The sequence below is a fragment of the Xenopus laevis genome, chromosome 6S, assembly GCF_017654675.1.
Source record: "Xenopus laevis strain J_2021 chromosome 6S, Xenopus_laevis_v10.1, whole genome shotgun sequence".
NCBI lineage: Eukaryota > Metazoa > Chordata > Amphibia > Anura > Pipidae > Xenopus > Xenopus laevis.
In genome coordinates this window covers 16,673,525-16,817,703 of record NC_054382.1, presented here as the reverse complement: position 1 = coordinate 16,817,703, position 144,179 = coordinate 16,673,525, and the positions used below count along the sequence as shown (strand labels likewise).

The 144,179-nt window shown below is 40.7% G+C and overlaps 2 protein-coding genes across 11 annotated transcripts; one reads left to right on the top strand and one right to left on the bottom strand.

The window, feature by feature from the left end:
• Positions 1-33,039: 33,039 nt before the first annotated feature.
• Positions 33,040-113,124, top strand: zeb1.S (zinc finger E-box binding homeobox 1 S homeolog). Of its 3 annotated transcripts, none has more exons than XM_041567223.1 (9): positions 33,040-33,163; positions 92,146-92,349; positions 98,622-98,681; positions 101,239-101,400; positions 101,487-101,689; positions 103,255-103,360; positions 104,464-106,238; positions 108,918-109,098; positions 110,270-113,124. In XM_041567223.1, the coding sequence occupies exons 1-9, from the start codon at positions 33,106-33,108 to the stop codon at positions 110,788-110,790; spliced, it is 3,270 nt and encodes a 1,089-aa protein (XP_041423157.1). In that variant the 5' UTR covers positions 33,040-33,105; the 3' UTR covers positions 110,791-113,124. The 3 variants fall into 3 exon arrangements, with proteins under 3 accessions (XP_041423157.1, NP_001089179.2, XP_041423158.1); NM_001095710.2 differs by having other exon boundaries at positions 33,098-33,163; positions 98,622-98,687; positions 110,270-111,021; XM_041567224.1 differs by lacking the exon at positions 33,040-33,163 and adding an exon at positions 35,044-35,336.
• Positions 113,125-121,389: 8,265 nt separating this feature from the next.
• On the bottom strand, positions 121,390-127,935 carry LOC108719844. Of its 8 annotated transcripts, none has more exons than XM_041567377.1 (5): positions 127,762-127,935; positions 126,588-126,758; positions 125,213-125,599; positions 123,362-123,662; positions 121,390-121,638 (listed from the first exon to the last, which is right to left on the bottom strand). In XM_041567377.1, exons 1-5 carry the CDS (start codon positions 127,910-127,912, stop codon positions 121,560-121,562), a joined length of 1,089 nt encoding a protein of 362 aa, XP_041423311.1. In that variant the 5' UTR covers positions 127,913-127,935; the 3' UTR covers positions 121,390-121,559. The 8 variants fall into 8 exon arrangements, with proteins under 8 accessions (XP_041423311.1, XP_041423314.1, XP_041423313.1 ...); XM_041567380.1 differs by having other exon boundaries at positions 126,588-126,708; positions 127,762-127,852; XM_041567379.1 differs by having other exon boundaries at positions 127,654-127,786.
• Positions 127,936-144,179: the final 16,244 nt, after the last annotated feature.

Here is a 144,179-nt window from a genome sequence, read left to right as displayed (position 1 = left end):
AGTGAATGGAATATTTGTCTTTTCTGTTATGTCTTCCTAAATCTATATAAAGGGGGTATAACACTTTAGTTGTTGAGGTTTTGACACTCTGATACTTTATGCTATAGTATTGTAATTTACAGCTCTTTAAAGGGATACTGTCATGAGAAAAAAAATTCATTTTTTTCAAAATGAATCAGTTAATAGTGCTGCTCCAGCAGAATTCTGCACTGAAATCCATTTCTCAGAAGAGCAAACAGATTTTTTTACATTCAGTTTTGAAATCTGACATGGGGCTAGACATATTGTCAATTTTCCAGCTGCCCCAAGTCATGTGACTTGTCATTGTACTGCAAGTTGGAGTGATATCACCCACCCTTCCCCCCTCCAGCAGCCAAACAAAAGAACAATGGGAAGGTAACCAGATAACAGCTCCCTAACACAAGATAACAGCTGCCTGGTAGATCTAAGAACAAAACTCAATAGTAAAAATCCATGTCCCACTGAGACTCCTTCAGTTACATTGAGAAGGAAAAACAGCAGCCTGCCAGAAAGCATTTCTCTCCTAAAGTGCAGGCACAAGTCACATGACCAGGGGCAGCTGGGAAATTGACAAAATGTCTATCCCCATGTCAGATTTCAAAATTGAATTGCTCTTTTGAGAAATGGATTTCAGTGCAGAATTCTGCTGGAGTAGCACTATTAACTGGTGTGTTTTGAAAAAACATGTTTTCCGATGACAGGATCCCTTTAAGTTCATTGTTCATCCCCTCCCCGCCCTTCTCCAGTAAAGACTCAGCTTATCATACTTAGCGTGTTTATTTTTATGCATATTTTTTGTTCTCCATGTATAACCATGCATTTATCAAAGCTGAATCTTATCTGCTTCTCGGCAGAGGAGTGATTCAGCCACTTCCTACAGATAAGTTAGATATAGGTGACTACTGAAGCAAAGTAGAAAAAACAAAAGGGGCCTTGCTTATTAACAGCAGTGCAATTTGCCTTTTTTTTTTTTTTTTTTTTTTTTTTAAAGGGGTGCTGTTTCCCAGAAATCCAGCACCACTGTGTAATTCTTGCACAAATGACTTATCAATATTGGGGCCATTGTAGGTGTAGCATGGTTTTTCTCAGTCATGTCATCAGCACAACTGAGAGAGCAAAAGAAACCATGGACTTAAGGACAAGAAAAGTGTAAATCACTTCCCAGGGATCCCTTGTAGCTATATAGGACACAGGGCTGATTTAAACAGCCTGCGCCCCTAGGCCACATTGTAAATTTTTTGCCCCGTCGCCTCCCTTTTATTTGCTCAAATTTTCATAAATCGGGAGCAGAGCAATGGGGATTGGCGCACGGGAAATTTAAAAAACAATTGTATCTTCTGCGCATCCCCAGTGTTTCTGAACCAATGTCGGTGTGATTGGACAGCATGCCACCCCCTAAAATATTGCTGCCCTAGATCCAGGCCTTGGTGGCCTCTCCACATATCCGTGCCTGATAGGACCATTTTCATGCAAAGTATAGAGGAATTAAAGGGCATTTAAAGGCAAAAAAAACAATATCCCATTTTTACTTTCTTTATTGAAAAAGAAACCCATCTCCAATATACTTTAATTAAAACATGTGCACAGTTTTTATAAGAAACCTGACTGTATGCAGTGAAATTCTCCCTTCATTTACTGCTGTGGATAGGAATTGTCAGACGGTCCCTAACTGCTGAGCAGGGAAACAATCATACTTATGAACAGCAGGGGGAGCCCCCGCCTTACTTCCCAGCCATGCAGAACTCAAGCAGCTTTGTTTATGATGATCCCTAAGCAGCCCAGACCACACTGAGCATGTGCACAGTCTTAGTCTTGCAAAGATGTTTAACAAAGTTACAAGATGGTGACCCCCTGTAGCCAACTTTGAAAGCATAAATTATTTGTTTGATTAGGCTTGTGGTGCATTAAGTTCATGTTTATGTTTAGTATACAAAATACAGCATTTCTAGCCTTATTCTATTTTAGACTTTACATGCCCTTTAAATACGCAAGTTCACTTAAAAAATAAGTGACTTTACTCACTGGGTGGTGACTAACAAATTGGCACCACCAATTAAGGTTTACCTTGACCTTTAAGACAGTTGTTCAGTAAAAGGTTCCCTATTACCTATGCACAAACAATAAGCACAAAGGCCTAGTCACATCTATATTATTGTATGGACACAAACGTGCTCCTGTTTGTTGAGCGACAGCAATGGGCATCAGAGCTTCATCTACAGTTGCCCCTAGTTGATCTTTCTCAGGTCTGTTCCTTTAGCCACAATAGCCAAAATATTCTGATTCAGGGTCTGCCCAGCAATAATGGGATGTTTAATGTCTACAGGGATAATGGGGCCAATCTTTTTCCCAATGAAATGGCCTACACAGTTGTTCCTTGCTCAAAGCAGCGACGTTCTCTGCCACCCATGCAGTAGCGCTGCTTAAAGTTTAGGGGGTTATTTATCAAAGACCGAATTTATCTCAATATTTTCTGATAAAAACTCTGACCAAATCCGCACAGGTTTTTTCAGCTTATTTATTAATACACTTTCCTAAAATTTTGTTTGCGGGAAAAAAATCGTGAAAAAATACACATTTTTCGGAATTTCGACCTGAAAACCGAAAATGTTGAATTATTGCACGAAACCCAACGCAATCTTTGGGACTTTTCCCATTGACTTATATGCAACCTCGGCAGGTCTGGGATTTTCAGATTCGGACTTTTTTCATCCTCGTGGTATAATAAATTCTGAAAAATGTATGTTTTTTTAAAATTCCTATTTTATACTAAAAACACATGATTTTCGGCATTCGGAACTTAGTAAATAACCCCCAATAGTGTTTGTCTCATCTCTTCGCCAAATTTCCCTGGCAGGTTATTTAACTTGGTTGATGATAATTGTGTGGAAGCTGTAAATGTTATATCCACAAGTTACGGAAATATTTTCATTCATTTTGTAGTTACTTGTGTATAAAATGCCTGTACTGTACAGCACAGAGGAATATCTTGGTATAAGACTCCAATGATCTTTTACAAAAAAAATCGGAGCCATTTTGCCTTCGTCGCTGTTTTTATTTTTCCACCAGAAATCAGCAATCTCGCTATAACACTTTTGTTACAAACCACATAGCCTGATGACTGAGTAATATTTAACTGCTAAAGGATTGGCATGATTGCTAAATGTCATGAGAGCTTGACTTTTTCCTCTTGGTTATAAATAGCACTCACCTATACATCAGATCTGTACAGTGATATTTTATTTTGGCAACCCTTTTTACAGAAGTCAAATTTAAAGCGCTTATGGGGTTGTGTTATAGAATACACCAAGTTTGCCTGTGCGGAGTAACCTGTAGTAACCAATCAGCAGGTAGCATTTACTGGTCATCTGTTTAAAGTCATACATCTTATTGGTTACTGTTGGTTATTGAACCTAGTGCCCTTTATTACATATGGAACAGGGTAAGTATTTTGGGTTATAATTTGCAAACTTTGCACCAGAGCTAGCTACTCATAGCAACCAATTAGCCTTTGCTGTCATTTGTTTGTTGTTGAAGAAAGAAATATTCTATTTACTTTTTCTTAGATACTAAAGTATGAAAATATAGACAATTCTAAATGATAATGAGTGAGGCTGCAACAGTGGAATTATTTATAAGGTATTTCAAGGTGATGATACCCAACACATTTCTGGCCTAAAGAAGGGCACTAACGCATAATGAGTGCTTTATTAAGTGCAAAGTGCAAAAAATGGGTGCAAAGCACCATAGGGTAGGTTTCCTACACTTTTTTGATTTTGATTATATGCACCCCTTGAATAGAACACTGTGGGCATTGACTGTTCTGTGTCTCTTTATTACTCAGGCCAAGATCTACCCTCTCCTAATCTCAGAACTACTGGTGTGCTCCAGGTCATGGTCCAAGATGATTAACCGGGTCCCCAAATGAAAAATTATAAGGTTGGTTCTTATAATTATTGGCGAGAGGCTGTTTGCCTGATGTAGGGTTGTCAACTTGCCTCATGGCAGAAGCACCCCTCTTTCACAATGACAAGAGAGGAGGTGGTGGGAGTAAGCAAGAGAAATAACGCTCAGTTTCATTGAGAAGTAACACTGGTGTGGATGTTCACTGATTTCCATTTAGAACTAAATGAATGTGGCTAAAAATACTATATTTTATATAATGACCTTATTGCACCAGCCTAAAGTTTCAGCTTGTCAATATCAGCAATGATCCCGGACTTCAAACTTGTCACAGGGGGTCACCATCTTGGAAAGTGTCTGTGACACTCACATGCTCAGTGGGCTCTGAGCAGCTGTTGAGAAGCTAAGCTTAGGGGTCGTCACTAATTATCCAGTAGAAAATGAGCTTCCCCTGTAATATAAGCTGATGCACAGAGGCTGCTGTTGCCTTGGGCTGGTACAAAAGCCAAAACATAATGTACAACATTTCTACTACTTCTTTAGTTAAACTTTAGTTCGCCTTTAGGCAATGGCAATTAGGGATGGGCGAATTTTTTTGCCTATTTCGCTGTGAAAATGACGCCATAGACTTGTATGGCGTTGAGCGACCAAAATAAATGACGTGCGTCATAAAATTTCACCGCCCATAGAATTTAATGGGTGTTAGTGACATTTCTCTGGTGGCAAATTTTTGGCGAAGCAAAACAGGTCAAATTTGTCCAAGCCTAATGGCAATGTTCCAACAAGCCTCTCATTGCTCTGAGAAATAGCTTTGGCACTTTGAGGAAGAGAGGCTTGATTTTGGGCAGGAGCAGAATATTCCAAGGAGTAAACAGTAGTGTAGGGACAGGCCAGTCATGGAGAATTAGCAGGCCATAAATTATGGCAGGTGGCCAAGAGGGGCCAAGACCAGACTGGGTCAAACACAGATTGTCAGTCAGAACTTGGCCAAGGAAAGAATGTCGACAGTAGTTAAATTGGAAGTATGCTTTATAGCTATATGCTAAGCAAGTGACACCTGCTCAGCAAACTGGAATAGAACATATGGAAAAAACAAACCCCATTTGCTCTCATTGAAAACAGCTTTGCATTTACAGATGAATGTGTGTGGGAGTTGCAGAGCCCTATGGGGAACCCACAGACACAGAGTGTTAGTAAATGCCCTGCTTGTACAGTTCCTCAAATGGTGCAACAACCTATGTAGGTGTTATCTAGAATTTACAGGAATGAGTAGCACTAAACAACAATTTTAGTGCCAGAATCACCTGACCAATGACCCCAAGATGGCCCCGGTGTAACCATAGGGTGGCAATAACAACATACTGGGAATTGCGCTGGATTTATTGGAACAAAGGGACCTGCCTAGTCACGTAGGATCCCATCTTACAGTCAAAACTAGAAATGTATGGTAGCAGTGGAATGCTGCAGCTGCTCATACTGGGGCTGTAACTAGGGCTGAACTCCCCACGCTGCACCTAGAGCAGCTTCACTGGAGCTCAGAGGGAGTAGGTGGGGGTCTGAATACAGGAAACGATGGAGGAGATAAAGGGTTCTCATATCATAGTCCTAAACTATGACTTGTTCTTTCTCTGAGCTGCAGAATTCCATTTGGAATCCATTTCTCCTTTTACATGACCAAAGGAAAATAGCGTCTTTGGAAAGGGCCAGTACAGTATAGGGCGTTGTGTTGTTCAGGGAAGAGACATTATGTGATGGAGCAAGTAGTAAATGCAGCCTGACAGAATGTAGAGAGACAGCTGCAAATTCCCAGCTTTATATGGATGTAGATATCCAACCTATCAGTACATTCAGAGTTACGTTCAAAAACAACTTCCAGGGTGTGCACAGGGTACAGTGAATATGGAACATTCTGCTTCTGAGTTTTCACACAAGCCCTTCGCTATACCACATGCCGACAGTGTAGGACATCTATTACTTTACACTTAGGAGCTAATGAACGAGGTGTAAAAGCCGCGGTGTATTGTACCATACCATAATAAATCATGCAAAGAAGCTATAAGGCAAGCTAAAATTGCTATAGAAAAGGATATTGCAGCAAGCAGTAAAAAAAATCCAAAATTATTTTTTAAATATGTTAATAGTAAAAAAATGAAGCAGGAAGGGGTGGGACCCTTACTATCAGAGGGGGGTCAGCTGGTTGATGAAAACAAAATAAAAGCGCAGATTCTGAACTCATATTTTTCATCTGTCTACACAAATGAGGAACCAGTAAGTGAAGGTTTCCTTCTTAACAGTCCCAATTCTAGTAATACAACTAATGATGCATGGTTCACACATGAAGAAATTCAAAAGAGACTTGAACATGTTAAGATTAACAAAGGTCCAGGGCCAGATGGTATTCATCCCAGGGTAATTAGCGAGCTTAGCTCTGTGATTGCCAAACCTCTTTACTTAATTTTTCAGGATTCATTGAGATCTGGCATAGTGCCGAGAGACTGGCGAATTGCTAATGTGGTGCCTCTTTTCAAAAAAGGATCCCGTTCTCAGCCTCAAAACTATAGGCCAGTTAGTCTGACGTCAGTGGTAGGAAAGCTTTTCGAAGGGTTAATAAAGGATAAGATACTGGACTTCATAGCAAATCATAATACTATAAGTTTGTGCCAGCATGGTTTTATGCGTAATAGATCTTGCCAGACTAACTTAATTTCTTTTTACGAGAATGTAAGTAGAGACCTCGATTCTGGGATGGCAGTGGATGTGATTTACTTAGACTTTGCTAAAGCATTTGATACAGTGCCACACAAAAGGTTACTGGTTAAATTAAGGAATGTTGGCCTGGAACATAGTATTTGTACCTGGATAGAGAACTGGCTAAAAGATAGACTACAAAGAGTGGTGGTAAATGGAACATTTTCTAATTGGACCAGTGTTGTTAGTGGAGTACCGCAGGGCTCTGTACTAGGTCCCTTGCTTTTCAACTTGTTTATTAATGACCTGGAGGTGGGCATTGAAAGTACTGTTTCTATTTTTGCAGATGATACTAAATTGTGCAGAACTATAGGTTCCATGCAGGATTCTGCCACTTTGCAGAGTGAAAACTGGGCAGCAAACTGGAAAATGAGGTTCAATGTTGATAAATGCAAGGTTATGCACTTTGGCAAAAATAATATAAATGCAAGTTATACACTAAATGGCAGTGTGTTGGGAGTTTCCTTAAATGAGAAGGATCTAGGGGTCTTTGTAGATAACAAGTTGTCTAATTCTGGGCAGTGTCATTCTGTGGCTACTAAAGCAAATAAAGTTCTGTCTTGTATAAAAAAGGGAATTAACTCAAGGGATGAAAACATAATTATGCCTCTTTATAGGTCCCTGGTGAGGCCTCATCTGGAGTATGGGGGCAGTTTTGGACTCCAGTCCTTAAGAGGGATATAAATGAGCTGGAGAGAGTGCAGAGACTAAGTGCAACTAAATTGGTTAGAGGGACGGAAGACTTAAATTATGAGGGGAGACTGTCAAGGTTGGGGTTGTTTTCTCTGGAAAAAAGGCGCTTGCGAGGGGACATGATTACACTTTACAAGTACATTAGAGGACATTATAGACAAATAGCAGGGGACCTTTTTACCCATAAAGTGGATCACCGTACCAGAGGCCTCCCCTTCAGACTAGAAGAAAAGAACTTTCATTTGAAGCAACGTAGGGGGTTCTTCACAGTCAGGACAGTGAGGTTGTGGAATGCACTGCCGGGTGATGTTGTGATGGCTGATTCAGTTAATGCCTTTAAGAATGGCTTGGATGATTTTTTGGACAGACATAATATCAAAGGCTATTGTGATACTAAGCTCTATAGTTAGTATAGGTATGGGTATTTAGAATTTAATTAAAAGTAGAGTGGGGTGTGTGTATGGATGCTGGGTTTTCATTTGGAGGGGTTGAACTTGATGGACTTTGTCTTTTTTCAACCCAATTTAACTATGTAACTATGTAACTATAATAGGCAAACGACAGTTGCTTATTTGCTCTAAAATTAGGACCAGTTGGACAAATGATAAGAAAACAATAATCGTTTCTTGGTAAATAACCCAGAGGTATTTCTGGTCTGCATTTGCCGAAATGAGGAATTTGCTTTGTAACTGATTCATATTTCACAACAACACCCCCTCTGAGTTAGCCAACAAATTGTTTTTCTCAGCTTTTTTTTTAGCTTTTTTTAGAAACCTGAAGATTAAGGTATTGGCTGTATGTTAAAGACTTGTGTTAATAAAACAGGGTCAAAAGTCTTCAGTTGTTGTGCATATGTCAGTAAAGGAAGTCTCTGGAATAAAAATTAGGAGTTCTGCAATAGAGGGATATTGTTTTGAAGTACTGGATGGCAATGAAGGATAAGTAAATACATATGAAACCTTAAAGGAGAACTAAAGCTTAACTAAAGAAGTAGCTAGAAATGTTGTACATTATGTTTTAGCTTTCTGTACTAGCTCAAGGCAACCTCAGTCCTTTAGCAGTAAAGATCTGTGTCTCCAATATGCCCCAGTAGCTCCCCATCTTCTTTTCTGCTGATTCACTGCACATGCTCTGTGCTGCTGTCACTTACTGAGCTTAGGGACCCACTCACAATATACAGTACACATAGAATAGAAATGTCACAATATAAGGCTGATTAGTAATTAATACAGATAATTACTACATGGCAGCACAGAAACCAGTGCAATTAGCATCAGAATTTAATAATCAGCCCTGTAGCACCATCTTATATTACAGGCCAACCTCATTTTCTGCTGGATAATTAGTGACGAGCCCTAAGCTTAGCTTCTCAACAGCTGCTCAGAGCCCACTGAGCATGTGAGTGTCACAGACACTTTCCAAGATGGTGACCCCCTGTGACAAGTTTGAAGTCCTGGATCATTGCTGCTATTGACAAGCTCAAACTTTAGGCTGGTGCAATACGTTCAGTATATATAAAATTGCATTTTTATCCATATTCATTTTTAGGGTTTAGTTCTCCTTTAAAGCTGTAACTTATGCTTTAAGAAAAAAATAATTATTTTTTCTTTGCCTCTAGAAACTTAATCCGTATCACCGCTCCACCACTATCGGCATTCAATGGCCCTGTTAATTAAGATTAGGTTTATTGTTTCCAGCACCGTAGCAAGGAAAGGGGGGTGTCATTAGTTCAGTGGGCGTATCAAGTTTGCGAGTGCATGTATAGAATCTTAGAAAAAGATAAGTAACAAAATTAATTAAGGGAATAGGTTGTTTACCTTTCATTTGCTGGGAATTGCTTTCATTATTCAATTACACCAATCATATTTAACAGATTGATGGTTGCTGTGGGTTACTGCTTTCATGCAAATTTGCGTCTGTGTGAATACATGATAAATTGGCTGGAATAAAATTCTCAATGGATGCAATTTTAGCACAAAAATACTTTCTGAGCCATAATCACAATCAATATTGATAACTCCAAAGAATCCAAATTTTTAAAAATGATTTCCTTTTTCTCTGTAATAATAAAACAGTAACTTGTACTTGATCCCAACTAATATAAAATTCATCCTTATTGGAAGCAAAACCAGCCTATTGGGTTTATTTCATGTTTATATGATTTTCTAGTAGACGAAGATCCAAATTAAGGAAAGATCCATTATCCGGAAAGCCCCAGGTCCCAAGCATTCTGGATTAAAGATCCCATACCTGTATTTCCAAATATCCTCAGAAAACATTAGAAGGAAGCCCACTTAGACAATGCACCTCAAACAGGACTATAGATGTCCCAACTGCACACTAAGTAGGGGTAATATTTACTAATGTCCGATTTTTTCTGGTCGGACTTTTAAAGAGGAAAAACACAATTTTTTCATAGGAATTTTTTTTGAGATTTATGAAACTTTGATGGTGTTAAAAGTCCAAATAAAAAAGTTCTCCAACCCAGAACTGCTGAGTTCATGTAGAAGTCAATGGCAGATGTCCCGTTAATACCTCGATCTGCACTGGGTTTCGTTCAATAACCCGAAGATTTCATGGTTTCGGCATCAAATCTGGAAAATTCGGAGGTTTCTAGTGCCAAATCTCAGTGCAGATTAGTTTTCAGAAACTTTTCAGATTTTGATAAATAACCCCCTAAATGTGTTTGTTGATTTCATACAGCTTGGGATGGCCCTTTTCTGGAAAAAAAATACCAAGATTCTTATTTGTTATATGTCTTCCCTATCTAATAATAAGATTGGCATTAAGCATATGTCCCGACCCGGTGGCAACCCCTACCTTCATCAGAATGTACACAAGCCTACAAGGCTGAATTTGGCTACTGTGTCTGGCACCGGTTACTGAACACTTATAAGTGCTTTGTGCCATTTAGTGAGCGTGCTACGGTTATCTATTTAACAAAAGCATGACTGACGCTAATTTGCAGTGACAGTTAGAGGAGGCAGTTTTTGCACTGTGCCCTATTATGCTGTAACGAATATAATATCGTTAGGAAGATTGATTTAAACCGCGTAGAGCAGTGACGGCCATCAGTTGTGTCACACCATTGTACAATGTCATACACTTGAGCGTTTACAACGCAGTTTGTGATTTTCTGACTGACGTATTTGTTGCTTTTTTGAGCCAATAACCCCTTGGGATCTCACCAGACGTAGAAGGGAACACTGGATTCCAATATCTACATTCTGATAGAATAACCTCTTGCCACGAGGGGATTGTGACATGACATTTCTTCTCTGTTGTAGCTGCAGAGTTTCAGGACTAGGAAGGAGCAGCGGGTTCTATCATTTCTGAAATGTCCCTGTGGTGGGATGGTTTTCAAGACATGGTTCCATTCATGGAAGTTTCTGAAGATTACGCTCGCTCCCGTTGTAATGAAAACACATAAAAGTAGACTAATAATACAGTGGTGTGAAAAACTATTTGCCCCCTTCCTGATTTCTTATTCTTTTGCATGTTTGTCACACTTAAATGTTTCTGCTCATCAAAAACCGTTAACTATTAGTCAAAGATAACATAATTGAACACAAAATGCAGTTTTTAAATGAAGGTTTACGTTATTAAGGGAGAAAAAAAAACTCCAAATCTACATGGGCCTGTGTGAAAAAGTGATTGCCCCCCTTGTTAAAAAATAACTTAACTGTGGTTTATCACACCTGAGTTCAATTTCAAAGGTTATAAAGCCATTTCTAAAGCTTTGGGACTCCAGCGAACCACAGTGAGAGCCATTATCCACAAATGGCAAAAACATGGAACAGTGGTGAACCTTCCCAGGAGTGGCCGGCCGACCAAAATTACCCCAAGAGCGCAGAGACAACTCATCCGAGAGGCCACAAAAGACCCCAGGACAACATCTAAAGAACTGCAGGCCTCACTTGCCTCAATTAAGGTCAGTGTTCACGACTCCACCATAAGAAAGAGACTGGGCAAAAACGGCCTGCATGGCAGATTTCCAAGGCACAAACCACTTTTAAGCAAAAAGAACATTAAGGCTCGTCTCAATTTTGCTAAAAAAACATCTCAATGATTGCCAAGACTTTTGGGAAAATACCTTGTGGACCTTGAACTTTTTGGAAGGTGCGCGTCCCGTTACATCTGGCGTAAAAGTAACACAGCATTTCAGAAAAAGAACATCATACCAACAGTAAAATATGGTGGTGGTAGTGTGATGGTCTGGGGTTGTTTTGCTGCTTCAGGACCTGGAAGACTTGCTGTGATAGATGGAACCATGAATTCTACTGTCTACCAAAAAATCCTGAAGGAGAATGTCCGGCCATCTGTTCGTCAACTCAAGCTGAAGCGATCTTGGGTGCTGCAGCAGGACAATGACCCAAAACACACCAGCAAATCCACCTCTGAATGGCTGAAGAAAAACAAAATGAAGACTTTGGAGTGGCCTAGTCAAAGTCCTGACCTGAATCCTATTGAGATGTTGTGGCATGACCTTAAAAAGGCGGTTCATGCTAGAAAACCCTCAAATAAAGCTGAATTACAACAATTCTGCAAAGATGAGTGGGCCAAAATTCCTCCAGAGCGCTGTAAAAGACTCGTTGCAAGTTATCGCAAACGCTTGATTGCAGTTATTGCTGCTAAGGGTGGCCCAACCAGTTATTAGTTTCAGGGGGCAATTACTTTTTCACACAGGTTTGGATTTCTTTTCTCCCTAAATAATAAAAACCCTCATTTAAAAACTGCATTTTGTGTTTACTTGTGTTATCTTTGACTAATAGTTGAATGTGTCAGAAACATTTTGTGTGACAAACATGCAAAAGAATAAGAAATCAGGAAGGGGGCAAATAGTTTTTCACACCACTGTATATTAACAATAAATATAGTGGTTTTCTTGAAAAAACATCATGGTTAATAACACTAATGTACAAAAGCAATTTTCAATAATAAAAAAACTAACTAACAGTGCACTATGGGAAATATCATTGTCCATTTCCTGATCCATTTGGTTTATGGACTTATAGGGACCGTTTAGAAACACACAAAACTGCAGGTGCTCTAAAATAGATGCAATGGAGAAAATGTCAACCCAATTCCAAACATTCTCCTGCAAACTTTGGCACATAAAATCCAGAGATTGAGCAGACTGGTAATTGAATGTATTTTGGAGATTTCATTACCACTTACAGTGGCAGCCTCATCTCTGCACAATAAAAAAGAGATTTAACTCTCACCGTTGTTTCTTTTTCTATCAGAAATCATTGCTTCAGTGTGGGGAGTTTTATGTGAAAGGAAGTGATTGATAGAGAAGTAGAGACATGAGCTTGGGCAGCCAGTACTTGGATAGATGATCTCACTTAATGGTGGTTATATCTATAATCCAATTAACTAGAGATCCATGTCTCTCTCCCTAGCCAATCTGTGGATCTTATCTTGTCTGGCTTGGGATAGAGGAGTGTAGGATCCATGTCTCTCTCCCTAGCCAATCTGTGGATCTTATCTTGTCTGGCTTGGGATAGAGGAGAGTAGGATCCATGTCTCTCTCCCTAGCCAATCAGTGGATAGTATCTAGTCTGGCTTGGAATAGAAGAGTGTTAAGCTGGCCACAGACGCAAAGATCTGATCGTACGAATCGAGGATTCGTACGATTTTTGGACCGTGTGTGGAGAGTCCCGACATTTTTCATCCGGCGGAGATCGTCGTTTGGTTGATCGGACAGGTTAAAAGATTTCTGTCGGCTGGCGATAATATCTCTGCGTGTATTGCCGATCGTACGAGACTGTCACTAGCTTTGGTCGGACATAACTTTCATACGATTGCTGTCAGGGGCAGAACTTCGGCTGATCTGTTCTTTTCTACTTAATTTGATCGGAAAGGTTAGTGGCGGGTCGGGAGATGGGAAAGTCGTACGATCGGATCTTTGCGTCCATGGCCAGCTTAACATACATGTTGGAATGTTGATAGACACAGACAGGTACATAAATTCATATTTGCAGGATACTGGATGGCCAGAATTTATGCTCTCCCTAAAATTGACACTGGGATGTTCTCTTCTGTGAACTTTTTAACTATAATACTTATGGTGGAAACCCAAGTGTAATATTTGTGTATTTTTTTCCCATAATAAGCAAAAGTGAAGCCCCATAGAAGAACATGGGAAATCATGCAATTTAATCAGTCTTTTGTGGATGGGGGTTGCCATTGGGTGTGCCAGTTCCTTAAAGCTCTTTATATGATAACAGTGCTGCCAGGGAAGTCTATACAGACTGTATCAGCCAACCATAGGCTAGATTAAATGACAACCATCTTGTGATTACAGATATGGGGTCCATTCCCAATACACCTGTTATCCAGAAAGCCCTAAATTACAGAAAGTCCGGCCCGTCTCCCATAGTCTAAATTTTATCCAAAAAAATTCAAATGATATTCAAATGCTCTATGATAATTAAAAAAGTACCTTATTCTTGATCCCAACTAAGAAATAATTAATAGTAACTGGAAGCAAAACCAGCCTATTGGGTTTATTTAATGTTTACATACTTATCTAGTAGACCAGGGGGCCCATTCATCAAGCACAAGTGAATGAATAGAGGGAAAAAGCTTGAATTTCGAGTCGTTTTTTGTGCTCCTCGACTATCGAATCGGCGTAAATTCGCCTGAGTAGAATGATTCCAATAGATCGAGCGCAAAAACGCTGCGACTATTCGCCCATTCGATAGTCGAAGTACTGTCTCTTTTAAAAATACTTTGACTGCCTACTTCGCCACCTAAAACCCACCCAATTGCTTTAAAAGGCTATGGGAAAGTCCCATAGGCTTGTTTTCTAAGTTTTTGATCGAATAAAAAGGTATTTGATCGATCGAATGAAAATCCTTCGATCGAATATTCGCCTGGCGAATATTCGCCCATTCGACTATTCGCCAGCGCGTAAATTCGCCGAATTGCCTATTCGATTCTATTCCCCAGTCGAATTTCGAGGGATTTAACCCCTCGAAATTCGACCCTTGATACATCTGCCCCTAAGGGTTGTGACACACGCGAAGATTCGGAGAGACTAAGCTGCCCAGCGACAAATCTATTCTTCTTCGGGGGGTAGGGTTGCCACCTTTTTTAAAAAAATTTACCGGCTGCTGGGGGGCGGGGACATAAGGGGCGGGCCGTGATGTCAAAAGGGGCAGGCTGTGACTTTAAAAGGGGCGGGCCACAGACACCACGGACGCTAGAAGAGGCAAGAGAAAAGGTAAGTTGCAGGGGATTGGAGGCGATTGGGGGCAGGCCGAGGGCTCCTATTAATCGTATTACAAATTTACCGGCAGCTACATTGCCGGTAAATTTGTAATACCGGTGGCAACCCTATCGGGGTGCTACTCCCCCCTGAAAAGCCTTCCCGCCGGCTACAATCTAAATCGCCAGCGGGATGGCACTCTGAGTGCTTCGCTTTCTGAAGTCGCACAAAGTTGCCTCATGAGGAAACTTCGATTTCGTTGCCTGAAGAAGAAGCGATTTGTCGCTGGGTGACTAAATTTCCCGAAATCTTCCCATGTATCACCACCCTTAAGGTATGGAGATCCAAATTACAGAAAGATCCATTATCCGGAAAACCCCAGGTCCTGAGCATTGTGGATAGCAGGTCCCATACCTGTACTAGACCAGTAACTATAAAGTTCTATTGCACTTTCACACAGAAGAAAATGGAATAATGCATAATTAACAATTCAGCTTGTGACTCCATTAGTGTAGCCAGTGAAATTATGTTATGATCTTAGCAAACCACAGTGTAATATAATAAGAGAATTGTGATCCTCTTTAAACATTAAAGCAGGATTTCCCAAACTCTTTCAGCCATGACCCCATAAAAATGTTCAGATTTTACTGGACCCTCAGAGAAACAAAGAATGTACTGCAGAGCCCTGTGTGGCACCGTACAAGATAATGGCTGTTTGTCTCAAGAACTATAAAGGGATATTAATAATTTTATAACTGCTTTTCCTTATATTAGCCAAAATTGCATAACAATGCAAAGAATATATCAAATATACTGATTTGCTTAGAATCTCTACCCCACCCCCCACCCAGTTCTCCATTAAACCTTCCAGGGGCCCCAACCTGAAGTCTGTGTGATACTGATTTATAGCATCCTGAGGTTTTTTTTAAAGACTAGAATTCCATTTGTTCCTCTATGAAAAGAAGATTTTTTTTCTATTATCTGAGCAGTGGAATTGAAATTGCTGAACCCACCCAACAGACATTGTGCTATATGGACAGGTAAGGATGGTGGCACACGTGGCTACTCGGGAAGATTAGTTGCCCATCGACAAATCTCCTCTTCTTCGGGTGACAAACTCCCCCCTGAAATTCCTTCCCCCCCCCCCGGCTAGAATGTAAATCGCCTGCGGGATGGTACTCGGATTGCTTCGTTTTTACAAAGTCGCCTGAAGTTGCCTCACAAGGAATTGAGGCAACTTTGGGCGACTTCGGAAACCCAGATTCCAGGTAGTGATGGGCGAATGTATTCGCCTGGCGGGAATTCGCGGCGAATTCCCGTGTTTCGCCACCGGTGAATAAATTTGCGCACCTGCAGCGAAAATTTGCAGTGAAAACGAGACGCCAGCGGCGTTTCGTGAATTTTTTGCCGTTTCGGGAAATTAGCTAATTTTTCGCCCAAACAGAACGGGACAAATTCGCCCATCACTGCTTCTAGGCAAAAGGAGCCCCCTTTAAGATATATACTGGACGTAACTGTCAATAGATATCTGACACCCAACTGCTGCATGAAGACACAATGAGGAGAAACAGATGCTCAGAGAGGAATAGTGAAGATAAACTTGATTATTTCAGAAACGGTACAGAATTTGTAATTGATTGTATTTAGAAAGTTTCTTATTTAAGTATTGCATTTGAATTTTTGCGATAGTTGCCCTTTTGAAGTGTCACTTGGAGCTCTGCGAGCACCAGACTATGAAAGAGCAATGCATTCCATTGGCTCACAATCCCCATTCATGAGAGGCAGATGTGGTATGAATCCAGCTTCCTCATGACTGGTGTCCTGTCACTGGCAGGATTGATTGTGTTCCAGTTTCTTTACAAGGCGCTATCAAAGACGTCTTTGTCCAATCGCCTGCCTCTCCTTATATGTATAATCCACATCAAATTTCAAAAATTGTTTTCTAAAATGTTTAAAAATTGTCTAGAGCCTTGGTGAGCTTTTTAATATAAGATCTAATATTTTCAGGCAAGGCTGACATATATCCCATAGGCTGTCCTGCAGATATCATGGGATCTCTATGTTGTACAGTCTTGAGAGGAGTCCCTTGTTTTCTACTAGACACTAATCATCATTTCCAAACCCTAAGGTCATTGTAGACATCAGACTTGGACGGTTTCTTGGTAAGTGATATATTTAATTATTTGAAACTAGGGATGCACCGAATCCACTATTTTGGATTCGGCTGAACCCCCGAATCCTTTGTGAAAGATTCAGCCGAATAACAAACCGAATCCGAATCCCGATTTGCATATGCAAATTAGGAGTGGGAAGGGAAAAAAAGTGTACTTCCTTGTTTTGTGACAAAAAGTCACGTGATTTCCCTCCCCACCCCTAATTTGCATATGCAAATTAGGATTCGGATTCGGTTCAGCCGGGCTGAATCCGAATCCTGCCGAATCCCGAACCGAATCCTGGATTCGGTGCATCCCTATTTAAAAATGATTCTGCAGTGGTACGGGGTCTTTCATTTTAAATAGAACATATTTTTAATTCTAATTTGCTGCTTTAATGTTTGACATATTTGTTGAATGCTATTTTGGCTGCTCCTCCTCTGTGGTTTGGTTGGAGAGTGTTGCACAGTGAGCTGCAAGCCATGTTTGTTAATACGGCTAAACTGCATACTTAAAGGAACAGTAACACCAAAAAATGAAAGTATTTAAATGTAATTTTATAATGTATTGTTGTACTGCACTGTTGTTTTTGCTTCAGATACTCTTCTATAGTTTATTTATATAAATGTACTTCTGTGTAGTAGTGATGTGAGAGCACGCCCAAAACCCACGGGACATGTGGGTTTACCCGTGACTTGCGGGCAGGTTCGGGCTGAACGGTTCCTTCCACTCTCCCCACTCTTTTGGGTTCTGGCTCCTCCATTTAATGATTCAAGTCCCTTTCATGGCGTCACTGCGGGGCAGGCGCAGGTCTTTAAATGGAGGAGCAAGGTCGGGCCGGATGCGGCTCCAGAGAATCTGGACATGCACAGGACTACTGTGTAGCTATGGGGGTAGCCATTCAAAGCTAAAAAAGGAGAAAAGGTCACAAAACAGATAAGCTCTCTAGTATACAATGGGATTCTTCAGATCTGTTATCTACTGTGTATCCTGTGCATGAATGGCTGCCCCCATGACTACACAGCAGTTTTACATGTCAGTTTTACAAGTGCAGGGCAACAGTACATTACATTTCCATTCCTTTAAAACATTTTCATTTCTTGGTGTTACTGTTCCTTTAAAGGGAAAGTAAAGTCTAAAATAGAAATGCTGTATTTTGTATACTAAACATAAACATGAACATACTGCACCACAAGCCTAATCAAACAAATGATTTCTGATTTCAAAGTTGGCCAAAGGGGGTCACCATCTTGTAACTTTGTTAAACATCTTTGCAAGACCAAGACTACATACAGCATACAGCAAGAATACTTGCTGTACGCTGTAAGACCTACATTTTTTGCAGGGAATTCAAACTGGCCATCCAAAAAAGATGGGGCTATAGGTTTTACAAATTTAGCAAAAAACATCATCTTTCTAAAAGTCTAAAATACAGAAAAACACCCAAGACTCTGAATGCTAGTTATGGTAAGTTTTTGGGAGGGTGTATATTTACTTTCTAAATACCCTAGAGGTCCAGTTTGAAAGTCTGTTAAGGTGGCCATAGACGTAGAGATCCGCTCGTTTGATGATGACGCCAAACGAGCGGATCTCTGCCCGATATACTCACATTGAAGTGGGCGATATCGGGCTGATCCGATCAGGGCTGGACTGAGAGTCAAAATAGGCCCTGGCATTTCAGGTACAAAGAGGCCCAATCAGCCTACACAGAGGCCCAAACAGACTCCACCAGCCCACTAAATACTGACTTTCTGTGGCACTTTATAGCAGCCCCTCTGGCATTTGCCAGAACCCACAGATTGCCAGTCCGGGCCTGGATCCGATCGTGGGCCCTAGGGCCCAACGATTGGTTCATAATGGATCTGATACGGGCGGTCGGATTGCGGGACCGCATAGACGCACAGATCCGACGGGATTTTTTAACTTGCCCCAGATATCGATTAGGGAAGCGCGTTGGATGGCCCCACACATGGGCCAATAATCGGCCTGTGTATGGGGGCCTTTAGGCTACCATTTGGGGTGAACACATTTTATTATAATATAATACATCCCATTATCTGTAACCTTCCCATAAGCTAAAGTTGGCCCTGGCATGAGCTAAAAAAGGGTTTGGCAACTGCTGTATTAAAGAAAGTCTTCTTATAGACTGAACTGACAAGCTCTTGGGTAACTGCATGGTATACAACATAATCTTTAACCACAAAATAACATTAGAGAAGAATCTGAAGAAGTATTTCTTGAAGAGGGATAAAAAATAAAAAAAAACACCAAAAAGGGAAATATTTGCAGCAGGATTTATATGTAGGGGGCCACTTATGCCCCTACATTTTTATGACTTTAAATCTGCAATTAAAAACCATTTCAATGATACCTGCATGTGAATATAGGAATAATTAGGGATTTCTTTTTTGGTCTTAGTCGAGTTAATTTTTGGTCTTAGTCGAGTTAATTCCACTGGCAACAGATCCATGACTAGTCAAGAATAAAGTTATTATTCAGTATTAAAAACAGGATTCAGCCTGTGTGTGCAGCATAGGGACATGTAACATTTGATATACCGACAGAACAGCACAGGCCTGGGTTTGTGGGTTACTGGATTCTTCCATTTCAGAATGTTTGCTTCACATTGGAAATACGATTGTGCCAACTGACAGAGAGATCGCTGACAGAGGAAAAGCAGTTTCACAGCAAAATAATGAACCTAGTGGTTTAGTGGATAGTCTGATTGAAGAGACATCAAACAGGAATGCAATGATGTCTTGAAACCACAGAAATAACAGATGTTCCTACATAAAACTAAAGCAGCAATGTAAAAAGAAGAAATCTATGGAAAACAAACCGTTAGTTAAAGGTCAAATTTACACTAACATGAGTGACGAAAAAAGGGGGTGTTTTCCTAAAATGTTCTGCATTCAGCTTAAAGGAACAGTAACATCAAAAAATGAAATTGTTTTAAAGTAATAAAAATATAATGCAGCGTTACCCTGCACTAGTAAAACTGCTATGTTTGCTTCAGAAACACTACTATAGTTTATATAAATAAGCTGCTGTGTAGCAATGGGGCCAGCTATTTAAAGGAGAAAAGGCTTAAGTTACACAGCAGATAAGCTCTGTAGAACATAATGTTATCTGTTATCCATTATTTATCATGTGCCATATAGACATTTTTCAATTTCCGCCATTGCTACTATATGAACTATAGTAGTGTTTCTGAAGCAAACACACCAGTTTTACCAGTGCAGGGCAACACTACATGATATTTTCATTACTTTAAAACACTTTCAGTTTTTTGGTGTTACTGTTCCTTTAATCATAGCACAGAAAGCTGGCATTTAGTCTTACACCAATGCATTCATATTGGTACTTCATTACCTTGCTGCTAGGAATATTACTGTGATCAGCTGCATTTAAGATATTGTGAAGATGTTGCTTTGGTGCTGGGTCGGCCTTTGCTGTTACAGCTGTTCACACATTACAGTAAAATTAAAAATACTGAGACTGAGAAAGGAGGGAGAACCAAAATGCAATTGTATCTGACCTTCATGTTGTGGTATAGATTTTCCAAAACACATGGCAACTCGTACTACAATATCTCTGCAGTGGTAGGGCTGCCTGAAGCAAAATACAGGGCCCCATTATTTTTTATAAAGCAAGGCTGTATAACCTGTGGTCTTTCAGCTGCCATTGAAGTAGAACTGCTAGCAACTATCAGTATTCCATTGGAAAACATAACTATACCTGCTATCCCACAGCCACAGTCCTTTCCCAGAGACTATAATCCCCACAGTTACTATAGACACCATCTCTCCCTACTATACCTGCTATCCCACAGTCACACTCCCTTCCCAGAGACTATTATCCATTGTTACTATAGGCACCATCTCTCCCTACTATACCTGCTATCCCACAGCCACAGTCCTTTCCCAGAGACTATAATCCCCACAGTTACTATAGACACCATCTCTCCCTACTATACCTGCTATCCCACATTCACACTCCCTTCCCAGAGACTATTATCCACTGTTACTATAGACACCATCTCTCCCTACTATACCTGCTATCCCACAGTCACACTCCCTTCCCAGAGACTATTATCCCACTGTTACTATAGACACCATCTCTCCCTACTATACCTGCTATCCCACAGTCACACTCCCTTCCCAGAGACTATTATCCCACTGTTACTATAGGCACCATCTCTCCCTACTATACCTGCTATCCCACAGTCACACTCCCTTCCCAGAGACTATTATCCACTGTTACTATAGGCACCATCTCTCCTTACTATACCTGCTATCCCACAGTCACACTCCCTTCCCAGAGACTATTATCCCACTGTTACTATAGGCACCATCTCTCCCTACTATACCTGCTATCCCACAGTCACACTCCCTTCCCAGAGACTATTATCCATTGTTACTATAGACACCATCTCTCCCTACTATACCTGCTATCCCACAGTCATACTCCCTTCCCAGAGACTATTATCCCACTGTTACTATAGGCACCATCTCTCCTTACTATACCTGCTATCCCACAGTCACACTCCTTTCCCAGAGACTATTATCCCACTGTTACTATAGGCACAATCTCTCCCTACTATACCTGCTATCCCACAGTCACACTCCCTTCCCAGAGACTATTATCCCACTGTTACTATAGGCACAATCTCTCCCTACTATACCTGCTATCCCACAGTCACATTCCCTTCCCAGAGACTATTATCCCACTGTTACTATAGGCACCATCTCTCCCTACTATACCTGCTATCCCACAGTCACACTCCCTTCCCAGAGACTATTATCCTCACTGCTACTATAGGCACCATCTCTCCCTACTATACCTGCTATCCCACAGTCTCACTCCCTTCCCAAAGACTATTATCTCCACTGTTACTATAGACACCATCTCTCCCTACTATACCTGCTATCCCACAGTCACACTCCCTTCCCAGAGACTATTATCCTCACTGCTACTATAGGCACCATCTCTCCCTACTATACCTGCTATCCCACAGTCTCACTCCCTTCCCAAAGACTATTATCTCCACTGTTACTATAGACACCATCTCTCCCTACTATACCTGCTATCCCACAGTCACACTCCCTTCCCAGAGACTATTATCCACTGTTACTATAGGCACCATCTCTCCCTACTATACCACAGTCACACTCCCTTCCCAGAGACTATTATCCACTGTTACTATAGACACCATCTCTCCCCACTATACCTGCTATCCTACAGTCACACTCCCTTCCCAGAGACTATTATCCACTGTTACTATAGGCACCATCTCTCCCTACTATACCTGCTACCCCACAGTCACAGTCCCTTCCCAGAGACTATTATCCACTGTTACTATAGGCACCATCTCTCCCTACTATACCTGCTATCCCACAGTCACACTCCCTTCCCAGAGACTATTATCCCACTGTTACTATAGGCACAATCTCTCCCTACTATACCTGCTATCCCACAGTCACATTCCCTTCCCAGAGACTATTATCCCACTGTTACTATAGGCACCATCTCTCCCTACTATACCTGCTATCCCACAGTCACACTCCCTTCCCAGAGACTATTATCCTCACTGCTACTATAGGCACCATCTCTCCCTACTATACCTGCTATCCCACAGTCTCACTCCCTTCCCAAAGACTATTATCTCCACTGTTACTATAGACACCATCTCTCCCTACTATACCTGCTATCCCACAGTCACACTCCCTTCCCAGAGACTATTATCCTCACTGCTACTATAGGCACCATCTCTCCCTACTATACCTGCTATCCCACAGTCTCACTCCCTTCCCAAAGACTATTATCTCCACTGTTACTATAGACACCATCTCTCCCTACTATACCTGCTATCCCACAGTCACACTCCCTTCCCAGAGACTATTATCCACTGTTACTATAGACACCATCTCTCCCCACTATACCTGCTATCCTACAGTCACACTCCCTTCCCAGAGACTATTATCCACTGTTACTATAGGCACCATCTCTCCCTACTATACCTGCTACCCCACAGTCACAGTCCCTTCCCAGAGACTATTATCCACTGTTACTATAGGCACCATCTCTCCCTACTATACCTGCTATCCCACAGTCACAGTCCCTTCCCAGAGACTATTATCCACTGTTACTATAGGCACCATCTCTCCCTAATATACCTGCTATCCCACAGTCACACTCCCTTCCCAGAGACTATTATCCACTGTTACTATAGGCACCATCTCTCCCTACTATACCTGCTATCCCACAGTCACACTCCCTTCCCAGAGACTATTATCTCCACTGTTACTATAGGCACCGTCTCTCCCTACTATACCTGCTATCCCACAGTCACACTCCCTTCCCAGAGACTATTATCCCACTGTTACTATAGGCACCATCTCTCCCTACTATACCTGCTATCCCACAGTCACACTCCCTTCCCAGAGACTATTTTCCACTGTTACTATAGGAACCATCTCTCCCTACTATACCTGCTATCCCACAGTCACACTCCCTTCCCAGAGACTATTTTCCACTGTTACTATAGACACCATCTCTCCCTACTATACCTGCTATCCCACAGTCACACTCCATTCCCAGAGACTATTATCCCCACTGTTACTATAGACACCATCTCTCCCTACTATACCTGCTATCCCACAGTCACACTCCCTTCCCAGAGACTATTATCCCAGAGACTATTGGCACCATCTCTCCCTACTATACCTGCTATCCCACAGCCACACTCCTTTCCCAGAGGTTATTATACCATTGATACTATAGGATGCAATATAGGATTATTACGTTTTCACACAGTCTTCCTACCTCCTTCTCCTACTCTGGGAGGCCACACTAGACACAAGCTCTGGGACAGCCACCTCTGTTAGAGCCACCCTTTATTCAGTCCTTCTATCTCTTATACCAGGAGTTTGAAGACATCTTTTCAGCTAAGCCTCACATGGTTATCATGGTCACCACCCTGACCTCACCCAGTGTTTGCATTGCTTGCATGGACTATATGGAAGCAGCAGCAGCACAGATACGGTTTGGCAGCTACCAACCATTTATGTGGAGCCTTAATACAGTTGCAAGCAAAGCCAACAGTCTGAAAAGCATTGTTTTATGATAACAATCAATATACAATAACTTGCTTTTAGCAGACACAGAATAAAATTATAACACTGACTTAGGATATCAACTTTAAGAGGAGACCAACAGCATTCTATTATATTAAATATTATATTATTTGGTTTCACTTAATAAGTTAAGTATAAAACTTTTATGTATCTATTCCATGAAAAATATAGCTTACAACAAAATAAAATAGGCAATGGCATGTGCAAGTGGCATGACAAGGAGCAGTGCAGGTGCGAGTTAGTTTATATTGTTTATCTGAAGAGGAACTTAAGCCCCACTCTGATAATAACCTGTGGTGTGCAGATTATCCGATACACAAGGCTCTTGAATGCAGGTGCCGTGACAGCAAATTAGTGAGCTGCCATTCTCCTAATTCTGGGTGTGCCAGTGATTTCGCCCTCTCCCTTGGTAAAGCACTAATGTGCCTTTTTCATGTGTAGGTGCCTACTACTCATCTTGCCATCAGTCCGGGCAGTGTCCATTTGTGGGTACTCATTTAAAGGGGTTGTTCACCTTCAAACACTTTTTTCAGTTCAGTTGGTTTTAGAGACTTTTTCCAACTATTTTTAGGGATGCGCCGAATCCAGGATTCGGTTTGGGATTCGGCCTTTTTCAGCAGGATTCGGATTCGGCCGAATTCTTCTGCCCGGCCAAACCCGAACCCTAATTTACATATGCAAATTAGGGGCGGGAGGGAAATCGCTTTTTGTCACAAAACAAGGAAGTAAAAAATGTTTTCCCCTTACCACCCCTAATTTACATATGCAAATTAGGGTTCGGATTTGGTTCGGTATTCGGCCGAATCCTTCGCCAAGGATTCGGCTGAATCCAAAATAGTGGATTCGGTGCATCCCTAATTATTTTCTATTTGTGTACCTAATATTGAAGTGTAAACTTTCATTTTTCACCTTCTAAATTAGCTGGGGGGGGGGTCGCCAACTCTTTAACTGTTCTAAATTGATACATTTAGTTGATAAATTTGTTATTTTGTCCCTGCTGAGCAGAATCCATGAGTTTCAATAAAGGCAGCTGTTGGAATTGATACAATAGTTGCTGATATTCTACAGATACTGCTGAGAAATGTATCAACTAATTGTATCAACTAAATGGAGCAAATTGTAACAGTCCAGATGCTCCTGGATCACAGAAGCCAGACTGAAACACTAGAGAGACAAACATTAAACTTTAAACTTAAATATTGGGAAAATGACAAACAATCTGAAACAACTGAACTAGAAAAAAGCGTTTGGAAGGTGAACAACCAATATAATGTGCCGTGTGTTTGTTTGTTTCTTGTTCCCTACACAACTGATTGGGGCAAGAGAAGGTCAGTTAGAATTTCACTGGTGTTAACATTCCTTGGGCATGTGGGTCATGACAATGAGACCAGCTACACCTTAGGCCAGTGGGCCCCAACCAGTTGCTCGTGAGCAATATGTTTCTCACCAATCCCTTGCATGTTGCTCCCAGTGGCCTTAAAAACTAGAAGTACTGCCAAACAGAGCCTCATGAAGGCTACCAGTCCATATAGGGGCTACCAAACAACCAATCACAGCCCTTATTTGACATTCCTATGGACTTTCTCATGCTTGTGTTGTTCTCCAACTCTTTTTACATTTATATGTGGCTCACGAGTTAAAAAGGTTGGGGACCCCTGCCTTAGGCCAATCTCTGTAGGACGGAGACCTGCAATCTCTGAACCCTACACTCTTAAGGCCCCATACACGGCTCGATAAAAGCTGCTGAGTCGGCAGCTTATTGGCCCGTGTGCGGGGCCCTCCGACGGGCTTTCCTAATCGATCTCGATCCGGCTATTTTACCAAAATGTATCATAAAACAATATTTGTTATAGGTAAACATTGTTTGCCTTTCATTTTACCAAATATCTGGTATACATTTTTGGTTTGCCAATAAATAAAAATTAAAGCTTTCCAGTGAAAAACTATTATGCTTTTTTTTACATTACAACTGAAAAAAATTTTTGCGTCTAATGTGATTTTTTTTTTTGGGGCTGATTTAATAATATAGTTTCTAAATTGCGCTGGTGCCATTGCCCATAGCAACCAGACCAAACTTTGGTTTCTATTCTTTTGTATATTTTGTATATTGCTGATGTCACTAACCCTTTAGTGAGGGTTATGCTTTTGCATAAATGCTGATTTAATTTAATTTCACACTTATACATTTGTGTGCATCCGTGTCTGCCAACATTGTCTTTTCCTTATAGGAATGTGTGACACATGGGAAGAAGCCATAGCCATCAGGTCTAATATACAAGAGATATACAAGAGATGCACCTGATCTAGTTTAGTGTGAAGCTACCAAAGTGATACAAACCCCTTTCACTATATTTCAAAAAGTAATTTTTAAGGCCACGCGACTCATGTTTCAGATATGACAGCTAATTTGGGATAATTAGAGAACTCTGATAAACCTCTCACCATTTTGGGGATTATTAATTAAGGCTTGATAACATTTTTAAAGACTGCTCTCAAACAAAGTCATTTCCTAAGAAGCCATACACAGGCAGAGCTTTTCTGATGGGGGTCACTGACCCCATGTTAAAAAAACAAATGCTCTGTAAAGCTACAAATGTATTATTATTGCTACTTTTAATTACTTATCTTTCTATTCAGTCCCTCTACTATTCATATTCCAGTCTCTTCTGCAAATCAATGCACAGTTGCTAAGGTAATATGGACCTTAGCAACCAGAATTCTAAATGCTAAAAAAATGGCAAAATTTAGTGCTGCTGAATAAAAAGCTAAATAACGCACAACACAAATAATTAAAAAAAGAAAACCAATTGGAAATTCTCCAAAATTACTGTCTACATCATATTAAAAGTTACCTCAAAGTTAAACAATCCCTTTAATAACATTCAAACAAACATCATCATTGTTACTGAAAAGCTGGTAAAATACAAGCCAGGTGACTTCCCTATGATTGTCCCAATAAATCTCTGGGGAAGAAAACCCATTATCCAGAAAGCTCAGAATTACAGAATGGCTGCCTCCCATAGACTCCATTTTATGCAAATAATCCAAATTTTGAACAATAATTTCCCTTTTCTCTATAATAATTAAACAGTACATTTTACTTGATCCAAACTAAGATGTAATTAACCCTTATTGGATGTAAAATAATTCTATTGGGTTTATATTGGGGCCGATTCACTAAGGGTCGAATTTCGAAGTTAAAAATACTTCGAAATTCGACCCTCGGATTGAAATCCTTCGACTTCGAATATCGAAGTCGAAGGATTTAGCGCTAATCCTGCGATCGATCGATCGAAGGATTTTCCGTTCGATCGAACGATTAAATCCTTCGAATCGAACGATTCGAAGGATTTTAATCCAACGATCGAAGGAAAATCCTTCGATCAAAAAAAGGTTAGCAAGCCTATGGGGACCTTCCCCATAGGCTAACATTGACTTCGGTAGCTTTTAGCTGCCGAAGTAGGGGGTCGAAGTTTTTTTTAAAGGGGAAGTACTTCGACTATCGAATGGTCGAATAGTCGAACGATTTTTCGTTCGTTTCGTTCGATTTCGTTCGAATTCGAACGAATTTAACCAATTCGATGGTCGAAGTACCCAAAAAATACTTCGAAATTCGAATTTTTTTCATTCGAATCCTTCACTCGAGCTTAGTGAATCGGCCCCTTAATGTTTACATGATTTTCTAGTAGACTGTAAGTAAGAAGATCCAAATTATGGAAATCCGTTATCTGGAAAACCCCAGGTCCCGAGCATTCTGGATAGTAGGTCCCATACCTGTACAGTATATGTTTTTTTGAATTCTAAGAAATGCAGAATACATATTAAGTACGAACCATATGAATATGGTTTACGATAGACATACAGTAGGTGTATATTGGGTGTTTTTTTTATTCACATACAGTTGGAAACAGTGTGGTGTAACAAAATCATGTCAGTCACTCCTGAGACTTTTGTGCATACACGGGTGCTATTTCTCAGTGTCTCTGCCAGTTGCTGTAAGAGCTAATTTTATATGGGGGCTGCCTCTATTCTTGTTTGCAGTCTGAGTGTGTGTGCAAAAAAAAAAAGTTATTTAAAAGCTGCAATACTCTTTCTACTGTTCTAGTCTTTAGGACAAGCAGGAGGTGGATGTCTCTGCCTGCATTTTTCAGCCATGGAAGAAACTGCCCTTGCAGCCTGACTTTGCATTGACTGCGATAGGAGCTGCGCCATTTTTTTTTGCAGCCATAAATGTTGTAATATGTGCTTTCAGTACTGGTGAGCACTGCCTTCCAAACTGTTAGGCTGGAGCCTATTTACTATTTTGGATACCCTCAGAGGTACTAGATGTAGGTTTTCTTGTCTTTGATCAAGGGTGGGCCTGGTCAAATTTTGGAACGCAAAGAGAACCCTTAGGGCTCTTACACATGGGTGTTTTTACCTGCGCTCCCCTGCGGCTGAACGGAAGAAAGCGCAGAGTAGACGCAGTCAATTATTTTGAAGGGGGCTGTACTCACACAGACACATGTAAGCGCCAAACGCAGGTTGGGACGCAGCATGTTACATTTCACCTGCGTTCGACGCTTACATGCGTCTGTGTGAGTACAGCCCCCTACAAAATAGTTAACTGCGTCTACTTCTACTAAAAACGGCCGTGTGTAAGAGGCCTTAAACCAAAAACTATAAAGATCTCTGACTAGTGGTGACAGGTGGTTCCCATTAAAGTGAAAGGGAGGCAGCAAGGGTGCTTGTCAGTGCTCCTCCCAAGCAATGAATAATTACAAAGTTGGATCACACACTCTTATTAGAAAAAAATGTATTTATAGAAAAGAAAGGTTACAAAAACACAATCATTTGCCCTATGCGTAAACCGGTCTTCATCAGGGGCACAGAAATAAAAATGAAATTTTTCGTTTTTATTTTTGTTTGTGTGCCCCTGATGAAGATCGTTCTACGGTCGAAACTCGTAGGGCAAGTGATCATGTGTTTGTAAACTTTCTTGGTGGTCTTTCCAGAAATCCGGGCCTGGCCCTTCCCCTGCGGTTAGAAACTTTAAGAAACAGTTTCTTAAAATAAAAACTAGGTAAATAGATAGGCTGTGCAAAATAAAAAATGTTTCTATATAGTTAGTCAAAAATTTAATGTATAAAGGCTGGAGTGACTGGATGTCTAACATAATAGCCAGAATATTACTTCCTGCTTTTAGCTCTCTAACTCTGAGTTAGTCAGTGACTATAAGGGGGGCCACATGGGACATAACTGTTCAGTGAGTTTGCAATTGATCCTCAGCATTCAGCTCTGATTCAAAAGCAACAGTTATGTCCCATGTGCCCCCCCTCAAGTCTCTGATTGGTTACTGCCTGGTAACCAATCAGTGGAAACCAAGAGAGCTGAAAAGCAGGAAGTAGTGTTCTGGCTATTATGTTACACATCCAGTCACTCCAGCCTTTATACATTACATTTTTGGTTAACTAACTATATAGAAACAACCTATCTAATTACCCAATTTTTATACTGAACAGTTCCTTTAAAGGGGTGGTTCACCTTTCAGTTAACTTTTAGTATGCTATAGAATGGCTAATTCTACACTGCCTCGAATATTATTGTTACAGTTATACATATTATTATTTAAAGTCTTGAATGTGAACATAATAATTATTAACATAAGATTTATGAAGCAATGTTCAGACCGGTACTAACAATGAAAGATTGTTTGGTATGTAAATAATGTAAGTGATGCAATAAAAAAAACTTTTCAATTGGTCTTCATTATTTATTTTTTATGGTTTTCGATTTATTTTCCTTCCTCTTCTGACTCTTTCCAGGTTTCACTGACCCCATCTAAAAATCTAATACCCTAGCAACCGGATTCCTGAAATGGCAAACTGGAGAGCTGCTGAATCAAAAGATAAAAAACTCAAAAACCACAAATAATAATAAATGAAAACTAATTGCCAATTGTCTCAAAACATCACTCTTCGCATTATACTAAAAGTTAATTTAAAGGTGAACCAACCCTTTAACAAAGTCAGAAATAGAACATCTTTGAGGCCCTTTACTTGTTTGGGGGTCCTTTACGTTCAAAGACTAGCCATGTACTGAAATAGCAACTCGTCTGGGCCCCATCAGTTGTCAACAGCTTATATGGGCCTCTGTATGGTCACCTTCTTTCTGGGACTGCAAAAAGCACCCCCTACAGGTCAAAGGTGGTCAAAGGTAAATGCCTTCACTGATGTTTTTTTTTGTTCTATACAAACAATTTTTACTTTTTTTTTAAATTGACGTTACTGGTCCTTTAAAGGAGTAATTCACCTTCAAATTACCTTTTGGTATGACGTAGAGAGTGATATTCTGAGACAATTTGCAATTAGTTTTCATTATTTATTATTTGTGGTTTCTGGGTTATTTAGCTTTTTATTCAGCAGCTCTGCAGTTTGCGGTTTCAGCAATTGGGTTGCTAGGGTCCAATTTAGCCTAGCAACCATGCACTGAATAAGAGACTGGAATATGAATAGGAAAGGCCTGATTAGAAGATGAGGAATAAAAAGTAGCAATAACTTTAAAATGTACAGCTTTACAGAGCATTTGTTTTTAGATGGGGTCAGTGACCCCTGTTTGAAAGCGGAGAAGAATCCAAAGGCAAATATCTAAAAAAAAAAACTATAAAAAATAAATAAAGAAGACCAATTGATAAGTTGCTTAGAATTGGCCATTGTATAAAATAGTAAAAATGAATTTAAAGGTGAACTACCCCTTTAAAGCAGGTGGGCCGCAGGTCGGACTTGTAAATAAGAAAGAGGCGGTTTCAGCTTTACTTGCGGCGCTTCCTGCTTTATTCTTCCCCCTCCTCCAGCTTCATTTAGACACGGGCGCCAGTGAAGGAAGGTGTGAGCTGAATGCCCTCCGTGACCCCGCCCCCTCTCCGTGCCACTGCCAGCCGCACAACTGCCAGCTCAGTTATAAAGTGCAGCGCCTGTTGCAAGCGCTCCGGATAGTGGCGACTTGCAGATTCGCATCGCTGCCAACAGGACCTTGGCAATGTGAGCTCATCCTCCGAGCCAACTGCCCGTGCCCAAACTCCTTGCCCTGCCAGCCCCTTGCCTGTGCCCACCTAGGCAGCGAATGGGGGTGTGGGCATAACTGATCCAATAATAACTGATGTAATGACAGCAGGGTGCTTTACGGTACGGGGGTAGAATGGAATGCAGTTTACGCAATGGCTTTTGCTCCTGGGGCAAATAGAATTATCTCTGTTGCTGCTGCAGAACCTCTTGGGAGCGATTGCATTACCACTTGCTTCCCAGTCTCCTCCCTGCACTTAACCATGCAGCTGCTGCAGAACCTCTTGGGCATCAGAACCATGTGACGGGAAGGGGCTGAAACAAACAAGATCTCTCGATTTTCTCCTAAACGATCCAACTCGGTTGCCTAGCTAGTCCTTGTCTATTACTATTGTGATCTTTGCTCCATTTAGCTGCTGCAGAACCTCTTGATTTCAAATAAAAGCTTTAGTTCGAATTCTGATCTAGAAGTCAACTGATCTGGTCCCACTCCCCAAGTCTCTGTCAGATTCAAACCTCTGCCCAGCAAAGGAAGCCCCTCAGCTGCTGCAGAACCTCTTCGGTGGGCAGCAGGACCACTATCACCTGTCACTCATAGCTGCTGCCACAGCTGAGCAATCCCATTTTTTTTCAATTAAAGTAAAATTTCAGTCTTGATTGATTTGATTCCTTCCTCAGCTGCTGCAGAACCTCTTCCGTGGGAAGCAGAACCACTATCACCTGTCACTCATAGCTGCTGCCACTCCTATTTTTATTTTCAATTACAGTCTTGATTGATTCCTTCCTCAGTTGCTGCAGAACCTCTTGGCCCATCACCTCTCTCATTGGTTCTCAATATTGCCTCCCTGGCAGCAAGCATGGCACCTTCCTATAATTCCTATGATACATATTATATAGTATATATATATATATATATATATATAGATATAGATATAGATATAGATATAGATATAGATATAGATATAGATATATATATATATATATATATATATACTACAGTAAGCGACAACAAAAATGCTGGTGCATCTGGCTGTCACCACTCCACAGGGAGAAATAAGAGCCACAGTGTATAAGGCCACAGTGTCACCCCATGACCATATAAAGGCACAAGGCTGCAGGCTGAAAGCTTTTTATATAGTAGTGATGTGTGGGCCAACCTCGCACCCCCCTTTTCGGAACCCTTCTGACTGCTCTCCCCGCCTGCGACCTTCCAAATATCGGCTTCCGACTTCCGGGTTGAACTTATATAGACGCACACCTCTCGTGCCGCCCTTTTTGTGACATCATCGGCGGCGCGGGTCTATAAAAGGAACCCGGAAGTTGGGCTCGGTGGTGGGAGAAGCCCGACCCGCACATCACTAGTATACAGGTAATGAAACTCTGAAGTCACTTCTAATAACTTCATATTTTTAAATGGGGTGTTGTTGTTTTTTTTATAAAGCATGTCTGGTCATGTGACATTGGTGACATCACTACGAGCCATTTAGAAGTGATGACATCACTGCGCACCCATTATATAGTGAATAAAGTAGCCCTTATTAAAAAATAATAAAACATAATGATATTATAAGTCATAAGTGACGGCCGATTTTATACAGGTCACGGAACTCCAAAGTCACTTCTAATATCCTCATATTTTCCAACAAGGGGAACTTTATTTATTATAATACACAAGTTTTAGTCATGTGACACAAATGACGTCACTAAGCTCCATTAATAACTGATGACATCACCAAGAGCCGTTTATAAGGATATAATTTATAAGACATTCATGAGTTTTGTTTATTATAAGGTTATATATAGTATATATGTTGCATAGTTGTATAGAAGTGCCACATTAGGTCTGGTCCCCTGTTGTACAGGGCAGAGCCAGTGATTAGTGTGAGTGCTCCAGACAGGCTGTACATAGAGATACAAGAGACTCCCCACCTGAGCTCCAATGCCGACCCCCTCCCCGTATCCCACTGCTCAGCAAGAACTAACAGCCGCCCCCCATCCTCCCCCAGCGCTGAGGTGGAGAAGAAGGGACTGAGGTAATGTCGTAAACCAGAAAAGTGTCGTAAACCAGGTGCGGGCAGGAGATGGGAGGGGGGTACGAGTGAGAGAACAGGCAGGGAGGGGAGGGAAGAGGTGGGGGGCAGAGGAGGGGCGGGGGAGGGAGGTGACTCGGAGCATTTAGACACAAGAGCGAGAGGATCATGGCGGATGGCCCCAGGTGTAAGCGCAGAAAACAGGCGAACCCCAAGCGGAATGACGGTGAGCCCGAACTGCGGGGGTCTCCCCTATTTGGGATAGTTGGTGGGGTCCTGCTCTGTGAAGAGTATCAGCATTGCCCTGGCAGAGACCAAGCTATGGGGGTGGGCTAGGGCCGGGGCTGTACCGTTACATTACCTGCTGCTGCTGCTCAGGCTCAGGCTGCTCCTCCTCCGCCTAGCGGTTCTCTGCACCGTTATTCGCATCCCCTCTCATGCCAGTCTATGGGGCCTCATTCCCCCTCTCACTTTTATCCATTCTTCATCAACTCTACTCTTTATGGCTTATTTTTATACCAACTCCAAACTTCCTCTTCCCCCCCACCTTAAAAATACCCTTTCCCTGCCGGAGGGCTGTTTGAGCAACGCGTCTCGCACTGGCACAGCCCATGGCTAGGAAAGAGGGGGGTTCCTCGTTCTTCCCTAAAGAACGCAATTGCTGGTTTGTCTCAGAACTTTGCTACTTATTATCTCTCTTGGACTTGTTACCTGGGTGATCAGACTGGAGCCAGAAAGGAGGGGGGTCGGGGCCAGTGTTTGTGTTCTGCTGCGATGCAGTCTTATTGATTCTCTGTGTGTGTGTTACATTTACAAACCTGGTTATTATTATTTATTATTATTATTATTATTATTAATAATAAACATGTTTATTTCTGGATTCCCCTCTTCTAAGCCCCCCCTCCTTCATTCATTGGTACAACCCCTTTACCTTGTTGCAGAGGAGCCACTGCAGAGCTTTAAAGGGATTTTATTAGGGGTGTGTGTGTTGCACAAGGGGTTAAAGGCAACATCTGAACATTTATTTTTTTTGGACAATATAAACTTTTTTTTTAATTTTTAACAACTTTATTATTTTTACATTGTTCTGAATACTTGAAGTTACCCTTTTAACCCCCATTTAATCTGTTTTTTTTATTTTTATTTCCTTGTTTTTCTTTGTATGCGTTATCGCTGGTTTATAGGAATAAAAGTTAAAACTTGTTATAATGTGAAGAAGGTTTTTTAGGAGGGTGTTTTCCCATCTGGCGGGGGTGGAGGATGAAATTGGTGATGATGATGATGATGATGATGGTGAAGAAGTGGGTGCGGTAGTCTGGGGAATGGCTTAAGTTTTTTTTTATTAGTGTTGTATAATCCTCCCATTTTTTTTCCTCCCCTCGAGAGGTACCTGTATATCTTTTAAGGGGATGGCGTCTGTAAAAGTGATCCCCCCCCATCTCACTTAATTCTCTGTCCAGCAACTGCTGCAGCCTATATAAGGATAACATTTACATTTCACACTCTCTAACCCTTTATTCCTCCTCATCTGCCAACTTCCCCCCCTTCCCATTCTTCCCTTCTGCTTCCCATGAGTTATTTGAAGAAATGGGAGTTTTAATACCAGGGTCTTAACAGCAGCGCAGAACAGGCGCTGGATTAGGTTGCAGACTTCAGTATCACGGTATACATGGGGTTAATAATAAAGATATTTCAGGTCAAGGAAAATATAGATCAAGGAAAAGGGGGGCAGAGAAAAACCTCTTGTTTTTGTAATACCCCCCTGTACTGTATGCTGCTGAAATTTTGTAACCTTCCCCCCCCCTCTCTTTTCTCTGGCACATTTTATGTATAAGAGGTTTTGTGTTGGGGACTTCCTGCCTTGGACTATAGTAGTAGGAAGGCATTTTTCATTTTTAGATGACAAACCTATAAACCCCCCTCCCTTCCCAGTTTTGGAAACATCCAGCGCAGTTAATTTAACGCTTTCCTGCTGCTTGCACTTTAATGGGAGTATGATGATGAGCTGATTGGGCGCTGGACTGGACTAAGGAAACATGTTTTTGTTTTCCTGAGAATTAAGACCCTCTGTCAGGGTGCTTAGCGCAAGGTAAGGTTTGGGGGGTTTTGATTCGCCCATTTGGGTAATTAGAGGCATTTCTTCTTGCTGACGACATGCATGTGACATGTGCCTGTGTCAGCCGCTAAGGAGGCAGTAAACATGTTTATACCTGAGCAGGGGAAGGGACGTGGATATAGATGTATTCCTCGCTCTCTGTTTAAAGGGGATACATTCCACTATATGGCAATAAAAAAAAAAAATTAATGTTCCAACGTCGTCGGATTCGTGAGAGCCTGTTGGTGTCGGCAGGGAATCAGAGCCTCCCGTGTGCTGCTGCAGCAAATGGCAACTTGTGCAGGTAGAAAAAAAAATGGTGTTTAGCGTTTCTCCTGCGTGCTTCTCACCACCCCCCCCCACTCCTGTCTGCTGCCTCCGTCCTCCGGGGAAGCATTGATTTACCTCTGTCAAGGGTTTATTTTACCTCCTGTTTAATGCTTTAAAAAAAAAAAAAAGTGAGTGAGAATCTGATGATCACGCGTTTCGCCGCCTGCAATCTGCATTATGCCACCCACCCAGAAAACAAAGGTGCACGACGTGGGGGCTGGGTGGGTAAATCTCGTTACAGGTATTTTCCGTGCTTATAATGGAGAGGCGTCATCCTGCAGTTTTATTTTCCTGCACAGTGTGGGGGCGGTGGGGTCTCCACCAGATATGTTTTTTTTAAATTTTATATGTATTTTAAAATATGATTATTTTTAAGGTTTTCTTATTATTTCCAACAACGTTATTGTGCATGCATAACTGCTGTTATATGGGAGGAATAATGGGGGTGCGAGCCGCATGTTGCTTCGGACGACTGACACGTTGAAGCAGTGACCTCATCCCTGGTGGCGTGAACTAAAACTGAACCGTATTTTATATTGTTTGTGCCCCATCCTCCTCTTCTTTGCTGTGGCAGAACTACATTTCCCATCATGCTTGGTTAGAAACAGGATGGGAACTCTAGTTCTGCAACAGCTGCTTCAAACGTGGCTGGTTAAAGATGCCTTCGGGCACATTGCAGTAAAGGTAGCCGAATACATGTGGGGTGGTGAGGGGGCTGCCGGGCTAGTAATGGAAGTTGACAGCCTGTAAACTAATTAAAAGCATTTTGGCCAAAGCTGCAAACTGTATGTATTGCGCTCCGTTTTAAGGCTATTCTAAAGCCTCATTAGTGCTACTGTTTTATTTACACCTATAATAATCCTGCATGCTGGGTATTGAAGAGAGATTTCTTGGTAAGGTGTGCTGGGTGTATATCCCTTATATATACACATCAGGATATACAGTATATATTTACAGTATAGAATTCAGTGCTCTGCTGTCCATTGATTGCAATGACAGGTCTGAGCTGATACTGCGGGGGTGGAGTTGACTCTTTAGAAGGACTTGCTGTTTCGCCTTTCTAAAATGTCATTCAGTGGGTGAGGTGTTGCTGAGCTGGAGATCTTCAATTTTCAACTGTTCAGGGGGTGAACTACAACTACCAGCATCCCCTGACAGCTGCTGCAAGGAATGCTGGGAGATGCATGTCCACAATAGCAGAGACGTAAAAGTTTCCACCGCTATTAATAGAAACCGTCAACTGTTAATAATAATAATAATAATAATAATAATAATAATATGTAGGGATGCACTGAATCCAAGATTTGGTTCAGGATTCTGCCAGGATTCGGCCTTTTTCAGCAGGATTCGGCCGAATCCTTTGCCCAGCCGAACCGAAACAGAATCATAATTTGCATATGCAAATTAGGGATGGGGATGTCACAAAACAAGGAAGTAAAAATGTTTTTCCCTTCCCACCCCTAATTTGCATGATTTGGTTCAGTATTCGGCCGAAGCTTTCGCGAAGAATTCGGGTGTTCGGCCCAATCCAAAATAGTGGATTTGGTGCATCGCTAATAATATGTGGCTTATCTGTGCAGCTATATGATATATATACTTGAAGATAAATCGCTAAACAAATCAAGAAAACAATATAGGTAATATTTTAGTTACACACACCTCACCCCAACACCCATTTGAATGGCACCCTCTTCGCAATCACCGAATATGTAAATACAGATCTGTCGATTTGTCCATAGCCATGTTTGGTTTTTACGCGTGTCATAAATCTCCTGTATTGTAAATGATCAGCGACATCAGCCTGTGGCCGTGGTAGGGGGATTGATGAGTTGTTAGGGGAATTAAATCAGAGCACGAGGGATAGATATGGATAACTTAAAAACACAGAATCAGTAATAGGTTTCTGTAGTTGGAGATAAGTTCCGAGGGTCTCATGTAGAGGTCAAGGTGACTTCTCATATCCTTTATATATGTCAGCTGGGGCACCCATTATTCCTTAAACATTAGAGCAGTGACATCACTTGTGCTTTATCTGTATATCTGTCATAATCTCTCTCTATTGCCCTCATATGACATCATGACTTTTATTATTCGTTATTCTGCACTGACACATGAGATTATAGTATCAATTACAGAATATAATAACACTATTGTTGTTACTCTGTCAATAACCATAGCATTTATTATGTTATGCATTCATGCTTCCCCTTTAATTACCGTAATGCTTTTTTAACACCAGCGACTGGGGGAGTTGGGTTTATACTGGCATATAAATGTATACAGTTATGATTATAAAGCATTCTTTAATTTTTGATTAACACTCAAAATGCTAGCTCTGCAGTTTTCCCGCATTCCCAAATTTAGAGGCGATTTAAACTCCAAAATAAAAATGAAAGAGGATGTCCTTCTAAGGCAACTTTCCAAGATACATTGATATAAAAACTATTCATCCTTTGATATGTAATTGCAGTTGAAATGAGAATCTTTCATTTTTTGCAACATAATAGACATAACATATAATAGACTTCAGCCCTCCGCCAGACAAGGCAGGTCTGCTACATTGTTTTTATAAAAATTCAGCAGGGCAAAGAATATCCATGGATACCACATTCAGTAGCAAAGATATTTGCTGATAACAATAAAATCTTTTATGATATGATAATTTATGTTGAAAATTTGCTCAGAATGATCAATCATATTTACTTTCATCGGACAAAGGTTTATATTTGGGTTTGTATGCCCTTTAAAGGGGTTCTTCAACTCTGAGTTAACTGTTAGTATGATGTAGAGAGTGATATTCTGAGACATTTTGCAATCGGTTTTCATCTTTTATTATTTGTGTTTTTGTGAGTTATTTAGCTTTTTATTCAGCAGCTCTGCAGTTTGTATTTTCAGTCATCTGGTTGCTAGGGTCCGCATTACCCTAGCAACCATGCACTAATTTGAATACGAGACTGGAACATGAATAGGAGAGGCCTGAATAGAAAGATAAAGAATAAAAAGTAGCAGTAGCAATAAATGTGTAGCCTTTCTTTTTTTTCTTTTTTTTTTAGATGGGGTCAGTGACCCCCCATTTGAAAGCTGGAAAGAGTCAGACGAAGAAGGCAAATCATTTAAAAATATTAGAATTAAATAATGAGGCCTAATTGAAAAGTGGTGTAGAATTGGCCATTCTGTAACATACTAAAAGGTGAAGGAAAGGTTAAAACTAAGTAAGCCTTATCAGAAAGGTCTATATAAATACACCAGTAAACCCTCAATGTAATGCTGCTCTGAGTCCCCTGTGAAAAGAAACACAGCATTTATTTCCTTCTATTGTGTACTCATGGGCTTCTGTATCAGACTTCCTGTTTTCAGTTTAAACCTCTTTGCCCCAGGCGTGAGCATGCTCAGTTTGCTCCCCTTCTCTGCTGTAATCTGAGCCGAGAGCTATAGTGAACTGAGAGAGGCTCAGGCAGGAAGTGATGTCACACCAAGCTAATACTGCAGCTGCTATCCTAAACGAACAGAGAGCTTCTAGAGCTTTTTATGCTTTTAGGGTAAAACATTCTACAGAATAAATATAGCATTCTAGCTTGCACTATTGCAGCTAATTTAATGGCAATAACATGCCTCAGTAGCTTTCCTTCTCCTTTAAAGGTGAACCACCGTTAACTGGAAGGTGTTAACAAGTGACAGGATGTCAGGTGCTGGTGACAGAGGGATAACCGCATTCTTTGCTGTAGCTTCCTCAGCTCCCCCCCCTCCCCTTTGTATCATGGTTTCTCTCAATACTTTCAATTGGGGAATTGAGGAATTCAGGCTTAAGTGAACATTCCAGGCTCAACAAGCTTGTAGGCCAGCTATGCTAATACACTCGTCGGAGAGAGAGATTCGTGTTATGTACATAAAGTGCACTACTTCACCCGACTTCTATTTAAGTAAGTCGATGGGACATGAAACAGAGGTGGTTGTACTTGCAGTTTACACACTCATGTAAAGTACACCTTGTTGTTTATAATAAGGAGGTGACAAGTAGCAGAGGAGCTCAGTGACATTATAGAGCTAATCGAGCTCCAGGCCTAGTGCTCTTGTAAAGGTCATGCAACTCAGAGGTGCACTGCTATAGTACGACATGCTGCTGATTTGCAGTTGGGCCTTACTATAAGCACTATAAGAGGGATTCTGTTCCTAATTTGGACCTTGATATTGGCTCTGGAGGCCGGTGTAATGTTGCACACTGACCCAAAGAACCGGCAGCATTAGGGGATTATGTTCTGGTCTGTGGATTAGTCAAAAATGACTTGCGAACCCATACCTCTTAACATTTTGGAAACAGAAAGAGAGACAAAAAGATTTGCCGCGCTGGAACCTTTTTGACCACGCTCGTTTTTTGCGGCCACAACCTTTAATTACCATGTTCATTTTACAACATTTTGCAGGTTATGAAAGTTTGAACACATTACAGTTAAAGGTGAATTGCCCTTTAAGCTGCAAGCCAGTTTCCCCAAGAGACCTGCTTATCTTAAATTGGTACAATTGTTTCTTTACTTATCTTAAATAGATACTTTTTTTTAACAAAGTGCAGCTGTCACATATTCTGGGCTTTCTGCCAAAAGCCAATTACGTTTTAGAAACTCTTGAGTCTTTTTCTGGCTGTTCAGTGCATGAGATGAAAGAGGAAGCCGGGACATTTCAGTAAAAATTCGGGACTTGAAATGTGGGTTGAACTGTCAAAATCTGGACTGTCCCGAGAAGAACTGGACATTTGGGAGGTATGTGAGCCTTCTGAATTGGGTCAGGATCAAGTCATACATAGACCGAACACACTTGTACTGAGAATTGAGACTGATGCCTTCAAGTTTCTGAATGAGCCCAGTTTACTGTCAGTGCAGGCAGCAGCAACCCTGCATAGAACAGATCGAATGTTTGGTAAGAGAGGCTGGGGAAACCCCTGAAGTCTAGGTGATTTGTTTAGCCACATTCTACTGTTTCAGCTGGTGTGGGGGCTTTTACATATTGCAGGCAGCTGATGTACAAGGCTGTATCCTTGCCTGAGCTGAGGGTGAAGAACAAGCTCAGTTAGAAGTTCCCTTGTGCTTAAATGGGTTGTTCAACTTTAAATTAATGTTTAGTATGATATAGAAAGTGCTATTCAGAGACAATTTGCAATTGGTTTTCATTTTTATTATTTGTGGTTTTTGAGTTATTTGGCTGTTTATTCAGCCACTTTCCACTTTGCAATTTCACCAATCTGGTTGCTAGGGTCCAAATGACTCTAGCAACCATGCACAGATTTGAAGTGACTGGAATATGAGTAGGAGAGAGGCCTGGATAGAAAGATGAGCAAGAACCATAAACTTGTAGACTGATTTGTTTTTTAGATGGGGTCAGTGACCCCCATTTGAAAGCTGGAAAGTAGTCATGCACTGAATCCACTATTTTGAATTCAGCAGAACCCCAGAATCCTAATTTGCATATGCAAATTAGGGGTGGGAATGGGATTTTTTTTTACTTACACGTGACAAAAAGTCACGTGATTTCCCTCCCCACCCCTAATTTGCATATGCAAATTAGGATTCGGGTTCAGCCTGGCAGAAGGATTCGACCGAATCCCAAATTGAATCCTGGATTCGGTGCATCCCTACTGGAAAGAATTGGCAGAAGAAGGCAAATAATTAAACTATAAAAAATAAATAATGAACCCAATTGAAAAATGGCTTATAATTTGCCATTCTACAATATACTAAAAGTTAACTTTAAGGCTTTAAGCTTTAATCAGGGCATGATCATGTTGCTTGGATATGGGGAAATAAAGCATAGCACATGAGGAATGTACATTGGGAGTAACGCAGAATATATAGGGCTGCTGTGTTAATGCTATAAATAAAAATTGCAAAGGTTAGTTTAGGCATTAAGTACCCTTCTAACCTCTAAACTGCTGATGACAAGTGAAAACTGTCCTTATCTTCTCTTGCTTAAGACGCGCCATTGAAGTGCTTAAGAGATCACTGGGTATTAATGCCGTCATTAGTAGGGTAGGGATGCACCGAATCCACTATTTTGGATTAGGCCGAACCCCCGAATACTTTGCGAAAGATTTGGCCGAATACCAAACCAAAACCTAATTTGCATATGCAAATTAGGGGTGGTAAGGGGAAGTCATTTTTTACTTCATTGTTTTGTAAAAAAAAGTCAAGCAATTTCCCTAATTTGCATATGCAAGTTTGGATTGAATTCGGCCGAATCCTAATCTTGTTGAAAAAGGCTGAATCCTGGATTTTGTGCATCCCTAGTTATTAGTGATAATTGGTAAATAGTTCAATGTTGCTTTTTAGCTTCTGTATGATATCCCAGTTTACGATGATAATAAATATGGTGCTCACCAACACTCTGTTTTTTTAAGGGGCCGTAGAACTTTTTTTTTTTATTTACTGGTTTTGTCTCACTTGCTCCCTCAAGTGGGTCGCCCAAACCTTACTCAGTTCAGCGCGGTCCAGATTCCACTTGCTCGTCTTGGGCTCCAAAAATAGCAAATAACTTGAGAGTGAGAGCAGAGGGAACATTAAAAATAGCCAGGGGGGCGCATGGGGTTGGGAGTTTAATTTTCTCCCAGAGCTGTTGTATTTCGCCTGCTGCATCTTCCTGTGGGATGGGGCTTATTGGTTTAAACGCTCGCAGTGAAACTCTAGGAAACTCCTCCAGCGCTTGTTTGGGTTCACATCCAGCTATGCCATTTCCAGTATCCTTCCCTAGTAACTGGCATTGGGGGGACTGGACTTAATGACTGAGCTGTGGATTTTCCCTGCTATGCTCAGGTATGGATTATATTATTGCTACTTTACTGTGATGCACCTTTCTGTGCAGCATTGCACCATTCAATGTGCAAATTAATGGTATGTGTTGGGCAAAATGGTCTCCAACCTAGGGCCCACCAGAACAGGGGGTCCACCATCGGACAAAGCTGGAGTTCTACAACATAACCATATTCATGTTTTTGCTTTTATTATAATTTTATCTTTCTATTGGAACAATGTTTCATTGGGGTTGTTTATTTCCTAGTGGGGTCCCATTTAGGTGGTATGCTGTGGTCCAATCACAAATTTCTAAGGGTGGCTTCCAGTGAGACGATTGAAACATTAAAGCAGTTCTGATTAGGGATGCACCAAACGTTTTAATTCTGGATTCAGCCGAATCATTCACACTGGATCTGGACGAATACCAAACCAAATTTAAAAAAATCACCATTGGCAATGGACATTTGGTGAATTCTTTTTTTCTTTTTACGTTTTTTGTAGGGTTCATATTCGGTTTGGCCAGGCTCTTGGATTCAGCTGAATTCTGCTGATAAAAGGCTAGGATTCGGCCGAATCCTGGATTCAGGGCATCCCTGCTCTGCATATATAAACATAACATAATACTATAGGCAGGGGTTCGAGATTGGTAGGGCCATTGTATGTGGCATCATGTTTTATTATATATACATTTCGTTTGCTCAGGGCCCTGGAAAATCACATATGGCTGATTAAAAATGTATGTGGCAATTGCAGTTAACTCTGAGTGCTAGGGTTAGAGTTTTATATACAGGTATGGGATTTATTATCCAGAATGCTCGGGACCTGGTGTTTTTCTAATAACGGATCTTTTCGTAATTTGGATCTTCATACCTTAAAGATGACCATACACATAGAGATCCGGCGATTTCGGTCTGTCTTGCAGCTTATATCGGCCACCTTTAGTCTACTAGAAAATCATGTAAACATTAAATAAACCCAATAGGCTGGTTCTGCTTCCAATAAGGATTAATTATGTCCTAATTTGGATCAAGTACAAGCTACTATTTTATTATTACAGAGAAAAAGGAAATCATTTTTAAAAATTACCTTTTTTTTTATTATAATGGCGTCTATGGGAGACTGCCTTTCTGTAATTCTGAACTTTCTGGATAACGGGTTTCTGGATAACCGATCTCATACCTTTATTTGGATATTACACTCCCTTTCCTAGCAATGGGAATTCAAGCTCACTCAAATAACTCCAGCACATACGAAATCTAACAAAATAACGGAGTTTGGCAGAATTCCTGCTCGTAGAGAGACAAGGTTTCTGGTGGTTTTGAAAGATTGAGCAAAAGGATCCCCCTAAAAGATGTTCTGCATCAAACTGTCACCACCATCTGTGGATTTTCTGTGGGCAGTGTAGGGAGACATATCCAGCTAGTGAGTAAAGTGTAAACACATTTTGGGTTTCTGGTTAGTCAGAAAAGGAAATACAGACTTTTCAAGCCTTTATAATTCGCTATTTTTAGCAGAGCGGTAGAAAGGTGTTTAACTGTTTGCCTGCTGGAAGGCCCCTTACGGCAAATACAGCGTTTATTCCATCATGTTCAATGTACTTTCCTCTAATAAGTTGTGCCAGCTATGCACTGTGTCACATCTGTGTTACAATATAAAAATAATTACTGCGGAAGTGTATGGATTTTTTATTTTTTTTGCTGAATCATTTATATCACATGACGCGTTCAATAAGTATGAAAAGTGGACGGGTCTTTTTGGATCTGTTGTTGCATTGCTCTGTTGGAATGAGTCATTGCGCGGGCAGGGGTGGTGCTTTTTCTTTTGCCATTACAGAATTACGGATGCAGTATTCGATAAGCGATCGTTGCTTAAATGGAATATAAAACTGTTGCTTAATAAAAGATAATGTAACTTAATGCAACTTTCCAATAAACTTTTTTTTTTTTAACATGGTTTTTAAGCATTTTTTTAATATCGTTGAAAGTGTAGTTCTAACTGTATTTTTCTGCACTGCTGGTTCTGTCTCTTGAAACAATGTAGCACAAGTCAGCCTTACAGGTTATTTTATATTTTTAAAAAAAATAGGCCGGTCCTTGGCCGAGCTTTGTTTCATGGCCATTAGGCAAATGGAGGGGAGAGAGCACGGCTGTGGGATGTTTGTGCTGCAGGCTGTCAAGTCACTCTCTTCAGTTAAACTCATTACATTGTATTGTGAATTCTGATCTCATCCAGGTCTAGAGAACCATCTGCTGCGCTCACTCTTTATCCAGCTTACTCCGGTCTCGATGCTGCGCCCAATCACTGCTCCCAGCCATTGTTCTCCGGATTCATCTTTCCTCAAATGGGAAAGCTTATCCATTGCATTTATTTTTTTTCTACTGGGTGCAAATAAAATGAAATTAAAAACAGGTTGTTGATTGGTTGATGGAGACGTCCTGTTGGTACAAGGTTTTTCATGGCTGAAATGAAAATATGATGTATCTTGTCGGCGCTATATAAATAAATGATGATGATAAACCATAATTATTTGCAGTGCATGAGCCAAGCTGCAATCAGAACCAATTACATGAAAGACATAAACGAAGAAAACATTTTTTTAAAAAAAAAAATGGTTTTCTCACCATGAAAATCTGGTGATGGACCTGACTTTATACTGTATGAACATATAAACATTATGGCACTTCCTAGTCACCATCGCAAACTTTTATAGGAAGTCACATGTGCACTAAAACTTTAAATTGCATTCGTATGCTACAAGCAGATTTATTTTGGTTGAATGTATAGTAGGGATAACCCTAGTCCAGGTTTTGGATCTTTATGCCTAACTGAACCGAATACGAACCCTGAAAGTCATGTGACGTCAAAGTACCGGACTGCTAAAAGCAACACTTTTTTTTTTTTTTTTTTCAGATTGCAATTTTTATTCCCCAGCCCCTCAAATTTTAATATGCAAATTAATTTTATTTTCATAGCTCCCAACATTTTGGAAGTAAAAAGAGGGACAAAAAAGCTGCAGCGCGTAGTGCGGTAACTTTTTTTGATGACACCCATTATTTGTGACCACACCCCCTAATTACCATGTTCATTTAAAAAAAAATTTGACAGGTTATGAAAATTTGAACATTTTTCTGTGGTTTTTTTTCCAGTTATTACAGTTTTGCTAACGAGGGTGAATTGCCCTTTAAGCTGTGAGTCTAACTTCTCCCAAGGGACCTGTTATCTTATATTGTTACAATTAATTGTTTGCTTATCTAGAAATTGTTACAAAAGTATCTTATCTTCTGCTGTGGCTGTTCTGGGCTCTCTGCCAAAATCTAATTAAGTTAGAAACTTTGTTTCTTTTTCTGGCTGTTCAGTGCAGAGAAAAATGGGACTTTCCAGTACAAATGAGGGACTGCAGGTTGAGCTGTCAAAAGAGGGACTGTCCCTCTTAAAATGGGACAGCTGGGGGTATGTTATTTTAAAAGGCAAATCCATGGCAAGCCGGTCCCCCCCCCCCTCAAAAACGACTCCTTTCTAATAAATATTACTGCACCAGTTTTTTTTTTGTTTTTTTTTTATAATCGAGCAGTATGCAGATCAAGTGCTTACACAGGGGAAGCCCCCACCCATTCTTCTGCTGTCACTGCAGGTTAAATCTGTTTTGGGGAATCCCAAGAGTTTAAAGCATTGTGGGGTAACCCAAATTTATGTGACCCTTTCAGTCATTAAGTGAAAAGTTTTTTGGGGTTTTTTTGTTGGGTTTTTTTTTATGTTTTGATTTTTCTTTTTTCTCTCCAAATTATTACATTTGCATTGCGATCTACCCAGTATGCCTATTTTAATATACAGGTATGGGACCCAATATCCGGAATACTTGGGACCTGGGGTTTTCCAAATTGAAGGTATTAAAGTAATTTGTATCTCTTTACCTCAAAGGGGTTGTTCATCTTTGAGTTTAACTTTTAGTTTGATGTAGAGAGTTTTAGTTTAATGTAGAGAGTGATATTCTGAGACAATTTGCAGTTGGTTTTTATTATTTGTTATTATTTTTTTTCGTTATTTAGATTATTTAGCAGCTCTCCAGTTTGCAATTTCAGCAAACTGGTTGCTAGGGCCCAAATTCCCCTAGCAACCATGCACTGATTTGCATAAGGAGCTGGAATATGAATAGGAGAGGTCTGAATAGAACGATGAGTAATATAAAGTAGCAATAACAATACATTAGTAGCCTTACATAGTTACATAGTTACATAGTTACATAGTTAAATTGGGTTGAAAAAAGACAAAGTCCATCAAGTTCAACCCCTCCAAATGAAAACCCAGCATCCCTACACACACCCCTCCCTACTTTTAATTAAAATTCTATATACCCATACCTATATTAACTATAGAGTTTAGTATCACAATAGCCTTTAATATTATGTCTGTCCAAAAAATCATCCAAGCCATTCTTAAAGGCATTAACTGAATCAGCCATCACAACATCACCCGGCAGTGCATTCCACAACCTCACTGTCCTGACTGTGAAGAACCCTCTACGTTGCTTCAAATGAAAGTTCTTTTCTTCTAGTCTAAAGGGGTGGCCTCTGGTACGGTGATCCACTTTATGGGTAAAAAGGTCCCCTGCCATTTGTCTATAATGTCCTCTAATGTACTTGTAAAGTGTAATCATGTCCCCTCGCAAGCGCCTTTTTTCCAGAGAAAACAACCCCAACCTTGACAGTCTACCCTCATAATTTAACTCTTCCCTCCCTCTAACCAATTTAGTTGCACGTCTCTGCACTCTCTCCAGCTCATTTATATCCCTCTTAAGGACTGGAGTCCAAAACTGAACTGCATACTCCAGATGAGGCCTTACCAGGGACCTATAAAGAGGCATAATTATGTTTTCATCCCTTGAGTTAATGCCCTTTTTTATGCAAGACAGAACTTTATTTGCTTTAGTAGCCACAGAATGACACTGCCCAGAATTAGACAACGTGTTATCTACAAAGACCCCTAGATCCTTTTCATTTAAGGAAACTCCCAACACATTGCCATTTAGTGTATAACTTGCATTTATATTATTTTTGCCAAAGTGCATAACCTGCATTTATCAACATTGAACCTCATTTTCCAGTTTGCTGCCCAGTTTTCCAGTTTAGACAGATCACTTTGCAAAGTGGCAGCATCCTGCATGGAACCTATAGTTCTGCACAATTTAGTATCATCTGCAAAAATAGAAACAGTACTTTCAATGCCCACCTCCAGGTCATTAATAAACAAGTTGAAAAGCAAGGGACCTAGTACAGAGCCCTGCGGTACTCCACTAACAACACTGGTCCAATTAGAAAATGTTCCATTTACCACCACTCTTTGTAGTCTATCTTTTAGCCAGTTCGCTATCCAGGTACAAATACTATGTTCCAGGCCAACATTCCTTAATTTAACCAGTAACCTTTTGTGTGGCACTGTATCAAATGCTTTAGCAATTATTTTTTTAGATGGGGTCAGTGACCCCCATTTGACAGCTGGAAAGAATCAGAAGACGAAGGCAAATAATTCACAAACTATAATATAGAAAAAATAAAGACCAATTGAAAAGTTGCTTAGAATTAGCCATTCTATAACCTATTAAAAGTTAACTTAAAGGTGAACCACCCCTTTAAGTCTACTAAAAAAAAAAAAAGGAATTCAGACCTTAAATAAACCCAATGGGATAGTTTTGTATCCAGTAAGGATTAATTCTATGTTACTTAAGGTCTAGTACAAGATGTTTGTTTTATTATTACTGAGAAAAAGGACATAAGTTTAAAATTCAAATATGTTTTAAAATTATTTGCTAAAAATGGAGTCTATGGCAGATGACCTTCTCGTAACCACATTTAAAAAAAAACAACAACTTTTTTTGTATGTAGTGGAAACCCCTGGCTATATGGCAACTCCAGTGGAGTTTAGGGAACTGACCTGCCTGCTGAGAAGCTGAAACAATTGAGAGGAGATTTGTGCAGTAGTGAATAATTGCAAGTAGCTGTACCCTACCTCCCAACATTTTGGAAATCGAAAGAGGGACTAAAATATTTGCCTACATTTTTAGACCAATCCCATTTTTGTGGCCACACCCCCAAATTACCGTGTTCATTTTACAAAAATTTGGCAGGTTATGAAAGTTTGAACACATTTCTGGGGGTTTTATGTGTTATTACAGTTTTGCTAATGAAAGTGAATTGCCTTTTAAGCAGCAAGTCACAGTTTCAGAAGAGTGTACATGTTATGTCCTTATAAGTGATGGGCGAATTTCTCCCGTTTCGATTCGCTGAAAAATTTGCGCGAAACTGTGTGAAAATTAGCGAAATGTGAATTTTGACGCCGGTGTCAGAATTTTTTTTTTACTCCGGTGACAATTTGACACGCATTAAAGTCATTGGGTGCCTTTAATTATCGCCGGCATCGGAATTGTCACTTTGCAAATTTTCGCAACAATTTATCGAATTTATTCGCCGGTGGCTAAATGCGGGAATTTGCGCCTGACGTCTAAATTTGCCCATCACTAGTCCTTATATTTTAGTGTTCTGTGGAAGATAAACTCTAACTATATTTTGCTATTTAAACCTTCTGTATAATGCCATTTAGAAATGTAAACGCTGTATCTAAATAACCCATTATTTAGTGGTTTGTCTAATCTCTCTTTCAGTTGTAAATGTTCCAGTTAATCCCTGCAGTTCTCTATACACGTGAAAAGGCAGCGGAGTCCTGTATTGAAATATATAGATTATTCCTTGGCAATAGACAAGGGAGTCTGGATTCCAACCCCCTTAATTCTTTTGAGTGTCCCCAGCAATCACCACCTTCAAAGTTTGGGTTTTTGTGCTATTGGGATTCAAATCCAGCGGAGGTGGAGTCATGGAAAACCTTCAATCCCCAAACCCTGCTCTTTGCTTGTCCAAGTGACAGCCTGGTCCTCCCTTTTCCTTTGTGAATGGCGCATTCCCAGCTTCGGTACACATGGAAGTAGATGCATTCGCTTGCCACTAACACCCTCCCCCAGTGTGGTCGGCCCTCGCTAAATTGCCAGTCGTTTTTCCCCTTAGAATTCAAGCTTGGCCCATTGTTTGAGAACCATAATGCCAGATGAGTGCAGAGTGAAAGGCCAGAGCGGTATCGCTCCAGAAGAAATTCAGTGACTGGTTCCTTTCTCCTAAATAATATGCGTTATGCGCAGCTGGACAATATCTGGAACTGGAGCTGTTTCATTTCACTTACTGTATATGTATTAAATAGGATTCTAAACATGCACAGTATGGAACATGTAACAGTCGCAAAAATATACTTGCAATTCTTTTAAGTTGATTAAATTTTTTAATCGTTCTTTTCCCTTGCAAATTTTAGGGGAATATTTTTGCATTTAGATTTTTGGATTTCATTTGCTTATGTGTTCAGTGGTTTTGCTTGCTCTGCTTTAACTAAGCCTCCTTGCTTCTTCTAGTGTACTGGCTAAAGTTGGGGAAGTAAGGGAAGATTGAGCCTGTGACTAAGTGCCCACAATTCACGAAACGCGTAGGCTACTTTCTGAAATGTTTCTTTTTGTTAAATAAGTTACTTTTTTTACTGCATCAAGTATAGGAGTTAAGACTGCATACTTGTGTTTAGTAGTTGGCTGACACAAACCAAATTGCCTCCCTCTGGGGCTTGAGCACATGGACCCCCTGCCAATATTGGTAAGTTAACCTTGCTATCTTCTCCAATCAATACTCGATACCCTCCTTTTTGAAATTAGTCTAAAGGTGGCCATACACATAGAGATCCGCTCTTTTGGTGTTTTTGGCAAACAAGGGATCTCTCCCCGATAAACCCACCTTCAAGGTCAGCGAACAAATGCGGCCCGCGATCCGACAATATTTTTACCGCTGCCCGATCAACATTTGCCCGACTACAGGCCAGTAATCTGCCGACTCGCTCTGTCTGCAGCTTTTATCGGCCGATGTATGGCCAGCTTAAGGGAAGATGTGCTTGTTGGTTGACCAAGGGATGGGCAAAATAGAACTGATCCAACTGTTGGACCTGCAAGGATACCATGTGATCCAATTGTTAGCCTGCAGGCCTATCTTTCAAGGACCACATCCATGGGCTATTATAGTCTTTGTTCGATCAGATTTTGCCAGCAGTTCAGTTGGTATATGAAGGATGCACTTAGGGCGATTAGATGTCAGTCAACGGTGGTTCTCCTTTTGACCCCATATTATTCTGTGTTTTGTTGTTCTCCAGCATCTTACAGCTTGCCTAATAAATGCCTGGCCAAAAATAAGATGTCTATTGGGCAGGGTAGAATATCCAGTAAGACACATTGACACACTGACCTGGTCCTTTCCCAACATATCTGCATAGCCCCATATTGGGAGGGGAACTCGGCTCCAAACAAGCAGGGCAGATTATTTTGGCACCATCACTTTAAATACATAAGGAATATATTATGGGATTTTATTTCCCCAAAAAAAAGTATATTTTTCTTAAATCAATTTTAGTTGCACAATACAGTGTTTGCATTCCAATGATAAAACATGCCTACCCTTCACCATTCTCATTTTGATCATATTTCTTGCCTTTTAAACAGGATTCTGCAAATAGATTTCTTTTATGTCTCCTGAGTTCATTAAGTTACTAATGTAGGTTAAAAAATAGTGCCAAGGAGCAGAAGCAAATTAAAGTTTTCACATCTTGCAAGTACTCCGATAACCTTTGTGGCCCTCAGTACTGGCAGCTAAATGCGGTTTTATCAAATTACTCAGTGCTGCAAGTGTTTCCCTCACCATGAAAATTGTACGCCAGCTCCCCTCCATACTTAATCCTGCTTCAAAGGGAAAGATAAAGTTTAGGGACTGACCTCTTACACCTACGGCCCATGACTTCATTCCTAAGAAGTTCTTTGATATTGTGTTCCTTAAATCCATTCGCTTTTCCTGAGTGGGGGTATCTGTTGCACATAATTAAGCGTTGCTAATTAAAACATACATTTGTTCGGCTGGCAGAAGAAGTAGAAAAGTAGTAGACAGACACCGTGTTTAAGGTGGAGTAAACACCTTGCTCCCACTTAACAGGGTAATTTGTTCAAAAGGAGATACCTATGTGGATGATAAAAAAAAATCTCCACAGAATTTGGTAGTGCTATAGCCTTTGAATTAATGAGCAGCTCATTATAGGGAGGGGAGGGGGCTTATCTGAGGACTTGTTATACTTTCTTCTCTGCAAGCAGTGGCTCGGCAGAACCAGGAAGTACTTAAAGGACAGTAACACAAACAAATGAAAGTGTTTTAAAGTAATGAAAATGTAATGTACTATTGCCCTGAACTGGTGTGTTTGTTTCAGAACCTCTACTCTAGTTTACATAGACAAGCTGCTGTGTAGCCATGGGGGCAGCCATTAAGCACAGGATGCACAGTAGATAACAGATGAGCTCTGTAGTATACAATGGGATTCTTCAGAACGTATATGCTATCTACTGCTTATCTTGTGCTTGTGTAAAGGGGTTGTTCACCTTCCAAACACTTTTTTTTTTCAGTTCATTTGTTTTCAGATTGCTACCCAGAATTTTTTTCAATTACTTTGCATTATTTATTTTTTATTGTTTTTCCAAAATCTAAGTTGAAAGTTGAATGTTCAAGTCTCTGGTGTTTGTCTGGCAGCTCAGTAATTCAGGCGCAGACTCTAAACTGTTACAATTTTGCAAGATTTAGTTGATACATTTTTAGCAGCATCTCTGGAGTATTAGTAACTAATGTATCAATTCTAACAGCTGCCTTTAATGAAACCCAGAGATTCTGCTCAGCAGGGACAAATATAAGAAATGTATCCATTAAATGTATCCATTTTTGAACAGTTTTCGAGGGTCGCCGACCCCCCTCCCAGAGCTGCTTTAGAAGGTGAAAAATGACACTTTACACGTCAATATTGGAAAAACTGTCACAAATAGAAAATAGAAAGTAATTGGAAAAAGTCTTTATTTCTGGTGATCTATCTGAAAACAACTACAATAGTTGTTTGTCGGTGAACAACCCCTTTAAGTGAAAGTGGTCTAATTTATGAAGAAACCATAAATATTTATTAAGTAAAACAATAAGAAAAGTTGTTATAAGGTATACGTGCTGTTCTACACTTGCAGCTCTAAATAAATTTAAAAAAAACAGCATTTAGCTGAGGGCCACAAATGGTTTGCGGAGTACTTGCAAAATGTGAAAACTTTAATTTGCTTGTGTTCCTTGGCACAATTTTTCACCTACACATTGTGCATTCGATTGTGACAATAGGGATGAGTTGTTTATTCCTTCCTTCGTTTAACAAGATATATAAATTCTCAACACTGTGAAGGAAGAATTTAACCCCCACTTGTGCTTACCTTGATTTGCCTGATGTTTGCCATTCCCGTAGAATTTGAGTTTTCCATTCTCTGTTGCTGTTTTCCAAGCAAGCAGGTCTTTAAAGCTCAGTGCCAGGGTCTCAGAAGTCACTTCTGACCTATGGACCCCCATCTGTTCTTGTAAATATGCAGACATCTGCCTTTGGGTGACCTGATTGCCCTTGATGGCAGAGAACAGTTGGAATTTCCCATGTTACTTAGGTGTGACACTCTGAACTCAGAAGGGCTTCCAGATCTGATTTACCCAGCATATGACACTATCTGCAGCCCACACACCCCAAAAATGTATTAGCGACAGTTTGGAGATACCTGGGCTACAATCATAAATGCTGTAAAGCTCTGTTCCCAATGCAGAACATCTATACCTGCAAATTTAAAAAACGTACATCTCTGCATATTTGCATCCATCATGAATAAAAATTGGCAGTCGTATACTGACATCACAAGCAGAAATCAGACACTGCCAAAATGGGCAACAGAAAGCCAATCTTTAGGTGGCTCTGGCAGCAACTGCGAGTGTGCCAGGGTCCAGGGACAGCCGTAAAACACTAACTGGGTAAATGTAATAAAAGTCGGTAACGTAAAAAATATTCGCAATGTGAAAAGTTATGCCTCTATGCAAACAAATTTTCCTGTGTGCAAATTTAATATAGCTTTTGCAGCCACTTCCAATGGTGGAAGAAGGTTTGCGTATTTTATGGTTTCGCCAGTGCGCAGTAAATGTAATAAAAGTTCTTACTGAAAAAGTTTTGTTTGCTCCAAAACATTACCGGAAGAATGTAATTAAAGTCGCAAAGAGATAAAATTCGCACCAATAAGACTAAAAATCCACATCTCGCAATGCAATATTGTTTCTTAAACTGTTATTACATTGCGAATTTTAATTAAGAAGTGCTTTAAGGTGTCTTAATCTTTTGGAGCAGACATAACGACTTTTTCATTAAGAAGTTTCATTACATTGACTGCGCATTGGTGCGAAATATAAAATTCGCAAACAGTCTTCCACCGTCGGAAGTGGTCCCTAAACCGTTTCCAAGTTCGCAAAAACTATATTAAATTTGCGCAAAGCAAAATTTGTTTGCGCAAAGGCACTTCTTAAGATCGGGCAATGCACAATGAAAACTCGTAATGTAATAATAGTTTAAAGAGGAGTATAACATTGCGAAATGCGAATTTTGATTCTTATTTGTGCAAATTGTTTTGCTCCCACTAAACTCACGATAATTTGACAGATTGGGTGGATTGCACTGAAATTGGTGTTCATCCAAGAAAAATCTTTGCGTCTATGGGGGGCTTAAGGGAGACAATCTTTCCATAATTCGGAGCTAGATATTGGTTTTCCGGATAACTGATACCATACCTGTATTAATCATTCACAATAGTACTTGCCCCAAAAGGAATTTACAATCTAATTTACACATGCACAGTCAATTTCCTCAGAAGAGTTAACTAATCTATCTCTAACACCCAAAGCAAGTCGCCCCTCCCATGCATATAGCATACCTCCCAACATTTTGGAAATAGAAAGAGGGACAAAAAGATTTGCAGCACAGAGACATTTTTTTGATCATGCCCATTTTTTTGGCCACACACCCTAATAACCATGTTCAGATTATGAAAGTTTGAACACATTTCTGTGGTTTTTATGTGTTTACAGTTTTGCTAATGAAGGTGAATTGCCCTTTAAGCAGCAAGAGACTTGCTTATCTTAAATTGTTACAATTGTTTCTTTGCTTATCTTAAATTGGTACAAAATTATCTAAGTGCACCTGCAATATATTCTGGGTTCTCGGCCAAAAGCCAATTACGTTTTAGAAACTTTGTATCTTTTTTTGGCTGTTCAGTGCAGGAGATCAAAGAGAAAGTCTGGACATTTCCATAACAATCCTGGACTGCGAGTTGAGCTGTCAAAATTAGGACTGTCCCGCGAAAAACGGGACAGTTGGGAGGTATGAAAAGGTAGCCTTGGTGAGAAGTGAACCCACGACAGAGCCACCTCTCTTGTTTCAGACTGTTCCTTCTGATTTTCTATTTATAAACGGACTTTACCTTGAAAACACAAAAAATTTAAACCATTTATTTGCTAAAATAAATGTAATTCTTGGTGCATGGAACGATTCAATCTCCTACTGCACAAGCTGGTGACATGGTCAGCAGCACAATTTACATCTCCCCGGCTCTATACAATGTGTCTTCTTTGGACTTGTGGTTTTCTTAAACAAGCTGTTGTCGAGTCAAAAAATGAAATTGCTTGACAAAAGGCTTCGTTACCTATACAGTTTGTTCGATGTACCTCGCAGCATTGTGTTGTGGAAGAAAAGCTCTTTTCAGAGGTTGGTGCAGGAGAGAGGCAACAGGTCCTTCAACGAGGCTTGTGGGAAACTTGTTTAAAAATTAGTGTGGGGGTCGGGACGATTGTTTAAGAAAGACTTTGATTTTTTTTTTTTTAACTTACTGTTTATTCAAGTTTAGTATTTTGCACAAAATGAAAAAAAATATAGAAATAAAGTGAAATATGTCATAACATACAATAAAATAATATGAAATATAATATTAATATTTGACTTGGATTTCTTTTATCACATTTTCCTGAAAGTGCTGCCTTTTATTTGTATTTATTTTTTGAATATGGTTAATTAATTATAGAAGCAGTGGTTTATGGGAGCTGCGGCCCTAGTTTTGGTCGAGTATGGTATATGGGCAGCAATGAACCTGGATTTGTGAAGGCAAAACACATCGATTGTGGACATTTTGAACTTCTTTTGATTTATTGTTTCTTGCTTGGTTCTGCAACAACCCTTCATTGGCTGTTTTCAGTTTGCATTTGGAGGCATAGAAATACCATCTGGCAAAGGATGCTGGGACTTGTAGTGCAGCGACAATTATTCAGGCCAAATCCTCATCTGCAGTGTTAAATAATATCCTTTGAATTCACTGCCTGGATTTTATTCAGTTTTAAAGGTTGTAATCTGCATATTCGACAGGGCAACGTGACTGCAGAGAGAGGCAGAAACAGTCAGACTGGTCAAGGATCATATGTAAATGTCTGATTCATAAAAATAGCGCACATTTTGCTATAGCAGGCTCAGCACAGCAAACCTAAAAAGGAAAGCAAAACTCTTGGCAGGAAGCAGCATATGAGAGGGCCTGTTAGGGTTTAAGCAGTAGGACGTCTCTGGCAGGGGATGTCTCTCTGCTTGTTGTATAGTCAGAATAGCTGCCTTCAGCCCTGCATGCTTTTCAGTTTGCAATCCCAGAAAGCGCCTTTTTCCCCCCCAAGGAGCTTTATACCGTCTCTCTGGTGCCTGAACATGACAGTTGGTTGATGGCAGCCAAGACTTGGTTTTGTCTCCCTCCCCCAGAGTCACCCCCTCAGCTGCCTTCTGATTACACACCTGCTTTCACTTTTCAGCACGTCGTAGACCATGTCCAAACACTGGATTTTTATCCTTATCCATATTAAACTGGGTTAATTAACTAAACATTAAGGATGTTAGCTGAATTTTCGAAATTAGGCGGTTAAAGCGGCGCATGCGCAGTTGGAACAATTTTCTGTTTCGCGACAACTGTGCATGCACTGAAACTTCCGAAAAATTGTTGAAGCGCTGGTCCCATTCCGAAGATTACCGTAGAGGCTGAACATGGAGCCTGTGAACTCCGCTGAACAGAATCTGTATGGAGTAAAGACATTTGCATGGGGTAGCAGCTATGCTGGGGGGGGGGGTCTATGTAGGGTAGGGGGTTAGGGGTTTTTAACTTTAGTTTTCTTCTCCTTTAAGAACAAACAGTAACGTAATTACGACCGGAAACGGCTGAAGAACTTAGTGGCGCGCAAGCTACCGGGGGCCCTGAGGGGGTGCGACCCTGGCCCAATCACACCCCTGCTCCCCCCCGTAGTTAAGCCACTGAGAACAAACCTACAGACCCTATCTCGTACGTAACGCGGGGACTGCCTGTACTACTAACAAAGCAGAGAAAAATTGTATAGTTACAAGCTGTTTACTTTTGCATTAGTAACGGTTTGATGAGAGCAGAACCTTATTTATTTATTTATTTTTTAAGGGTGGTGGCAGATGTGGATACTCGGGGAGATTAGTCGCCCAGCGACAAATTGCCTCTTCAGGCGACTTATCTCCCCTAATTGCCTTCCCGTCGGCTAAAATGTAAATCACCGGCGGGATGGCACTCGGAACGATTGGTTTTCCGAAGTTGCCTCATGAGGAAACTTCGGGAGACTTCGGAAAACCAAAGCGATCCAAGTGCCATCCCACGGGCGATTTACATTCTAGCCAGCGGGGAGGCATTTAGGGGAGATTAGTCGCCCCCGAAGGAGAGTTGATTTGTCGATTGCCGACTAATCTCTCCCAGTAGCCACCACCCGTAAAACCACGATCTGCATTTAATCAAGATTCTTCAGATGATTCTTATTTCCATTTGATAGAAAATATGCCTTTTGAGTGGTTATTTTAAGAACCCTGTGAATGTATGAGCATGGGGGCTGTACATGTGCCTCTGTTCTTTGTTTACCCAGCAATTAGTAGAACATTAGTAGTCAAACAGATGAAGGAGCAGATAAGTATGGGAGTCGGTGATCCGGAAGAAAGTTTACATTTTTTCTCTTTCCACAAGATCCAAATATGTCGGGTTGTTTCCTTTGTGTACACGTTGCTCCGCTAGCTCGTTGGAGTGGTTTATATTAATGTATGTTTTGTTTGTTAGTCGGCAGGAAATTTCCATATTTTTAGTGTTTAGCTCAGTGACATACCTGAAAGGGGGGGGGAAGGGGAAACAGAAGCCACTGTTGGCATTTTGTTATCATTGCTAATGGCCTGGGTGCCTGGGCCTTTTGGCCAAATCCTGTTAGTGTCAGACTTCCAGTAAAGCAGAACCATGTTAATTAGATGTTATCAGGTCATAAAAGTCAGAGTTCATAGCTAAAGTTGTGACTACATCCTGCCCAGACGCCATTCAGAGAGCAGTCAGGCAGCAAATGGCTCCTTCCCTCCAGCACTGATGTGAGGAGACAGGTAGCAATACTGCACGTGGGCAGTACTATCTACTACTCTAGCTGTGGGGGTGGCCTGTCTAGTAGTGATGTCCATCTGTTTCTGATATATATGAAGGATTCATTGGCTCTACCATCATTTACTCTCCGGTTGCTAGGACACTGAAAAACCTATTTACTATGCCAGCATGAAAATGATGTGGTAAAAACTGGTATCCCAGCAGGCACCTTGCAATTGGTTGTTGGCAATAGGATTGAAGACGGCGCATCTCATCACGTGACTGTCCTATAGCTGAACAACAACCAGATTGGGCTCAGTGTTAAACCCTCTGACACAAAATTACAGATGATTCTGTGGGGTATATTTATCAAAGATTGAAGTTAAAGATCGCCTCAGTCCGCTAGAGTGAAATTCCGCCACTCTCCATTCATTTCTATGGGATTTTGATATTCTTTTAATAATCCCATAGACATGAATGGAGAGTGGCGGAATTTCACTCTAGAGGACTGTGGTGATCTTTAACTTCACTCTTTCATAAATATTCCCCTTATGTTTTCATGTTCAGGGCAGAGACGCAAGCTCAGATTCTGGGAGATTCGTCACCCAGCGACAAATCTCCTCTTCTTTGGGCGACTAATCTCCCCAAACTACCTTCCCGCCTGCTCAGGGCCGCCATTAGAAATTACGGGGCCCCGTACAACAATATTTTTGGGGCCCCCTGGGCCCCGCCCACCCGGGTGACCAAGCCCCACCCACCCTGGTGACCAAGCCCCGCCCAGACCCCGCCCACTCCACATCACAGTTAAAAGACCACACAGACATCAGTGCTAAAAAAGTAACCCCCCACACACACAAGTTATAAAAAGCTATTGATGGTCAGGGCCCTCTTATAAGTTTAAAAAAAAAACATTGGCGCCAGGGCCCCCCTTACAAGTTAAAAAAACATTGGTGGCAGGGACCTATAGAATATTAAAATAATACATTGGTGGCCAGGGGATTAAAAAACAAAACACAAATTGGTGTTCAGTAGAATTGAACTCATGGCTTCAGGACTTCAACTTCGCCTCCTTTCATGACTTCGGGTCTTTTCACCGCTTCAGGACTAACTATTTGTTACATTAAGGAGTCCAAGAGGTTACACATCATTTGTCAACTTTTATCTACAGTCTGTCTGGCTCTGCCCACATTCCTTTTTTGTTCTGCACCTGAAACCCAAATAAAATATTGAGATATTGGGCCCATGTACAGCCTGATAGGCCGCCAACCGGCCAAGAGCATTTGAGTTGAAAGTCATTGTCTGCCCTTGTATAGCCCCTTTTTTTGAAGAAGGTCTGGAAATGATTTTCTGTTTAATGAGAGATACACACATGGCACCATTATATAACATAATATAAATCATAATTTGGTGGGGTTAATTACTTGAGGGGTGCCTTCACGAAAGCAATAAGATATGACTAATGCCGCGTGCAGGTACTGTAATTTAGATCCTCTCTCGTGGTTTTAAATAGATGCGGTTGGCATTATAAGCAATGGAGAAATTGGAACCTTTCGCATTCAGGAACAGATTGGACCCACATGTTGGAACCAAACCTATAGCTTCCCTTGAGTTCACTGCTGTGTGCTTTAAAGGACAAGGAAAATTAAACTAAAGAAGTAGGCTAGAAATATTGTACATTATGTTTTGTGCTTCTGTACCAAGATCGGTGTCTCAAAAGATGCCCCAGTAGCTCCTTGTCTTCTTTTCTGCTGATTCACTGCACATGCTCTGTGCTGCTGTCACTTACTGAGCTTAGGGACCCACTCACAATATACAGTACACATAGAATAGAAATGTCACAATATAAGGCTGATTAGTAATTAATACAGATAATTGCTACATGGCAGCACAGAAACCAGTGCAATTAGCATCAGAATTTAATAATCAGCCCTGCAGCATCAGCTTATATTACAGACCAACCTCATTTTCTGCTGGATAATTAGTGATGACCCCTAAGCTTAGCTTCTCAACAGCTGCTCAGAGCCCACTGAGCATGTGAGTGTCACAGACACTTTCCAAGATGGTGACCCCCTGTGACAAGTTTGAAGTCCTGGATCATTGCTGCTATTGACAAGCTGAAACTTTAGCCTCGTGCAATAAGTTCCGTATATAAAACATGACATTCTCCTTTAAAGGGGTGATTCACCTTCAGGTTAACTTTGTGTTTTAGAATGGCCAATTCTGAGCAATTTTTTAATTGGTCTTCATTAATTATTTTTTTATAGTTTATATAGTTCTCCTGACTCTTTCTAGCTTTCAAAAGTGAGTCACTGACCCCGTCTAAAAGCTAATCCTCTCTATAGCTACACATTTATTGTTATTTCTACTTTTTATCACCCATCTTTCTTTTCCGACCCTCCCCTATTTATATTCCATATTAAAATCAGTGCATGGTTGCTAGGGTAATTTGGACCCTAGCAACCAGATTGCTGACACTGCAAACTGGAGAGCCGCTGAATGAAAAGCTAAATAACTCAAAAACCACAAATAATAAAACATTAAAACCAATTACAAATTGGCTCAGAATATCACTCCCTACATCATACTAAAAGTTAACTCAAAGGTGAACAACCCCTTTAATGACCTCCTGTGCATGTTGGGTCTTTATTCACATTTGTAAAAGGCACATTTTCATGTTAACCTTCATGTACCAAAGTGGCAACTACTTTGATGGTGGCCATTTAGCATTGCTCCCAACAGGCAAGGACTAGTTGTATTGTACAGTGGATCTGTGGTGCAGCATGTGCATGCAGCCGCTTGTATAGAAAAGAGCGCTAATTATTTAGCCGCCAAAATTAAAAAAAAAAAAAAAACGTTTTAAATTTTTCTCCATCACGAGTGTTGTTCTTCTGATGGCATAGTCATTTTGAAAAATGAATGTATGTGTGCCTGCTTGGGAGGTGTAAAATCTGCACAGTTGGGTGCACGCGAGTTGTGATTTTGGCAACTGATGCACAAAACGGCTTACTCGTATCTTGCCGCGTAACCTTCCACAGCCGCATTCTTCCCATGTAACGGGGATCTCTTTTATAGCCAGGGACTCGATCTGCATAGAGGCCACGTCTCACATTTTATGGGTTTCCTGCGTGTATAATCTCAGGTACCAATAATTCATTGGAGGCCATGAAAATTCCCGGCCTTTTTGTTTCAACAGTAAACACCGTTAGAGTGAAACCAAATACCACCCCCATCTGGCACTTGGTAACGACTGGAACTACTTCTGTTTTGCATCACTATTTGCACCACTGATATATGATTGGCACTCTCTATTAAGTTATACAGATGTGGCATACATTATCCAGAAACCCATTATCTGGAAAGCTCCAAATTACGGAAAGGCTGCCTCCCATAGACTCCATTTTATCCAAATAATCCAGATTTTAAAAAATAACTTTCTTTTTACTTGTAATAATAAACCAGTAACTTGGACATGATTCAAACTAAGATATAATTAGTCCTAATTGGAAGCAACACCAGGTTATTGGGTTTACTTAAAGGTTCATCTTTAAAGTAACTTTTATTATGTTATAGAATGCCAATTCTAAGCAACTTTTCAATTGATTTTCATTATTTATTTTTTTATAGTTATTTGCCTTTTTCTTCTGACTCTTTGCAGCTTTCAAGTGGGCGTCGTTGACCCCTTCTAAAAAGCAAATAAGGCTTCTAATGTATTGTTATCGCTAATTTTTATTACTCATTTTTCTATTTAGGCCTCTGCTATTCATAATCCAGTCTCATATTCAAATCAGTGCATGGTTGCTAGGGTAATTTGGTCCCTAGCTACCAGAATGCTTAAAATGCAAATTGGAAGAGCTGCTGATTAAAAAGCTAAATAATTCAAAAGCCTTAAATAATAAAAAATGAAAACCAATTGCAATGTGTCTCAGAATATCACTCTCTACATCATCATACTAAAAGTTATCTTAAAGGTGAACAACCCCTTTAATGTTTACATGATTTTCTAGTAGACTTGAGATATGAAGATCCAAATTACGGAAAGATCTATTATCTGAAAAGCCCTAGCTTGCGAGAATTCTGGAGCACAGGTCCCCATACCTATATATCGTTATCATGTTTTTAAACATAAAAATACAGATTATGTACCAAAAAACTGACCAATACAGGAGGTAAAGCGTCCATGCTTCACTGACCCAAATATATCCCTGGAAATGAGCATCAGAAATTTGCAATTTAAATTTTTTTTTTTTTTTTTTGATCTACATTTTAAATTTCATTAATTTCTATTTGATTATTGTACCTGCTCTGCTTATTTATATATTGAGAAAGGCTGAAGAGTCGGCTAAATAAATGGAAGTTTATTTTTTAAGACTCGTAAAGTGCTGATCTTCTTTGCAAATATATATATATTGGTTTATTCCTTACCCACAAGTTTGAGGCTAATGTTTAAAATTTACCAAATGAAATATTTCTGGTGTGAATATCACTTGGCTTGTTAATAACTTACCGTAGCTTTATTATCATGAAATTGATGTTATCACTTGTCAAAGTAATATTATCACTGTATTCATTAAGCTAAAATGCTTTTAATGTAAGTATTAGCACTGAAAGGTCAGTGTTCTATCTGCAAAATCCATGCTAATATAGGAGGAAGCCATTATTACACATTTTGCTGTAGTACAAAGTGACTGTTAATTGCCCCTCTCTCTATTTAATTCATTTTTCATTTTTAATGAAGAAAGTCACCTTTTTTTGAAGGTCTTTCCCAAAAGTTATCATTGACAAAATAAGCATAAATAAAGAGATGTTCACAAAAGGCAAACTTCCCCTTTAACTGGGACACTTCATCTTAGCATTAACTTTTATTATATAGACAGTAGGCACAGGCTGTTTGAAATTGGTCTTCCTTTGTTATTCAACCAATAGTTTGAATGGCAGAGTGGAAAATTAGTAGAATACCAAAGAGAAACATATGTGACCTTGGCAGCCAGGTGTCATTTTTTAAAGGCAAATACTTAATAATAAAGAATGAAGACTAACTCCTAACTTTATTGTCCGCATACTAAATGTTTATTTTAAGGTGAGCTATCAGGGCACACAGGCAGATTTGGGGAGATTAGTCGACAAATGGCACGGGATTGGCACTCGGAGCAATTCGTTTTCCGAAGTCGCCCAAGGTTGACGTTGCCTCACGAGGAAACATTGGACTTCGGAAAACGAATCGCTCCAAGTGCCAATCCCGCTGCCGATTTACATTTATAGCCAGCTTGAAGGCAGGGGAGGCAGTTCGGGGAGATTAGTCACACCGAGGAACAGGAGATTTGTCGCCGGGCGACTAATCTCTCCGAATCTGCCCGTGTACCCTTAAATTAGGACTTGTAAAGGATACTTGAATACCCCCAGTAAATTCCACTGGAAATTCTGCTTAATGTAAGCATTAATACAACACAGGATGCTTGCCAGGTGAGCTAAATATATACAGGAACGGGACCTGTTATCAAGAATGCTCAGGACCTGGGAATTTCCAGATAACAGATCTATCCATAATTTGAATCTTCATACATTGTCTACTGAAAAATTATTTAAACATGAAATAAACCCATAGGGCTGATTTTATAGGATTAACTATATCTTAGTTGGCATTAACATACAAGGGGCTGTTCTATTATTATGGAGCAAAGGGACATAATTAAAAAAAATATGGGAGATGGCCTTCCTGTAATTCATAGCTTTCTGGATAACTGGTTTCCAGATAACGGATCCCATACCTGTATATATTTTCTAATTTTTTAAAATTGGCCTTTAGTGGATCAGGCTCTTAGCATTACAAAGATTTCCATATGGCAGGGTGCTTACTCCAAGTCCCAACAGCTGCCCCTCAACATTTTGGCAGTTCCCCTGAACAACAGGTGCTAATGCTGCGTAATCTATATATTCCCACAGTTCTATGTAGCCATTTGCATGAATCCGAGCAAATAGAAGACAAGCCATTTTCTTCTCTGTTTTTTAGCTCTAGCACTGCTGTAAGAGTTTCAGAATTTATATTCCCCAAGTTGTGCAATTATGGAAATACCTGAAATTCTTTATTTTTTGGAAGTATATGTTATGCCGGTTATAATAACCTTTGCTAAATTGCTTTGGCAACAACAGTACAAGACAACTTGAATATATCGAGTTCTCACTAGGGATTCACCATTAAACTTGTAGCCTCTGATGAAGGATTTGATGGAATTCTGAAGGGAATTGAAAATCTAATTTTTTATATGCAAATTAGACCAAGGAAGGGTTAGAGAAAAATCAGAAAAGTTTTTTTTTTTTACTGTTTTCCTTTTTCATGTGACCAAAAGTCACATGATTTTTAAGAGTCTGAATTTAGTTTGGCCACGCACTTGGATTTGGCAGAATCCTGCCAAAATGGCTTGGATTTCAGAGCTCCACAGTGGTTTTCTCTTGGAGCCTGAATAATTTTTGAGAAATTGGTCTGATGGCCCACTGATTTGTTTAGGATCAATTATTTACCTTACTATAAATATTATTGTCTATTTTTGCTTTATGTAAGAGGATCATGGACACAGCACCTTAAACAGCATAGGTCCCTACTCATAATGGGGACCAACTAGGGTTGCCACTTTTTTTTGTTTCGGTAAAACGGGCAGGGGGCAGCCAGGTGACATTGGGTGGGGGGGCAGGCAGTGTGACGTTGGGGGGCGGAACGGGTGACATAGGGTACGGGTGATTGGGGTTTTACTGATGACGTGGCAATCAGCAATTGGCTGATCGACATGTAATTCTCTTAAATGTCCTGTCCCGATTTCCTAATTTGGAAATCCTGACAGGCACTTTTCACCCAGGCAACCCTTCCAAAAACCAGGCTGTTTGGGTGAAATCCGGACAGGTGGCAACCCTAGGACCAACCCACACTCTGGGTGACTTAGGCTCACAGTGTATAGTTCTTAGCACAACAAGGATAAGGTATCATGGGGAGCCGCAGGCATCACCTGGTTCAAACACCACAACCAGTCATAAGTTTGCAAAAATATGTCATCACCATGCCGTAACAAGTGGAGGAGCAAGGAGTCCTTGCCAGATCTGTTAATGTGAGGCTCACCTTGCAAGTCCATCTCCGTGGAAAAAATTGAAAAAGTATTGCAGTACCAAAAACTGCATTTGTTGTGTACTGAGTTGTTCCATATTCAGCTGAAGCAGAACCTCCAGTAGTTCTAGTAAATTCTGTAGGGGGCAGTGAGTAAAATGTAGGCCGTTGGCTCAAACTACAACTCCCAGGATCCCATGACATCCATACTAAACATTAAGTCACAAGTGTAAGGCCACAGGCATTGCAGATTATATCCTGCTGAATCTGTTGCATGTTTTATATATTCCTTTAACAGCGTGACAGTTGCAACATCTACTGACGTGGCAGGAAAGTTACTTTCCTTCCAAATTTCGTTCCTTGTTATTGTGCCTTCTACAAATAAATACTTGTAGCTCCTCTCTCTGGCTTGGAGATGATCCCAGGGAGGACATGTGAGAGTGGTTTTGTGCTTCGTCATGCTAGGATCCCCTTCTCTGCTTGCCTCTTGGCTCATGTGATTAATGGAAGTTCTCCTATCTACTGATTTGCCTCAGAGAATGAAGCATTGTGATTTAGGCATCACTAGTCTGAAAAAAACAGCAGGAAACTGTACTATAAATATCTACTATTGTTCCCAGCAGCCTGAGCCATACCGTGCCTAAAGCACTCTACGGCTCCCCCATCTGTTTCCTATTTGCTAAAGGTAGGCTTGGCCTTGCACAACTATTTAACCAGTTCCCTGATAGTACTAAAGACACCAAAATATAACAGGCCTGCTTCATTTGAGTGAATCCTGGCATATTTAAACCACACCCAATCTCTCTGACCCCGTAATGTCCAGATACATTTCCAATCAGCATGATTGGCCAAACATTAAAAGATCTGATCGTTGGGCATACCTCCACGCTATGAACTTTTTTTCCCCTTTTTTGCGGCCGCGCTGTGAATTTTTTGCCCCTTTTGCGGCCACACCCCCTAATTACCATGCCCATTTTACAAAATTTGCCACGGTATGAAAGTTTGAACACATTTCTGTAGTTTTTATGTTTTATTACAGTTTTACTAATGAAGCTGAATTGCCCTTTAAGCTGTGAGTTTAACTTCTCCCAAGGGACAAAACTATTTTAAGTATCTATTCTGGGCTCTGCCAAGAGCCAATTAAGTTAGAAACATTGTATCTTTTTTTTGGCTGTTCAGTGCAGAGAAATTGGAACTTTCCAGTACAAATGCGTGAGTACGGGTTGAGCTGTTAAAAGAGGGACTGTCCTGCTCAAAACTGGACTTTTAGGAGGTATGTGTTGGGTGCTTCAATAATTGGATCACTGTGGTCCTCGCTCCAATAGGCTTTTTAAACCTTTTATCAGCCAGTGTATATCTACCTTTACTTCCTTTTTTCGGGCCCATCTTTCTGGACAGTTTTCCAAGACTATCCGGGGAAATACAGGACCGTTGCCAAGTAATCCTGTAGTTGGGAAGGGTTAAAGGGCCTCTATCCCTTCTTCTTCTTTTTTTTTTTTTTTAAACAATGAGCCAAAAGGAAACTTGGCTAAGGACGTAGTTTGTCATCATTTAAAATGTGGAGAGCTGTAACGACCACTTATAGTAGTAGCCTCTATTTTCTGGCCAATTACCCATGAGTGCGCTCCCGCATAGTAGAAACCAACAATTTGTAACTTTGTTGCTGGCACTGTAGGAACTACGAAATACAAAGGGTTTATAGATGTTGGGTGGAGGTACTGTTTTATTATTACAGTTATAAAAAGAAATGATTTAAAATAAATAAATTAAATTATTTGATTAAAATGGAGTCTATGAGAGATGGCCTTCCAACTTTCTGGATAACTGGTTTCCGGATCCAATACCTGAAATAGGCATTCTAGTGGTGCAAAAAGGCCAAAGTGCACAGAGAACTTCCGTTGTGTGTGTGTTTTTTTTTATTTTTTAGGTTCTATTTTCTGACAGATTACCCATGAGTGCTTTCCCGCATAGTAGAAACCAGCAATTTGTAACTTTGTTGCTGGCACTGTAGGAACTGCGAAATGCAAAGGGTTAGTAGCTGTTGGGTGGAGGAGACTCATTGCTAAAATTCTTGTTCATTTTGATCCCTCCCAAGATAGGTTGGTGATTTTCCACGCTCCTTTGAGTTTATAGGTAAGGGGATCTTGACACGAGGGACACAGCCCAGAACGGGCTTAACAGCTGTGAGATCCGACACACGGACCTTTGTTACTCACTCACTGAGCACTTAACTTACTCATCAAGCTTGGCCTCCTGTTTTCCTCATTTCTTTCCCCTTCTCTCTGCAACTAGGTCACTCCTGCAGCTGTTAAGTCCATATTCTGTTGTTTTTATTACGTCTCTAAAGTGAGAAACCTGTTGTCGTGGCACTGTTTAGGCAATGTTGCCCTGCAGTAGTTGCTCAGATCTTTTTTTATACTGCTCACATGTATAGAATGTATGGAAACTCCCCTTATATGCCCAAGCCTCTCCCTGTTACAATTAAACACGCCCCAGAATATCCAAATCCTGCCCATTTTCTCAAATTGTTGCATCGGTTCAGGCTCCCTCAAGTTAACCTGGGGTATGTATGTCGGTACTTTTTTTGCAGCCCTTAACCATACCACCCCATACCTCCCAACATTTTGGAAATTGAAAATGGGACAAAGATTTGCCACGTTGAAATTTTCTGACTCACCCATTTGATGACCACACCCCCTAATTACCATGTCTATTTTACAAAATTTGGCAGGTTATAAAAATGTTTGAACACAATTCTGTGGTTTTTATGTGTTTTTACAGTTTTGCTAATGAAGGTGAATTGCCCTTTAAGCTGCAAATCATTTCCCCCAAGAGACCTGCTTATCTTAAATTGTTACAAAAGTATCTAAGAATCTATTCTGGGCTCTCTGCCAAAAGCCTATTAAGTTAGAAACATTGTATCTTTTTCTGGCTGTTCAGTGCAGGAGATCAAAGAGAAACTCGGGGCATTTCATTAACAAACCCGGGACTGAGCTGTCAAAATCGGGACTGTCCAGTTGGGAGGAATGCCACCCATTTTCCCACAATTATAGACCCTAATAGGCATTGAGCTTTCTTGGAAGTGGTCAGTTGTGAGATGAGGGTGTATCCGGGTGTAAGTGAGCATGGCTGTTGTCGGGGGTGTGGCCTGAAATCTCACAAATTTTATTTTCTAAAGTTACTTAATCGTTTACATGGGCTACATTTGTATTCATTTGAATATTATATTTCTTTTACTAACTTTTACTATGATGCAGAGAGTGATATTCTGAGACAATTGTTTTTCATTTTTTATTTTGGCGGTTTTTGAGTTATTTAGCTGTATATTCAGCAGCTGTCATAGCTCACAAGGAAACTTCGGATGACTTCAGAAAACAAAGCGCTATGAGTGCCATCCCGCCGGCAATTTAGATTCCAGCTGACGTGAAGTCTTTTCGGGGAGTTAAGTCGCTTGAAGAAGACTAAATCTCCCCAAATCTAAGCGTGTGCCCTTACATTTAGAAAGCAATTTCTCTGAAGATGGGGGTCAGTGACCCCCATTTGAAAGCTTAAAAAGAGTCAGAAGAAAAAGGCAAATTATTCAAAACTGAATTACCAACTGAATAGTTGCTTAAATTGGCAATTCTGTAACATACTAAAAGATAATTTTAATCACTGGTTACTAGGGTCAGTGACCCCAGCAACCGGCTAACAGTTTACTTTCCAAACTAAAGAAAGACTGTTACGTTTGTGGTTGCTAAATGAGAAATGATTACAGATTGTCTTAGAATACCTTTTGTGCATATAACCGAGAGTCCATTTTTAAACGGCGCACTGTTTCGTTAGAGTTTGAATATTTCCTTTATGCAGTGTGGCAGCTTCCACACATTCACAGCCCAGTTTAGTTGCTGCAGAGACTCCTACAAAATTCACATGCTAAAAGGCTAAACAGCAATTGATTTAGGTGCTTAGCCGAGCAATGCAGAGACTGATGGTCATGGAGTATATAACCTACCTTGTGACAAGGCTTCAAGTTCGGCTCTAACTAGATCTCTTATTAAAGGAAAATTATACCCCCAAAATGAATATTTAAGCAACAGATATATTACATCATATTAAGTGGCATATTAAAGAATCTCACCAAACTGTAATATATATTTAAGTAAATATTGCCCTTTTACATCTCTTGCCTTGAACCACCATTTTGTGATGGTCTGTGTGCTGCCTCAGAGATCACCTGACCAGAAATACTGCAGCTCTAACTGTAACAGGAAGAAGTGTTGAAGCAAAAGACAGAACTCTGTCTGTTAATTGGCTCATGTGACCTAACAAGAATGGTTTGTTGGTATGTTTGTGTGCACAGCGAATCGTACGTTCCCAGATTTTTCATTTTAGCCAGCACAAGAGTGAGGGAAGTGACAACAATATATAGGGATTAATCTGCCTACTTTTATAAAATACTGTATATGGATATTGGTTACACAACACACAACAGACCAGAGGCCATTTTAAAGTGACTAACAATAAATCCTGTATGTTAATACATCAGGGGTACAGGGGTGTAACTACAGAGGAAGCAGACCCTGTGGCTGCAGGGGGCCCATGAGTTATAGGGGGCCCCGTGATGCCCCCAATGAGGAATTGCAATATATACATCTATGGGACTTGTTATCCGGAATGATGGGACCTGGGGTTTTCCGGATAATGGATCTATCTGTAATTTGGAACTTCATACGTTGTGTCTACTAGAAAATCATGTAAATATTAAATAAACCCAATAGGCTGGTTCTGCTTTCAGTAAGGATTAATAGATCAAGTACAAGGTACTGATATATTATTACAGAGAAAAAGGAAACCATTTTTAAAAATTTGGATTATTTGATTGTAATGTAGTCTATGGGAGATGGCCTTTCCGTAATTCTGAGCTTTCTGGATAACGGGTTTCCAGATAATGGATCGAATACCTGTATTGGTAAAACAGGTCTAGACATGAATTTCCCGTGGGGTCCAGTAACATCTAGTTACGCCACTGAAGGAGAACATCCTTATTTCTAACACACAAGGTCTTTATAATAGAAAGATTTGCAGTTTCGGGACTATCTACTGATATATCACGAAGAACAAGTTGTTCCAGATGAAAGACACACCTATGTTTTTAAACAAGTCTGAAAGAAATGTTAAGGCAATGTAGACCCGAAGACAAGATTTTAGCAACGCCCAATAAACAAGCATTACACGTTTTGCAGTGTTTTTGGAGTTCATGTTAACTACAGTATCAATCTCTGCCCTGGGGGATCTGACTTTCTAATCTAAACAATGTAGCAGAAGCCAGATGATTAACACAAGCATACAAGTCTGTCTTCTGCTGCTTTGTATCAACAGACAGAACCAGCAGTGCAGAGAACGGCAGGCAGATACTGCTTTTAATAGCAATAAACCTTCAGTTACACATTTTCATTGGTTATAATGTATGTTGATAGTTGCTTAGAATTATGTTAAGAAATATTTACCCTTTAAAGGGTATGCAGCAAAATCCCTTGTGAAAGAGTTGTGGTCACTTGAAAACAGTGGGTCATAACCAATTTCTTTTGAAATTCCTATGTGCTTAGATTTCTGATTTGATAAATCCCTTCATGTGGTCAGACCACAGTTTGGCAGCATTGTGTTGGTGTTTAATCAGACTGTACAAAGTTCGTTTTACTGGGGACCCATTCATTGCAATCAAGAAACTAGAAATGTATCCCCATCCAACTTTTTAGGCATATACTTAACATTCTTCTTCACAGTTCTGTTAAAGGGAAAACAGAAATGTGTAAACTCTAAGGGTAGGGACACACTGGGCGATTTGGGGAGATTTAGTCGCCTGGCGACTAATCGCAGCGACTTTTCTCCCCGAATGCCTCCCCTCACTCTGCGCCTGGATAAAATGAAAAGTCGCCGGCGCTAATCACACACGGCGATTCGTTTTCCGAAATCGCCCGAAGTTGCCTCACGAGGAAACTTCGGGCGACTTCGGAAAACAAATCGCCGCGTGTGATTAGCGCAGGCGATTTTTCATTTTATCCAGGCGCAGAGTGAGGGGAGGCATTCGGGGAAGATTGGTCGTGGAAAGTCGCGGCGATTAGTCGCCAGGCGACTAAATCTCCCCAAATCGCCCAGTGTGTCCCTACCCTTATGGTTAGGCTTATTTAGAAAATGTGCATAACCACTATTTGAACCTTAGGCTCACAGTGTCACTCCATCAGATTGTTCTATGGTGAAGTGATGGATTCTTAATCTGTACATAACGAACTACGGACTTCACGTCCCAGAATCCATTGCTTCACAGTGGAATAACATGATGGAGGGGTTGTGTTACACTGTAGGCTTAAAGGAGAAGGAAAGGTTAAAGGAAAACTATACCCCCCAAACAATGTAGGTCTCTATTAAAAGATACTGAGTAAAACAGCTCATGTGTAAAACTCTGCTTCATGTAAATGAAACATTATCATAATAATATACTTTTTTAGTAGTATGTGCCATTGGGTAATCATAAATAGAAAATTGCCATTTTAAAAAATAAGGGCCGCCCCCTGAGATCGTAAGATTCACTGTGCACACATACAAACCACATGTAAGGTCACATGAGCCAATTAACAGACAGAGTTCTGCCTTTTGCTTCCTCACTTCTTCCTGTTACAGTTACTGTTGTAGTATTTCTGGTCAGGTGATCTCTGAGGCAGCACAGATAGTGTCACGAAATGGTGGTTCAAGGCAAGAGATGTAAAAGGGCAATATTTATGTAAATATATATTCCAGTTTGGTAAGATTCTGTCATTCAATTTGATATAAACTATGTGTTGCTTAAGTATTCATTTTGGGGGTATAGTTTTCCTTTAAAAGTAAGTAAGCTTTATCAGAAAGGTCTATATAATATACCAGTAAACCCTCAAAGTAATGCTGCTCTGAGTCCTCTGTCAGAAGAAACTAGGAATGCACAGAATCCAGGATTTGGTTTGGGATTCGGCCTTTTCAGCAGGATTTTGATTCGGTCGAATCCTTCTGCCCGGCCGAACCGAATCCTAATTTGCATTTGCAAATTATGGGTGGGAAGGGAAATCGCATGACTTTTTGTCACAAAACAAGAAATTAAAAACTGCTTTTCCCTTCCCACTCCTATTTTAGATATGCAAATTAGGATTCGGTTCAGTATTCGGCTGAATCTTTCATGAAGGATTCGAGATTCGGCAAAACCCGAAATAGTGGATTTGGTGCATCCCTAAAAGAAACATAACATTTCTTTCCTTCTATTGTGTACACATGGGCTTCTGTACTAGACTTCCTGTTTCATCTTAAACCTCCAGGGATTGGGCTTGAGCATGCTCAGTTTGCTCCTCTTCCTCCTTCCCTCCCTGCTGTAATCTGAGCCCAGAGCTATGAGTGAGCAGGGAGAGATTCAGGCAGGAAGTAATGTCACACCAAGCTGATATGGCAGCTGCTATCCTAAACAAACGAGTTTCTAGAGCTGTTAACTCGGGTATGGTAAAGCATTCTACAGAATAAATATAGCATTCTAGCTTACACTATTGTGGTTAATCTATTGGCAATAAACTGCCTTGGTAGCTTTACTTTTCATTTAAGGTGGGTGGTGAAATGGTCCCTATGATCAATCTACTATCACAGTTTCTTTTCAATTTGTGGAATAAGGTATGTGTGTGAAAAGACGAAAAGTACAAAATATACTTATTCAATGGAACCAGTAGTGTGGGTAATGGCAAAAGCTATTGTTTTCAGTAGCAAATACATTTACACACAACGTTAATCACTGTTATTGGAAAGCTGCATAGAATGACCTTTTCTTTCATCATGCAAATTTTTTGTATTTCGGGCTACCACCTCTTTTAAAAGGTATGAATCATTGTAGCTATTCACAAGCTTGCTGCAACATGGAATCACGTGCTATGGGCAATACAGGTGCACAAGTCATCCTCCCTATATGCTCCAGTGAAACCTCCCACCCCAGTCATCTGACCTTCTGCTTCAGGCAGGCAGGCAGGAGGGGAGTCATTTCACTCTTGTTTGTCTACCACTACTTGGTATTGTACCCATAGGTTGCATTTTAAGTGTTTTTAGGATTAAGGAGTAGGAGGATTTCTAGCTGCTGATATTTTAACACCCCTACAGCACATGACAGGTTCCTTTATACTTTTATGCTTCTCTGAGGCCAAACTGTCAGCGAAATCCCTTGCATTATGGTAAATGTGACTGCTAACCAGTTTATAGCTGGCAGGAACAACACAGGTTTGTATTTGTGGCAGTTTTCAGCTCCACTTCTACAAAGACAATCACAGAGGGATTTCTCACCATAATCACATCTTACTGTTCTGTAAAATGTACGTGCTGTCTTCTACACCAGCTCTTGCTTGCTGTGCTCCTCCTTCCTGCCTGCTTCGTTCTAGACCTGTTTCTGTCAGCTGATGTTCCTACAAGATCCTGATTTTCTGAGTAGCTCCTGCTTCTCCTGCCTTCTATCTACCACCTATCAGCTCCTTCCTTTTGTCCTTCTACCTGATCCTTTCGGATGTTCTCCATCTACAAGATCCTGATTTCCTTTTGTCCTTCTACCTGATCCTTTTGGATGTTCTCCATCTACAAGATCCTGATTTCCTTTTGTCCTTCTACCTGATCCTTTTGGATGTTCTCATTCTACAAGATCCTGATTTCCTTTTGTCCTTCTACCTGATCCTTTTGGATGTTCTCCATCTACAAGATCCTGATTTCCTTTTGTCCTTCTACCTGATCCTTTCTGATGTTCTCCATCTACAAGATCTTGATTTCCTTTTGTCCTTCTACCTGATCCTTTCTGATGTTCTCCATCTATAAGATCCTGATTTCCTTAGGAGCCCCTGCTTCTCCTGCCTTCTATCTTCCTCCCATCGGCTACTGCCTCCTGTACTTCTACCTACTCCCTGTCAACTGATATTCTCCCCCTAGAATCTCTTGCCTTTCCTTATCGGCTCCTACCCCTTCTGCCTGCTTTATTTCCCATATGAGCTCCTACCTGCTGTCTTCTACCTGCGCCTCTCCAGACCTTTTCCTGTCAACTGATCTGCTCCCCAAAAGTCCTGCTTTCCATATCCGCTACTGCCTCTTCTGCCTGCTGTGTTCTCTTGTCAGCTCCCACCGCTCCAGACCTATCTCTATAAGGGTGTTTGTAGCTGTCCTCTCCTTAGTCCTTCTCCTGGCCTCTTCACTGCTATTTTACCAGCTCTTACTTTAACTGCCTGCTGCCCTTATCCTGGAACCTTCATTCTTTCCCTGTTTGCTGTCCCCTGCTTCCAGCCTTTTGTGCCTGCCTTCTTCCTGCCAACTCCTACCTTTCCTGCCTGCTGTCTTGTGCCTTTGTCCTGTTTATAATGCACTTTGAGGGGGATTTCTGTAAAACGTCACATCAAGAATGTTAACCTTCCGGCTTTTGTCGGCTATATCCAGCATCCCTTGTTATTGTTTTTGTTGTTTTTTTTTTTTTTTTCTTTTTTGCTTAACTTGGAAAAATATATCTCGATTTTCACTTTTTCTATATGTATCATTTTTCCTATATCTTACTTTAGTTACTATAAATGGTGCAATGTTTTCCAGTGAGTTAGATGTGTGTTTTCCCCAGAACTTATTGAACATACTAGCAAATGTAGTTTGTGCCAACTAGAGGATGAAGAATTTGGCATCCCTATCATATTCTGTGACCCTTTTACAATTCAGCACTTTTTATTCTAAAGACAAATGCTAAGCTTTGGAATATGACAGTATTGTCAAGGTTGGAAATAGAAATTGGCCAGGCCTGATGATAAATACATGCCGATACTAATGTGTTACTTCCTGGTGAAACTTTGAGATGCATTTGTTCTGAAAATCGATATACATTTACACACTAGGATACATGAATTATTCCTTACATCTGCTTAAGGATGAGTATAAGAATAGTGATTTATTGATTGGTGTATGATTAATGTCTCGCTGAAGTTTTATATTCATGGTAAAAGTGTATTTAGCCGTGACTATGGAATGGTCTGTCTTATCAAACTAAGGTGTAAATGATGCACAACAGATGTACAGTGGTATCATTTACAATCTTATTTTGTTGGCGCCAATAGGTGCCCTTATAAGAATATTGGGTCCTTTATGGTGCCAGGCTGTAGGTGCAGGTTTATGTTTAGAAACTACTCTATACTACACCACTACATCTATAATTACCCTTTTATTTTTAAAGGCTTGTTTTCATTCATTGCATTCCTGCCAGAAGCTGACAGTGACTGAAAGATAGCTATAATTTTTCCATAATACCAGTGAAATGCTGGAGCTTCACAGCCCCGCAGCTTCCACTTGCTCCTTTATCAGATACCTTTACAAGTTTATAGAAAATGCTTGAGTTTATTGAACCTAGGTTTACTAGCTGTAATGCTTTAAACCCTGGTCATTTTGTCTAAAAAGTACGTTAAAAAAATATATGTAAATGGTTCCATCCTTTAATAGATCAAGATACAAGATGCTGTGCATGCAGCATTTTATGTGAAACGAGGAAGGTCATTTAAATTGCTATATCCAGCCTGCTGAAAAATTTATGTTCTGACTCACTGCCTCAAGATAACTTTGATTTGGACTTGGTGTTATGTGCAATGCGTTTATACTTGTAAAGGCTGAAACATAAAAATATCTAACTGGATTGGGGTACCTTTTATCTTGCTTCTTCTCAGGAGAATTTTACATAGTGGGTGCCCCTAGGCCCACTACCGTTTGTCGCCCCCAGTGGCAGAACTACCGGGGGAGCGAGCGGGCCAGGGCCCGCACCCCCTCAGGGCACCCCGGCAGCGCCGCACGCCACTGAAATCCCCCTGTGAGCGCAGGCCGTACGGAGGGGGGCGGGCCCGGCTGCGCGTCACACACCAGGGCCCGCCCCCCCTCCAGGAACGCTACTGGTAGCCCCTGTCCCCTCCAGGAGCAATGGGGATTGGCGCACTGGAAATTAAAAAAATGATTGTATCTCCGGCGCATCCCCAGTGTTTTACAACCAATGTGGGTGTGTTTGGGCAGCATACCGCCCCCCTAAAATCCTGCCGCCTTAGGCCCGGGCCTAGGTGGCCTTTCCAGAAATTCGGGCCTGCTTCTTCTTCAAGTCATTGCCCTTTTTCTGTAGAGACAGTGGTAATCTAAGGCCTAATTAGAGAATCACCATGGGAAGGGAACATATTTCCACACATTTTTCTTATTCTGTTTTACTGGTATCTACTACTACCCTCAAACCAGATTTCATTGTAGCTTCTCTCTCACGTTAAATATAATGGTATCTCTATACATCCACCCTCAAATCAGCTTTAATGGTAGCTCCTTACTTCCTCACTCACAGCAGGTTTAATGGTGGCTCTGCATTTCCTGTTTCACAGGAAGTTTAATGGTGTCTCTTTCATTTTAGCTCCTTAATACCTTAATTCCAAACAGCTTTAATGGTGGCTCCACATTTCCGTCCTCACAATAGCTTTAATGGTAGCCTCATTCTTCATCCCTCATAGCAGTAGTTGAGTAGTAAGTGGTGCCTGTTTCATTTCAAATATTAGTTGTGGGTTTGCTCAAAGCCAAGCAACCCTGACAACGCATAGCAAGGTGCACCTGAGATTATTCTGTAGGGACAAAATGGTATAATTCTTGTGCCAGGGTTCCATTGGGTACGGTTTATCAATCTCTCTTTCATCACCCAGTCCTGCAACATCTCTAGCCCACTTCATTTCTCTTTCTATATATGTATATGGCGTGTCAAATCCTGGGAGCCGTTTTCCATGTTGCATGTAATGTCTAGAGCTAATTTTAGAGACCTCTTACAGTATGTTGGCGCTGTTTCTTTTACACTTGCTTTGGTGGCCACACACAGGGTGCTTGATAACCACCTTGATCAACTCTGTAGCTGTTTTCTGAATTTGCCATCTGCATATTTCTCTGGCGATGCATGCAGCTCCCTTTTCGGGAGGACTCTCAAAGTGTCTATGTGCGGTGAATAATTATAACTACCCATAGAGGCCACAACAGCCGTAAATATGATGATAAATCGTTTATAGTTTACACCAGCAGTTTCTCGAGTTTGACAAGCACTTCCTTTGATCAGAGTATATGTATTTACTTTTGAATTAGGACAGTATTTACAGGCACCATTTTTTTATTCCTAAAAGCTGGATGATAACACAGAGCTTTCGGTTACTAGTGTTTTTTTTTTTTTTATAATGTTGATTTTGGTAATAAAGTGCAACAAATATTCTGTATGTTACTGTGTGTAATCCTGTACATGTGATAAGGGAAGATACTGCAATTGTGGGATTAGAATGCCAACGCCCAACCCTGTTTACAAACCTTTTTAACAACGATTCAATCCAGATGTCCCTTAAAAGCCAATTCTTTTCCACTTCCTAAGACTCCTTGCATAACTGCGATTGCGCCAAAGTCACGGAGGGTCAGTTTATATCACACTAGTCAATCCTCCCCTTAGGGCAGTGATCTCCAACCAGTGGATCCCGAGCAACTTGTTGCTCACCAACCCTTTGAATGTTGTTCCCAGTGGCCTCAAAACAGGTGCTTATTTTTGAATTTCTGTTTTGGTTACATAAAAACCATGTGTAGTGTGCAACAGAGCCAGTCACATAGGGTCCTTCAAATACCCAATTACAGTTCTTATTAGCATCCACCCTATACCTTTTCATGCTTGTGTTCAGAGGTATAGGGGCCCTATGAGGCCCTAATTTATATACAATTTTAATAAATATTGCTAAAACAGTTTGTGCTCAATTACTGTGGTCTGTCAGTTGCCTCACACCTCTTGCTACTCTGTAGGAGCAGCAAAATGTAGGTGGAACTTCCAGGCTCTGTTAAATTGGAAGTTTTTAAGGGGATAAATATATTTTACTCTTAATAATTCTTCCTTTTATCCCATATTTTTAGTTTCTTGGCCCAGAGGCAATTTATTTTCTTTCCTTGCACCATCATCCTTAATAAGAGCACATGCAACATGTAAACATGAGTGAGTTAGGGAATAGCATTAGCGATGCCTCAAGTAAGCCGTGTATGCTGTTTATTAGGCTTGGTTTTTATTTGTGTGTTTTTACTAATCATACCCAGCCATGACTACAGTATCTGCCCACATATTTTCTGTGTACCCCATAAATACCAAGACAATGAGAACTTCCTGACTCCTAACTCACACCATACCTCTCAGATTAATAAAGTTTTCTTCCTGCGTGGCACATGTTTCAGGCTCCTCTGTTGAGTAACATCATTCAAGTAAACGTGTTTCCCGTTTATATATGCATGCTTCTGTTTTTGATGCTCACAGTAAAAACAAGATGCTCTGAAGTCTTTTTTTTAAATTTGATATGATTTTATTTATTTAGCAGTCCCTTTTTATGTATATTATACAAGGCACACAGAAGTAACATCCCCCTGCCTAAATGAATAATAAAAAGCAAAAAGTTGGCTTTTTGAAGATCCGTTTTTCTCTGTTGACCTGGCTCTCAGTGGAAAATCACTTTATTCTCATGGGTTTGGCCAAGTTACACCCACTTCTTTACTTCTTTACAGTCACAACCCCATCTTTACCACCTTGCCATTGTTGTTGATTTAACAATAAACTCTACTTTGCCATGAACGCACTTAGCTTGCAGGTTTGGGTTAAACTATTCGAACTACAAAATGTGAAGCCCCTGTAGTTCCTATAAAAAACATGTGGATAGAGCAAAAGAGATGTAGGTTATGTTGGCTAATCCTGTCCTCCCTTAAGTTTCCCCTAAAAGGTTAAAACCTCACATACAGGTGCATTTCAGCCCAAAAATCATGGGTGACAAAGGAGACGGAGTGTGCCATCAGCCGCAGACCAACTCTCTCGTTAATATGGTGAAAAAAAATGTTGTTGCTGTTTCAATTCTTGTGTAAATTTCTACAGAAGTGAGGTGCAGTGAAGTCGAACTCTCCACAGTTGCAGATATATGATCAAGCAATTCAATCGTAACCTGCATTTAGCCCCTGACCTGTAAAACAAAAGAGCCACTTATTTGTTTGGCTTCATCTTACTAACTGCTAATTGTGTGCTGTGGATTACTGGCACTGGCTAAATTTCCAGTGTTGCCACAACCGTAAGGGCTGTGCCACGTGTCTCCTTTAAGTGCCACACACACACCACCTCCTGCTTTCTACTTGATTGGGAATCGCCAACTATACAGGTGCTTTTCAACCTAAACTTTGCTCTTTTGCATGGGAGTCAATGGAGGACATGTGCCACTTTTTCATGTGGCTAAAATGTGGTGGTAAAGCAGTATGTGCCAACAGACTAATACAAATAGCCACAGGCCAACTCTCCAAAAACTGTGAAAACTGTGTTCTTGCTAGTATGATTGGGACCCCCAACATAGGCAGCTCACATTTAGGCTGGCCATAGACACAAAGATCTGATCGTATGAATCGAGGATTCGTACGATTTTCGGAACGTGTGTGGAGAGTCCCGACATTTTTCGTTTGGCGGAGATCGGTCGTTTGGTCGATCGGACAGGTTAAAAGATTTCTGTCGGCTTCTGATAATATCTCTGCATGTATTGCCGATCGTACGATTTTCAGTGGGAGACTGTCACCAGCTTTGTCAGACATAACTTTCGTACGATTGCTGTCAGGGGCAGAACATCGGCTGATCTGTTCTTTTGTACTTTATTTGATCGGAATGGTTAGTGTTGGGTCAGGAGATGGGAAAGTCCGATCGTACGATTGGATTTTTGCGTCTATGGCCAGCTTTATTCATCCTAAAGTGAAAATAAGACTGACTTATCTGATTCCCTAGTGTATGAGGCTGGATGGCTGTTTATTAAGCAAGGGAATACAGGGGTTATAGAGAGAGTGCATAGTTGATCCATGGACTGGTCCGATTGCCATCTTGGAGTCGGGAATGATTTTTTCCCCGTCTACTAGTTGATCCAGAGGAAGGCAAAAAAAATCCTTCTGAAGTCCTTCCCGACTCCAAGATGGACCAGTCCCTGTATCAACTTTTATTATCCATTAGGCAGGTTATAAAACGTGGGGTTTTTTTTCAACCGAACTTACTATGTTACTGATTCAGAACTGTAACATGGGAAACGTTTATTTAAATGTGAAGTTACATTTTTCAAGAAATTATATACATTGAAACCTCAATTTTACATCCCCTGCTAAGTTTTTCCTTATTTTACATTGCTGTTTTGTGGTCCTACCTATATATTATCATACCTCCCAACATTTTGTAAATAAAAAGAGGGACAAAAACAGTTGTGGTGCGAAATTATTTTGACCATGCCCATTTTGTGGCCACACCCCCTAATTACCATGTTCATTTTACAACATTTGGCAGTTTATGAAAGTTTGAACACATTTCTGTGTTTTTTCCCCCAGTTATTACAGTTTTGCTAAATTGCCCTCTAAGCTGTGAATATCAATTTTCCCAAGAGACCTGTTTATCTTAATTGTTACAATTACTTATTTGCTTATCTCAAGTTGTTCCAAAAGTGCATATGGTGGCTGTTCTGGGCTTTCTGCCAAAAGCCAATTAAGTTAGAAACTTTGTATATTTTTCTGGCTGTTCAGTGCAGAGAAAGTTGGGACATTTCAGTACAAATGTGGGACTGTGGGTTGAGCTGTCAGAAGCGGGACTGTCCCGCTCAAAACGGGACAGTTGGGAGGTATGTATTATGCATTATATATTACCCTGATTTTACATTGTACAACATTTTTTTTCTGGTCCCCTTAAAAATGTAAATTGGGGGTTCTACTGTATGAAAACAAGCTCAATACTTCAAGAATGAAGTCCTCCCCTTTAATAAGGGATAGGTAATTCAACTTAAATTCTTTTAACGTCTCTGCTGAGCAGGGTTCCTACAAGGGCCCCTTTTTCCAAATGTTCTTTCCTTCTCCTCCCTTCTGAGGTAAAGCAGCACCGACTGCCCCGCACACATGTGAGCAAGCCCAGGACGGTCATAATAACAAATCTTTCTCCTTTTGATAAGTGACACTTCTTGCCTTCAACTCAATTCTTTACTCTGGTCTCTGAACAAACCTTTGGGTCCACAAGGCTTTCTGGCCAGAAGCCAGCTTGTAAACCTTCCCCGTGATTCCCTGTGGTACGTGCTGTGTATTGTCCAGGAAATTTATCATTTCTTTCTTTTCCCCCTCGCTCATTCCTGTGTGGCCTGGAGCTTTGTTAATCAGCAGGCCTCCCAAGTGTGTCAGATTGCTCGCTCCTTACCTTTTATAGCTGCTAGTTTCCGGGCCTTGTATAAACACCTTCCCAAACCTGGTCACTTCTCTCTCTGCTTCACTGCCTACCTAATTGGTATATGCAGTAACATTCTGCCGGTCTGGAACCTTATTAACTCTTCCCCCTCCTGGCATGACCGACCTGAAAAGTGTTTTATTAATCACAACTGCACTGCAAGTATAACCGTAAACTTGATTGGATGGTCAATGCCAAGTCTTGTGTTGGTTGGTTCTGCACAATTGAGACAGATTGCTCTGACATGGTTATTATATCGGCATGTTGTTGGAAATGATCAAATACAAAATCTATAGTCGGCTTGTTTTTCACCTTTAAATTTCCAAAACCGTGCAAAGATGGGGTTATTTCCCTTTTATTTTACCTGTAGTTAGATGATCTAGGCTTGTGGCACATGGACTATGTGATTGCCATGGTGTGCGTAAGTGTTTAAAGATAGGGACCTTAAAGGGATTCTGTCATGATTTTTATGATGTTGTTTTTATTTCTAAATTACACTGTTTACACTGCAAATAATTCACTCTACAATATAAAATGTTGTTCCTGAACCAGCAAGTGTATTTTTTTAGTTGTAATATTGGTGTGTAGGTGCATCTCAGGTCATTTTGGCTGGTCATGTGCTTTTAGAAAGAGCCAGCACTTTAGGATGGAACTGCTTTCTGGCAGGCTGTTGTTTCTCCTACTCAATGTAACTGAATGTGTCTCAGTGGGACCTGGATTTTACTATTGAGTGCTGTTCTTAGATCTACCAGGGAGCTGTTATCTTGTGTTAGGAAGCTATTATCTTGTTTAGCAGACAAGTAGTCAGCACGACTCCATTTTTTCCCAGGATAGGTGCACGTTCTCCAATGGCCACTTTCTATTGTCAATATTAGTAGGAAGAGTTACAACAGCACCCAAATAATGCCCTTGCACCAATAAAGGTTTTTTTATTTAGAAATACATTGGGTGCTGTTCTAACTCTTCTTCTAGCTGTTTACCTTCCAATTGTTCTGTTGTTAGGCTGCTAGAAGGGAGGAGGGTGATATCACTCCAACTTGCAGTACAGCAGTGAAGAGTGACTGAAGTTTATCAGAGCACAAGTCACATGACTGGGGGCAGCTGGGAAAGTGACAATATGTCTAGCCCCATGTCAGATTTCAAAATTAAATATAAAATAATCTGTTTGCTCTTTTGAGCAGAATTCTGCTGAGCAGCTGTATTAACTGATGTGTTTTGAAAAAAAAACATTTATTCCCATGACAGTATCCCTTTAAGTTGTAAGCTCCGCTGGGCCATGGACTGACGAATAAATGCTCAATAAAGTGTTGGTGCTGTATACATTAAAAGGAATAGTAATACTGTTTTTATACACACAGTGCCTTTTTTTGTGCCCACTCAGGAGCAGAGATCCAATGCCACAGCATTTTCTTTCATTTATATGAATAATAAATCAAGTTGCAATGTGTTCTTTCTAAACTCCCATTATACTGCAGTTTGGTCACTTATTAAGGATCATAAATAAGCATAAATAAGCGTTATTGATTTCTAGAAGTCCTCGGTAGGAAACAGTCCTCATTAGACCAAGTGTATCCCCTGTGCTCTGTCAGCTAATTTATCATCACGCAGATATAACACAATTAGTTTCTGCCCGTTGAACCATGTGATCATTTACTTACATGCCTTTTTGATTTTGTTCTCCTGTATTTGCCTTAATTACTATTAATTTACTTTAATTTCCTGCCGAGTGCTAATCTTGTCAGCCGGTCGAGGGCCAGGCCTGTCAGCGGAATTGATAAATGTTGCACCAAACTCCTCTTAAAATATTTCTGCTCTGGGAGCCAACACATTGTGTTAGTTACCAAATAACTGGGCCTCTATCGCTTTAAAGCCACGGGCACTGACAGTGTAAGAACTAAAGGTTGACAAGTGGCTGGATTAGAACTGGATTTTAACTAGACAGTAATGTATGAGGACCACACATTTTCTCTCTACACAAATACTGTATATAGAATAACCATATAATATATTTCTTGGCTTGTGTGCTACACAAGACCTACTGAGGTCACTTATGCAGACAATAGTGCAGCTCTCGCCTATAGAAGAAGAAACACTCTGTAGTTCTGAGAAGTGAAGACGTCTTGTCCTATAAATAGTGAAGCTTATTCTTTGGATAAAATATCTTTCTTTCAGATACACAGTGTTTATTGTAGAAAATATTGTACATTGCATGGTTTCCATTTTGCACCAAATAGCAGCAATCTATGGGGCTTATACTGGGACAATAAATCTTTAGTATAGATATCTAATTCAGCTTGTGTATAATTGCTAGATCTGCCACAAAGTCCCTTTTTCATTTCCCCTCATTCCTCCTGCCTAGCATGCACTGTTCATTTCCATTCTGACTCTTCCATCGTTCTTTTCCTCCTCCAGGATCTCCATTTTTATCCTCCTCCAGGTTCTCCATTTGTATCCTCCTCCAGGATCTCTATCTTTCTCCTTCTCCTCCATATTGTCTTTCATACTGTCTATTTCCTGCTTTCTCAAATTCGCTCTTTCCCTTCCTTAGTCTTCCTCCTTCTTAATGCCTTAGTCCTTTTCTTCCACTCTTCTGGTCTTCTCTTTCTTCTTTTACAGAATACTGATAATGTGACTACATTAAATTTAAATATACACTATAAGAAAAATGTAGAGCATAATTTTCACATTGATGTGCACAACATCAATATGGCCGGTGATAGAAGAAGTCCATGTTGTTTCTGTTAACTTTATATCAACTCTCGTTCTGGAGCCTCTTCTTGCTAATAGACCTCTTCTTCACTTCAGATGACCTCCCCTGCATGCTAGACATTTCACAATTACTACAAAATTTTTCCCCACCTTTTATTTACTTCTTATGATAATACATCTATCATTCTGCATTATTGGGTCCTGAGGATTTAAAATCTTCTAAATCACAATTATTAGAAACCCTAATTTTTTTTTCCATCCACCTGGGGTTTTGCTGGGTGAGTTGTCATCAGTTCTAGGCTTTTGTTTTATCATAACAGAGCATTGGATTGAGCCAATATGAAGTACTGATGTGGAGATTGTTAACTAGTGATGTGTGGGTTCAGGCTGACCTCTGCACACCTTTTGCTGGTCATAGGTGAGTTTGGGTTGAGCTCTTCTGCCTGCTCTCTCCGCCCACAACCTTACATTGTTGACTGCCGGCTTTATAGCCGTGAGCCCCTGTTGAAGTGGGGTTATATATACTGGGGGGAAAACTGGGTGCGGGTCGAGGTTTTCTTGACTCACAAATCACTACTGTAAACCCGTTCCTACATTGCCGTGGCAGTTAGGTGATGAACAGTCAGTTGTGGTTGTCTTGGTTGTGGTTGTATTGGCATGTGCTATAAAAATGGAATATCCCATTCTGGGATCTTCACTGGAGGCAACAGTGGAAGCCACCAATACCATATGTTGCTGTAAAAATATCCTCCCTAGGTACCACTGGTGGACATTGCTGATAAGCTATGTAGATCTATCTTGTTTTTGGGGCAGAGGTTCAAGTAAACAAGAGTTACTGCCTGGACGACCAGAACACTTTTAAGAATGAAAACTTCTGCAGGGGACTTGAATGGAGGCCAGGGAAAGCCCCAAAAACTAAGTTTGCATTGTACATTATGTGTTTAATGGTTGAAGCAGGATGTTGCAGTTATCTGGACAAGTTTTATTAGTAGAATATTTTACAAAAGAGAACCTACTGGGTTTTAAGATGCGCCATAAGAGGAAAATGTGCAGTACCTGTGTGATACAATAACAGCGCAGCCCTTATTTCGTTTGTTTTTATTGAAGGGGAACTATCGCAAAAATGAGTATTTCATATAAGCTTCATCACATTGAAATAAGAAACTTTCTAAATTTTAAATAATCAAGTTTATTTTCACTATCCCTCTCTCAGCATCTGTTTCTCCTCATTCTGTCTTCATTCAGCATTTGGGTGTCAGATAATCATTGACAGTTAGATCCAATATATCTTATAGGGGGGCTCCTTTTGCCTAGAAGATGTATTAGAGCTCACTCTATTAAAATCACCAGACATCATGTCTCTCTACATGCTGAATTTGTGCAAAAGGCAGTTATTTTGTTAGATTTTGTTTGTACTGGAATCAGATATCTGAGTGAGCTCTAATACATCTGCTAGGAAAGGAAGCCCCCCTATAAGATATATTGGATCATTCATCTGTCGCCCAACTGCTGCATGAAGCGAGAATATAGAGAAACAGATGCTGATAGATAGTGAAGATAACCTTGATTATTTTAGAAATGATGCAGAATATATAATTGATTGTATTTAGTGTTTCTTATTTCAGTATGATGAAGCTTATATTACATTTTAATTTTGCAATAGTTCCCCTTTAAGTAATATAGTTAAAAGCAGCATGTGATTCATATAAGGCCAGGCTCCTAGGAAAGAGTTAACGTTTTGCCAGTGAGAGGCTTTAATTCCATTACAGCGACATTCTCCCCGAGTGTCCCTGGCTTGCTCGGTGGAGCGGCTGCTGATGTAATGTATCAGGGAGAAGTCATGACAGTGATCCAAACAGCTGGCCTTCATAGCATTACAGAGGAGGGGCCACATCACCAGGCTGCATGGATGTGATCTGTCAGCGTCGGGGAGCACAGGCCAACACATGAGACACAGCGGGAAAGTTCTGTTATGGGACCCATGTGTTGCTGTGGGGGGAGCACATTAATAGCCAACGTTTGTGCTGATAGATGTGGGCTGTTCAACCCCTCCAGCTGTTAGTGTGCACCTCCCAGCATCCTATAGTAGTCCACACCGGGCCTTTTAAAGGGATACTTTCAGAGGAAAAAATGTTTAATAGTTTAATAGTGCTGCTCCAGCAGAATTCTGCACTGAAATCCATCTCTCAAAAGCGCAAACAGATTTTTTAATATTTAATTTTCAAATCTGACATGGGGCTAGACATATTGTCCGTTTCCCAGCTGCCCCCAGTCATGTGACTGTTGCTCTGATAAGCTTCAGTCACTCTTTACTGCTGTACTGCAAGTTGGAGTAATATCACCCCCCCCTCCCTTTCCCCCCCAGCAGCCTAAAAACAGAACAATGGGAATGAAACCAGATAGTAGCTCCCTAACACAAGATAACAGCTCCCTGGTAGATCTAAGAACAGCACTCAATAGTAAAATCCAGGTCTCACTGCGACACATTCAGTTACATTGAGTAGGAGAAACAACAGCCTGCCAGAAAGCAGTTCCATCCTAAAGTGTTGGTTCTTTCTGAAAGCACATGACCAGGCAAAATGACCTGAGATCCACCTACACACCAATATTATTCTAAAAAAAATTACACTTATAAATTAAATTGTATATGGTAGAGTGAATTATATGCAGTGTAAACAGTGTAAATCTACAACAGGGATTTCAGCAGGGTTTCTCTCTATGCAGGTACTCGCTTGGGGCCGAGGTTTTCTCCTAGGGCAGGAATTAGCCAGATGCTAATCTGCTCAATGATTATAGCACACACATTATAATATTTTCTATCATTAGTGACCGTAAGTCTTGTGAGACATGAATTATTGTTAAGGAGAAAATATATTTACGGAAAAGACAGACCAATTACAATTTATTCAGTTACACCTAATGGCGCCATCTAGTGGCCAAAACTACTTACATCTGTACATTCTAGAACTAATGTTGCCCTGTTCTTTCCTATAAATTTAGTAAAACCTAAGCACGTATAGCTGGCCTTTGGCTAATATTTTATGTGTTCTCTATGGGCGTGACCTTACTCTGAAATTCAAGTGAATGGCACCTAAAAACTCTGACTGCACAATATCCCATTTAAAGGGTTAGTATCATCCCAGTTCGCAGACACTCCGCTAATTAATCTTGTACCCAAAAAGTGTCTAAAATCCTGCAGTGATTTTAAAGGGGACCTGTCACCCTAAGGAATAATTATGAATCCTATTTTATGGCGTTAGGCAAGCAAAATAAACTTCATTTGCACTAAATAAAATATTTCAAACCTGTTTCTTTTAGTCTTGAAATTCACAATCACGTCAAGCAGGCAGCAGCCATTTTGTGGGCAATGTTATTAAGTTAAGCGTTTGATCATGCCAAATTATTGTCTATGCACGAGAATGGGGCACATGATGCCCAAGCACTGGCTACACAGTTAGATGCTGTGGAGGAAGGGGGGATGTAAGGAGTGCAGTGAAATTAGGAAGTGCAGAATGGAAGGTAGGGATGCACCGAATCCAGTATTCGGCCTTTTTCAGCAGGATTCAGATTCTACCAAATCCTTGTGCTTCACCAATCTGAATCCTAATTTGCATATGCAAATTAGGGGCAGGAAGAGAAATCATGTGACTTTTCAGTACAAAGCAGGGAATAAAAAAAATGTTTTCCACTTTTTCCTTTTCCTGCCCTTAATTTGCATATGCAAATTAGGATTCAGTTTGGTATTCAGCCATATGTTTCAAGGAGGATTCGGACGAATCATAAATAGTGGATTTGGTGCTGTCACGGCCGGCACCGGATACCAGAAAAAATGCCAAGCACCCTGGTCTCGGCTCGGCTTCACCAGTAGTGTGACCACCGTTGGGCTTCGGGAGGAGCCCTCAGCTTACTTGGGTGCCACCTGGACTTAACGAGGGGTGCAAGGCGAGATGTTCTGGCTGGCAAAGGGGCACGGCTGTTTAGCAGAGTCTTTAGGCCGAAGGTCACGGTACAAAAGGACAAGGCAAGCGGATGGTCAGACAGGCTGGATCGAGGCAAGCGGATAACAGAATCGTCAGGAAGGCAAAGGGTCAAAACCAGGTAATCAATCAGATGGGTTGAGGCAGAATCGGAGTCAAATAACAGGCAGAGGTCAAACCGGAACGTCAAACAGGAGGATTAAGCAGAGTCAAGGTCGGTTTCAGGCAAGGGTCAGGTTCCAGAGATCAGAATAGTCAAACAGGCAGGCAAAGGGTCAAAACAGATAATCAGAAACAAATTCTCACAGAATAGCAACAGCTAAAGCACCAGGAACAAATCCTATCACGGGCAATCTACAATTACAAACTGTCCCTTTAAATACATTCAAAACTCGCGCCGTTGCGCACTGACGTCACACGTCAGCGCGCCTGCGCCTTTAAGACACGGACGGAAGCGGCGCGCGTGCCCTAGGCGCAGAAGATCCCTGCGGGCGTCCCCGCTTGGAGTGCGACGAGCGTCCCCGTTGAACTCCACAACCCCTACCGGGGTAAGTTATTACAGGTGCATCCCCCATGGAAAGTGAAAGTAATAGCCTGCCCCGCCTAGATACCTAGAGGAGGGGCAGGCAATATATGATTGACAGCTGAGAGTTTTAAAAGCATTTATAACCGGTATAGATGTTTTAATAAATAAAATAATTTGGGTTTTTTGTTTAATTTGAAAAGGACTTTTATCATACAGCTTTTTATGTCTGGGTGACAGATCCCCTTTAACCAGCATGCTTCTGATAGGATCTCTGAATGCCCTATCGTTACTGCTTTAGAAAACATCCCACGTTCCATTCAGGCAAAGTTGCCCCTTTAAATAGCACAAAATAGGCAGTTCCCCATCTGTACAGGTTACAAAACCATTTGAAAGCATTACATGTGTCGGTGGAAAGGCTTGAAATCTCAGTATTTTGTTTATTAACCTAGGAAACTAGTGTTGTCCAGCTGTAGCCAAGCCTTCAGCTCCCAGAACCCCCCTGGCGGTTGTTGGAATTGGGGTTAGGCGCGGAGAGCTTGGACTAATATTTCAGCCGCAGGTTGAAGATTCTTTGTTTAAGCTTAGAAATTGGAATTAAAACTTTAAAGGACTCTGTGATTCATAGATGATTTCAACCTGGCTCCCTCGGCACAGGGATAAAGTGAAAAAGTTGGCCGAGCATCTGGCAGGATACGTGTCTCCCTCTCATTTTTCCATTGGCGGAGCCATTTATTCCAGGCAGGAAAATAGGTTTGGAACAGAGTATTTTCGACATCTTTTCATCTCTAGAAGGCTGTTATATGTAGTGTTGGGACACACTGGTTTTTTTTCACCCCCCCCCCATATCAGATTTTATGGGTGTTGGGTAAAAATGGCCCAAAACAATCCAGGCAATACTGGTCCTCCATTACTCTGTTTGCGTTGAATTAATTTAGCAATTAATTATATTCTCTGTGCCTGCTGCTAAGTCAGTCTATGCATTAAAGCAGAAGTAAAACTTAATACGCAAGAAGGGTAGAAATGCTGCACATTATGCTTTGCGAGTCTGTACCAGGCCAAGGCAACCACAACCCTTTAGCAGTAAATAACTGTGTCTCCAAAGATGCCCCAGTAGCTCCCCATCTTCTTTTCTGCTGATTCACTGCACATGCTCTGTGCTGCTGTCACTTACCCGAACTTAAAGGGGAACTATCGCAAAAATTTAAATTTAAGCTTCCTCAAACTGAAGTAAGAAACTTTCGAAATTCAATCAATTAAAAATTCTGTATTGTCTCTGAAATAATCAAGTTTATCTTCACTATTCCTCTCTCAGCATCTGTTTCTCTTCATTCTGTCTTCATTCAGCAGTTGGGTGTCAGATGAATGATCCAATATATCTTATAGGGGGGCTCCTTTCCCAGCAGATGAATTCAAGCTCACTCAAATAACTGATTCCAGTACAAACAAAATAACTGCCTTTTGCACAAATCCTGCATGTAGAGGGACATGATGTCTGTTGATTTGAATAGAGTGAGCTCTAATACATCTTCTAGGCAAAAGGAGCCCCCTATAAGATATATTGGATCATTCATCTGACACCCAACTCCTGAATGAAGAGACACAGATGCTGATAGAGGAATAGTGAAGATGAACGTGATCATTTTCGCCATAGTTCCCCTTTAGGGACCCACTCACTATATGCAGTAAAATATATATAGAATATAAAAGTATTAATATGCAGATAATTAGTAATTCAGATTCTATTTACATAGTAGCTGAGAAATCAGTGCTATTTGCATCAAAATTAATCTGCCCTGTAGCATCCACTTGTATTAGAGGTGCACCTCATTTGCTTCTTGATTATTTCCAATGACCCCTAATCGTAGCTTCTCGACGGCTGCCCAGAGCGCACACTGAGCATGTGCAGTGCCTCTAACGCTCCTAATAAATTCAAGATGGGGAGCATGCGGTGCACAATTTTGATGGTCCAATAGTTCATTATTGATCATTACAGATGGTGAAGCTTTGGCTGCTGCATGAAGTTAATTACATTACATATATTTTATGTAGCATTTCTAGCTATATTTGTACTTAGGATTTAGTTAGCCTTTAATAGCATAGTTCAATAGTAGTTATGGGTGAAAGCAGGGCCGCCATCAGAAATCGCAGGGCCCCATACGACAAAATTTCCTAGGCCCCCTGGGCTGCACTCACCGAAAGCCCCACCTACAGGTCCGCCCTCCCCACTCCACAGGTCCGCCCCCCACCACACAGTAAAAAAAAACAAAAAAAATGGTGGCTAGGGTTCCCACATGTTAATAAAAATAAAAAGATATTGGTGGTCAGGGCCCCCCATAAAAAACATTTGTGGCCAGGCCCCCCCCCCATTAAAAAATATTGGTGGCTAGGACCCCACATGAGAAAAAAAATTGGTGGCCAGGGCCCCCCCACATTTATGAGAAAATTGGTAGCCAGGGCTCCTTAAACGTCCATGCCTTCCCGAAGTCAGCAGCTCTCAGAAAGATGGGGGGCCCGGTTAATCAAGTAAGTGTAGCGTGGCCAGGCCCCCCTTATCCTCGGGGCCCCCTACAACTGTCCCCCCCTGATGGCTGCCCTGGGTGAAAGAAAGACACATGACCATCAAGTATTAGTCCTAACTCAGAATAGAGAAGAGTGAGGCTATGTCAATGGCCAAGCTGTGTGTGTAAGTCCACACAACTGGGCAAGCCACCAGCCTTGACAGATAAAAAGTATTTATAAAGATTGCCACCAAGCTGGGCTTTTCAAAGTCTCTTAACTGGATGTTCAGCTTTTTGGGGGCAAGAACAGACCCATAAATATCCCCTACATATTGGTGAGATGGCTAGAAATGTCCAACTGTTGTCCAATTGGAATGCACAATGATTTTGTCAACCCTTGAGGTGTCACCATATACGTTGCTTGGCTCTCTGCATATTTCTATTAAGTGGTTTGAGAGAATTGCAGAAATGATCATCTTGACAAGAAATGGGCTTTAATGAAAGCCCGCCCCCCCCCCACCCACCAAATAAATGCCTGTGAAAAATGACTGAACCATTGCTTGGTATTACTAGGCAATCGCTTCTTTCAGACATGGGAGTAGTTTTATTGGGCAAAAATAAAACGTACGTATTTGTTTTCAAAATCTCTCACTTTGAACAGCTTGAGAGTAATTGTATGACTATAGTCATTTCAGATCTTTTTATGAAATGTTATTAGTGATCAGTAAATGTGTGTGTTTGTGTGCGCTCACGTACATCATATATTACTGTGGGTATGAGAGCTGTAAAATCAGGAGTGCATGTGCGAATGAGGCTGCAATGATAGGGCAGCATCATACAGGTATGGGACCTGTTATCCAGAATGCTCGAGACCTGGGGTTTTCCAGATAATGGATATTTCTGTAATTTGGATCTTCATACCTAAAGTCCACTAGAAAATATATGACCTGTTATCCAGCAGGCCCGGGACCTGGGTGATCCAGATAAGGAGTCTCCATACCTTAGGTCTATAAAAAAATATTAAATGAACCCAATAGTATTGTTTTGCCTCCAAAAACGATTAATTATATCTTAGTTGGGATGAAGTACAAGCTCCTGTTTTATTATTACAGTGAAGAAGGAAATTGTTTTTAAAAGTTCGAATTGTTTGATTCAAATTGAGGCTATGGGAGACGGCCATCCTGTAATTTGGATCTTTCTGGATAACTGATAATGATTCCAGATAATGAGTCCCATATCTGACTGAGAATCATTTTATTACGTGAACATGACAAGTTGAGCTAATGCAGAGTTTATTTTCAATAAGGATTGGGGGCAGGCAATTAATTTTCGGGTCCTACAGTTACCTGGGCATGTTTTTGGCCTATTATGTTACAATACAGCTCTGCTGATTACAGCCCTGGTATCAAGTAGGGAAGGGAAGCCACTAATTGTTGACACTAATCCTAATGTATTCACATGATCTCATTGTATGTGCTTAAAGCTCTAATGGATTTAGCACCTCATTGTGCCAGTTGTGTTCGCTGACCTGTTTCCGTCTCCTTTCCCACAGTTACCAATTACAACAGTGTGCTTGAAGCAAATTCCGATTCGGATGATGAAGACAAATTGCACATAGTGGAAGAGGAAAGTGTTACAGACGCAGCAGATGGCGAGGGCAGCGTTCCAGAAGATGACTTGCCAACAGACCAAACAGTATTACCAGAAGGCAGCGAGAGCGGAAAGGGGAGCACCAAAACTTGCTGGGAGGATGAAGGTACCCTTTGCCTTTTCCGGTTCTTTCATTGTGTGTCTTCTATAAGACAAATTTGCACTCCTCTCCCAGTGAGGTTTCAGCCACAATATCCCCAATGTCCAAAATGTGAAGGGGCCGGGGTCCAATGGCCAATATCAGCTGTTTGTTGGTGATAGCACAATGGACACAATTCAGAAATTACTCTTGGCCATTGACCCAAGTTTGGGGACAACGTAATACCTGATCAATATTTACCTCTTTTATTGGTGGTTTTTGTGTTTCACTTTACATATACACACATTCTTTTTCAATGCTGCTAAATCCGTTGGCGTTTTATAAATACATATTAATAATAATCTGATTGGGACTTTGTGATGGGTTAATTACCATCAAGCAAGGACCTCATTGGGCCGCTCTACACTTGATATATGTAATAAGATTTGTTTTCCTGCCCCACCGGCTAGTTTGGCGAGGGAATCTGCCTATATATGGTCAAGTTGTACAAGAAGCCTGATAAAATCTTAAAATATATATATGCACTGTGAACCAGACGCTTAATATTGTGGGTGCAGGGTCAAAGCATTATGTATAGTTCAAAAGGACCCGCACTCCAAAATCAGTGAAATACCACTGTTTATTCCTCAAACTTGTGCAGCCAACGTTTCAACTCACAGTAGGGCCTTTATCAAAGTAAAGGCCCTAATGTGGGTCGAAACGTTGTATATATATCACACACACAGGTATGGGATCGGTTATCTGGAAACCCATTATCCAGAAAGTTCTGAATTACGGAATGAACATCTCCCATAGACTCCCATTATAATCAGATAATTTAAATTCTTAAAAATTATTCCCCTTTTCTCTGTAATAGTAAAACAGTACCTTGCACATGCTCCAAATTAAGATATAATTAATCCTCATTGGAAGCAAAACCAGCCTAATGGGTTTATTTAATGTTTATATGATTTTCTAGTAGACTTACTACAGAAAGATGCGTTATCCGGAAAACACCAGGTCCCGAGCATTCTGGATAACAGGTACCATACCTGTATATATATAACTGATTGGCCGAGATGCAATCATAGAAAACTTGAGGGGGAAAATTGTCCTACGCCCACATCGCAAGTCGGAGTCTGAAATTATAGGTTGGGACGGGCATATTGTGCACCCTGTGAAATGTGCTCAAGGCAAATAGAGCGGTTTTATCCCAAAAATGCTGAAATGTGGCCTTTCAACAGACTATAGGAAGCAAATGTGGTCCCCCATGGCTCATTCCCTGCCCTGTTCCATTCTCCTATTTCCTATTTTTATTTTAGGATTATGTTTAAAATGCCTATAGGTCAGCATTGCTTTGCTGTTTCAACTGATTATTAGGTTGGCAAGTTGGCATTACTGCAGAGTCTCCAGAAATCAGAAAATTAACATAAACAACACACTATTGAAGCCTAATGCACTTTCTGTGTTTTCAGTTCAATCAGTTTTTTTTTGTTAAATCAAGGAAAAGGCTTGAGTTCTCTGCTGAAAGTCACAATTACTTATTATTAGCCTTGTGTGTGGTATTGTGGTTTGTGAAGCGAGTGTGCAGAAAGCTCTTCGTTTTACAGTAGGGCCCTTTATGCACAATTAACAGTGGAGGGTCACTTTAACCTGTTAGCCTCCTCCAGGGGTCTTGCTAAAATGAAAGTACAGGGGCTTATTGCTGAGCGATAAGCTGGGTAAATTGGTTGTGCTTTCAGGTGTTGCTTTTGTCTGGTACTACTAAGCCTTAAGGCCAAGAGGAACATGGTATTTTGTATAATATTTTCCGAAATGTTGTGGTCCAGAACCAAGAACTTTAAAAAAAAATTAAACCTCTTAAAGGACAAGGAAAGGCAAAAAAATACAATCCCATTTTTACTTTCTTTAATGAAAAAGAAACCTATCTCCAATATACTTTAATTAAAAAATGTGTGCCGTTTTTATAAGAAACTTGACTGTATGCAGTGAAATTCTTCCTTCGTTTACTGCTGTGGATAGGAATTGTCAGACGGTCCCTAACTGCTGAGCAGGGAAACAATCATACTTATGAACAGCAGGGGGAGCCCCCGCCTTACTTCCCAGCCATGCAGAATTCAAGCAGCTTTGTTTATGACGATCCCTAAGCAGCCCAGACCACACTGAGCATGTGCACAGTCTTAGTCTTGCAAAGATGTTTAACAAAGTTACAAGATGACAGCCCCCTGTGGCCAACTTTGAAAGCATAAATCATTTGTTTGATTAGGCTTGTGGTGCAGTAAGTTCATGTTTATGTTTAGTATACAAAATACAGCATTTCTAGCCTTATTCTATTTTAGACTTTCCTTGTCCTTTAATGTGACTTAACATGGCAATTATTTCTGGCCTTGAACTTGTAAAACATGTTTTAACGTTTTTTGTGGTTTAAATTGCACTGTGTTTACCACTTTGTTGTGTTCAAGGGGCCACTTTTTGCCTCTCCACAGTTGCCTATGCTTACGAGGGAAGGACTTACATTGGTAGTGTAGAAAGAACATAATTCCCGGTTTTCAAAATGGAAATTCTGCCCAAGACAAGGGCTCTCTTGTGTGTTCAGCCATCTTTAATAAATTGGCTGGGACTATTTTGCTTAGTGAAGCCTTAAGCTGGCCATAGACGCAAAGATCCGATCGTACAAATCCTCGATTCGTACGATGTTCGGACCGTGTGTTGAGAGTCCTAATACATTCTATATAGTGCAAAGAGAAACTAAAGATTCTTTTGTCATGAGGTTGAAGTGCAAACCAGGTGAATATTTCATTACAGTCTTGAAACTGGCTGTGTTTTGCATGTGAAGTGGCTCTATATGTAGAGCAGTGATCCCCAACCAGTAACTCGTGAGCAACATGTTGCTCAGTGGCTTCAAAGCAGGTGCTGATTTTTGAATTCCAGGTTTGGAGGAAACTTTTGGTTGCATAAAAACCAGTTTTACGGCCAAATACAGCCTCCTGTAGGCTGCCAGTTCACATAGGGGCTGCCAAATAGCCAATCAAAGCTCTTCGTTGGCATCCTCGGGAACTATTTTCAAGCTTATGTTGCTCCCCAACCCTTCTTGCATATGAATGTGGCTCACGGGGGGAAAAACATTGGGTATCCCTGACGTAGACAGGGTCGGACTGGACGGCGGGACACCGGGAAGAAACCCGGTGGGCCCCCAAACCTCATGGGCCCCTGCCGGGCCAGACCCCCTCTCCTGTTATTGGGGTTGAAAAAAATGTTTGTTTTTTTTCATCGCCGAGCAGCCCATCTGCGCATGCATGCCTAGTTGCGCCGTTTGCGCATGTACATCACGCAGTTTGGGCATGCGCACCGAGTGTTTCCTTCATGCTCAGCACATCACAGTAGCGGGGGGGGCTGAAGGGGGCCCTCGACAGCAGTCCCGGTGGGCCTCGGCCCCCCCCAGTCCAACCCTGGATGTAGAGACTGCAAGCTCTTGAGAGGCAAGGTTTATTTTGTATTGATGCCATTTGCCACTTGTATGCCATTGTATAGCACTACAGGAAAAATTCAGCAATAATATTAGAGGGTTATTTATTAAAGTCCGAATGTTAAAAACTCCAAAATTTTAGTTTTTCTACTATAAAATCTGAATTTTTAGTGTGAAAAAAACCTAATTTTTTTTTTAGATTTATTATACCCAGAGGACAAAAAAGGTCCAAATCCAAAAATCCGCAATCTCAGACCTGCCCAGGTTGTGTATAAGTCAGTGGGAGAGGTCCCTATCGTATTTGGAAGTTTCTGTGGTCTGAGCTGGAAAAAGCTGAAAAAATTGGACGATTTGGGAAAAAACTTGCACGATTTTAACAAGTTTTTCCCCAATCCGATTATATTGAGCTTTTTTAATAATAAATAAGGTCCAATCGTGTATTCTAGATTGGTCTGACTTTTTTAAAATAAAATATCAGAAAAATTCAGATTTTGATTAATAACCCCCTTTATGTTGATCAACAAGAAAGCAGTAAAGAGAGGATGAAATGCTGTCTGACAGTGGAGCAGCAATGAAGAACATGAGAAGGGTCCTAGTATATAAAAGGATCAAAGCATAGTTGTCATGGTTGAAAAAAGGTCCCAATGTCTGTCTATAGTACAGTAACAAAGGGTTGGCTAGAACTTAAAGGGATTCTGTTATGATTTTTATGATGTTTTTTTTATTTCTAAATTACATTGTTTACACTTCAAATAATTCACTCTACAATATAAAATGTCATTCCTGAACCAGCAAGTGTATTTTTTTTAGTTGTAATATTGGTGTGTAGGTTCATCTCAGGTCATTTTGCCTGGTCATGTGCTTTCAGAAAGGGCCAGCACTTTAGGATGGAACTGCTTTCTGGCAGGCTGTTGTTTCTTCTACTCAATTTAACTGAATGTGTCTGTGGGACCTGGATTTTACTATTTTAGTGCTGTTCTTAGATCTACCAGGGAGCTGTTATCTTGTGTTAGGGAGCTGCTATCGGGTTACCTTCCCATTGTTCTGTTAGGCTGCTGGGAGGGAAAGGGAGGGGGTGATATCCCTCCAGCAGTAAAGAGTGACTGAAGTGTATCAGAGCACAATCACATGATTGGGAGCAGCTGGGAAACTGACAATATGTCTAGCCCCATGTTAGATTTCTCAATTAAATATAAAAAAAAAATGATTTGCTCTTTTAAGAAACGGATTTCACTGCAGAATTCTGCTGGAGCAGCAGTATTAACCGATGTTTTTTGACAAAAACATTTTTTTCCCATGGCAGTATCCCTTTAATATTATTTCAGCAAATAGTAAAGCAATGGCGAGGCTTGGGGTAAGGTATCTATCAAAGGTTGCTGGGTCTCCTGGCTTATCAGATGCAATGGCTTCTGCTCTCACACTCCAGTCTCAGACAGGTGCCTCGGGAGTTATTTCAGTTAGACCTGATTAGAGTTGTCGATTAAACCACAAAAATTCCTCCAAGCCAGCGCTATACTCTTGTACAGCTGCCAGTCTAAACAGGGTCCCAGCTTCAAGCACACGCTCCAAAGAGCAGAGTCTTTTTTAGGCCCCTGAAATATATTATTATGGGCCACATAGGGACAGTATTGAGGGGGTCATGGAATATTTTGTAGGAACCTTTTAGTATATGGAGGCTGCTGACTGCATTATAATAAACCTTTGCCGTGTAACAAGAAGGGAAAATTATATCTCTCTAAGGGGCAGCAGTTTAATCAATATTGATTATGCTGATAATGGCTGCTATATTTGCAGTAAATCATGGCAGCCAATCATAAATAAGCTTTCATCAGCATAGTGCACGGCAATAAATGAACAGCCATCTGTGATTGGTTGCCATTGATTACCACACTCTGTGGGCCATTGAGCCCCTCTGAATCAGTAGAACGTGTGCTGATCCAGAGGGGCTTGAAGAAAATTTCAGTTTAAAGGCCGTTGACCAGGAAATGTCGTAGATAAAAACATTAGTACAGGGATGGGATCCATTATCCGGAAACCCATTATCCAGAATGCTCCGAGTTACGAAAAGGCTGTCTCCCATAGGCTCCATTATAATACAATAATCCAAATTTTTAAAAATGATTTCCTTTTTCTCTGTAATAATAAAACAGTACCTTGTTCTTGATCCCAACAAAGGTATAATTAATCCTTATTGGAAGCAGAACCTGTCTATTAGGTTTATTTAATGTTTACATGATTTTCTGGAAGAGTTAAGCCAGGGGTCCCCAACCTTTTTTTACCCGTGAGCCAACACAACATTAAAAAGTCCCTTGCAGTGCCAAATAAGGACTGTGATTGGCCATTGGGTAGCCCCTATGTAGACCGGAAACCTACAGGAGACTCTACTTGACACTATACTTAGTTTTTATGCAATTAAAACTTTCTTCCAAGCCTGGAATTCAAAAATAAGCCCCTGCTTTGTGGCCAGTGAGAGCAACATCCAAGGGGTTGGTGAGCAACATGTTGCTCACGAGCTACTAGTTGGGGATCACTGCGTTAAGGTATGAAGATCCAAATTCCGGAAAGATCCGTTATCCGGAAAAACCCCAGTTCCTGAGCATTCTGGATAATAGGTCCCATACCTGTATAGAAATGGATAGAATGTAAACGATAGTAATATTTGATGTATAACCTACAACTCTTCAGTTGTTGACCAACAACACCAGCATCTCTACTATACCCAACGGTACACAAACATGCACAAAGCTATAGTTCAACAGCAGTTACAGGTTTGACGGGGTTTTCGGGGGACCTTGTACCGTCTCAGCAGCACATATTTGCTTTTGTTTTGCAGAAGGGGCAGACTGCTGTGATGAGATCCTGGGGCCTGAAGCCGAAGCTGATGAACTTGGAGGTACAAGTGCTTATTTATTTGCTTGGTTTTAATCTGGGAGTCATAGGAAGCCTGTTCTGTGCTGAACTGAGTCTGCGAGAGTTGCTTGGCATCTTAGGAATCACAATCAGACTGTCTTTCTGCAGTCTCTGGTGGGATATTAAGCTATGACAGACTGTCTCATTCTAGATGAACCATTGGATCCCATTAAGTCTCCAGAACGCTGTCTATCTGTCATGTAACGGTTTGCTTGATGTATTTCCAATCTACACTTTGCAGTGTATTCCAAATTAGATTCCAAATCTGATTTTATCATGTAAGTCAAGCAAAATGAACTTTAATTACACTGTATAAATTATTTGAATCTTGTTTCCTTCAGTCTGGGAATTAATAATTATAAAAAGCAGGCAGGAGCCATTTTGTGGTCATTGTTATTAAAGGAGAAGTCAACCCCTTCAATGCTAAAATCCCTCCCCTATGTTGCCCCCTCCCTCCCTCCTCCCCCCTGGCCTACCCCCCCCCCCGGGCAAATGCCCCTAAGTTGCTACTTACCCCTCGGCGCAGGTCCTGTCCATGGAGTTCACAGGCGCCATCTTCTCCCGTGCAGTCTTCTTCCTGGTTTGGCGGCGCATGCGCAGTAGGAGTATTTGCCGGTTCAGCTCTACTGCGCATTCGCCTAAAGTCACAAAGATTCCGAAAAAAGAAATCTGAAAACTTTGTGACTTTCGGCACATGCGCAATAGAGCTGAACCGGCAAATACTCCTACTGCGCATTTGCCGGGAAATGCAGGAAGAAGACTGCACGGGAGAAGATGGCGCCTGTGAACTCCATGGACAGGACCTGCGCCGAGGGGTAAGTAGCAACTTAGGGGCATTTGCCCGGGAGGGGGGGAGGTAGGCCAGGGGGAGGAGGGATGGGGGAGGGCTTTTAACGCCGAAGGAGTTTAGTTCTCTTTTAAGACCAGCCTTGCATCATCTCAGAATCTTGTTTGTGCACCAGAATGGGGGACCTGATGTCCATCCCCATGTCCTGGCTACACAATTAAATGGTGAAGAGAGAGGGGGAATGTGGGGAGAGCAGTGACATCTAGGAAGTGCTGAATAGAAAGTGAAAGTAATTGCTTGCCCTACCTCTATGCCTAAGGCATACAGGATGGGTAGGTAATAGTTGATTGACAGCTAATAATTTTAATTGCGTTTACAACCGCTATGAATGCTTAAATAAAAAAAAATAAAAAAAATTTGGATTTGAATGTTTAGTTTGAAAAGGACTTTTATTATACAGATTTTAATGTCTGGGTGACAGGTCCACTTTAAATCCATGGGGAGGCAGCAGGGGGGTAGCGTTTTGGGGCAATTTTCTGCAAAGCACCTTGTGTGTGTGCCAGCATCTTAAAGGAAAACTTTACCCCCAAAATTAATATCTAAGTAACAGTATATTATTATGAAAATGGTTTATTTACATGAAGCAGGGTTTTACACCTGATCTGTTTTGTGAAATATCTTTTTATAGAGACCTACATTGTTCAGGGGGTATAGTTTTCCTTACTGACTCCCTAGGCCTGAATCTCAGGATTTTGGTCACCGAATGTGCCATTTTTGGCCATGCACATTTTGATTGGCAGATTGTGCTTCAATCAATAGGATCAGTATGCTTCATGTTTTTATATGATTGCAGATGTATCCTAAAGATTTAATTTCTGTACTGTGTTCATTGTCAGGGATTAACTTGTACTTGTGTCTGTGTCCTGGTGCCCTGGGCATTCAAATATCATTGTTTGGTTTAGACATTAGGGACAGATTTATCAAGGGTCGAATTTTGACGTAATGGGAGTTTTTTTGAACTCTCATAACTTAAAAATAAAAAAATGTAAAAATCGAAATTTATTTTAAAAAAAAAATCAAAGTTTTTAACTTCGGGTGAATCGGCTGTATTCAAATCATTGGAATTGAAGTTTTATTTGCCCCAAAAAACTGAGATTTTTTCAAAGTCCGCCAAATGACGCCAGGTTCTAGGAGGTCCCCCGTAGGCTAAAACAGCAATTCGTAAGGTTTTAGAAGGCGAATGGTTGAAGTTGAAGTTTTAAAGAGACACTACATGATAAATTTTACATTCACATACATGATAATATTCACATTTTTTCAAATTCAAATCTAATTTTGGCCTATTGGATAGTTGGAGTACACAAAAATAGATTGAAATTCATATTTTTATAATAAATTTGCCCCTAGGATTCTAATTAGTCTTGCAATTAGTCTTTATCTTATGTGGGAGATGAGTAGAGAAATCATGCGTGTAATAAATATAAATATATATATATATATATATATATATATATATACTGTATATGTGTGTATATACATATATGTGTGTATATATATATATATATATATATATATATATATATATATATATATATATATATATATAGAATCTTAATTTTAAAGTTAAAGACGAAGAATGCAATTCAGACCTAGAAAATGACCAAAACAATTAGAATTCTAAACTTGCAATTAGTCTTTATTTTACATGGGAGATATTTATCACTTATCACTTATTTATCACTTATTTTTAAAGTTAAAGATGAAGAATGCGATTCAGACCTAGAAAATGAACAAAACCATGATCCCAATGTTGAAGAATTCCTACAGCAAAGCGACACTGCAGTCATCTATCCGGAAGCGCCAGACGATGAGCAGAGGCAAGGAACACCAGAGGCTGTTGGTCAAGACGAAAATGGTGAGCAAACGTTTATACGTTTATATGTCACATCCCTCTGTATACATATGTAATGGGACTAACATCTTGCTTCCCTCCTCTGATAGGAACACCAGACGCATTCTCCCAGCTCCTCACCTGCCCCTATTGCGAAAGGGGATACAAGCGCTTCACATCCTTGAAGGAACATATTAAATACCGCCATGAAAAAAATGAGGACAATTTCAGTTGCTCAATGTGCAGTTACACCTTCGCTTATAGAACCCAGCTTGATCGCCACATGACCTCTCATAAATCAGGAAAAGATCAGGTAAGTGAGAAAAATTAAATGGTATTGTGCATTATGTTGCTCCAGTAATGGGTAGATTGTTAGACTGCATGTGGTTTCCTAACTAAAATGAAATGTAGGAATCTTAAGGGGAAAATGGCTGTTGCTTATCTCTAGATGGGGCAGGATTATCAATTAGGGGGTTTAGGAATATGAGCCTGAAGTTGCTACAAACTGTTAGAAAAAAGTCAATATGCCAAGAGGGCTGCAACTAGGGGTAGGCAGAGTAGCCTAGAGCGCAAAAGCTGGGAGGCGCCAGGCATATATCTCCTCTATCACCTAGCCCATGTTGGATTCCCTCTCTCCGACGTTCTGTTCTATATGCCAGTGTATTTGCGCATGCATCAATTCACGCATGTGCGCCGCGAGCACCAATTTGCGCATGAGTGCGATCAGCCGATGCTGCAACTGCCCAGGTTGCCTAGGGTGCCTGGCCCGGCTTTGTTGCTAATGTATTTGAAATGACTGAAATATAAAATTTGAATTCAAATTACAAAAGTACTGAGCAGGTTTAATTTTATATGTGACTTTAGACCCCCCTCCCCATAATGGCATTGGAGGGAAGGGGCTATATGGAGACCATAACAGATATAAGTTGGTCATCATTAATTTATGTCATATGTCCCGTCATTAGATAAGGGCCTCACCCCTCCTCCGTTGTGGTGACTTCCCTTCTATAATAAGCGGATCCCTCCCTGATATGTCCGCATCGAGGTGGGTGATATCGGGCTGATCCATTCGTGGGCCCTAGGGCCCAACAATTGGGTCATAATGGAGGGTAACAGGCGGTCGGATCAACGAACAGATGCGGCCGCAATCCAACGAGATTTTTGGTCCTGTCCGATCAACATCTGGCCGACTTCCAGCCGTATATCGATCGTGGAAGCCCGTCGGAGGGCCCGTGTATGGCCACCTTAGGACATAAATAAGGGTCTCCAAAAGGTAAAGTTGTTGTTCACCACATTAAGGTAGTGGCCCAGGTGCACCGCCCTGAGCCCTCAGCGCAGGGAGCGGCTAAACCAAAAAATATGGTAGAGCAGGCACTCAAATGAAGGCAATCTTCCACCAAGTAGTTGAAGCAAAGTAAAAAGGTTTATGGTGTCCACAGCCTTACGCGTTTCGTGTTACAAACACTTAAGGTGGCCATAGACTCAAAGATCCGCTCGTTTGGCGACATTGCCAAACGAGCGGATCTTTCCCCGATATGCCACTAAACGGTATGGCTATATCGGGGGTAATTCGAACGTTCGGCCGTATGGCCGAACAATCAAATTACGATGCGCCAAGGGGCTCCGACGGGTCGGTCGGTTAAAAATCCAACCTTCCCGATCGATATCGTGGGCAGATATCGATCGGGAAGACCCGTCGGAAGCCCCCATACAAGGGCAGATAAGCTGTCAAATCGGTCCAAACAACCGATATCGGCAGCTTTATCTGCCCGTGTATGGCCACCTTTAGTCATAGGTTATATTTTTCGAACCCTCCATTCTTACTCCAGTTCATCTTGGTAGGAAATTTTTATTCAAATGTTTTTTTAACCCTTTCAGAGACATGTGACGCAGTCTGGAGGCAACCGTAAATTTAAATGCCCTGAATGTGGAAAAGCTTTTAAATACAAACACCATCTAAAAGAACACTTACGAATTCACAGTGGTAAGTTCTCTGTACTTCTGTTCATACGCATGTCTGATGAATGGATGAGTTCTGTGAACTCTTTTGCTTTTGTTTCTTATGGACCCTGTATTACGGTTATTATATAACTGTATAATTACTTCCCCTCTTCTCCATTTTCTCTAGCTCCTGTGTAGATGATACTAACTTTGCTGCCAATCTCAATGTTGCCCAAGCAACTATTCTGTATGCAAAAGGCTGGCCACAGCTTTCCATATCTCCTCCCATAGCCCTCCTGCAATGTTTATCATTAGAAGGAGCCAGAAAGAGGAGAGGCCCAATGGCCAAGCAAGTTTGCCCTGATGATTATAGGCATAGCTAGCTTTAACTGTTCAGTAATGAAATACTTCAGACATAACTTAAGAATATATAATATAATCATAATATTTATGGCCCTTTAAAAGAAATTGTAAATGTATTTTTCATGGCAAAGTAGCATAAGCATAAGACATTCTGAATGATAAGTTTAAAGGGATACTGTCATGGGAAAATTTTTTCAAAATGAATCAGTTAATAGTGCTGCTCCAGCAGAATTCTGCACTGAAATCCATTTCTCAAAAGAGAATTTTGAAATCTGACATGGGGCTAGACATTTTGTCAATTTCCCAGCTGCCCCTGGTCATGTGACTTGTGCCTGCACTTTAGGAGAGAAATGCTTTCTGGCAGGCTGCTGTTTTCCCTTCTCAATATAACTGAATGTGTCTCAGTGAGACATGGGTTTTTACTATTCAGTGTTGTGCTTAGATCTACCAGGCAGCTGTTATCTTGTGTTAGGGAGCTGTTATCTGGTTACCTTCCCATTGTTCTTTTGTTTGGCTGCTGGGGGGGAAAAGGGAGGGGTGATATCATTCCAACTTGCAGTACAGCAGTAAAGAGTGATTGAAGTTTATCAGAGCACAAGTCACATGATTTGGGGCCGCTGGGAAATTGACAATATGTCTAGCCCCATGTCTCTTTTGAGAAATGGATTTCAGTGCAGAATTCTGCTGGAGCAGCACTATTAACTGATTCATTTTGAAAAAAAATGTTTTTCCCATGACAGTATCCCTTTAAGATAAATTTACATTTGCGTTTTTCTCTTACAGGAGAGAAGCCATACGAGTGCTCAAACTGCAAGAAGCGATTTTCTCATTCTGGTTCCTACAGTTCCCACATAAGCAGTAAGAAGTGTATTAGTGTTGCGCCTGTGAATGGGCGCGTGCGTTCAGGGCTGAAGACTCCCCAGTGCTCCTCCCCTTCCCTTTCTGCTTCTCCTGGAAGTCCCGCTCGACCACAGATCCGTCAGAAGATAGAAAACAAGCCTTTGCAAGAGCAGCTTCCAGTTAACCAAATTAAAACCGAACCTGTGGATTATGAAATTAAGCCTATCGTGGTGGCGTCAGGAATCAACTGTTCAGCCCCTCTGCAAAATGGGGTGTTTACTAGTGGTAGCCTTTTGCAGGCAACTAATTCTCCTCAGGGTGTGGTACAAGCTGTTGTTCTGCCAACTATGGGTCTGGTATCCCCCATAAGTATCAACCTTAGCGACATTCAAAATGTTCTTAAGATGGCAGTTGATGGGAACATAATAAGGCAAGTGTTGGAAAATAATCATGCCAGTCTTGCATCCAAAGAACAAGGGACTCTCACCTCCGCCACAATACAACAAGCTGGCCATTCTGTTATTTCAGCTATTAGTCTTCCTTTGGTTGATCAAGATGGTACAACCAAGATCATCATTAATTACAGCTTAGAGCAACCCACTCAGCTTCCCGTTGTTGCTCAAAATTTAAAAAAAGAAGTGACTGCTCCTGCAGAAGTCTGCAAAACGGAGAAGTTGCCTGAAGATCTCACCATCAAAACTGAAAAAGATACTAAGTTTACAGACAAAAGCACTTGTTTACTTGGTGCCGATCATCCGGGAGACACAAATGCACTTCAAGAACCCAAGCACTATGATCCGAAAAAGAACAGTCTACTTCCAGAGAGTAGCAAAGCTGAAGTGATCAAATCCGAGCCATCTTCTGCCAACTCTGAAGATGGCAATCTTACTCCAAGCCAACCGCCGTTAAAGAATCTCTTATCTCTTCTGAAAGCTTACTATGCTTTAAATGCTCAGCCGAGTGCTGAGGAACTGTCTAAAATTGCTGATTCAGTAAACTTACCACTAGATGTGGTAAAAAAATGGTTTGAAAAAATGCAGAGCGGAGAAATACCTGTGGACTCATCTCAGCCTTCATCTCCGAAACCCAGCCAAAACAGTGTTACAGAGAACAGTGTTAAATCTAAAACTGAAAGTGGATTAAATGATGGCACAAGCGTTCCGCTGAAATCCCCTAAGCAAGAAGCGGAGGAACCATTAGCAGTTAATGGTTCAGAAAGTGGCACCGCTTCTCCTACACCACTAAACCTCTCTTCTTTAGAAAATTCGGATGGTGCGGCCTGCACTGATGGAACCCCAGACGGGGAGCAACAGGCTGAGCCTCTTGATCTATCCTTACCAAAGCCACAGGGGAATGTGCCAGAGCGACCTTCCATTACTAGTGTTTACCAGAGCAGTTCGTATTCTGTTCAAGAAGAACCCTTGAATTTGTCTTGTGTTAAAAAAGAGCCAATGCAAGTGGACAATGCCGCAAAAGCAGAGACAACTCTAATTATTAACCCAAGTGCCAATCCAATAAATATTGCTATTCCTACAGTCACTGCCCAGTTACCTACAATTGTTGCCATTGCCGATCAGAACGGTGTTCCATGTTTAAGAGCTCTAGCTGCCAATAAGCAAACTATCTTGATTCCCCAAGTGACGTACACTTACTCAACCACTGCTAGTCCTGCAGTGCCAGAACCGCAAGTCAAAAACATCCAGCCTAATGGAAATCAGGTAATGCACCTTCTCTTTGCATCAAGATATTGAGCCCCTTTTCCAGCAGAATGTTGCTTATGCAGGGGTTCCTGGGTTAGCATAGACATACAGTAGCTGTAAAGATGATATAAACACTTGGGTAATGGTTCCTGGTATGATGACTGCTATTTAGGTCCTTGTTCAGCTGGTCATGCCCCCAGTGATGTCCTATCATGCCGTCTTGAAGTCCATGCCTCCTGGGTTCTTGTACACAAAAGTGGGGGATAAGGAACTTGTAGCCCACCTACCAGTAAGAACATGACTGCTTGGGTACTCGGGTTGCACTTTTTACAAGTTATTAGATTTGTCATCACCAAGTAGGGATGCACCGAATCCACTATTTTGTATTCGACCGAACCCCCTTTGCAATAGATTTGGCCGAATACCGAACCGAATCCGAACCCTAATTTTCATATGCAAATTAGGGGTGGGAAGAGGAAAACATTTTTTACTTCCTTGTTTTCTGACAAAAAGTCATGCGATTTCCCTCCCCAATTTGCATATGCAAATTAGGATTTGGTTCGGGCGGACAGAAGGATTCGGCCAAATCCTGCTGAAAAAGGCCGAAACCTGGCCGAATCCCGAACCGAATCCTGGATTCGGTGCATCCCTATCACCTAGTCTATAAACTGATAAAACAACCAAAAAGGCCCATATTTTGAACCTAAAAGGTTGTTATGGATGTGGCAGTAATGGCGGCATTATCTGCAAATACCTGCAAATTTCATAAGAATTTAGATCCACAGTCACGGGTAAAATTTATAGCCAATTGTAACTACAGGAGTGATTTATCTAATAACTTGTAAAAAGTGCAACAAACAATATATAGGTTGTACAATGCGGTCTGCAAAAGAGCGAATTAGGGAACATGGTGATCAAATGAGCAATATTAAATATTGTAACTAGTGACAGATTTGAAATATTTTTCAGTACAAGTAATAGAACAGATAAAACAGGCATTAGAGGAGGAGTTATTCTGACTTTGTTAAACAAAAGAGAAGTTTTTGGATATTCTATTTGGAGACACGTTTACTGCTGGGATTGAATTTTATATTTGACGTGACTTATTTTATTTAAAGTAATCTGTATTTATTATAAGTGAGAGACAAACTTATCTTTATACTATATTGTTTTAACTTTACCCCTGAACATGGGTTATTTGTAACTAGTTAAGTCAAACGGTTTTATAGTCAAATGGGCTGGTCTGAAACACCATGACGAGGTATTGGTGTAACAATGACCTAGCTCCGATATGATTGGTCTTAATCATTTGGGAGGGTTTATTTGGAAATAGATGGAGAGAGGTGTTTTGGTCTTTAAGATTGCCTATGACTGTGTAAGCATGAAACGCGTTGGGGGAAATGCTATGTATTATAATATGATACAATAAATTACTTTTTCATCAGCATGAATTTAGAGTATAAATCTTTTTATCAGAACTCTTCTCTAAATAAAGTTTTGATCATGACTTCTGAGGGCATAAATGTGTTTAGAAATATAACTTCCCCTTTAAACCAAACAAGAGCGCTGATTATATTACTCTCTTAGTCCTTATTTCATTCCAAAAGAAAACAGCATTTACTAGCGGTGCTGGAGGGAGACCACAGACTAGGCTAATTGTGGAAAGGTACTTTAATGGCACAGTGGGTGTATTGTCCTTCGGTGCCATCCAGTGGAAAACAGAGGCAGACAAAGCACCCCTGCCCACCAGCCACTGTTCCTTGGTGTTTTCCATTTAAAGGGATACTGTCATGGGAAAAATGTTTTTTCTTCAAAACGCATCCGTTAATAGTGCCGTTCCAGCAGAATTCTGCACTGAAATCCGTTTCTCAAAAGAGCAAACAGATTTTTTATATTTAATTTTAAAAATGACATGGGACTAGACATATTGTCAGTTTCCTAGTTGCCTCCAGTCATGTGACTTGTGCTCTGATAAACTTCAGTCACTCGTTACTGCTGTACTGCAGTTGGAGTGATATCAACCCCTCCCTTTCCCCCCCCAGCAGCCTAACAACAGAACAATGGGAAGGTAACCAGATAACAGCTCCCTAACACAAGATAACAGCTGCCTGGTAGATCTAAGAACAACACACAATAGTAAAATCCCGGTCCCACTGAGACACATTCAGTTACATTGAGTAGGAGAAACAACAGCCTGCCAGAAAGCAGTTCCATCCTGAAGTGCTGGCTCTTTCTGAAAACACATGACCAGGCAAAATGACCTGAGATGCACCTACACACTAATATTACAACTAAAATAAATACACTTGCTGGTTCAGGAATGAAATTTTATATTGTAGAGTGAATATTCACCTTTAGCTCTATAGGCAAGTATCACTAGCAACACTCTCTGGAGAATACTGCTCCATATGGATACTGAGGATACAGACCAGATAGAGTGTAGCAGGCTGAAACATTGATTCATTAGTCAAACACCTTGGCATATATATAGGTTTCTGTGTAATCAAAAATGGTGAGTGTTAATTGGGTTACTCTGGGAAAGTAAAAGGTGGTAAATGGTAAAATCAAATTGTCAGAGGAAGAGGAGAAGTGTTTTGATGCTTTGCCAGATACTGTAGGGAGACAGTTAACCCCTTTTTATGTCTTGTTTACAGTCAGTTTGTCTGTCTTTACAAAAAGGCCTTTGTCTTGTTCCAGGATGAACGGCAGGATACAAGTTCAGAAGGAGTGTCCAATGTAGAAGATCAAAATGACTCTGATTCCACCCCACCCAAAAAGAAGCTGAAAAAAACAGAGAATGGACTCTATGCCTGTGACCTCTGCGACAAAATCTTCCAGAAAAGCAGCTCGCTGCTAAGACATAAGTATGAACACACAGGTACGTATCTATATGGTTATTATTTGTCCTAGTATATGCGCGATATATCTGAAGCTAACTGAAGCCATCTAACCTCCCGACATTTATTTGCTGACTCGTGTTTAGTACATGGCAGTACATCATCATCATCTCTGCTCATCTGCCTCCCATTTCAATTTAGTAAGTAGTTACCAATTTAGTAAGTAGTTATTGGGTTGTCCAGAACAGCAAAGTCGCATGGAAATTTGATTTATGTGATTCTGATTTGTTTTAATGATCTATAAATAGGATGGTCCAATTATGGCTCTTCCCAGACCAGATGACTCCTTCTGGAAGGCTTTAGGAGAGCATAAATGCTAATTAAATTCTATGAACTAATACTGTCCATCTTCTTCAGTCTTCAGCTTTAGAATAAACCCCGGTGGTGTCTTTTTTTCCCCCATAAATCCTGCCTAAATCCATCAACCTTTATTGGATGTCTCCCATCTACTACCTGAACACCCTATGCGTTCCAACTGTAGGAATGCATCAATATCACTAAAAGAAATGATTTTATAGTGTAATAATATATAATATAATATTTTCCCTGCAGTTCTAGAACAGTTGTTGGCCTTTACATACAGTATATTCATATAAAACCAAACTCTGCTGAGCATGATGGCTGGATACAGTGTTATTTGGGATGAATATATATATGAATATCTACTTTATTGTTGTATATTGTTGGAACTATGGTTAAATTGCCGATATAACCTTGCTGTAAGCTACAGGAGGCCCTTACCAAAGTTTCTAAGATAAAGGTGGCCACACACGCAGAGATACTATCTTTTGGCGATTTCACCAAACGCGCGGATCTCTCCTCAATATGCCCACATTAAGGTGGAAGATATTGGGCTGATCCAATCATGGGCCCTAGGGCTCAACGATAGGATCATAATGCAGGCAATACGGGCGGTTGGTTTGCAGGACCGCATCAAAGAACAGATTCGAACGGGATTTTAAACCCCGCCCAATCGATATCTGGCTGAAAGTCCCATCGGAGGGTCTGTCGGCAGGTTTTATCGGCCCGGTTATGGTCAGCTTTAGGGAGGCTTGAACTAAGAAAGTCTAACAACTACTGATCTATATTGTATCTAATCGCATTCTCATGACTATTTAGAGTTCCCTCAAGCTGTGTTTTCTTCTGTTGCAGGTAAGAGGCCACACGAATGTGGAATCTGTGCAAAGGCATTTAAACACAAACACCATTTAATTGAGCATATGCGCCTACATTCTGGAGAAAAGCCCTATCAATGTGACAAATGTGGGAAGCGGTTTTCACACTCCGGCTCCTACTCTCAGCACATGAACCATCGCTACTCTTACTGCAAGAAGGAAGCTGAGGAACGAGACGGCATGGAGCAGGAAGAGTCTGCTCAGGAGAACCTTAGCAACGAGCATGTGGATTCCCAGGTATCTCCATCTCAGATAGACTCTGATGAGCAAGAGAGTATTACCCGGGAGGAAGACAGTGAGAAGGAAGAGGAGGATGAAAAAGATGCAGATGATGGACAGGAAGAAAAGGAACGTGTTGGAGATGGGGACGTGGAAGAGGGAGAAGCAGAACCATTGGCAGGTACTTTGAAAGATGAAGAATGTGCAGCTGAAGACAAATGTTTGGAGGAAGAGGTCACAGAAGAGAATGTATCGGATGAAGACCTCACTCAGCCGTAGCAGAACTCATTCTATTTTCCCGAAGAGGAAAATTCTTTTTGAAGTTATAATGAAGTTTATTCTATAATATACCTGCTTTTTCTCTGAAACACAGTAGCTTAAATACTGTGATTTCTGTTTCACTACTGTGTTAAAAAAAACAAAAAAAACAAAATCCAGGTGTGCCTGAATCTCAAACTTAGACATTTTTCACAGCAATTTTAAAATGTAGGAAACAAGTTTGTTACATGCAACGTCAAAGATATATATATATAAATAATGACTTGTAAGTTAAGAAAAAAAAAAAAGGAAAAAAATTCAGGTTTTAAGGAACCTAGTCATTCTGCTCATACACATATCTGGAAACCTTTATTTTATCAGTATTACGTTTCATTTATTGTGTTGGTTAGTTTGTACATTTGGGAGAAAATTTTATCTGTTTTTTTTTTTTTTTTACTGTTCAAACATTTTACTAAAGTCCGCTTCAGTATTTTATTTTATAAAAAAAAAAAAAAAAATGTGAGTATAACTGCACTACAGAATTCCTTTTACAAATAATGCATATTCGTATTTTAAATGGAACCACTGCCTTTGTACTCCCACCGAGAGGTGCACGGGCAGAGGATAGTGTTTGCAAATTATCATTTACAGCAGAATTTTTTTTTTTAGCCTTAAGACAAAAGTGTTGGGGGTGGGGGAAGATTTTGGGGAGGGGGTAAAGGGTGTGTTTTTATTGATGTGGTTAAATTGATGTATTAGAGTTTTTTGATTGCAGGGAATAACCCAGTTTGATGGGCTTTCAGTTGCCTACAGAGGTTGGTCTTGAACTCCAAGCTTTGCTGGAAGTTCTAGACTATCTTGAAGGCCCCAAACCTGGACTTACCCATTTATACTGGGACAACAAAAAAAGAAAAGAGCAGTTCATAACTGCTTGAACGTGTAGAATATGAAGGATATGAAGCTATGTATCTCCTTTTGGCCTTATGCAAGACCTCTGTGCTGTTAGTGCCATTTTCAGTATTCGAAAAGGCTTACGTTTGCCTGCGTTTTACTCTTGAGGGTGCCCACCGGGTGTGCAATGCATGACAATCCCTTCTGGCACTCTAAGGGTTCATGGGGGGTCTATAATAACTAGCATTTGTGGCCTGATAATATTTTTTAAAAAAAAAGTAACTATATTTCCAAACTTTTATTTTGTATATAAAATCTGTTCTTCTGTGTTAATGTTGCTTTTTGTGTTTTGATGGGAAACTGAAGCTCTTCAGCACATGCATTCTTCTTTCTTGCACAATTTTTCCCCCATACCTCCCTATTGTCTGCCACTGTCCAGGGTATGGGTGGAGCTAACTATCAGGTGGGAGGGGTTTGGAGCAGAGCAGGGATGTTATTATTGGACAGATATGGATTAATGACAATAGCCTGTACCAATAGGAATGTTGGGAGGTATTCTTTCTTGGAATATATTCAGTCTTGCCAATGTTTTCTCCATAAAATGCTAATTATTATGGACCTCGTTTATTAACGGTGTTAGCTAAGATTACCTATCAGTATTATTTGACATTTTTATTTAGTTTAGACCGTGCAACGTTTGTTTTTTTTTTTGTACTGTATGTCTTCAAAACCCGGCAGTATTAATACCTACCCCCTTCCTTCTTACTGACGTACCCTTTTAGTTTTAGAAAACTTTTATATTTATGTGTCTTATTTTTATATTTCTTTATTTATTACACAGTCTCTAGTGTATAAAACTGTAGTTTGTATTAATACAATAATATATTTTAGTATGAAATTTTGGAAAGTTGATAAGATTTAAAAAAAAAGTTAAAAAAAAATCGTAGAGATCCAAACGGCGCTCTCTCTCGCATTGAGATTTGATTTCACAGCGTTACGTTGACATTTTTACTTGCCTTGGACTGTAGAAGAGGTAACTTGAGACAGGAACGTATGTATTAGATTCACCGTTGCTGCAGACATCTTGCTCGCTTATCTGGTTTTTTAATAGTAAAAACAGAAAAAAAAAACTCCCAACATTTTGGAATTTACTATGGGGCGGCGTCGTTGCTCTGCAGTTGGTTTCAGGACGCCACATGCACCCCAATGGGAATGGTCTCTAGCAAAGCCAAATTAGAAATCTGCATTTTACAATACAGTATTGGGAATTTGGGAACAATGTTTAACATTTTTGTGCCAATTTGTTCCAGTATTCATGTTTTTGTTTTGTTTTTTTATTCTATTTGGGGGGCGGGGCATGGAAAAGTAAACAAAACATAATGTTTTTATGTTCATTGTTATATCATCGTCATTTTCTAGTTTTTTACCAAGCTCCCTATCTCACAATAAAATGCATCAACCAGTCATTACATGTGTGACTTTGTGTGTGGTGTCTCTGATCTTTTGTACTGACCTCAGGTTGGTTTGGGTGAACTTTGGATAACAGCGTTTCTTAAAGGAGAAGGAATGGTTAAAACTAAGTAAGCGATATCAGAAAGGTCTATATAAATACACCAGTAAACCCTCAAAGTAATACTGCTCTGAGTCCTCTGTCAAAAGAAAGACCACATTTCTTTCCTTCTATTGTGTACACATGGATATCAGACTTCCTGTTTTTATGCTCAAGCCCTAGCCCTCCAGGGCTAGGGCTTGAGCATGCTCAGTTCGCTCCTCTCTTCCCCTCCTTGCTGTAATCTGAGCCCAGAGCTATAAGTGAGCAGGGAGAGACTAAGGCAGGAAGTGATGTCACACCAAGCTAACATGGCATCTGTTATCCTAAACAGAGAGCTTCTACAGCTTTTTACTCAGGTATGGTAAAACATTCTACAGAATAAATATAGCTTTCTAGTTTGACTATTGCAGCTAATCTATTGGCAATAAAATGCCTCCGTAGCTTTCCTTCTCCTTTAAAAACTATCTAAACCAAACACTGTAATGATCTAAACTTACTCAAGGTGCTTCTCTGAGCACTTTTTAGCAATTTACATTCATTTTCTGTTTTTAGGGGTTACTGAGATATTTGCATTTTTAAACTGCTAACACCAAGGTTTTATCTTAATGAGAATCAGCAATATTAGGACTAACCGAATCCAGGAAGTGCATAGACAGGGTTATTGGGCCTTCAAAAAGAGCCGTGGAGCTTGAGAGTCTGCCTAGCAGTATAAAACTGTCTAAAACCTCTAATATATAATATAATGGTAAAAAATACTGTAAATTGGAAAAATGCTCAGATTACCACTCTGAGTAGATTCACATCAAATGGATTTCTTTGTGGCTTAGAACCTTATGTCAGTGGTCAGTCATTGCTGACCCTCATTGGCTGTTAAATTACAAGTTGACAACTACTTAATTTAAAAGTTTGTGTTAATCATTTTAACCATCACTTCTGAAGACAAGTTTTATGCAGGATGTTGCTACTTTGCGTGATTTGAATAGACTGAAAAACAAGGTTCAATGTTGATAAATACAAGGTTATTCACTTTGGCAGAAATAATTTAAATGCAAGTTATATACTAAATGGGAGTTTCCTTAATTAAAAAGTACATGTGGATTTTTGTGGATAACAAGTTGTCTTATTCCAGGCAGTGTCATTCTGTGGCCACTAAAGTAAATAAAGTTCTGTCTTGTATAAAAAAGGGCATTAACTCAAGAGATGAAACATAATTTTGCCTCTTTATAGGTCCCTGGTGAGGCCTCATCTGGAGTATGGGGGCAGTTTTGGACTCCAGTCCTTAAGAGGGATATAAATGAGCTGGAGAGAGTGCAGAGACGTGCAACTAAATTGGTTAGAGGACAAGGAAAGTCTAAAATAGAATAAGGCTAGAAATGATGTATTTTGTATACTAAACATAAACATGAACTTACTGCACCGCAAGCCTAATCAAACAAATGATTTATGCTTTCAAATTTGGCTACAGGGGGTCACCATCTTGTAACTTTGTTATACATCTTTGCAACACTAAGACTAAGTGCACATGCTCAGTGTGGTCTGGGCTGCTTAGGGGTCATCATAAACAAAGCTGCTTGAGTTCTGGATGGCTGGGAAGTAAGGCGGGGGCTCCCCCTGCTGTTCATAAGTATGATTGTTTCCCTGCTCAGCAGTCAGGGACCGTCTGGCAATTCCTATCCACAGCAGTAAATGAAGGAAGAATTTCACTGCATACAGTCAGGTTTCTTATAAAAACAGTACACATTTTTTAATTAAAGTATTTTGGAGATAGGTTTCTTTTTCATTAAAGAAAGTAAAAATGGGATTGTATTTTTTTTGCCTTTCCTTGTCCTTTAAATGAGAAGGAAAGGCACTCTTTACCAAAAGTTAGGCACCCCCAAGCTATTGTATTTACTTACCTGACACCCCGGGCCGGTTTATTCCAGCGAGCACCACTGAGATCGCCATCCAGCTTCTTCTTTTTTCAGATTTCCCAGGGTAGACACATGCACAGTAGAAAGAAATAGCAGACTTTTTTGTTAAAGTTCGGCTTTTCACTCTATTGCCCATGCACATCCGTGATAAGAAAGAAAATGATCGATCCGTGGTGCTCTCTGGATTAACCCCGGCCCGGTGCAGTTTTCTGTTCTGGCCGAGGTGTCAGGAAAGTATATAGTGTATAATCACTTGAGGGTGCCTAAACATTTGGCACCCCCATGTAGAAATTGCCTTTCCTTCTCCTTTAAGGGGATGGAAGATTTAAATTATGAGGGTAGACTGTCAAGCAATGTTCCTTCTAAGCTGTGCACTTGTACTCGCGCACACAAATTCTGAGGCCAGCGCACACAACAAGTTGTGGATGTAGATTTTGGCTAAATCACGTTTGTCATTAGTTCTAGTGTGCTCTAAAGAAAAAGTTCTGTTGAAATCACTGGCAATCTGGTTACATGATCCTTGGAAATTAGTTGGAATATTTGCATTTAGAAGGGAGAGTAAACATCTCAGTTTTTAGATATAAACCCGCAACAGGTTATAGGGGTTTACCTTCATTTTTTACCATTAGTATGATGTAGATACAGGTGTTTTAACAGTGTGGCCATTGGTAATGATTGACCTAAAAAATGTACCACTGGTGTCCTACACTCCAGTAGAGATAAGTTGAACCACACCGGCAGAGACTTACACCATCCGGATACTATGAGAGTCTAATTTATACCCAAGGGCTCTGGCATGTTCCACATGGTCTGATAATAGGAGGCAAAACAAGTAAAATGTTCACTGTAAACCTTCGGACAAATATTTTTAGTTAAAGGAACCGTTACACCAAAATATGAGTATATATTAAATATAAGTGTTTTAAAGTAATTAAAATATGATGTACTGGTGCCCCGCACTGGTAAAGTGTTTGCTTCAGAAACACTACTATAGTTTATATAAACAAGCTGCTGTGTAGCCATGGGGGCAGCCATTCAAGCACAGGATACTCAGTAGATAACAGATAAGTACTACTATAGTTTATATAAACAAGCTGCTGTGTAGCCATGGGGGCAGCCATTCAAGCACAGGATACACAGTAGATAACAGATAAGAACTACTATAGTTTATATAAACAAGCTGCTGTGTAGCCATGGGGGCATCCATTCAAGCACAGGATACACAGTAGATACCAGATAAGTACTACTATAGTTTATATAAACAAGCTGCTGTGTAGCCATAGGGGCAGCCATTCAAGCACAGGACACATAGTAGATAACAGACACGTTCTAAAGAGTCCCATTGTAAACTACAGATCTTATCTGCTGTGTATCATGCGCCTTTTCTTCTTTTTTCAATTGAATAGCTGCCCCCATGGCTACACATAAGCTTGTTTATATAAACTATAGTAGTACTTATCTTTTATCTACTGTATATCCTGTGCTTGAATGGCTGCCCCCATGGCTACACAGCAGCTTGTTTATATAAACTATAGTAGTACTTATCTGTTATCTACTGTGTATCCTGTGCTTTAATGGCTGCCCCATGGCTACACAGCAGCTTGTTTATATAAACTATAGTAGTTCTTATCTGTTATCTACTGTGTATCCTGTGCTTGAATGGCTGCCCCATGGCTACACAGCAGCTTGTTTATATAAACTATAGAAGTTCTTATCTGTTATCTACTGTGTATCCTGTGCTTGAATGGCTGCCCCATGGCTACACAGCAGCTTGTTTATATAAACTATAGTAGTACTTATCTGTTATCTACTGTGTATCATGTGCTTGAATGGCTGCCCCATGGCTACACAGCAGCTTGTTTATATAAACTATAGTAGTTCTTATCTGTTATCTACTGTGTATCCTGTGCTTGAATGGCTGCCCCCATGGCTACACAGCAGCTTGTTTATATAAACTATAGTAGTACTTATCTGGTATCTACTGTGTATCCTGTGCTTGAATGGATGCCCCCATGGCTACACAGCAGCTTGTTTATATAAACTATAGTAGTTCTTATCTGTTATCTACTGTGTATCCTGTGCTTGAATGGCTGCCCCCATGGCTACACAGCAGCTTGTTTATATAAACTATAGTAGTACTTATCTGTTATCTACTGTGTATCCTGTGCTTGAATGGCTGCCCCCATGGCTACACAGCAGCTTGTTTATATAAACTATAGTAGTACTTATCTGGTATCTACTGTGTATCCTGTGCTTGAATGGCTGCCCCCATGGCTACACAGCAGCTTGTTTATATAAACTATAGTAGTACTTATCTGGTATCTACTGTGTATCCTGTGCTTGAATGGATGCCCCCATGGCTACACAGCAGCTTGTTTATATAAACTATAGTAGTTCTTATCTGTTATCTACTGTGTATCCTGTGCTTGAATGGCTGCCCCCATGGCTACACAGCAGCTTGTTTATATAAACTATAGTAGTACTTATCTGTTATCTACTGTGTATCCTGTGCTTGAATGGCTGCCCCCATGGCTACACAGCAGCTTGTTTATATAAACTATAGTAGTTTTTATCTGTTATCTACTGTGTATCCTGTGCTTGAATGGCTGCCCCCATGGCTACACAGCAGCTTGTTTATATAAACTATAGTAGCACTTATCTGTTATCTACTGTGTATCCTGTGCTTGAATGGCTGCCCCCATGGCTACACAGCAGTTTGTTTATATAAACTGTATTTATGTATCTGAAGCAAACACATCAGTTTTACCAGTGCAGGGCAACAGTACATTATATTTTCATTACTTTAAAAGACTTTCATTTTTTGGTGTCATTGTTCCTTTAAGTTTCCTCGAGCAGCTCCTTTAGAAGCTTTGCTGTCTACTGTACGGAAAATTGGACTGATTGTATCTTTAAATTTGAATGCTGTTTGTTATTCACTTTACATAAATTATAGCAGCCATTATTTTCCTTAATTGCCATTTGCTGAATGTGAATTGTCCCATTCAGCCACTTAGTCTTAATGAAGGCATCTGTGTTCTTTCAAAGACTCCGTCATTTACAAAATCAACAAGAAAAATCTCACTTGGGCAATAATTCTCAAATTAACGTTAAACTCAGCGGCACTGCTGTACGTGTTGTTTTCCAGTATTAGAATAATTCCATGAGGTGCTGTAAGTGTTGCCTCAACAGTTTTCTCCCTACAGTTCAGAACGATACAGGGGTGTTAGTGCTCCAGAGAGGCCAGGTCTGCTTTTGAATATGCAGCACAAAAAGGTGAAGAAAAACATGGGAATGAGAAGGTTTAGGCCAGTGGAAGTGGTTGACGTAGGAAAGCAGAGACTGCAAGAAACAGAGGAGACTTTTAGGAATGACTGGAGATAAAAGTTCTTTGGCAAATTGTAAGCTCTTCAGAACGTCTTTTTTCCAACAATGGGACTTTGCAGGGGCTTCTTGTCGATAGCTTGGCCCTTCTTTGATCCACCTGGAGCTGATCATTGGCTTAGTCTTTGTTCTTCTATCTATTCGAATGTTCGTTTTCCATTTTCTTTCATGTTTTTCAGGTTTTTGGTTGCCATTTTAAAGCATTTGAGATCATTTTAGCTGAGCAGCCTATCGTTTTCTGCACTTCTATATATGTTTTCCCCTCTTCAATCAACTTTTTAATCAACGCTGTTCTTCTGAATAATGTCTGGAATGAGCCAACGAGAGAAATGTACTATAACCAGCAGCACAACCAGGGCCGGATTTACATAGCGGGCGCCCCTAGGCCCACTGCAGTTCATCGCCCATGCCCCCCCCCTTTATTCATGCAAATTTTCATAATATGGACCGGATCAATGTGGATCGTCCACAGGAAATTTACAAATTCATTTTATTTCCAGCGCATCCCCAGTGTTTTTGAACCAATGTGAGTGTGGTTGGGCAGCATGCCGCCCCCTAAAATCCTGCCGCCCTAGGCCCAGGCCTAGGTGGCCTTTCCACAAATCCGGGCCTGAGCACAACATTTGCTCCTTCCTTCCTTAAATAAGGGTTTTAACTGACACCTGTTTTTTCACAGAATGAATGAGCTCACCCTGCTCTTATTTGGAACAAGCTACAGGTATGGGACCTGTTATCCAGAATGCTTGGGACCTGGGGTTTTCCGGATAATGGATCTTTCTGTAATTTGGATTTTCATACTAGAAAATCATGTAAACATTAAATAAACCCAACAGGCTGGTTTTGCTTCCAATAAGGATTAATTATATCTTAGTTCAGGGGTGTCCAAACTTTTGGCTCGCAGGGCCACATTGGAAAAAGAAAAATTGTCTGGGGCCACATATGAAATACACAAACACGTTTGATTTGTAAAAGTAAAGGAAAAACACAGAAAAGAACTACAATGCCAGTTGGATAACCAGATGGAGCTATACACTGGAATATGGGACACTTGGATATTAAATAGACTTATTATTATATTATTATTGCTAACTGGGCAATGGGCAGTACAAGTACAAGCTACTGTTTTATTATAACAGAGAAAAAGGAAATCACTTTTAAAAAATTTGGATTATTTTTAGTACAGTAGATTTAAGGGACTGGTACACCATTGTTTAAAGAAGGATATAGCACAGTCTGCTGCCTTTCAATGGTCTTTCAGGGATGACACATAGGGGCACATTTATCAAGGGTCGAATATCGAGGGTTAACAAACCCACGAATTCGACCCTCGAATTTAAATCCTTCGAATATCGAATTTGAAGGAATTAGCGCAAATCCTTCGATCAATCGATTGAAGTAACAATCCTTAGAATCTAACGATTGGAACGATTTTAAGCGATCGATTGAAGGATCGAAGGATCTAAAAAAGTTTAGAAAAGTGATGGGGAAGGTTTAAAGTGGCAAAGTATGAAGTCAAAGTATTTTTTAAAGAGACAGTACTTCGACTATCGAATAGTCGAACGATTTTTATTTCGAATCGTTCCAATCATTCGATATGATCGAATTCGATCGAATTTAACCCATTCGATGGTCGAAGTACCCAAAAAAGTACTTTGAAATTCGAATTCACTCGAGGTTAGTAAATGTGCCCCATAATGTAATTTGGCTCGATAATTAGTGACGACCCCTAAGCTTAGCTTCTCAACAGCTGCTCAGAGCCCACTGAGCATGTGCGTGTCACAGACACTTTCCAAGATGGTGACCCCCTGTGACAAGTTTGAAGTCCTGGATCATTGCTGCTATTGACAAGCTGAAACTTTAGCCTCATGCAATAAGTTCAGTACATAAAATATGACATTTCTAGCCATCTTTATTTTTAGGTTTTTGTTCTCCGTTAAGAAACTAGCTCTTATCTCTTTTCATTGACACTGTTGGGAATAGGCTGGCAAGATAGCTGGCGGCAGTAGTCTCTCTCAAATGAATCTGGGGTGGGAATCATTATTATTCCTCCATACAGTGGCATAATTGCCATACAGAAGACCCCATAACCCAGGGGACTGGGGGCTGTATGATACTCCATCCTTCAGCTGCTTCAACCTTGCCCACCTACAGCAATATAATGAGTAAAGGAGGCCATAGACGTTACAATTATGATCTTTCCTGGAAAAGATGTTTCCAAGAAAGATCGTTCCTTTCAATACAAACTTGTAGAGGTGAATAGTCAGATATACAGGTAGAAACAATAGAATTCGACCTGTATATGACGATTCAGCACTAACAATGGTCCATGTTCGGGTGTCTCCAAAGGCACCCAATCAAAATTTTCAGGCCAGTCTGATCAACAAGCCGACTGATATCCAAGTCTTCTGCTGATTAGTTATGGCGAATTTGGGGCACTTTGCTTCGCTGAAAAATTTGTGAATTTCCCACGAAATTCACGAAACGGCGAAAAATTTGCAAAATGGTGCCGGCCCACATTCGCCAAAAAAAAGGCAAATCGCTGTAAATTCCATGCAAATTCGCTTGTGGCGAATAAATTCGCCCATCACTACTGCTGATATGGTCAGCTCGTCTCCCACCAGTAATGCACCGAATATCATACGAAAATTAGTTTTGTACTATATTATTCATCTATGGCCACCTTAAGCACATGTGCAGGGTTCGACAGGATTGGGTGGAGTGTGTGCACCTGACACTGCAAGTCACTGCCCCCCAAGAGTTTGCAGGGGGGGAAGGGCGCTGGTTCTGTACTCCACTATTTCCATAAAAAGCTTTTGGTCTTGCCCCCAAGCCATTGTGCTGATCACTGACCCTAAATAACACTATATTGTACTAAATTACATTAAATCAATGAAAAAAATGGTTTTATTAAAATATTTTACAGTAGAAAGAGCCTGCTGCCCCTATAACTGCTCTCAAGTTCTCTTTCCTTTCCTGCTTTACTTTCTCAAGTCATTGGTTCATGGGGGAAGTTACTCTCTGCCTTTATCAGTTCTCATCATCTGATTGACAGAACATCACTTCCCCTTCTTCTTCATCATCATCATCATCCTCCCCCTCAGAAGATTGAGATTCATCTCTTGAAATCTCAATGAGCTGTAAAAGGGCAAACTTTTATTATTTACTTTGGTGCCATGGTCAATAAAATGGTCAATAAAAAATGGCTTTAGTATAAGAACCATCGCATCCTACAATCTCTATACTGTGGTGGATGTTTTGCAAGTTCAGCAATTTATATGTCAACTATAGGACAACATCACCAGAAAATGAAAGTGTATTAACAGAATGACAGATTAATGTAGTGTTGCTCTGCACTGGTAAAACAGGTGTGTTTTCTTCAGAAACACTACTATAGTTCATATAGGGGGCAGCCATTCAAGCACAGGATACACAGTAGATAACAGATAAGTACTACTATAGTTTATATAAACAAGCTGCTGTGTAGCCATGGGGGGTAGCCATTCAAGCGCAGGATATTCAGTAGATAACAGATAAGTACTACTATAGTTTATATAAATAAGATGCTGTGTAGCCATGGGGGCAGCCATTCAAGCACGGGATACACAGTAGATAACAGATAAGTACTACTATAGTTGATATAAACAAGCTTTTGTGTAACCATGGGGGCAACCATTCAAGCACAGGATACACAGTAGATAGATAAGTACTACTATAGTTGATATAAACAAGCTGCTGTGTAGCCATGGGGGCAGCCATTCAAGCACAGGATACACAGTAGATAACAGATAAGTACTACTATAGTTGATATAAACAAGCTGCTGTGTAGCCATGGGGGCAGCCATTCAAGCACAGGATACACAGTAGATAACAGATAAGTACTACTATAGTTCATATAAACAAGCTGCTGTGTAGCCATGGGGGCAGACATTCAAACACAGGATACACAGTAGATAACAGATAAGTACTACTATAGTTTATATAAACAAGATGCTGTGTAGCCATGGGTCAGCCATTCAAGCACAGGATACACAGTAGATACCAGATAAGTACTACTATAGTTTATATAAACAAGCTGCTGTGTAGCCATGGAGCAGCCATTCAAGCACAGGATACAAAGTAGATAACAGATAAGTTCTGAAGAATCCCATTGTATACTACAGAGCTTATCTGTTATCTGCTGTGTATCCTGTGCCTTTTCTTCTTTTTCAGCTTTGAATGGCTGCCCCCATGGCTACACAGCAGCTTGTTTATATAAACTATAGTAGAGTTTCTGAAACAAAGACATGAGTTTTACCAGTGCAGGGCAACAGTACATTGTATTTTCATTTATTTAAAAAATGTTGGCCTCACTGTTCCTTAAAACATCCTAGCAGCTTCACAGGAAGACTCTGAACTAAATTAGGACAAATTAGTCATTTGGACCATTTTATTGCTCACATATTGTACTAAGGATGAAAAGCTTCTATGGGGTTAATTTAAAAAATGAACATACAAAAAAAGATATAAAATACCGATTGTCTCATTAGCCATTACCCTGTTTTAGACAAATACCAATATGGAAAACGTTTTATTCTGGTTTACAAACATTTTAGACGGGATTTATGGGATGATCTGCCTTGGATTTCTTTTCCCTGAAGCAATAGAGGCAGCTGTCAATATAAAAAGAGGGTAAATCAGTTGATAGACACTGTTATTCTACTACAATTTGTGCTTTAACACAATGAACAATGATTAGGAGACCAAGTGGGGAAAAATATTCAGTCTGCTGAGGATTTCTCATTCTCATGTTGGTTGAATTTCGATTTTAATTTTTGGTAAAAATCAGATAAAGAGAGAAAAAAAAAACCCGAAGACTTACCATCCAACCAGTGATATCAGTGAGGTTAAGAGAAGAAATGATAGGACAGCCATTGCCACAATAACTGACGTCCTTTCATGTCCTTTTAGTTTTGAGACGATAAGTGAGTCAAATAAATCACTGCTGTTGCCTCTAAGGTTCCTGAAAATAACTGAATCTAAATAATCTTCGATGGTAATTGGCATTGGCTCTGCAGTCATCATTATCGTTGTCATTATAGGGGTTGATGTGGTCATTGCTTTTGTTTCTTCTTTTTCTGCATCTTTCCCACCTTTCCAGGGGTCTAATGCCTGTGACACACCTGTAGGAAAATGGTACAAAAAGTCACTAATAGAGTCTATTTATTTGCAAATTGATGTAAAAGTTACAAACATATTTAAAGGGGTGGTTCACCTTTAAAGGGAAAGTAAAGTCTAAAATAGAATAAGGCTAGAAATGCTGTATAATATTTGTATAATAAACATAAACATGAACTTACTGCACCACAAGCCTAATCAAACAAATAATTTATGCTTTTAAAGTTGGCTACAGGGGGTCACCATCTTGTAACTTTGTTAAACATCTTTGCAAGACCAAGACTACGCACATGCTCAGTGTGGTGTGGGCTGCTTAGGGATCGTCATAAATTATCAAAACATGGAAACAAGCAAAGCTGATTGAGTTCTGCATGGCAGGGAAGTAAGGCGGGGGCTCCCCCTGCTGTTCATAAGTATGATTGTTTCCCTGCTCAGCAGTTAGGGACCGTCTGACAATTCCTATCCACAGCAGTAAATGAAGGGAGAATTTCACTGCATACAGTCAGGTTTCACATTTTTTAATTAAAGTATATTGGAGATAGGTTTCTTTTTCATTAAAGAAAGTAAAAATGGGATTTTATTTTTTTTTTGCCTTTACATGCCCTTTAAGGTAACTTTTATTATGTTATAGAACGACCAATTCTAAGCAACTTTTCAATTGGTTTTCATTATTAATTTTTTATAGTTATTTGCCTTTTTATCCTGACTCTTTGCAGCTTTCAAATGGGCGTCGCTGACTCCCTTCTAAAAAAACAAATGCTCTGTAAGGATAAAAAATGTATTGTCAGTGTTACTTTTTGTTACTGAACCTTCTATTCAGTCCTCTCCTATTCATATTCCAGTCTCTTATTCAAATCAATGCATGGTTGCTAGGGTAGTTTGGACCCTAGTTACCAATTGCAAATTGAAGAGCTGCTGAATAAAAAGCTAAATAACTCAAAAACCTTCAATAATAAAAAATTGAAAACCAATTGCAAATTGTCTCAGAATATCACTCTCTACATCATACTTAGGGGCACATTTACCAAGGGTTGAATATCGAGGGTTAATAAACCCTCGAATTTGACCCTTGAAGTAAAATCCTTCAAATGCGAATATCGAATTCGAAGGATTTAGCGCAAATACTACGCTCGATCGATCAAAGTAAAAATCGTTCAATCGAACGATGAAATCGAAGGATTTAAATCGATCGATTTATCTTCTATCAAAAAAACCTTAGAAAAGTGATGGGGAAGGTCCCTATAGGCAAACATTGTATCTCGGTAGGCTTAAACTGCCGAAGTACGTAGTCAAAGTTTTGTTTATAGAGACAGTACTTCGATTATGGAATGGTCGAATAGTCGAACGATTTTTAGTCCAAATCGAAGTCGAAGGTCGTAGTAGCCTATTCGATGGTCGAAGTACCCAAAAAAATACTTCGAAATTCAAAGTTCTTTTACTTTGAATATTTCACTCGAACTTAGTAAATGTGCCCCTAAAAGTTAACTCAAAGGTGAACAACCCCTTTAAAACAACATATTTCAACGTCTTCCCCTTAGATTCCTCTAAAGCTCACCTGAAGGTTCAATGAGGTCCAAAACTGTAATACTGATATTAAAAGTTGGTTCATATATCTCCCCATTTACTTTCAAATAGACTTCATATATTCCACTGTCCGCCATGCTGTTGGGAGTGATGATCAAAGTGCAGTTCCCAGTGGGTAGAAGGGAATCAAAAAGATCATATTTGTGCTTTGTCTCAAGCAGAATTTTGATCCCGTCGCCATACATGAAGATTAGAGGGGTGTATCTTCCTCCGTCTACAGGAATTTTGCCCCATTGCAGCTCCAGTAGAACGGGATCGATTGGCTGGTCGGATTGAAACATACAAGGAATAAGGGCAGACACGTTTGTCTGCAGTGTCATCTCGTGTCTGAAGAGGGTGAACTTGGTTATGTTCAAAGCTGAAAGGCAGAAATAAAAAACAATAGAATCTTTAAAATGACAAACAAGGAAGGAATGTGAATCACATGTTAGAAGCTACAAGTAGTTGTGTCCATTCCTACTGATTTGCACCATATAGAGGAATATTGTATGTGTATTGTACTGTACTAAACTGGTTAGAGGGAGGGAAGAGTTAAATTATGAGGGGAGACTGTCAAGGTTGGGGTTGTTTTCTCTGGAAAAAAGGCGCTTGCGAGGGGACATGATTCCACTTTACAAGTACATTAGAGGACATTATAGACAAATAGCAGGGGACCTTTTTACCCATAAAGTGGATCACCGTACCAGAGGCCACCCCTTTAGACTAGAAGAAAAGAACTTTCATTTGAAGCAACATATTCACAGTGAGGACAGTGAGGTTGTGGAATGCACTGCCAGTAATGTTGTGATGCTGATTCTGTTAGGATCAGTCCACACGAGCAGATTCTGGGAGATTTAGTCGCCTGGCGACTAATAGCCTCTTCTTCTGGGCGACAATCCCCCTGAACTGCCTTTGCGTGTCTTCCCGTCTGCTATAATGAAAAGTCGCCTGTGCTAAAGCAAACGCTGCGCTTCGTTTTCCGAAGTCGCCCGAAGCTGCATGTACAAGTATGGGACCTGGTATCCAGAATGTTTGGGACCTGGGGTTGTCCAGATAGCCGATCTTTCCATAATTTGGATCTTCGTACCTTAAGTCTACTAGAAAATCATGTAAACATTAAATAAACTCAATAGGCTGGTTTTGCTTCCAATAAGGATTAATTATATCTTAGTTGGGATCAAGTACAAGCTACTGGTTTATTATTACTGAGAATAATTTCTAAAAATGTGTATTCATTTGATAAAATTGAGACTATGGGAGGCTGCCTTTTCATAAATCAGAGCTTTCTGGATAATGGGTTTATGGATAACGGACTCAACCCCTATATATGGTTGTCAGTGCACAGAGGGACAGGAAGGAGAATTCACCTGGTGTAGAATCACAGCAATAAACCAAGAGTCCGATGATCAGCCTGAGGAATGAAAAATGGCACCTGAGACCCATCGTTGTTGAAAATGAGGGCCTTGTGCTGCTCTCACTATTCTTCTGCTGCACAAAGGTACAAAAAAGAACAGGTCTGGGAATCCAGGTTATCAACACTATAACAACAAAATGTGAATAAGTGCCTTTAAAAGCCATTGTGTCCGTATATATAAAATCATCGATTGATGTAACCTTATTCAGGGGCTTCTCTGAGCCAGGGCCTGCACACCCTCAGGGCCCACCGGCAGCCTGCGCACCACTGAAATGCGGGTCGTACAGAAGGGGCGGGGTCCCAGCTGCGCGTCACACACCAGGGCCCGCCCCCTCTAGTTACGGTAATGGTTATAGCCCTGTCCCATCTCCACAGGTTGGAAAGGTGGCAAACTTATAGACACTTTGACCTTCAAGCAGAGCTAGGGTTGCCACCTTTTTAAAAATGCTTTACGGGCTGGTCGGGGGCTTGGACACACAGGGGCGGGACGTGACGTCAAAATGGGCGGCCGTGATGTCAAAAGGGGTGGGGCTGTGCCACGGACGCTAGAAGAAGCAAAAGAAAAGGTAAGTTCCATGGGATTGGGTTCAGGCCGAGGGCTCCTTTTAATCGTATTGCAAATTTAACAGCAGCTACATTGCCGGTAAATTTGTAATACCGGCCCCAGCCTTGGCAGGTATTTTACTGGCTAGGCCGGTAAAATACCGGCTGGGTGGCAACCCTAAGCAGAGCTAATGAGCTAAAAGCCTGCTATTAGCAGTTTAAAATTGCTAATGTTTCAGAAACCACTAAGAGAGAAAGGTTAATTGCAAATTGTTATGTTACACACAACGTCACCTTATGTACTTGTTTTTGTTGTGAGCTGCATCTTGCTAAATTTGTCCTTTACCTCTCCCTGTAGTCCAGGAAGCTGCTGTGACCCTTAACCCCAAACAGTTTCCCAGTGTACAGTCAGCAGCCATTTTAGTTGATCTGTTACTGTCTAACAAACTCTGGTGATAAAATATTCTCTGACCTACTGGATTGATTAATGTATAGGAGCTTTTGTAACAGTTTTGGAATAAACTTCTGCAAGATCTACATATTCGTGTCAGTCCAGTTGAGTCTGAGGAGAGTAGTAGGGTTACCAGGTTTCCACCTTTCATCCATGTGATCTCCGGGCAGGGGGCTGGCCAATGACATCACAGGGGAGGGACAATGGTGTTGTGGGTAGGACAGTGTTGTTGCACGAGCCGGTTGGTGGGCTGGGCTATGATGTGGCTGTTGGTGATTGGCCATTCGCCTTGTCAATGTTAGGGAATTGTGATGGTTTTCCAAGGAAAACCAGGCAGGCAGTTTTGACCAAGACAGCCCTCTCGAAAACTGGTCTGTCTGGGTCAAATCCGGACAGGTGGCTGTAGTGAATAGTGTCCTGTAATGATGCCGATAATGTGTTATATCTACCGCTCTCCCGCAACTCCTCTTTCACTGCACTGGCGGCGCTGGTACTCCGTCGACCTGGCAGGGTCCCTTAGCAACAGTAGGGAATTCACGGATCCGCACGCACACTATTATCTGCAGTCGGGGACGTGGCCCCTCTTTTTATTATACCACCAGTAAGATCAACGTTTCGGGGGGGTTCAACCTCCCAGCGGTGATTCCGATGAAGAAGCTGCCTGAGGCGGCTCCTCAAAATGCTGCCCCCCTCGCCGGCTTACCCAAATGCAGGGGAGGCATCCGAGGCAGGAACACTAGTGCGGAGAGTGCAACTGCGCTCTCCCGCACTAGCAAAGCCGAATTTCTAGTTTTAAAACCGGAAATTTGGCTCTTAAAAGTACAGGAGCGCCTTTTTGCCGCCCCTGGAAATGTATCTGGCACTGCCTCAGGCTGCCTCATTGGCCGAGCGCCCCTGCAACCTCCCTTCATCAGGATACAAATTTAAACGTGACAGACACCTGTATGTGCACATATTCACTACTGTAATGATCCCGGGCCAGATCTAAGGGAACTGTCACTAAGCACCAGTGGGTTAAAACAAAACATGGACATGGACAAGCAATTTCAGTGTGTTACATCAATTCATTTCTTGCTTTTCCCCTTTAAGTAATTTAAAGTAAAGACCAACTGCAGCTGGTCTGGGGATGCCGTTGTCTATAGCATACGATAAGGGTAAAGGGAATGTCGCTTTAGGTAATTAAAAGACATGAAATGAAGCCCAACAAGCAAAAAGGGAACTTTCTATCAGATTCTGAAAGCTGTCGACCATACAGTCTGTCCTCAATGAGATATGGAATCTAAAAGGTTTGAATTCATAAAACTCCAGTACTGCAGTTTTATAGCTGCTAGGTACCATAGCAACAATGAATATCTGAACAGGTACCATAGCAACAGTGAATATATGAACAGGTACCATAGCAACAATGAATCTATAAACAGGTACCATAGCAACAATAATACAGTATATGAACAGGTACCATAGCAACAGTGAATCTATAAACAGGTACCATAGCAACAATGAATATAAGAACAAGTACCATAGTAACAATGAATATATGATGACATAATGTCCAACAGGTACAATAGAAACAATGAACATATGAACTGGTACCATAGCAACAATGAATATAAGAACAGGTACCATAGCAACAATGAATATGTGATGACATAATGTCCAACAAGTACCATAGAAACAATGAACATATGAACATGTACCATAGCAACAATGCATAAGCTGAAATGCTAAACTTCAAGGCTCAGTAGTGCAGCCCTAGGCATGTCAAGGTGTCCAAGGCAGCAATAGCATCTGATTTACTTGTGTCCATGGACAACCCACTTGGAGAAACCTGGAATTACTGGCAGGCTGATAGTTCCCGGGGGTCCCTACATTCTGTGTATTCAGAGCAGGCTGAATGGGCACATTGATAACTGATAGGCGCATATATGGGCACCAGTATATAACGGGAATGATCGCTCAGTTTTGTATCCATTTAATCCATTTTGCAGTTTTAAATTGTCTGAATATCATATATACAGTACAAACATATATGCACTCATTTTCTTCTCTTAATTCAAACCAATGAAACATCGGCCTTAGTTACAGACGACGCGTGTGTTTTATTTGTATTAGAGCAGGAAAAAAGCCAAATCTGGTAAATGGAAGGAAAAATAAAGCTGACTGTATTTAACCATTATGACTGCATTAGTAGATCGGTGATATTTATCCCAGGCTGCAGGTTTATTTAGCTACTCATCGTCACTGGTTCTGCCATCTTGATTTTCATTCCCTGTTGTATGACATTCGGGGAGAGAATTCCCTTTCATCTTCCATCATCTAAGGACTTTGACTCAGCAGCTCCAGCCACTCCAGCTCCACACTGTACATAAGGATCAATGTGTTAGCTGATGCCCTGTTTGCTATCACTTTCATGTGCCTAAGGCCTTGGATATAGAGTATTCTCGAAATCTGCCTGCCTGATTCAAGATGAAAAACTATTAGCTGACAGTTGCACTAAGATCCAACCTCCTGGGCTTTCACGAATCACTAACATGGAAAGTAATGTAGGTTTATTCACCGGGCTCTACTGACAGCTCGGAAAGGTTCAGCAAATGGATTTATCCTATTTAATATACTGTAATTATAAAATATGTATAGGTATAGGATCCGTTATCCAGAAACCCATTATTCATACATCTCCAAATTAGGGAAAGGCCATCTCCCATAGACTCCCATGATTTATTTTTTCTCTGTAATAATAAAACAGTAGCTTGTACTTGATCCAAACTAAGATATAATTAATTCTTATTGGAGGCAATACCAGCCTATTGGGTTTGTTTAATGTTTACATGATTTTCTAGTAGACTTGAGGTATAAGCATCCAAATTACAGATCCATTATCCGGAAAACCCCAGGTCCTGAGCATTCTGGATAACAGGTCCCATACCCGTATTATAATCACTATTCAGCATCATTCTCATATAGAGGAGAGTAGGATTACAAATTTACAATGTAGCTGCCGGTAAATTTGTAATACCATTAAAAGGAGCCCTCGGCCTGCCCCCAATTGCCCCCAATCCCCTGGAACTTACCTTATCTTTTACTTCTTCTAGCGACGGTGGTGCGGCCCCGCTCCTTTTGACGTCACAACCCGCCCCTTTTGACATAACAACCCGCCCCTTTGTGACCCCGCCCCACAGCAGCCCGTAATACATTTTAAAAAAGGTGGTAAATCTACTGCCCATGCTAATTACTAACTTACACTCCCTAGAGTGGACTATTACACCACTAGGCCTCACACTACCTGGGCTCAGTACCAACTCCAGGATATGACTCTACTGCTGCAGTTCCCTCTGCTCATCTTGCTTCCCATGATGCATCTCTAGAAATCCCTTCCTGAAACCTTCCTTTTTATAACTTCCTATTCTTCACCCACTGGGGACTTTCCTCACAACTGTTATCCTCTAACTCCCCCTAATGACCAATCTAAACATATGTATTAATCATTACTTAAAGTGGAACTATCGTGAAAATGAAAATGTAATATAAGCTTCATCATTCTGAAATAAAACACTTTCTTAATACAATCAATTAAAAATTCTGTACTGTTTCTGAAATAATCAAGTTCATCTTCACTATCCCTCTCTCAGAATATGTTCTCTTCATTCTCTCTTCATGCAGTAGTTGGGTGCTGGGAAGAGAGCTGCTGACCAGAGGGGTGTGATGGTGGGAACAGATGAAGTTGGGCAGGCCCGGACTGGCAATCTGTGAGTTCTGACAAATGCCAGAGGGGCTGCTATCAGCTGCCATAGACAGTCACTATTTAGTGGGCTGCTGGGACCTGTTTGGGTCTCATTGTACTTGGAATGCCAGGGCCTATTTTGACTCCCAGTCCAGGGGGGCTGCCTTGGGAGTCTGTTGACTAGGCTCTTATCCACATGCAAATTGCAGGGAAATGGGAAACTAGGGGTCCGTTTACTAAAGCGCTGTAAAAATATGCGCACAAAATATAGACAAATTTGTCACCGAATATCTTTTCGCCAGTTTGCTAACCTGTTGCCATTCCTGACAGGAGAAAAGAGAAGTAACAGGAAAATCAAAGATGTTTTGGATTATTCTTTTGTCTGTTGCTACAGCCGCTTTTTCAGCTGAAAGACGATTTATTACGGCTAGGAGGGACCAAAGGCTTCGTCAGCCTAGATTCAACTACATTTATATGATGCACACGGATTTACTGGTAAAACTTGTTTATGAATTTTATTTATATGATTCTATCGGCAGGGGGTAAGTCTTGTGACTGGACGTATTGAAATGTGGATTTATATGATGCCTACATGTTTGATTGGGTGAAATCTGTTTTGTGTTGTTGATAATATCTATAAAGTTTAGCAGTTTTGAAGATACCTATCTGGCCATAAATCATGCCATAATAACTGCCATAAAACAAGACTATTTTATAGCATAAATATTCGCAAACGTAATTTGTCGCCAGAAAATTTGCAACTCGATAAAATTACCGCTAACGTAGGCTGGTTGGTTGACGTAGTTACCGCAAGTGATCGCAATGACTTCTGAGCGCAATATTCAATAGTCGCTGCAATATTCTGGCGGAAAAATATTTGCAGCGATAACAAGCGAAAACTTAAAGTCAAATTTACCGCACTTTAGTAAACGGACCCCTAAGTCTGTTCACTGATCTCAGAAGATCAGATCCACTGCCATATTTAGCTAAAAGTGTCTGGTGGCCCAAAGGCCTCTCAAAAGCTGCCTTACACGATAGGGGTCAGTATATATCTATATTGTATATATATATATGTCCAGATCAGCATTTCTAGAGGCTCATTTTCTCCATAAAGAAAACTGTACTTAGATGAGACATAGTCGATTTCTTCCAAGTGTCGCTTTAGCTGACGTGATACAGTAATTACATCCGAGTCCCTGCAATACGTTCCATCACAAGACAATGGATATGGAGGAGCGAGCGCATCAGGGGGCACCATTACAAAAGAAACGCTACAAAGAATCCAAACTTTTGTCTTTTGTCAAAGGGAGAACATTATAATATACTAAATCATCCAAGAAAGGTGTTGCCTGCGAGGATGAAATAAAGGCCCCCGAAATGAGCCATTGTCTGTGTTTACAACGTCCCATTACTTACTTAAATTACAGCTCTCCAGCAATACAGAAAGAAATACCATTATAACAAGAGACAGACACTTCTTAAAGTGGAAGGCGCTGACCAATCAACTCAGTCACACGGACTTAATAGAGAACATTGTGTAACCTGCAGTACTTTCTGCCCAATAAACTAAAGCAACAATAAGATGTTTTTATAGACTTGCCAGTGATATGTTCCCTAATAATGTTATTACAGGTTGTCCCTTATATCATGTGATGCTCTGAATAACCAATTCAACTGTGACATTGTGTTACAGGACAAAAGAAAAGCTTTTTAAAGAGATACTGACACCCACAAATCTATGTATTTATAAGGTCACGTCACCCACAATTTATTCTTTACACTATAAAATCAGATTTGGCTTCAGTATTGAGCTAAGTACAGGGGAATACCTACCCAAGCCACTCTGATATGTCTATGGAAAGATCATTTTGCTATGGAAAGTTCAATTTGCTGCTCAGAACTTTACATCAGACCCATGTATGTAATTCATTCCCCGTGTAGCTCCTTGTTATAGGGCTACAACCCAGTAGGAGGGCTGATGTAACTTTAAGAAAGGTTGTGGCCATTAAATCAAAAGCAACGGCACATGGGTCACCTATGGGTTGGTGAAAGTCCTTTGTGTTTATGCTCTGCTTAGAAATGACCAGAAAACCAAAAGATGACTCTTCTCTGCTCAATAACTTAATTTTCTGATCGGAGTAACAACACAAGCCTTTCCTCTTCCCACTAAATTAACTTTCTGGAATAGTGCCCTGTCAATATGAACAGCAGGTGGAGCTGTTGTTTCAAATTAATTATGTTGTCACTGTAAATACATATAAATAGATATATTATAATTAGAAAAAAATTACAATTACAGAAGAGCACTCTAAGCATTTCTAAATTCTTTGTTTGAGGGTTCACATTTCTTTTAAGAATACAAGTATATAAGTAATAAGTCCATTGGTTAACATTGCCTTTAAAGGGAAAGTAAAGTCTAAAATAGAATAAGGCTAGAAATGCTGAAGTAGAACACACTAGAAAAATGGAAGAAATAACACATATTATTCACAATAAGAGTAACATATACTGGGATATCTGGGGTCCTTGGGTTAGGTATTTAAATAATCCGAGTTAAAGGGGATGCCAATTAGAATAGGAATATAGGGAGACTCCTCAGTAGTAAAGACAGGAACGCACCGGGGAGGGGATAAGTGAGGCAGCCGAAACAATAAAGGTAGTAACCGGTCCCAGCAACCCTAAAGGTTGGAGATACGGTCGGAGGGCGAGGTAGTGGATGCCAGATGTACCCAGCTGTGAGATAGCCATGGGCCCTATATACCCCTATATTTCCTTTATACTCTTACTCTACTCTATTCTATTTTTTTTTTTTTTTCTCTCTCTCTCTCTCTCTTCTTCCTCTTTTATTTGTTTATCTATTTATGTTTGTGGCATTGTAATGTATTTGAAAAAACTTGTTAAAATAAATAATAAAAAAAAAAAAAAAGAAATGCTGTATTTTGTATACTAAACATAAACATGAACTTACTGCACCACAAGCCTAATCAAACAAATGATTTCTGCTTTCAAAGTTGGCTACAGGGGGTCACCATCTTGTAACTTTGTTATACATCTTTACAAGACCAAGACAAAGTGCACATGCTCAGTGTGGTCTGGGCTGCTTAGAGATCGTGATAAATTATAAAAACAGCACAAGTCAAATAATATCTGCCCGAAGCCGATACAGCAAGACTGATTAATAATCAAAATATGCAGACTGCACTGGTTAATGTGTTGCCATGTAATCTAATGTGGATTTTATAGTTTTTGTTTATACAAACTTTCTCCAACTCTGCAGAACCAGTGGCTGCAGCAAAATAATCCTCCAAATAGAATCCCAGTTTATCTGTTTAAAGGGATACTGTCATGGAAAAACATGTTTTTTCGAAAACCCATCAGTTAATAGTGCTGCTCCAGCAGAATTCTGCACTGAAATCCATTTCTCAAAATAGCAAACAGATTTTTTATATTAAATTTTGAAATCTGACATGGGGCTAGATATTTTGTCAGTTTCCCAGCTGCCCCAGTCATGTGACTTGTGTCTGCACTTTAGGATGGAATTACTTTCTGGCAAGTTGTTATTTCTCCTACTTAATGTAACTGAATGTGTCTCAGTGGGACTTGGCTTTTACTATTGAGTGCTGTTCTTAGATCTACCAGGCAGCTGTTATCTTGTGTTAGGGAGCTGTTATCTGGTTACCTTCCCATTGTTCTGTTGTTAGCATGCAAGATGCTTCTGAGGGTACCAAATATGGGCTGTGATTGGCTATTTGGTAGCCCCTATGTGGACTGGCAGCCTAGAAGAAGCTCTTTTTGGCAGTACACCTGGTTTTTATGCAGCCAAAACTTGCCTCCAAGCCTAGAATTCAAAAATAAGCAGCTGCTTTGAGGCCACTGGGAGCAACATCCAAGGGGTTGGTGAGCAACATGTTGCTTGTGAGCCACTAGTTGGGGATCACTGCTTTAGGGACCATTAAGGGGTTCTTGTGAGGAATAGACAGATACATATAGGCGACAAACTAGAGAAAATGCAACTTACAGACAAATGACTTGGAAACAGCAGAAGAGAGATAAGTGCCACCCCACACTGCATGACAACGATTCTACTTTTATGCAAAATTCACCCAGTTTTAGCAAGGCTTTATACAAATCATCATCTGGCGCTAACTGGCAGGTCTGTAGTCTCATATTGACCTGTACTCGTACTTGCCCTTAAAATTGGTTCTTATTGTCCTATTTTGCTTTTTTAGCGTTTGACCATGTTGGAAATAAAAACATGTGACTCTTTCAATATTTAGAAGGGTTATATATGCATTAATGTTGGGAAAGGGTTGTGCCAGCTTCCTTTTTCCACTTCCTAAGTGCCAACAAATTACTAGCTGCCAGTATCATCAATGGGAAGGACTGTTCCCATATCCTGCGTGTGAAAGGTGGCCATTACCAGTTTCTGGAAGTTTTATATAAATCATAACAGATCTGAGATATGCTTTGCCTGATCCCCAAAGGATCTTAAACCAATTGAAGTTCCACTGCAGAACCAGAACAACCTGTACTATAAAAACAAAACTTTTGTTCCATTAATAAGTTGTAGGCACCCTGCCCATTGACCTTCATGAATAAGGACATGTCTTGTACTGTATTAGACTCCAGTGAACAGTACGTTTCATCATCTCACAACACTGAGCACCTTTGAAGAACATATTAATCTCAATATAAGGCTCCATTTTACAAACTCTACTGAAAGATGTGCTTCTTTCCATCTAAGGTTACTAAACCCTCAATGGGATCAATAACTATGGAGTACTACTGTGTGCTAAAAAAACACATTCTGAGAATATTTGGTTTTGCACTACATTAGTAGAGTGCCAACTATGGTTAGCGGAGCAGCGTTTAGCATTGCTACAATGCAGCTCTGGGGTTCTCAGTTTATTTCCAACTGGGACTCTACCTGCCAAATCTGTATGTCCTTCCCAATGTTAAAGGTTAATTGGCCCCTAATTAATATGACCATAGAAGGAAATGCAGCTTCTTGTCATGTCACAGTCAGGAGGTTATGGGCACTTGTATGGCAAATATTTGAAGGCCTACAATAATTTCTTGCAAGGAGGCATTCTGGGACATTTTCCCAAGGCCTGGGTTGGTATACCAATCCATAGGACAATCCTACAACCTCCAGATAACTTTTGTTTCCCTTATTTATTGTAAAATCTACATTAATGTAATGTCCTCATTATTTTGACATATGGTTGGACATGCTTCAAAGATATACATGTACAGGGGCCTAATATGAAAGGGAAGGAGGTGCCTGGGAGACTGATTTGCCACTCAGCACTACTACCAGCAGACCATGTGTTACATGGAACAAGGGAAGTGCCAGGGGAATTCTAACCCCACCCAATCTCCTTGGTAGGGCTCAGAATTGCCCATACTCATTATCCCCAATTATCCCCAATCTGACATGGGGCTAGACATATTGTCAATTTCCCAGCTGCCCCAAGTCATGTGACTTGTGCTCTGATAAACTTCAATCACTCTTTACTGCTGTACTGCAAGTTGGAGTGATATCACCCCCTCCATCCCCCCCCCAGCAGCCAAACAAAAGAACAATGGGAAGGTAACCAGAAAACAGCTCCCTAACACAAGATAACAGCAGCCTGGTAGATCTAAGAACAACACTCAATAGTAAAAACCCATGTCCCACTGAGACACATTCAGGTACATTGAGAAGGAAAAACAGCAGCCTGCCAGAAAGCATTTCTCTCCTAAACTGCAGGCACAAGTCACATGACCAGGGGCAAATGGGAAATTGACAAAATGTCTAGCCCCATGTCAGATTTTAAAATTGAATATAAAAAATCTGTTTGCTCTTTTGAGAAATGGATTTCAGTGCAGAATTCTGCTGGAGCAGCACTATTAACTGATTCATTTTGGAAATTTTTTTTTTTCCCATGACAGTATCCCTTTAAGTCCTCATTCATGAGGTCTTAGGCCCCAACTTATTCCAGCAGTGAGACCTCCTTTGTCCCCTGTACCCTCAGCACTCCCATCTTCTGCTCAGATGTTGTACATTGCACGTGGAAATCCCTCCCTCCCGGGGACACAATATCCCATAATACACTTTAGCCAATGAGATATCATCCCCCCTCCACAGGGCATGGTTACCCCTATGAAACTTCTTGTAACAGAGAAAATATGTTTGACATCCTTACATTCTCCCCTGCTGAAACTCTATCCATTCTGGCAAGCACACAAAGGCAAAACATTTACTTTGATCATTAAACATATTTTACTTTATTTGACATCATTTACAGCAGCCTCTCCTGAGCTCTACCAATGTACAATGTCTTGTGAAAAGGAAAGCAACAAGAGAAACATGTTTTTCTTTAACTAAGAAATAATTTCAAGACATCAGCCTCCTGCCCTCACTAGACAGAGCTCAATACGATTGTAGGCATCTGCCCTAGGTTACAATCAACAAGAGATGACTGGACAAAACAATATAGAAAGGTCGCCACCTTCCATCCATGTTCAATAATAGGTAAAAAAAAAACAGACCAGGATGACAATAATACAATTTAGTTGAACAACGCCAGAGATTCACATAGTGTTTTGCTTCTTTACCTGTCCACCAACCTCAGTCTTTACTTTACTCAAGATCTTATTTGCCCTTGATGCTGCTGACTGGCATTGCTTGCTACAGCCGAGTTTATCATCTACAAGGACTCCAATGTCCTTTTCCATAATGGATTTGCCTAGTGCAGTCCCATTAAGGGTATAAGTGGATATTTTTACATCCCAGGTGCATGACTTTACATTTATCAACATTGAATCTCATTTGCCACTTAGCTGCCCAGATTGCCAGTTTGTAAAGATCGTGTTGCAAGTGCCACATCCTGGATGGAATTAATTGGGCTGATAGTTTTGTGTCATCTGCAAACACTGATACATTACTTACAATACCCTCCCCTAAGTCATTAATGAACAAGTTAAATAAAAGTGGACCCAATACTGAGCCCTGAGGGACCCCACTAAGAACCTTACTCCAAGTAGAGAATGTCCCATTAACAACCACCCTCTGTACCCGATCCTGTAGCCAGTTTCCTATCCATGTGCAAACGACTTCTTTCAGCCCAACAGACCTTAGTTTAGAAAGCGGTCGTTTGTGGGGCTCGGTATCAAACACTTTGGCAAAATCCAAATAGATCACATCTACTGCCCCCCCACTGTCCAGCATCTCACTTACCTCATCATAAAAAGCAATCAAATTAGTCTGACATGACCTATCCTTCATAAAGTCATGCTGATTGCTGCTCATAATGCCATTCACTAGGACAACATTTTGAATCTTGAATGTGATCCCTTAGTTACACCGCTAACTCTAACCAAATCCGCACGGGTTATTCTCCCTTATTTATAAATACATTTTCCCAAAAATTTCCCTGTACGTGAAAAAACTCGTGCAAAAATTAGAATCCTATGAATTTTTCGCATTTTAAACCCAAAAACTCAGTTTTTTCAGATTTTTACCCAAAAACCATGAAAACATCAGATTATTGAACAAAAACCTAGCACAGATCAGGATATCTTTGGGATTTCTCCCATTGACTTATATACAACCTCGGCAGGTCTGAGATGCCGGATTTTCGGATTCTGACTTTTTTCATCCTCGGGGTATAATAAATCCTCAAAAATCTACGTTTTTTTTTCTATAAATTCCAATTTTATAGTAAAGAAAACTAAAATTTTTTAGTTTTTGGCATTCAGACTTTAATTTATAAATAACCCCCTATGTATCACTTTGGTTATTGTGGCCGGTTTATTCTGTGAGCTGTCAAGCTCTGAGAAACTCTTATAGTTAGCTGCTCGGAAGTTGTAGAAACCAACCAGACAGACACAGATCAGACAACATGTTACTGATGTAGAATCCTCTAAACCAGTGGTCCCCAACCAGTAGCTCGCGAGCAACATGTTGCTCACCAACCCCTTGGATGTTGCTCCCAGTGGCCTCAAAGCAGGTGCAAATTTTTGAATTCCAGGCTTGGAGGAAAGTTTTGGTTGCATAAAGACCAAGTGTACTGCCAAACAGAACCTCCTGTAGGCTACCAGTCCATATAGGGACTACCAAACAGCCAATCACAGCCCTTATTTGACATCCCCATGGACTTTTTCATGTTTGTGTTGCTCTCCAACTCTTTTTTACATTTAAATGTGGCTCACCAGTAAAAAAGGTTGGGGACCCCTGCTCTAAACAAACGAACACTCATACAATCACCACTGACAGATACACAAGCTGTAAACATTGCTTAAACTGCCAAACCCATAAGGGATCATTTTCCACACTGATTATTATATTATAACACCTGGACATTTTAATTGCCCTCTCTTGTACATCTGAAAATTCTATTTCATTAGAAAAACCATGGAAACATACGGACACAAGCTGTGTGATGATCACGACTCACGCACGCGGTCCCATAGCCGCACCGGGTTTATTATCTATCAGCAGCAGCAACTCATTTGAAAGGAGAAAAATCCATCCTGCACAGGAGGCGGCAGATTCATCTGGCTGTTTAAAGGGAAAAACGAAAGCTAATAGAGCTAGCGAGTTAGTGAGATAACCTACCTTCAGGGAGAACAGCTTGTGCTCAGAGCCAAGATCTTGCCTTGGTGAAGCACACGTTATAGGGATTTGGTCGTGATTTTTATGATGTAGTTTGTATTTCTAAATTACACTGTTTACGCTTCAAATAATTCACTCTACAATATAAAATTTCATTCCTGAACCGACAAGTCTATTTTTTTAGTTGTAATTAGTGATGGGCGAATTTGCGCCGTTTCGCTTCGCCGAAAAATTCGCGAATTTCGCGCGAAATTCGCGAAACGGCGAAAAATTCGCGAAACGGCGCCGGCGTCTCGTTTTTGACGCCGGCGCCCGTTTTTGACGCCGGCGCCCGTTTTTCCGACGCCGGCGCCCGTTTTTGACGCCGGCGACTTTTTTCGAAAAAAAAATTTTTGACGCCGGCGAATTTTTACCGCGAATTTTCGCGGGCGTTTCGCGAATTTATTCGCTCGGCGCGAATCGCGCAAATTCGCCGCGAATTCGCGCATGGCGAATAAATTCGCCCATCACTAGTTGTAATATTAGTGTGTAGGTGCATCTCAGGTCATTTTGCCTCGTCATGTGCTTTCAGAAAGAGCCAGCACTTTAGGATGGAACTGCTTTCTGGCAGGCTGTTGTTTCTCCTACTCAATGTAACTGAATGTGTCTCAGTGGGACCTGGATTTTACTATTGAGTGCTGTTCTTAGATCTACCAGGCAGCTGTTATCTTGTGTTAGGGAGCTGCTATCTGGTTACCTTCCCATTGGTCTGTTGTAAGGCTTTTACACATGGGCGGTTTTGTCTGTGCTACAGACGAGTGTTTTTAGCTGAGCTCTCCTGTGTTGCGCTTTCTTCCGTTCAGCCACAGGGGAGCGCAGGAGTAAACGCAGTCAATTATTTTGAAGGGGCTGTACTCACACAGAAGCATGTATGTGCCGAATGCAGGTTGGGACGCAGCATGTTGCATTTCACCTGCGTTCGGCACATACATGCGATTGGGGGCAGCTGGGAAACTGACAATATGTCTAGCCCCATGTCAGATTTCAAAATTGAATAAAAAAAAAAATCTGTTTGCTCTTATGAGAAACGGATTTCAGTGCAGAATTCTACTGGAGCAGTACTGTTAACTGATGCTTTTTGAAAAAAAAAAACATGTTTTCTCATGACAATATCCCTTTAAAGCGGGAGGAAATTCCTATTCTTTATTACAAAAATGTATCATAACAAACAGCATTCACAGAAGATAATGATCGCTACATCCAATATGTCTTCAGGCTCTTCTATGTGTGCGCACAGATTTGCTTAAAATAAAACTGTTTTACTATTGTTGCAGCATTCAATTTTTTTTCCGGTTCTCCTAATAACCAAATCTCCTAAGACTTTAGGGCTTATTTAGAAAGTAAATGCAAGTGCAAAGTGACAATGACACTGACTGTACTCACACCGACACAGGTTGGGATGCAGCATGTTGCATTTCACCTGCGTTCGGCGCATACATGCGTCTGTGTGAGTACAGCCCCCTTCAAAATAATTGACTGTGTCTACTCCTGTGGTCCCCTGTGGCTGAACGGAAGAAAGCGCAACGCAGGGGAGCGCAGGTAAAAACGGCCGTGTGTAACAGCCCAAAGAATAATGTTTCTCTGCAATTCCCTGTCTTCTATTTGGGCCTTGAGGCATCTCATCATGTCAGCTCAGAACATTGTATCCTATATTTGCCGAGTGTACAAAGCCACCTGGAATAAAATACTGAGATTACACCCTGTCCCTCAGAACATGTTCCTTTCTAATCTTCTTGCATAAATAAGTCTAATTCATCACAGCTGGGATCTCTCTGGCATTAAATACTCCTACATTCCTGAGGTGTAACCTACCACAAAAACCACACTTCCAATCCCTCCTTTTCTGCCACTTTATTTTCAAATCCATAGTTATGTTACCAAGACTATTAGATTGGACACATAAGGACAGGAAAACAAGTCAGATTGTTGTGGAAGGTGCTTTTCCACATTGGTTGCCACTTCATTGGTTTTCGTGTATTAAAAACACATGCTGCATAGCTGATTCATAATGATTTGTGTGGCTGAAATTAGTGTAGTCAGCATTTGTGGGTCACATTGGTAGTTTTAAAAATTCAGCCCAGGCTACATCAGCAGTACAAAAACTCCATGAGATAGACCAGCGGGGTTGTACTCGGGGTAATAGTATATTTATAAGGACTGTGGCTGTGGGATAGCAGGTATAGTAGGGAGAGATGGTGTCTATAGTAACAGTGGGATAATAGTCTCTGGGAAGGGAGTGTGACTGTGGGATAGCAGGTATAGTAGGGAGAGATGGTGTCTATAGTAACAGTGGATAACAGTCTCTGGGAAGGGAGTGTGACTGTGGGATAGCAGGTATAGTAGGGAGAGATGGTGCCTATAGTAACAGTGGATAATAGTCTCTGGGAAGGGAGTGTGACTGTGGGATAGCAGGTATAGTAGGGAGAGATGGTGTCTATAGTAACAGTGGATAATAGTCTGGGAAGGGAGTGTGACTGTGGGATAGCAGGTATAGTAGGGAGAGATGGTGTCTATAGTAACAGTGGATAATAGTCTGGGAAGGGAGTGTGACTGTGGGATAGCAGGTATAGTAGGGAGAGATGGTGTCTATAGTAACAGTGGATAATAGTCTGGGAAGGGAGTGTGACTGTGGGATAGCAGGTATAGTAGGGAGAGATGGTACCTATAGTAACAGTGGATAATAGTCTCTGGGAAGGGAGTGTGACTGTGGGATAGCAGGTATAGTAGGGAGAGATGGTGTCTATAGTAACAGTGGATAATAGTCTGGGAAGGGAGTGTGACTGTGGGATAGCAGGTATAGTAGGGAGAGATGGTACCTATAGTAACAGTGGATAATAGTCTCTGGGAAGGGAGTGTGACTGTGGGATAGCAGGTATAGTAGGGAGAGATGGTGTCTATAGTAACAGTGGATAATAGTCTCTGGGAAGGGAGTGTGACTGTGGGATAGCAGGTATAGTAGAGAGAGACGGTGTCTATAGTAACAGTGGGATAATAGTCTCTGGGAAGGGAGTGTGACTGTGGGATAGCAGGTATAGTAGGGAGAGATGGTGCCTATAGTAACAGTGGGATAATAGTCTCTGGGAAGGGAGTGTGACTGTGGGATAGCAGGTATAGTAGGGAGAGATGGTGTCTATAGTAACAGTGGATAACAGTCTCTGGGAAGGGAGTGTGACTGTGGGATAGCAGGTATAGTAGGGAGAGATGGTGCCTATAGTAACAGTGGATAATAGTCTGGGAAGGGAGTGTGACTGTGGGATAGCAGGTATAGTAGGGAGAGATGGTACCTATAGTAACAGTGGAGATAATAGTCTCTGGGAAGGGAGTGTGACTGTGGGATAGCAGGTATAGTAGGGAGAGATGGTGCCTATAGTAACAGTGGGATAATAGTCTCTGGGAAGGGAGTGTGGCTGTGGGATAACAGGTATAGTAGGGAGAGATGGTGCCTATAGTAACAGTGGATAATAGTCTCTGGGAAGGGAGTGTGACTGTGGGATAGCAGTTATAGTAGGGAGAGATGGTGCCTATAGTAACAGTGGGATAATAGTCTGTGGGAAGGGAGTGTGACTGTGGGATAGCAGGTATAGTAGGGAGAGATGGTGCCTATAGTAACAGTGGATAATAGTCTCTGGGAAGGGAGTGTGACTGTGGGATAGCAGGTATAGTAGGGAGAGATGGTGCCTATAGTAACAATGGATAATAGTCTCTGGGAAGGGAGTGTGACTGTGGGATAGCAGGTATAGTAGGGAGAGATGGTGCCTATAGTAACAGTGGGGATAATAGTCTCGGTGGCTGTGGATAGCAGTTACTGTATAGTAGAAAAGATGGCGCTTTTAGCAGTCACCCTCCACTAGATCTTGCATTCTTATAAAAGCACATTTTCCTACTGTGGGCACAAGAAAAACAAGGCAGTTTTCTCGGTTATTCCCACATCTGACATGTCTCATAGAGCATTCTGGGAGAGACATACCTTACCTCTAGGGTTACCACCTTTTCTGGAAAAAGAATACCGGCCTTACTATATATATCTTTTTCCCTATTAATAACATTGGGATCAACCATCATTTTTACTGGCCAGGCAAGTAAAATACCGGCCAGGTGGCAACTCTACTTCCCTCCAGTCACTATACTATAAAGGTGGCCATACATGGAGAGATCCGCTCGTTTGGCGATGTCGCCAAATGAGCGGATCTCC

Excerpts from the sequence above, each read along its gene's own strand:
- zeb1.S (NM_001095710.2), top strand. The coding sequence starts at position 33,106 with ATGGCGGATGGCCCCAGGTGTAAGCGCAGAAAACAGGCGAACCCCAAG. Across the intron at positions 92,350-98,621 it reads AACTTGCTGGGAGGATGAAG|AAGGGGCAGACTGCTGTGAT; the intron begins GTACCCTTTGCC and ends TTTGTTTTGCAG. Across the intron at positions 98,688-101,238 it reads TGATGAACTTGGAGGTACAA|TTAAAGATGAAGAATGCGAT; the intron begins GTGCTTATTTAT and ends TTATTTTTAAAG.
- LOC108719844 (XM_041567377.1), bottom strand. The coding sequence starts at position 127,912 with ATGGCCAATCACCAACAGCCACATCATAGCCCAGCCCACCAACCGGCT. Across the intron at positions 126,759-127,761 it reads GGATGAAAGGTGGAAACCTG|TGTTGATAACCTGGATTCCC; the intron begins GTAACCCTACTA and ends TTGTTGTTATAG. Across the intron at positions 125,600-126,587 it reads TTGCTGTGATTCTACACCAG|CTTTGAACATAACCAAGTTC; the intron begins GTGAATTCTCCT and ends TCTGCCTTTCAG.